The sequence below is a fragment of the Moschus berezovskii genome, chromosome 28 (assembly GCF_049115385.1).
Source record: "Moschus berezovskii isolate FMDL1 chromosome 28, NW_MosBer_1.0, whole genome shotgun sequence".
NCBI classification, from domain to species: domain Eukaryota; kingdom Metazoa; phylum Chordata; class Mammalia; order Artiodactyla; family Moschidae; genus Moschus; species Moschus berezovskii.
The window spans coordinates 22,141,186-22,285,364 of record NC_142487.1 but is presented as its reverse complement, the minus strand read 5'-3'; the positions used below and the strand labels follow the sequence as shown (position 1 = coordinate 22,285,364).

General features: G+C 43.1%; 1 protein-coding gene across 1 annotated transcript; it reads left to right on the top strand.

The window, feature by feature from the left end:
* Window positions 1-39,594: 39,594 nt before the first annotated feature.
* MBD2 (methyl-CpG binding domain protein 2) lies at window positions 39,595-106,750 on the top strand. The gene is made up of 7 exons (XM_055417380.2): window positions 39,595-40,245; window positions 56,670-56,829; window positions 76,373-76,510; window positions 96,501-96,591; window positions 97,873-98,050; window positions 103,064-103,202; window positions 106,281-106,750. Exons 1-6 carry the CDS (start codon window positions 39,689-39,691, stop codon window positions 103,188-103,190), a joined length of 1,251 nt encoding a protein of 416 aa, XP_055273355.2. The 5' UTR covers window positions 39,595-39,688; the 3' UTR covers window positions 103,191-103,202; window positions 106,281-106,750.
* The last annotated feature ends 37,429 nt before the right edge of the window (window positions 106,751-144,179 follow it).

Here is a 144,179-nt window from a genome sequence, read left to right as displayed (position 1 = left end):
AGAAACATTTTCCTCTGCCCATTTTTCTTGGTGCTTCCTTGGCCAGTTTGTATTCTTTTTTCCATCCCTTCCCAACTTGCCATCTGCTGGTCAACATTGTACTTTGCATTCTCTAGAATTTCATATAAAGGGAAATTCTCCAGTTACTTTTATATGGCTGTTTTCACTACATGCGTAGATATATTTAGTGCTATTCATGTATGTGCAAAAGCATGTCATTAAATAAGAATAAGCAAGGCCCTGTTATGTATTAGAGCTGCATTGTTTATAAACAAATGTTCTTTTATGTACTGAACATCACTGAGAAAAAGAGTTGTTTAAAGTGAGAAGTGAAATTGCAACTAAGTAAATTGAAATTGTTTCATATCAATTCATCGTCAATAAGAGAAGTTTGAATCATCTGCCTCATTAAAAAGAAAAACCCAAAATAAGATTTACTTAAGCTAATATGTGTTACTTTGTTGTGGGATGAATTAGGGAAAGATTTTTTTTTTCATCAATAAATCCCTTCCCCCAGTTTTAATTCATTGTCTCTAAGATAATTTCCAGAAATAAACATTTTGAGCATGAATCATAACTTTGTATTTTGGAGAAGGCAATGGCTACCCACTCCAGTACTCTTGCCTGGAAAATCCCACGGGTGGAGGAGCCTGGTGGGCTGCAGTCCATGGGGTCGCTAGGAGTTGAACGTGACTGAGCGACTTCACTTTCACTTTTCACTCTCATGCACTGGAGAAGGAAATGGCAACCCACTCCAGTGTTCTTGCTTGGAGAATCCCAGGGATGGGGGAGTCTGGTGGGCTGCCGTCTATGGGGTTGCATAGAGTTGGACATGACTGAAGCGACTTAGCAGCAGCAGCAGCATAACTGTGTATTTAAGTGCCAAATGAGAAAAACAATTGCACAGCAGAATAAACATTTAATTAAAGAAAATTATGTTTGAAACAATATTTCCAGGGGAGCATGGGTTTTGCAGAGTGTGAGAAGTGGATAAAGAAACTGGGGTCATTCATGAGCTTCTGGAGTCAAGACATTATGAATTTACAGACATTAAAGTGACGAGCACGTGGACTTCCCTGGTGGTCCAGTGGTTAAGAATCCTCCTTCCAATGCAGGGGACACAGGTTCCATCCCTGGTCCAGGAAGATTCCACGTGCCACGGGGCAACGAGGCCTGTGTACCACAGCTACTGAACCTGCAGGCCGCAACTACTCAAGCCCGCGTGCCTGGAGTCTGCGCTCCACCGCAAGAGACGCCACCTCGCAGAGCAGCTTGTGCACAGCAACTAGAGAGGAGCCCCCATGCAAGTCCGGGTGCAGCAACGAAGGTCCAGCACAGTCCAAAAAAGAGTGACAGGCACGAAAGTCCACATCGGGGAAGCCTGGGAAAACTACCAGCGCCTGCTTCTTGCCTCCTAGCCAAACCAGCCACGTATGAATCAGAGGAAGAACTCGAGACGACATTCAAAGGCTTTGCCGTGAAGAGTGTGAGGGAGTTTATGAGTGTCTGTGTTTTATGCCGGTGGAGACTAGGTAAGCAGAGGTTGACTATAGGGCCAAAGAAACAATCTGACTTGACGAGAGTCAAGGGCCTTGGTTTTGCAGTCTTTGACCTAGGTCAGTGGTTCTCAATTGGGGACAATGATTTTGTCCCCTAGAAAATATTTGGCAATATGTTGGAGAAAGTTTTGGTGGTCACATCTGGGAAGTTCCAACTCTACATTACTGGCATCTAGTAGGTAGAGACTGAGATATTGTTGAATATCCTACAAAACGCAGGAGAGCCCTTTACGATAAAGAACGGTCAGCCTCAAGCGTCAGCTGGGCCAGGCTTAGGGAACTCTGGCCTAGTAGTGTTTACATCATCCTGCTCCCAACCCCTTCCTCATCTTAAGATCCCCAGCTGTAAACCAATAATGCAGAACTGGTCTTTGGTTATGTGCTTTTAATTATAAATAGGATAGTTTTAGAGAAAGGAAGATATAAGAAAGGGAAGCAAGTATTATTTAGTTGATTTTCATTGTGGAGATTTATGTTCAGAGGCTAAAAAACAAATGACTGCGTTGGCTAGAAAAGAGATTTAAGAAAAATGTTCACACTTTTATGAAGCTTGTGAGTTGCCCCCAGGGTGAAAGGCTAATGAGTCAGAAATAATTTACAGGGCTTAGTAGCTAAAACCAAAAAGCACAGAAAGGCTTCAGATGGTTGAAAGCAAACTAGAATTGTGGTATGCAGTTGTGCAATGTGCCTGTTGGACAGCGTTTAAATAACATTCATCCAAGGGTCTCACACCCTTTGCATAAGTTTTTCAGTTGTCATGAAAAAGCTGTCTTCTCTCTTTTTGCGCATCACATTGCACACCAAGGCTGCAGTTTCAGGCTTTCTCAGTGTTATATTTGCTGCATACCATGTGATTGTGGCTAAGAGAAGGTGTAAGAGGCTGGCGTTTTTCTAACAGTCAGCTTCTCTTTGCTCTGACCTTTCTTTGTGGTTGTGCAGAAATTCGATGAAAGGCCTGCTTAGTCATTTTAATAATGGCATTTTAAAAGTTGCTTGTCAGGGTGTGCTCAATCGACGTTCCCTCGTCATTTTGGATAGAGAGAGGTAGGGACCAGTGTGATCATGTTGCAAGTCATTTGGTCCCAGTTTGTAAATAAAGTCTTCAAACTTGGTCATTGAGAACCAGAAAACTACCTGATGCTGTAGAGAGAGTGCAAGCAGATTGACATTGATCAGATACACTGTGTTAAATTTATAGACTCCTAACTTCAATGATCTTGACTCCAGAAATATCAATAACCTCAGATATGAAGATGACACTACCCTTATGGCAGAAAGTGAAGAGGAACTCAAAGGCCTTTTGATGAAAGTGGAAGAGGAGAGTGAAAAGGTTGGCTTGAAGCTCAACATTCAGAAAACAAAGATCATGGCATCTGGTCCCATCACTTCATGGGAAATAGATGGAAAAACAGTGGAAACAGTGTCAGACTTTATTTTTTTGGGGCTCCAAAATCACTGCAGATGCTGATTGCAGCCATGAAATTAAAAGACGCTTGCTCCTTGGAAGGAAAGTTATGACCAACCTTGATAGTATATTGAAAAGCAGAGACATTACTTTGCCAACCAAGGTCCGACTAGTCAAGGCAATGGTTTTTCCCGTGGTCATGTATGGATGTGAGAGTTGGACTGTGAAGAAAACTGATCGCCGAAGAATCGATGCTTTTGAACTGTGGTGTTGGAGAAGACTCTTGAGAGTCCCTTATACTGCAAGGAGATCCAACCAGTCCATTCTAAAGGAGATCAATCCTGGGTGTTCATTGGAGGGACTGATGCTAAAGCTGAAACTCCAATACTTTGGCCACCTCATGCGACGAGTTGACTCACTGGAAAAGACTCTGATGCTGGGAAAGGTTGGGGGCGGGAGGAGAAGGGGACAACGGAGAATGAGATGGCTGGATGGCATCACCGACTCTGTGGATATGAGTTTGAGTGTACTCCGGGAGTTGGTGATGGATAGGGAGGCCTGGTGTGCTGTGATTCATGGGGTCGCGGAGAGTCGGACACGACTGAGCGACTGAACTGAACTGAACTGAACTTCAATGATTGGAGAAGGAAATGGCAACCCACTCCAGTACTCTTGGCTGGAGAATCCCAGGGACGGGGGAGCCTGGTGGGCTGCTGTCTATGGGGTCGCACAGAGTCGGACATGACTGAAGTAACTTAGCAGTAGCAACTTCAATGAAACATTTTTTTAATTGCAAAAGTGATTTGTGATTTTTATGGACAATTTGAAAAATATAGAAAGCAGTTAAGAAGAAAATGATAGTCATCCATAATAATCCATAATCTGGTGCTCAGAGATGATCAAGCTTTAGTAGTCTTTTCATAAAGTACAACTTAAAAAGAAAGCTTTTGTTTTATTTCACAAATAAATTTCTTTATCTCTTTCTTTACTAAACCACAAAACCATTGCCTTAATAAGTGACATAAAAAAATCTTTGTAATCTTGTTTGGGATGTTGATTGAATAAAGTGAATGTGTTTTCAATGTCATTTTGTGAAATGTTAATAATTTCGATTTAATAAATAATATTCTCCATTTCCCTGGTTTGAGTGTAATCTGCACTCTTTATAAAGGAAAATAATATTTATATTTATAGGGCTTATTTCATAGAGTGGATTCAAAGGTTTCATTAAAGTACCCAGTAATCCTAAACGTACTGTTCTGATTTTTTTTTAAAGTTTTTTTTCTCATCCACTGTTCGAGATATTGTTGTAAGACAGAAAGGCATAAGGTATAATGTGAAAATCCCTCATAATCTCCACTGCACTGACATAACCACTGTCAACAGTTAACCACCGTTAACATATATTGACACACTTCATCAGACTTTCTCTTATAATATTTAATGTAGGGCTTCTGTCTATAGGGTCGCACAGAGTCGGACACGACTGAAGTGACTTAGCAGCAGCAGACATAAGTGAGGGCTTCCCTGGAAGCTCAGCTGGTAAAGAATCCACCTGCAACGCAGGAGACCTGAGTTCGATCCCTGGGTTGGGAAGATCCTCTGGAGGAGGGCACAGCAACCCACTCCAGTATTCTTGACTGGAGACTCCCCACGAACAGAGGAGCCTGGCGGGGTACAGTCCATGGGGTTGCAAAGAGTCAGACACGACTGAGCAACCAAGCACAGCACAGCACAGACATAATTAATACTCATTTCTAATTCAGCTTAGTGGGATTGTACTATGGAGACTCTTCTGTACCATGTTTTTTTTTTTTTTTTTCCACTTAGTGTTTCTTGAACATTATTTCTTTGCATGAAAATATACTGTGTTCTTTTTAACGGATATTCTGTTTTACCAATTCCATACTTATGGACACTTATTTCTGATTTTTTGCTGCAGTGAACATCATTGTACATACATCTTTGTGCCCTTCCTCTAGAGTTTGATTCTACCCTTCCCCAGGACAAATCTAACTTCCTAAAATTCTATAAGAATGTTATCTTTAACTTTTTTCTCTATTTTTACATTTACTATTAAATTTTTATTTATTTTTTGGCCTCGTAGGGTCTTAGTTGCAGCCCGTGGGATCTTCGTTGGGGCATTCAAACTCTTAGTTGTGGCATGTGGGATCTAGTTCCCTGGCCAGGGATCGAACCCAGGGCTCCTGCCTTGGGAGCACAGAGTCTTAGCCACTGGACATCCAGGGAAGTCCCCACAATTTATTTATTTTTAATTGAAAGGATAATTACAATATTGTGTTGGTTTCTGCCATATGTCAACATGAATCAGTCATCGGTATACATATATCCCCACTTGAGAGCTCACCGCGGTACAGGGGGCCTGTTGGTTCTGGAACCCCTCCAGCTCTCTGCATTCACATCAACAGGGTGCTGACCACAGACAGACATCAGCCTACAGCAGGGGCCTCGGAGCATCTGCCCTTTACCATCTGTGCATCCCCGAATGATCTTTTAATAATGCAATATGCAGTTTAAGTTTCCTGTTGAGAATCTTTCAAAGGCTTACCACAACCTTTAGAATAAAGTTCAAACCCTATTCTCCCCATGGTCCTCGAGACTCCCCTGGGGCAGGGCTTCAGAGCAGTTTATCATTTTTCCTTTCTACTTCTTCTCATGGTAGTTTACCTTTTCTCCTTGTATGTGGGCCACTCCACCCCTCTTTCTGTCCAGGAGATACATTTTACTGCAGTCGGCAAGCTGGAGATCCAGGAGAGCCTTCAAGTCCAAGAGAAGATGGATGTCCCAGCTCTAACACAGTGAGTCAGAGAGAGTCGATTCTCCCCCATTCAGCCTTCAGTTTCTGTTCGGGCTGTCCACAGACTGGATGAAACCCACTCACGCCTGCATTATTCAGTCTCTCCACTGGAATGTAAATCCCATCCAGACACATCCTCATAGACACACTCAGTAAAAGTGAAAGTGAAAGTCGCTCAGGTCTGTCTGACTCTTTGTGACCCCATGGACTATACAGTCCCTGGAATTCTCCAGGCCAGAATACTGGAGTGGGTAGCCTTTCCCTTCTCCAGGGGATCTTCCCAACCCAGGGATTGAACCCAGGTCTTCTGCATTGCAGGTGGATTCTTTACCAGCTAAGCCACCAGGGAAGCCCAAGAATACTGGAGAGAGTAGCCTATCACATCTCCAGCAATTCTTCCCGACCCAGGAGTTGAACCAGGGTCTCCTGCATTGCAGGTGGATTCTTTACTGACTGAGCTATGAGGGAAGCCCAGACATACTCAGAATAGTATTTAACCAAATCCCTGGGCACCCTGTGGCCCAGTCAAGTTGGCACGTGACATGAAACGTCACAGACAATTTCCTGTCCCCAGACCACTCTATCGTTGGAAAGGATTTTCATGGAAGTCAAATGTCAACACCTTTGACCATTCCGGAATGCACTCTCTTAGGTTGCTCCCTCAGAAATACCCCATTCTCTCAGGACATACTGAGTATCATTCATAACACGTCAATAATGTTTTTGTTTGCTGTTTGCTTGTATTTTAATGAATTAAAAAGTTTAGTTAGTCCGAGAAAAAATTGATTCCTTCAAAATCAATTCTCATTAAGTTCCTTGTAAAACAGTAAGCTTACAGAAAATTTCATGAACAGAAAATCACTATGCTTTTAGTTCAAGATATGTTGGGTTTCCCCCTTTTTTCTTAAGATGACAGACAGATGGATGTAGCCAAAACTATGAATGTGTGTACTTGTCCCACACATGCAATGTAAATACAGACTTGTCACCAGTACTGGAACAGGGTTAACTTCCAGCCCTGGTGAGTCTTCTGTGCAGAATCGCCACAGCCCAAGTGCCTCCTGAAGTAGTGAGGCCTGTGCCCCTCACTCCGCAGCTGACATTTTTTGTCTGCTGGTCTGTGGATCCAGCTGCCCAGGCGGCCCCTGCTTTGTGAGAGAATGCCCTGAGGCGCCCCCGTTAGTGCCCCTGGGGGTAGGACCAGGCATGCTGAAGACAGGAGGCGGCAGTGGACTGAGGAGAACGGCAGGGGCTGCTTCCTTATTTTCGATAGATTTTTAAAAGTTTTAGTTGTTTCTGGCTCAGCTGGGTCTTCGTCGTTGCTCAGGCTTTTCTCTAGTTGGGGCTACCCTCCAGTTGCAGTCTGCAGTTGGGTAGCGTCTCCTGCTGCAGATCTCGGGCTCTGGAGTACGTAGGCTCCGGACGTGGCGTGCTGGCTTAGTTGCTCCGTGGCACATGGGATCTTCCCGGACCAGGGATTGAGCCCGTGTCCCCTGCGTTGGATTATTTAACCACTGAGCCACCAGGGAAACCTTGCTTACTTATTTTTAATCTCTCTCTCCTACTAAGATATATTAGGGTAGGGATCTATTATATAGGTATCTACCCAAAACAAGTGTGCAATAATTTCACACTTATTATATATACTATATTACTATATACTGTATTATATACACTATAATACTGTATTATTAATATAGTATTATTTCATCATCAATTAGAAAATTTAGTAATATTAGATATTGAAAGTCCTGTATAGACAAACCTTCCTTGTAGAAGAATTCCAAATAATATATAGCGATAACCACCCACCCCTACAGGAGATGGAGTTTAATCTCCCCACTCTTGCAGGGGGACTACACAAGTGACTTGCTTCCAAAGAACAGAAGATGGAAAGGGAGGGGACAACACTAACCTTCCAGTGGAGAAGCCTGGCAGTTGTTACCTTAACCGAACGATCATGTGGATATTACACATCCTGAGAGGATGCCTTCAGAAAGGCACAGCATCACTTCTGTGGAATTCTTGTCCCAAAATGGGTCATCTCAGCGTAATAGCAAGAAAACCTCAGACAAACCCAAACCGAGGCTTGTTTTACAAAACGGTTAACGAGTTTCTATCAAAAGTGACAAGATCAGAAAAGACAAGGTAAAAGAAGTGTCACAGGTTGGAAGAGACTAAAAAACCATGGCAGCTAAATGCCATGTGGCTCCCTGAATTGTATTCCAGAACAGAAAGAGAATATTAATGGGAAAACTGGGGAAATCTAAATAAAGTCTCAAATTTATAGAAAAGGATCCATGCTGGTTTCTTGCTGCTGCTGCTGCTAAGTCACTTCAGTCGTGTCCGACTCTGTGCGACCCCATAGACGGCAGCCCACCAGGCTCCCCCGTCCCTGGGATTCTCCAGGCAAGAACACTGGAGTGAGTTGCCACTTCCTTCTCCAATGCATGAAAGTGAAAAGTGAAAGTGAAGTCACTCATTCGTGTCCGACTCTTCACGACCCCATAGACTGCAGCCTATCAGGCTTCTCTGTCCATGGGATTTTCCAGGCAAGAGTACTGGAGTAGGGTGCCATTGCTTAGTTTTAACCAAATTACAGTGGTAATGTAACACGCTAACAACAGCAGAAACTGGCGAGGGTTATGTGAGAAATCTGTTGATTATCTTTGCAACTTTTCTGTAAACATAAATTTATTCCAAAATAAAAAGTTTAAAAAAATATGTAATCACAAACAGACTCTAAAAAAAGCAATTTTTTTTTCAAATCTTAATAATATAAATAAAAAAACAAAAAACTGAAAACAGGAAGTCCTCCAGACTCACCATACACACACACATAACTATGTGAGACAATAGATGGGTTAATTAACTTGAATGTGGTAATCATTTTAAATATGTATATTTATTAAATTATCACATTTTACAACCTAAACATATACAATTTTTATTTGCAATTATACCTCACTAAGAGCAGCAGCAGCAGCAAGGGCTTCCCAGGTGACACTGCTGCTGCTGCTGCTGCTAAGTCACTTCAGTCGTGTCCGACTCTTTGCGACCCCATAGACAGCAGACCACCAGGCTCCCCCGTCCCTGGGATTCTCCAGGCAAGAACACTGGAGTGGGTTGCCATTTCCTTCTCCAATGTGTGAAAGTGAAAAGTGAAAGTGAAAAGTGAAAGTGAAAAGTGAAAGTGAAGTTGCTCAGTCACGTCTGACTTGTAGCGACCCCATGGACTGCAGCCTACCAGGCTCCTCCATCCATGGGATTTTCTAGGCAAGAGTACTGGAGTGGCTTGCCATTGCCTTCTCTGCCCAGGTGACACTAGTGGTAAAGAAACTGCCTACCAATGCAGAAGATGTGAGAGACATGGGTTTGATCTCTGGATGGGGAAGATCGCCTGGAGGAGGGCGTGGCAACACACTCGGGTATTCTCACTTGGAGAATCCTATGGGCAGAGGAGCCTGGTGGGTTACAGTCCGTGGGGTCACAAAGAGTCAGACACAACCAAGTGACTTAGCATGCATACATACCTACCTCACTAAAGTTGAGGGAAAAAATCTTATATGTTGCTCAGTTCAGTTCAGTCGCTCAGTCGATGTTGCTAATAATATTCAAAAATGCAACTAAAAATTTCTCTTTTTATTAGTTAACATATACATATATAGATTGATGACTACTATCCTTTGAATTCTCTTTACAAATTTTTTAAACCTCCAAGGTCTCAACTATTATTTTCCATTTCTGTTACCATATTTTAAATTCCCTAAAAGAAGTGATCTTTCTAGTTCATGCCCACTTAATATTTATAATTGAAGGATATTTTTGCATAGACTGGCACCAAACAGTTAATTACTGCTGTTAAAATGATCACTGCTTAGAAAAGTTTCTGTATGAGATGATTCTTACTTGACTATATATTTTACCTCATTTTTCTTTTGAGTAAAGCCAGAAAGATTATTGAGAAAACAAGGGTAATGAGTACCCAAAGTCAGAATTGCTGAATCTCCAATCCATTTGAGGTGTCAGAAATGTAGAGCCATCAACAAATTCTTCCACCAGTATCTGATAGGATTCCAACTCTAAAATAGTCACTATCCAAAAGCAAGCACAGGTTGTTACTTTCATTATCACTTGGGTAGTTATATTCGTTCCAGTAAATAGCATCTATTACATGCATATTAAGGAGAGGTGGCAAGAATACACAGAACTGTACAAAAAAGATCTTCAAGACCAAGATAGTCACGATAACGTGATCACTGACCTAGAGCCAGACATCTTGGAATGTGAAGTCAAGTGGGCCTTAGAAAGCATCACTACGAACAAAGCTAGTGGAGGTGATGGAATCCCAGTTGAGCTATTTCAAATATTGAAAGATGATGCTGTGAAAGTGCTGCACTCAATATGCCAGCAAATTTGGAAAACTCAGCAGTGGCCACAGGACTGGAAAAGGTCAGTCTTCATTCCAATCCCAAAGAAAGGCAATGCCAAAGAATGCTCAAACTACCGGACAATTGCACTCATCTCACCCGCTAGTAAAGTCATGCTCAAAATTCTCCAAGCCAGGCTTCAGCAATATGTGAACCGTGAACTCCCAGATGTACAAGCAGATTTTAGAAAAGGCAGAGGCACCAGAGATCAAATTGCCAACATCCGCTGGATCATGGAGAAAGCAAGAGAGTTCCAGAAAAACATCTATTTCTGCTTCATTGACTATGCCAAAGCCTATGACTGTGTGGATCACAACAAACTGTGGAACATTCTGAAAGAAATGGGAATACCAGACCACCTGACCTGCCTCTTGAGAAACCTGTATGCAGGTCAGGAAGCAACAGTCAGAACTGGACATGGAACAACAGACTGGTTCCAAATAGGAAAAGGAGTACGTCAAGGCTGTATATTGTCACCTTGCTTATTTAACTTATATGCAGAGTACATCATGAGGAACGCTGGGCTGGAAGAAGCACAAGCTGGAATCAAGATTGCTGGGAGAAATATCAATAACCTCAGATATGCAGATGACACTACCCTTATGGCAGAAAGTGAAGAGGAACTCAAAGGCCTCTTGATGAAAGTGAAAGAGGAGAGTGAACAAGTTGGCTTGAAGCTCAACATTCAGAAAACAAAGATCATGGCATCTGGTCCCATCACTTCATGGGAAATAGATGGAAAAATGGTGGAAAAAGACTTTACTTTTTTGGGCTCCAAAATCACTGCAGATGCTGATTGCAGCCATGAAATTAAAAGACGCTTACTCCTTGGAAGGAAAGTTATGACTAACCTAGATAAGATATTAAAAAGCAGAGACATTACTTTGCCAACCAAGGTCCATCTAGTCAAGGCTATGGTTTTTCCAGTGGTCATGTATGGATATGAGAGTTGGACTGTGAAGAAAGCTGATCGCCGAAGAACTGATGCTTTTGAACTCTGGTGCTGGAGAAGACTCTTGAGAGTCCCTTGTACTGCAAGGAGATCCAACCAGTCCATTCTAAAGGAGATCAATCCTGAGTGTTCATTGGAAGGACTGATGCTAAAGCTGAAACTGCAATACTTTGGCCACCTCATGCGACGAGTTGACTCACTGTAAAAGACTCTGATGCTGGGAAAGGTTGGGCGCGGGAGGAGATGGGGACGACGGAGAATGAGATGGCTGGATGGCATCACCGACTCTGTGGACATGAGTTTGAGTGAACTCCGGGAGTTGATGGACAGGGAGGCCTGGCGTGCTGTGATTCATGAGGTCGCAAGGAGTCGGACACGACTGAGCGATTGAACTGAACTGAACTGAACATGTGCTTGTGTAATGACAAATTGATAAATAATCCTCTGTATAAAATATCCTGTTTTGGGATTTACACAGAATTAGCTAAGACATCAGTACCTACTTAAGACATTTTTCAAAATGACTTGATTGATTTACTTTACTTTCATGGAGTCAGAGCTCAAAGTCATAAAAGATAAGAGAAATGAGGAATCATGCTAGTTTGGGGGAGAGCAAGAAAATGGAACAAATAAATGAAAGGTAGGAGCCCGGATGAGGTTCTGGGACAGAACAAGGACAATGGAGAAAATCTGGTGAAATTTGAATAAGCTTTGTCATTTAGCGAAGAGCCTTATACCCATGTGCATCTCCTGCTTTTGATAATCAGGCTGTGGAAATGAAAGCTGTTAACACAGAGAAACTGGGTGAAGAACAGAGACGATCTTTCTGAAGTATTATTTCAACTTTTTGCAACTTCTGTAAGTCCAAAGTTATTTCAAAATAAAAGGTTTTTTAAACATTACACTGGAAAACGCCTCAGGAAGTTGTTACTTCAAAGACAGACACAGTATTTCTCAACAGTTTCGATAGAGTCCCTCCAGCTTTGAAATGGAGAATTGTTTCTTCAGTTGAACAGCAGATAAAGTGCAGGCGTTGGCTGTACTTTACGCCTGCACTTTAGGAATATTTTGTACTGAAAGGTATATGTCAAGTTCCTAGAGTTATACTTTGGGCAGTGAAACGGTCATGCTTTGAGAGGCCCGTTGGAAGCAAGACCAATAAAGACTCACATTTTCATTTTACAACGTACACAAGAATATTCATGCTCATCGAGTGAAATATTGGGCTGGAACTGCCAAGACAATTTTAAATTGGAGGTTCCCCCCCTTTTCATTTTTTTCCTTTATTTGTCAAGCACATAGAGTTGAATTTGAATAAGTAAAATGTAGACATCATGTGGGGATTACCAGGTGGCGCTAGTGGTAAAAACAACCCATCGGAGAAGGCAATGGCAGCCCACTCCAGTACTCTTGCCTGGAAAATCCCATGGACGGAGGAGCCTGGTGGGCTGCAGTCCACGGGGTCGCTAAGAGTTGGACACGGCTGAGAGACTTCACTTTCACTTTTCACTTTCATGCATTGGAGAAGGAAATGGCAACCCACTCCAGTGTTCTTGCCTGGAGAATCCCAGGGACGGGGATTGCTGGACTGCTGCTGCCGTCTATGGGGTCGCACAGAGTCAGACACGACTGAAGTGACTTAGCAGCAGCAGCAGCCAATGCAGAAGACATCAGATACACAGATATACATAAGATCCAGGGGTTGGGGAGATCCCCTGGAGAAGGAAATGGCAACCCACTCCAGTATTCTTGCCTGGAGAATTAGAGGAGCCTGGTGGGCGACAGTCCATGGGGTCACAAAGAGTCGGTCACAAAGAGTTGGATGGAAGTGACTTAGCAAGCACACACAGACATCATGTATATATTCCAATGGAGGAAATACATATGCAGGCACTTTGCCAGACAGATTGCTATCACGTTTTACAAAATAATTTTATTTTCTCTTGTGTGTGCCATGTCTTCGTTGCTGCACAGGCTATATTCTTCAGTTGAGGAGAGCTGCTCTCTAATTGTGGGCTCTGCTCGCCAGGCACGGTGCACGAGCTTCTCATTGCCGAGCACGGGCCCTAGGGCGTGTGGGCTTCCTTAGCTGCAGCACACACGCTCAATAGTTGCGGCCCCTGGGCTCCAGCGTACAGGCTCAGTAGTTGTGGAGCACAGGTCTAGCTGCCCCGTGGCGTGTGGGATCCTCCCAGTCAGTTCAGTTCAGTTCAGGCGCTCAGTCATGTCCGACTCTTTGCGACCCCATGGACTGCAGCACACCAGGCTTCCCTGTCCACCACCGACTTCCAGAGCTTGCTCAAACTCATGTCCATTGAGTTGGTGATGCCATCCAACCATCTCAGCCTCTGTCGTCCCCTTCTCCTCCTGCCTTCAATTTTTCCCAGCATCAGGTTCTTTTCCAATGAGTCAGTTCTTCTAGTCAGATGGCCAAACTTTTGAAGTTTTAGCTTCATCATCAGTCCTTCCAACAAATATTCAGGACTGATTTCCTTTAGGGTGGACTGGTTAGATCTCCTTGCAGTCCAAGGGACTCTCAAGATTCTTCTCCAACACCACAGTTCAAAAGCATCAGTTCTTCAGCACTTAGCTTTCTTCACAGTCCAACTCTCACATCCATACAGGACCACTGGAAAACCACAGCTTTGACTAGATGGACCTTTGTTGGCAAAGTAATGTCTCTGCTTTTTAATATGCTGTCTAGGTTGGTTATAACTTTCCTTCCAGTCCCCTGCACTGGCAGGCAGATTCTTCACCACTGAGCCATCAGGGAAGCCCCTATCTCTTTAAAAAAGTTCTTTTGGTGGTTTAGCAATGATGCCTTGTTTTATTATTACCATTCATTAATCACCTACCAAATGCTTGCCTCTTCATCTACCTCTAGTCTAATACATAACTCAGCAAGGAAATGTCTATGTTTCACAGATGAGGAAATGAAGGCTCAGAAAAGTTATGTAACTGGCACAATCTAGGTTTCAAATCTAAGTGGAATGTCTCCAAATGACTAATATTTATATTGGTTGTACTTCCCTGAAACAAATTCTAGGCTTAGTGAATTGTGTCATAGGAAGATTTCAGTATACAAGTCTTCTGACATATTTGAAATATCTTGTTAATTTTAAAAAGAAAATGTAATATTTCATTTGAAAGTTGGTCATATATAACTAGATTTTCTTGAAAATATAGAAATATGTAAGAAAAATCTAAGGTCTTCCAGTTATCAAATTATTAGGTTCCATTAGTAAGAGAATGTATCAAGCTAATAAATTATATTTCGTAAGTACATTAACTATACCAAGATCCTACAGTGCCTTTGAATTACATACATTGAATGTGTTTTCTTTTCTTTTTAAGCTAGAAAAACTACCAGTGATCTAAAAGAAGCAACTCAATGTTTACTTTAAAAAGTCTACTTTGGCCCTTCATTTCCTGTTCAGAACTATAGTGAAATATTTATGGGTCATCTCCTTGGTGCAAAGTCAACTTTCCAAAGCATAGATAAATAATCAACCTTATTCTGATCACACTGAGAGTTTCTACTAAAAAAGTTAGCCATGTCTTTTGGATATGGGAAATATTATTCCAGTGAGCTTTTATTTTAAAATACTGATCCTCTGTAATTGGATTGGTGGCAAAGATCATTCACCTGATAAAGAGGCAAAGAAAACTTTGTGGCTGTTGTTGCTTTCACCTTACAATTAAGAGTGACATAATTAGATACTCTACTTTAGCACCCTGTTATAAGATACAGGTTTAAACCTATCCCTTACATCATGAAACCGACAAGTTTCACTCTGTGTGTCCCGGCAGCCCTTCTCAGTGAAGTTGAAATGCAATAAAGATCCTGAGCGGGTACGATTCTGCTTAAGCTCAGAAATAAACATAGATTACCAGAGTTCCTCACTTAAGTTGCAAAACTACAGTGTCACCTAGATAATCATTGTTTCCTAAACTTTCCTGATCATGAGAATCAGCGAGGTACCAGTTTAAAACACATTATCCTAGGCACATCATCTAGAAATTTCAGTTTGATAGACCGAGGTAGGACCTGAAGATCTGAAATTTAGACAAATATCACAGGCGACCAGGTATTTTTGAGATGCAAATTTTAAAAAAAATAAAGTATTTGTTACTCTTATTGGGTATCATTAGAGTGCTGGAAAGAATAGGAACTTTGTTATAAATCAATTTCAGATTTCCTCATTTATTAATTTTTAAATCTCTCCTTCAATGTTTGCTTTAAAAGATAATAATAATAATATCTATCTCTCAAATTTATTGTAAGTATTAAATAGAAGGATCTAGGCTTTTGCTGCACACACTGTGGTCTGGGAAACAGAAGGCAGCAGTCACTGAGAATCTGGTAAAAATGCAAAATCTCAGGTCCTGCCCCAGACCTGCTGAATCTGAACACGCTTGTTAAGAGAATGCCCTGGCTGGAGCTTGCCTGGCGGTCCAGTGGTTAGGACTCCTGGCTTCCACTGCAGGGGGTGCCAGTTCAATCCCCGGTGGGGGAACTAAGGATCCCACAGACCCCAGTGCAGCTAAATAAATGACTAAATAAAATAATCTTGAAACACATCAGAAACGACTTGAAAAAATAAAAAGATGCCTTGAGTGATTCATATGCACTTTAAAGTTGGCCAAGCGCTGAGCTTGTCACTAAGTAAGGGTTCAGGAAATACTAGATTCTTTCCTTCTCATTATATTTATTGTACCAATAATTCAACTCAACTAGGATTCGGTGACTGTCACCACCTTCCTGTTGCCTATTGTCGGTTTAAGCCCATCAGTACACTGTCGGCTCTTACACAGGAAAGCGTGTGCGTTACTCGCTCAGTCGTGACCGCATGGAGTGTAGCCGGCCAGGTTCCTCTGTCCATGGGAATTCCCGGGCAAGAATACTGTGGTGGGTAGCCGTTTCCTTCTCTAGGGGATCTTACCGACCCAGGAATCGAGCCTGAGTCTCCTGCATTGCAGGCAGATTCTTTAGCATCTGAGCCATCCCGGAAGCCCTATACAGAGGAAGGTTCAGCTGGTAAAGAATCTGCCTGCAATGCGGGAGACCTGGATTTGATCCCTGGGTTGGGAAGATCCTCTGGAGAAGGGAAAGGGAATCCACTCCAGTATTCCGGCCTGGAGAATTCCATGGACTATATGTGGCTCAGATGGTAAAGAACCCGCTTGCGATGCAGGAGACTGGGGTTCGATCCCTGGGTCAGGAGGATCATCTGGAGAAGGAAATGGCAACCCACTCCAGTATTCTTGCCTGGAGAATTCTATGGACAGCGGAACCTGGTGGTTTACAATCCATGGGGTCACAAAGAGTCGGACATGCCTGAGTGGCTAACATACAGTGGAAAGTCCTTCCTAAATAAAGAAGTGCATGGGCTGGCCATCAGGCTGCTGCAGACGGTTGACTGAGGATTTCACTTCCAAGCCATCTGCTCCCACGCACTGCCACGGGCGTGAAGCTGGCACCACACGCTCTCCAGTCTTTCCTGAGGATTATTTCAGAGCCTCTCGTGTGTGCTTCACTGAGAAGCACTGAGCGCTTTCGTTACTATTTAGCAAATTGTTGGTAGCAGGAGAAGCCTACAACTTATAATTAAACTGGTTGCTATTTGAAAAAAAAAATGGGGGGAAGATTTCATAAAAAGGATTGGGGGCTTCCCTTTCCCCCGGCTTTTTACTTCCACGGTTTATCATGAAACTCCACAGAGTCAGAAGAAGAGAATTAGGTACAACCTGTGTTACTGCCTCAAAGACATTTTCAGTAATTGCCTGCAGTTAAGGCGGAGAGCACATGTTGATACACGACAAATGAAAATGAGGACTATATTTTAAACTTTAGGGGTGTACTCAGCAAACAATGGAAAAGGCTGGTTGCTGCCATGACTATTTTAGCTGAAACACTTATTAAAACAGAAAAAAAAATTTTTTTGTTTAATGGTGAAAGATAAATGACTAGGTTAATTCTCAGATTTCTAGATAATCCAGCCACACACAAAAAGAGGTTTCTTCAATGCCATGTGTGTCTCTTAAAGAGTGTGCTCTCTAACAGAACGCATTGATATCTGGTATTTGTAAGTGTTCTGTCACTGATATGTTCATTATGAAAATATTTTTTATTTTCTTTTTTATACTGATGGGCCCCCAGCCTTGGAGGCTCCTGATTGCACTGTGTTTTGTAGCTCAGCCAGCAGCCTGACTTCAGCCGCAACCACACCGTTCCCATTTTTTACACTCTTACAGAAAGCAGTAAAATGAGTTCTCACCTATTATTACAGACCTTTCCAATAGGTATATTGGGATACCTACTGGGTAAAAACCATTTAGTAGGTTTTTTAATTCACTGCCAATCCTTTGTAATATCGTGGTGGGTTGTTGTTCAGCTACCAAGTCGTGTGCTACTCTTTGAGACACCATAGATTGTAGCAGGCCGGACATCACTGTCCTCCACTATCTCCTGGAGCTTGCTCAAACTCATGCCCGTTGAGTCGGTGATGCCATCCAACCATCTCATCCTCTGTCGCCCCCTTCTCCTCCTGCCCTCAATCCTTCCCAGTATCAGGCCTTTTCCGGTGAGGTGGCTGTTTATATCAGGAGGCCAAAGTACTGGAGCTTCAGCATCAGTCCTTCCAGTACTGTGGAGGTCAACCTACTCTCTTTTTCCCCATTGCAGTGAGATAGATCTAGCAGTGGAAATGAGATATGCCTTAGAGTGAAAAAGAAGAATCATCTTTCACTAAAATCAATGGCTTATCAAAGAATTTGTTCTTTAAGAAAAGAACTTGTACCTATACTCACAAAAGAAAGTATTCTGCATATTGTGGGTTTTGCCCCCAAATTCATGTGTTGAAGTTCTTACACCCAGTATCCCAGAATATAGAGAGAGGGTCTTTACAGAGGTGAACCAATTAAAATGAGATAACTAGAGTGGGCCTTAGTCCAGTATGACTGCTGCCCTTATAAGGAGAGGGAATTTGGGCACAGACATTCATAGAAAAAGACGATGTGAAGAGACGTAGGGAGAAGACGTGCGTGTGTGCTAAGTCACTTCAGTCATGTCTGACCCTTTGTGACCCTATGGACCGTAGCCCACTAGGCTTCTCTCTCCATGGGATTCTCCAGGCAAGAATACTGGAGTGGGTTTCCATGCCCTCCTCCAGGGGATCTTCCCAACCCAGGCATCGAACCTACATCTCTTTGGTCTCCAGGCAATCATAAGTCAAGGCTGCTGCTGTTGCTAAGTCACTTCAGTCGTGTCCGACTCTGTGTGACCCCACAGACGGCAGCCTACCAGGCTCCCCTGTCCCTGGGATTCTTCAGGCAAGAACACTGGAATGGGTTGCCATTTCCTTCTCCGATAAGTCAAGGTGAAAGGGCTAAAATAGATCCTTCTCTCACAGGAGGAACTAGCCTTACTGAAACTTTGATGTGGGGCTTCCAACTTCAAGAACTGTGATACAATACATTTCTGTTGTGTCAGCCACCTGGTTTGTGATACTTAGTTTCAGCAGCTCTGGCAAGCACACTTCATGAGTCATTGTGAAGACAAAACAACAGTGGATTTGTATCCATTAGGATTAGGGCAGCTAAATTGCCTATTATGCACTTATAGTATTAAAAAAACAAGTCTGATTATTTATTGATGATTTATTTGATGATCTATTTTCCAGTGCTAACATTGACTTTCTTTAGCTTAATAGTAACAACTGTGTCTACCTGATCGTTACAGCACCACAGTTCAGGAATACTTTCATGTTTTATTGTTCCATTGTCTTTACCAAGTCCTTTCTCATTCATTAGCTCGGTTGGTCTTCAGGGAAACCTTGAACCACATAGGAGTTTCGTTTATCACTCTCAGGAGTGGGGCTACGTACCAGAATGTAAACATCGCTAATACTTTCTCTCTATAACCTTTGCTGATTTCCCGTATCTTTACGGAACTGGGAGGGGTTTTATTCCCCAGGCAGGAATAATCGTGTCAGAGAGCAGTAGAAAGCAGAAGGTCTTCTGGTTCGAGCTACACACACACACACACACACACACGCACACATATTTTTTCTGAGCTATTTGGGAGTAGGTTTCATAATCATACCCTTTACCCCTTAATTTTTAAGTGTCATTTCCTAAATCATATCACTTTTTTTTTGGCTGTGCAGGGTCTTCATTGCAGTGTGCAGGCTTAGTTGCCCTTGGCATGGAGGATCTTAGTTCCCCAACCAGGAACTGAACCCACATGCCCTGCATCAGAAGTGTAGAGTCTTAACCACTGGACCACCAGGGAAGTCCCCGTATTTTGGCATGTAATTGATAGTTACAAACATTTTTATTGTAATCTAATCACCAAGTTTTTATCCCTCCCTAGTCTTCATTCTTTCCAACATGGTCAACGTTGTGTTTTTCATGTGCTGTTATTTTTCAAATAGTTTTAGTCTCCGAGTTCTTCTCCTTTACCTAGCTTTAGGGCTTCCCAGGGGGCTCAGCAGTAAAGAATCACCCTGCCAATACAAGAGATGCAGTTTGATCCCTGGGTCAGGAAGATCCCTAAGAGGAGGAAATGGCAATCCACTCCAGTATGCTTGCCTGGGAAATCCCATAAACAGAGGAGCCTTGCAGTTTACAGTCCATGGGGTCACAAAAGGGTAGGACACAACTTAATGACTCAACAACAAGAAGTAGTCAGAGTTTCCTACTTCTTGGCATTTCCTCATGGCTTTGTCCCCTACTGCTTGTACCTTATCACTACGTTTCTGGTACGGAGTGGCCATAACTGAATCATAACTTTCCTACACTGCAGCCTCAAACTCACCCACCCGGAGCTCAGCTGCTATCTTTCAATCCCTTGTAATTACCCCATATTCATATTACAATAAAGCACTGGCCGTTTTATTACTTTTATTTCTGGTATTTACTTTTACTTTGAGTTAGTGTGGTTTGAGTAAAGTGCATTATCACCAGCAGAAGTAATACTTGCAGATAATTAGTGATTCCAAACAGTTACGCTTTCTCTTGCATCTTTTTGTGGCCTACACAGGTGTTTGCTGGAGTCAGAAGACCCGAGTTCTTGTTCCAGTTCTGCCATTTATCACACAGGTAATCGCTGCCAATCACCTAATTTCCCACAATCTTAGTTACCACTTAATTATCATCTTAGTTAAAAGGATACCCAACTTCTTTATCTATTCTCCAGAGACCAGCCTTATCTACTTCAATGATTCTCTTGAAGACAAAATGATACGTGTATGTGAAAGGGCTTCAGGAGAAACGCCAGAGTATTTTCAAACATCATATATTCAAATATTCTGAATTGGAAAGGATCATAGAGACTGAAAATGCTGGGTCATTTTACAGATGAGTAAATGAACGACCAGAAAGATATAACTTATTCACAATTGTTGAGCTGTTTGGCAGAATCAGGCTTCCTAGGTGTTTTTTTTTTTTTAATTGAAGGATAATTGCTTTACAGAATTTTGTTGTTTTCTGTCAAACCTCAACATGAATCAGCCATAGGTCTACATATATCCCCTCCCCTTTGAAGCTTCCTCCCACCTCCCTTCCCATCCCACCCCTCTAGGTTGATACAGAGCCCCTGCTTGAGTTTCCTGAGCCATACAGCAAATTCCCATTGGCTATCTATTTTCCATATGGTAATGCAAGTTTCCCTGTTAACTCTTTCCATACATCTCACCCTCTCCTCCCCCTCCCTATGTCCTTAAGTCTATTCTCTATAGTTCTTTAATCATTGTTTCTTAATCTCAGCAAGCTGTCTTCCTAGACAGAGTCTGCCTCTCAGGTTGCTCAAGCTCATGCTTTGAAGTCGTGAAGAGCTTAATCCCAAGTGTCAAATATTTTTAAAGTACTCACTGCACAGAGTATTGAAAAAATACATGTATAGAAAGAAAGACAATTTAAAGAAAATGCACAAGGATTATAGGTGACTTAGAATTTCATTTGACATTATTTGAAATAACTGTTAAGAAATCATTCTTGCTCACTGAGGTCCAGGCTTTGTAGAAGCATCAAAAACTAGTATCTATGTTAAGCTTGAACAAATTAGTCCTCAGTTCAAGATCAATAAGTCCCTGATGCTGGGAAAGACTGAAGGCCAAAGGAGAAGGGTGTGGCAGAGGATGAGATGGTTAGAAAGCATCACTGATTCAATGGACATGAATTTGAGTGAACTCCACAAGCTAGTGGAGGACAGAAGAACCTGGCATGCTACAGTCCAGAAGGCTGCAAAGAGTCGGACACAGCTTAGCAGCTAAACAACAACATTCCTGAAAAGGACTGTGGTTGGCAGAACCACTGTGATTACGATCCTAAACAGGAAGAAAATGCAGTGTGAGGCCAAAAATGAATGCCGTAAAAATATGATATGTGTTTTTAACTCAGTAAATAAAAGCAGAAGGCATCTGCTTTAGAAAAAAAAAAAACAGATTTATTGGGTTTAAAGATCTGCTCCCTTTTCTCGAGTCACCTTTATCCATTCTTTAGGAAAAATTGCTGAGGTAGATACTCAAGTTAACAGCATGTTATCAAACCATAACTCTATTTAATGCTTTCGAATTAGCCTTCTCTACCTTAAAATTTACTCTTTCTTTTCTTTCCTTTTTACTTATGCTTTCCTTTGTTTTTCTGCAAGTCTCAGCAAATGCTTGTGTAACACCTAGACTTTTTACAAGCTATCTCACTATTCAAGTATCGCGGGAGAGACGAGGGAGTCTGGTTTTGACGGCCTATCAGAGAGGGTGGGGCAAAAGCTCAGAGCCGGCCCTGGACACGTGACCTGGGCCGCGCCTCCCCGGGGGTGCAGAGTGGAGCCGCACTTTCACAGATGCCACCCCAAGCTTTCTTTTCGTTTTCTGAATCTCAAAGGCCATGGCTCAAATCCCTCCAGACGGAAGACATGTGGATCCTAAACTATATTAGCAGTAACGCTAGGTTTCAAGTCAAAAGCATTTTCCGGAGACCTACCCCCGCTACCTCCCGCAGAGCCCCACCCACTGTGAATTGAAGATAAACAGCCACGTGTGAACAGCCAAGCTGACTTTTCCACCCGGGAACAGAGTAAGAAGCTGGTTCTGAGAGAACAGAAGCCTGTCAGGGCCTGTGGAAGGGCAGACACGCCTGCCAGCTCACCGATGAGAAAACCTGGACGCTCAGTGAACCCGCAGCGCCCTGGGGGAGGCCGTCCAAGAAGGATTCTCAGGGCTGAGCCCACCTGGCTTTAGGACTGTCAGGCGCTCCTCCCTAATTAAATAAATAACTTTTCTTGCCTTGGGGAAGAGAAGGGAGGACGAAGAAAGAAAAAGGGAGAGAAAAGAAGTAAATACACGGCCTCTGGGAGAGCAGAAATCCTCCTTACTAAAAAAAAAAAAAAAAGAATGAAATCTTCCTTACTATTAAGGGCAAATCTTTAACAACCTCCCCCCACCCTCCCACACACACACACAGACATCTGCAATAGTTGGAAAAATAGATAACCACTATTATTTTGGACGCGACTCCCGTCTTTTTCATCTGGATTTTATCAGGTAGTATTGATTTCAAACCTGGAGGAGGGAATGGCAACCCACTCCAGTGTTCTTGCCTGGGAAATCCTATGGACAGAGGAGCCTGGTGGGCTACAGTCCATGGGGTCACGAAGAGTTGGACATGACTGAGTACACCCTCACGCATTAATTTCAAAGTCCAATTATGAGTACAACTCAGAGACTGCTATTCAAGATTGAGAGGAAGGAGATATCAGTCACTGTCTATAGGGTCCAAAGACTCTCCCCTAGGACTTCCCTGGTGGTCTGGTGATTAAGACCCCATGGTTCCAATGCAGGGGTGCAGGTGATTCTATCCCTTGTTGGTCCACATGCCATGCAGCACAGTAAAAAAAAAAAAAAATCAAAGAATCTACCCTAAGGATGAGAGTGCAAAAAGAGAGCTTAATTGTTTTTCAAGTTACCTTTCTTGTTTTAAATAGATAATTCTAAAAACTAACTATAAACGTAAAGTCTTTTAAACGTGTTATTCACTCAGTCGTGTCTGACTCTTTGCAACCCCATGGACTGCAGCATGCCAGACCTTCCCGTCCATCACCAACTCCTGGAGCTTGCTCAAACTCATGTCCATCGAGTCGGTGATGCCATCCAACCATCTCATCCTCTGTCGTCCCCTTCTCCTCCTGCCTTCACACATTTTTCATGGGAATGCAAAATGGTACAATAACTCTGGAAAGCAATGTGGCAGTTTCTTAAAAAATTAAATGTAACACCTGCTGCTGCTGCTAAGTCGCTTCAGTGGTGTCCGACTCTGTGCAGCCCTATAGATGGCAGCCCACCAGGCTCCCCTGTCCTTGGGATTCTCCAGGCAAGAACACTGGAGTGGGTTGCCATTTCCTTCTCTAATGCATGCAAGTGAAAAGTGAAAGTGAAGTCGCCAATTCCATTCCTAGCTGTTCACCCTAAAGAAATGAAAACATATGCCCACATAAAGACCTGTACATGAAAGCTCATTCAGATTCATTTATAAGAGTGAAAAATTGGAAACAATCCTAAAATCCATCAGTAATGAATGGATAAACAAATGTGACATGTCTACTCAATGGAATACTGTTCCGCAACAAAAAGGAATGGAAGATTGATGTTCACCACAGGATGAATCTTTTCTTTTCTTTCTAATTTGTATTGGAGTATAGTTGCTTCACAATGTTGTGTTAGCTTCTGCTATATAGCAAAGTGAATCAATCACACATTTATGCATACTCCCTCTTTTTGGATTTCCTTCCCATTTAGATCACCACAGAGCACTGAGTACAGTCGCCTGTGCTATACAGTATGTGCGAATTAGTCAGCTACTTTACACATAATATCAGTAGTGTAGATATGTCAGTTGGAATCTCCCAATTCACCCCACTCCTTTTCCCCCTTGGTATCCATATGTTCTATGTCTGTGTCTCTATTTCTGCTTTGCAAATAAGATCATCGATACCATTTGTCTAGGTTCCATGTATATGCATTAATTATATGATACTCGTTTTTCTCTTTCTGACTTATTTCAAAGGATGACTCTTAAAATGAGTAGCTAAGTGAAAGAAGCCAGGTAAAAGGAGAGGACAGAGTGGATGATACCGTTTAATTTCAGAACATATTAATCTGTGATAACTGTAAGCAGAGTAGTGGTTCTGGGGGAGGGGGTGGAGGTAGGGAGGGATTACAAAGAAGCAAAGGAAACCTTTGAGACAGATGGAAATGTTCATTATCATGATTGTGGTGTGCACGTCTGTTAAGATGGATCAAATTATACTCTCTAGATGTGTGTGGTTCAGTACATTTCAATTATATCTCAATAAGATTAGGGGTCAGGGAAACCCTTGAGAAAGCTAACACTTTAGGACATTTAGATTTAGGTCTCTCCTGACCCCATCCCAGGAGAGGAAATCTCAGGAGGCATAGACCAAGGAATACAGTGTTTAAAAATTGTGTCCTAGACTTTAGGGAGCCTACAGCCTATAACTAAAGCTATAGCTGACAGTTGAAAACACTAACCTTGGCTGATAAAATGTGTCTGGATAGATCTTATATATTCAGATTTAAGGCTTACTCAGCAACACAAGAAAGGCCATTTTGTATATTTCTGGAGTATTACCTTGTTTAGGTCCTCGAATTTCCTAGATTCATTTACTAACTGAAGATCCAGTTTCTGTAGTAGAGCGTCACTAGGGTCTTGGTCAGGTTCAAAAAACCTTACTGGAGGAGGTAATATCAGTAGTCCTTTATTCAGATTGGGTGGATATACAAATGCTCAAAGTATATAGAAGCTTCATAAGTCCTATTTAAGAAAAAATTGAATTAAATTATTACCTTGTTTAGGTTCTCGAATTTCCTAGATTCATTTACTAACTGAAGATCCAGCCTTTCCTATCTTGTTTAAACTCTTCTGTGGTGTTCAAAATATTTTTTAAAGCAAAAGACTTCACAACGAAGCAAAATTTCATTTAAAACACCCACATCAATCACTACCCATGCTATAAATGAAAGCAGAAACTTATGACCATATGTTTATTTTTTAAGGTCACATTTTAAAATCCATATCAACAAGTATAATGTAAGCAGAGATCAACCCCACCAGTGATTTTTATATCTTGTTGGGATTGCAGAGTTTTCAGAAATTCTAGATTCATGCAGACAAGGAATATCAAGTGGTATTTTTTAATCAGTGCCCATGGAAAACTCTTCAGTTAACCTGATCCAGAAGCTTAAGCGGATGTTAATAAAGGTTTGCCTCTTAGTGGGATCCCCAGTAATATCTAACAACTGATTTCATTCCTTACTGAAAAAAGGCAGGGAAAAAGCACCACAGACTTACAAAAGTTAAAATCACCCGATATAAAAGTACCACAAGTCCAGGGGCTGTGTATTTCCTCCGGCTGCACAGCTCCATGGTACATACACCTAAAGAAGACATACCTGAGACTTGCCTGCTATTTCACAACAGCGCACACAGGTTGTAACAGTGTCTTTACTTGAACAGTTTTATGTGTTCCGACATGCAAAAACTTAAATTAATATCGAGAAAAGAAGAAGCTGAGTCAGAACCGAGTGACAAACCTGATAGCCAGTTGAAGCAGTACGAGAGGTTCAAGTATCTAATCCAGATGGCAAAGCTGAAGGGGTTTTGCTGGTGTAATTAACATGCCTGATTAGTTTACACTGAGCTGATCAAAAGGGGAGATTATCCGTGGTGGCCTAACTTAACCAGGTGAACACTTTCAAAGAGGGTCCTGAGAGCAGAAGCAGAAGCCAGAAACTCTTTGTGGATCTTGAAGAAACAGACCTCCCTGAGTATTATGGCTTCACAATGAATACTGCCTACCACTATATGGACTGAAGACTGAGCTTCACGTGGGTACTCTGGACCCAGTCAATGCCTGGAATATTCTAAAGATCAGAGGACCCAGAAAACCATGCCCAGACTCCTGATCCATGGAAGATGTGTGATAATAACTGTGCATTGTTTAAGGGTATATTTGTGGTGATCTATTATTCAGCAGTAGAAGAATAAATAGAGATGCTTCATTTCCAGGCAAATAATTCTGTGAGAATTTTGGGGCTGTCATTCAATGTTAAAAATTCTTTAAGCTCAGAAATGTAGCTGAGAGTGATCTCAGATTAGCTCAGAAAGCTCAGCTGAAAAAAAATTATAAAGAATCATTTAACATTATGTTGTAAGAACCTGAGAAAAATAGTAAGCAACTGGCTAGGCTCTATGCAAACATCAGTTCAGTTCAGTCGCTCAGTCGTGTCCGACTCTTTGCGACCCCATGCATCACAGCACGCCAGGCCTCCCTGTCCATCACCAACTCCCAGAATTCACTCAAACTCATGTTCATCGAGTCAGTGATGCCATCCAGCCATCTCATTCTCTGTCGTCCCCTTCTCCTCCTGCCCCCAGTCCCTCCCAGCATCAGAGTCTTTTCCAGTGAGTCAACTCTTCGCTTGAGTTAAGCCGAAAACTGGAAATGGCCTCCAATGTGTTAAAAGCTGATTTATAACATATATATTTGGGTGGGTTTTATCATCATTAAATTTTTTTAGCCTATATATTAATACTAAAATACAAACAAATTACAAAAGTAAAAAATGTAACCTTACAGGGGAGGAGCTTGCCAGACACCACCATCAAATGACCAAAGTTAACATGACCAGTTATGAGACAAATTGAAATCCTGGGCCTGCTGATAGGATGTAATGAGAACACAACACTGCTTCTACCATATTACTGCCCAGGTTACACAGCTACCTGCCTTTCATCACAAAGAAACATCAAACAAACTCAAAGTGAAAGACATTCTACAAAATAATCTACCTGTAATCTCCAAAAACTTCAAGGTCATGAACATCAACGAAAGGCTGAAAAATTGTTCCACAATGAGGAAAACAAAAAGATATAGCAACCAAATGCTCTGTTAGTCTAGACTGGATTCATTTGCTCTAAAGACTATTGCTGGTACAACCGGCAGAACTTGAATGGGGTCTGGGGATCACTGTTAAATACAAATTTTAATTTCTTACTTGAAAGGTTTTACTTGCAACTGTTTTAGAGAAGAACATCCTTGTTTTGTAAGAATTACACATAAAAGTATTTGGGGTTATAAGACATTATGTTAACAATTTACTTTCAAATAGTTAAGACAAAGATGTTCTTTAAATTTTTTTTTGTAAATCTGAGATTGTTTTAAGATAAAAGATACACAGAAAACTACACATTTGGACTTTCAAGAAATTATGCACTTGGGCAACCCCCTGAAGTACTTCTCATGGAGCACTGTTTTTTAAAACAGTGATTTATTTTCTCCAAATATAACACAAAGTTAAATAAAACTACCTCTCATCTGTCTGGCAACCATATACTTTCCTACTTATTTAAAAAACTGTAAAATGTATCACTTTCTTTTTTGTGGTTTCACTAATTGTTTTTTTCCTTTGTGATAGGTCATGATTTGTATAATTGTAGGCTGAAAAATCTGCAGGAGGTATTTGCTAAAATAAGTACAAATTTCTTATATTTTCATGCATCCTTTAATTCTCCATTTCTCTCAAAAATATAATTTGGTTTGGAGTCTTTTTTCCTTATACATCCTCTAGTGCTATTTATTATTCAGAATCAGTTAATTACAATTCTACAAGTTGTAGGGTCTAACAACAAATCTGCCATACATGTTCAAATGTTATTTTAGGGTAAACAATAAAGAGTGTACAACTGGAAAATCATTTCTTTCTGAGTTAATTTTAAAGGCTAAGAAAAGTCAATTTATAATCCTATCTTTTTATTGTGAACCAAGATTCCAAAAATAGCTTTCTCATGTATAATTACTGGCGACAAGTCACATATTTAGAAAAGTCTGTAAACATTTCTTTATTTCATGTCTTTTAAAGAAAAATACTTCCCACTAAATTTTTTGACGTTTAATATTTTCATGTATTTTCACTGTCATGAAACTCCTATATCAGAATAATTACTTCCTGATTACTAGATGGAGATAAATAAGGCAAGGGAATGAGGTTATGATCCTCATCAAGAGAGCAAGCTTTGCTCGCTCTTGCTCCCAAGGCTGCTGCTATATAATACTTGGCTGTGTAGTCAGTGAGCCTACAGAATCTCTTCCCTTTCTGGATGCATCTCATCTTCTTCAACTAGCACTTTTCTTCACCCGACACCAAGGAATCCAACTTACAGATGAACACTGTCCACAGTTCAGGCCTACCATTCAGTGCTAAACATTTCTTTAAGCTCAGAGTTAGGGCGGAGAGCAATCTCTGAAACTCAAATCAGCTAAAAAAGAAATATGGAGTTATCCAAAAGGGTACACCAGGAAACTGAGAAAGATAAGTAGGGTGCTTGCTGAAAATGTCAACTTAAGAAGACCTTTGCAGTGGACTTCCTTACTGGTCCAGTGATTAAGAATCCACCTTCCAATACAGGGGATGAAGGTTTGATCCCTGCTTGGGGAACTAAGATTGCACATGCCGAGGGGCAACTGAGCCTGCCAAAGACCCAGTGCTGCCAAAATAATTGAACAAAAAGGGGTGATGCATAAAACCCAGGTAGGCCTTTATGTAAACATGTGCAAGACGTACAAAAATTAAAATTATATATAATCAAAGGTAAAGCTGTATTTCACCACAATATGTAATTCAAAGAGCTTAGGTTTTGAAACCACATGGCTACTCTCTAGCTTTCTTTTTTACTAGTTAGGTAAACTCTGATGGGTAATTTATCCTCTCAGTGCCTTAGTTTCCTCATGTGTAAACTGGAGATAATACTGTTTAGTCTGCCCTGTGTTGTGAAGATTAGACAGGATGCACAGGAAGAATCCAACCTGAAGACTGGCGTGTAATGAACACCTGGGGGGAAAATGGTAATTATCCTTCTATTTGTGAGGTGGTGAGTGATGGTACTAAAAGAAAGTCACATGACAATTTAAAACATTGTTATATTTTTACCAAAATATACAGGCACATGGTTCAAACAGTTACATGATACTAAGAGTATATCAAGAAAATATGCAGTGCTCAGCCCCATCTCTAATCCTCTGTTTCACCCTCCACATTTAACACATTTCTGCTTTATTAGCTGCTTCCTCTAGTGTAGACTCACCTTCTCAATATTTAGTAAAATTACTCAAATATTACTACCTATTACATAATATCACAATAGTATCATCATGATTATATTTCATTTATTTTTTCCCCTTGAAATTAATGATTCAGTTCAGTTCAGTTCAGTTCAGTCGCTCAGTCGTGTCCGACTCTCCGCGACCCCATGAATCACAGCACGCCAGGCCTCCCTGTCCATCACCAACTCCCGGAGTACACTCAAACTCATGTCCACAGAGTCGGTGATGCCATCCAGCCATCTCATTCTCGGTCGTCCCCTTCTCCTCCCGCCCCCAATCCCTCCCAGCATCAGAGTCTTTTCCAGTGAGTCAACTCTTCGCATGAGGGGCCAAAGTATTGGAGTTTCAGCTTCAGCATCAGTCCTTCCAATGAACATCCAGGATTGATCTCCTTTAGAATGGACTGGTTGGATCTCCTTGCAGTATAAGGGACTCTCAAGAGTCTTCTCCAACACCACAGTTCAAAAGCATCAATTCTTCGGTGATCAGCTTTCTTCACAGTCCAACTCTCACATCCATACATGACCACGGGAAAAACCATTGCCTTGACTAGACGGACCTTGGTTGGCAAAGTAATGTCTCTGCTTTTTAATATACTATCAAGGTTAGTCATAACTTTCCTTCCAAGGAGCAAGCGTCTTTTAATTTCATGGCTGCAATCGATTACCTCTTTTTAAAAATGTTCTTAGTCTTCTATGTAATTATCATTGATTTTCACCCCCACAGTTTCCAAAAGCTTTTTAATGTAATTTTCTGCATTTTTGTTGTTGTTCAGTTGCTAAGTCGTTTCCAACTCATTTTGACCCCATGGACTGCAGCACGCCAGGCTCCTCTGTCCTCCACCGTCTCCTGGAGTTTGCTCAAATTCATGTCTATTGTGTCAGTGATGGCATCCAACCATCTCATCCTTTTCCTCCTCCTTCTCCTTTGCCTTCAATCTTTCCCAGCATCAGGGTCTTTTCCAATGAGTTGGCTCTTTGCATCAGGTGGCCAAGGTATTTTCTGCATGGGCATCAGCATGGATAAATGGTCCTTTTTTTTTTCTAGAAATGTGCCTCCTACAACCTTTGTCTCTTTTGCTCAACCCGGAATATTGCTCCCTGGGCCTCTTGCACGTCTCTTAGGAGCTCTTTTCCTGATCACCCAGGGCATTCCCTTGCCTCGCTCCAGTGTTATTGGAATCTCCCTTTCCTGGATTCCCTAGCTTTCTCAATCTTGTGTCAGTCTCGTGTTCTGGTAGAGCACATCCTTCAGCAGCCTCCTGGTTAAGACCCCTTAGCAGATTCATCTTTAAGACCTACCTTGCGTGTAGGATCAGAAGACAAGACGTCTACAGAGGGAACCTTGAAGAACACCATCATTTAAGAAATTGTTCAAGAGAGAAGCTATACCAGAGCACAGGGACTGCTTGCTCAATGTTATGTGGAAGCCTGGATGGGAGGGGAGTCTGGGGGAGAATGGATACACGTGTATGTATGGCTGAGTCCCTTTGCTGCCCACTTGACACTATCATAACATTGTTAATCAGCTATATTCCAATACAAAATTAAAAGTTTTTAAAAATTAAAAAAAATAAACGTAATGTCCATGTTTACTGACAAAGAAAAAGATATTAAAAAAAAAAGATGCTATACCAAAGACAAGTGGAAAGCAGTAGATAGAATGAGAATCGGAAGAGTATGATGTCTCATAAGCCAAGGAAGGAAAGAATTTTAAGAAGGAGGGGGTCACCAGAGATGAATTATCAATTTCTCAGAAATCTCTTTTCTAAGGAAAAGAATATGACAAGGAGAGTGCAAGCTTTTCTTAACCTTGGGGGCACTTTTTCTTAACCCTGAGAAAGGCACATATTCCTTTTATGAGGAAAAAGTTATTGGGGGCCTCCCTCCCCCATGATGAGTTAAATTATTGTTCTGATGTTACTGCAATATATGTAAAAATATGAAGCTTGTTTTAACCTCATTATGCTTATTGATCTTATGTAAATAAATGAACAAATCTATAAATTAAATGTAAGTAAAATTATCAAATTAAATCAATTTCATATTGTAGATGATTCCCAAACCCTCCAATGCCCAGGCCCCCTCCTCGAAGCCAAATTACTGATTTCATGGGAATGTGGTACAAATGACCACAGTCAGACAATTTGGGTTTTGACCTATGAACACCACTACATTATTCAGGTAACAAGCTTTCCCACCGCTTTTCTCTGATTGAAGGACAGAAAAACTTAGTTGTTGCGCTCTGAAGTTATCTGGCTTTCATGTGGCACAACCTCATCGCTCACATAGTAAGTTGGTGTCTGTCCCTTTGTTATCTGTCAATGTCATTCAAAATAGCACTGCATGTTACCAACTAAATCAGTCTTGGGCAGTGAAATAAGATGGCATGACTCAGACACCAGGTGTTTATTCTTATGTTCGGATTCTTTTTTTTTAATAAAAGATTTTCTTGAAATGGAATCTTCAGCTATAGCATCATTGATTAGGCTCCTTCTCCCCATGCTTATTACTCTACTTGAGGCTCAGATGATATGATCGGTGAAGTGATCAAGTTCAAAGACAGTTTCCTGGACCATATTCTCTGGAGCTGGACCTGTCATTGTGTGAAGAGAAAGTCACTCAGTCGTGTCCGACTCTTTGTGACCCCAAGGAATTTTCGGGGCCGGAATACTGGAGGGGGTAGCCTTTCCCTTCTCCAGGGTCATTGTGAAAGCAACGGGACAAAAAGAGCCGAAGTAGGAGGGATCTCTTGGAATGCTTTTCCTTCCATCGGAGTATGGAAGGGAGGACTTTCGCGGTCTGCTACTGCCAGGGTGAGTGCCTACCAGCCATTCTCCTTCCCTTTCTCTCTCCCCTTTTCCTTCCCTCTCTCCCTTACCCTGTGCAATATCCCCGCCCCAGGGTCTTAAGCTCGAGAGCTGCCCAATTTCCAGCGAGATACACACATTTCACTGAGGGTAGAAATCGTATCAGTAAAGAACGCTTTTTGCTTTGGTTATCCAAAAAACCCAACAGCAGTTTAATCCAAGAACAGTCTAGCGACTTCCCTGGTGGTCCAGAGGCTAGGACTCCACATTGCCAACGCAGGGGCTCGGCTTTGATCCCTGATTAGGGAACTAGATCCCACATGCCACGACTGAGAGTTCACATGCTGCAGCTAAAGATCCTGCAAGCCACAAGTAAGACCCAGGGCAGACAAATTAGAATAGAGAGCGAGCGAGCCGCCTTAGAAAAGAAAGTCTAATTTCTCACCTGCCACAGAAGTGCGGGGATGAAGAGTTGCAGGACTTGTTTCAGCTGCTGAATGATGCCTTTCAGGCTTCGTCATCTGGCCCCACTGTTCTTAGGATGCGTGCCTTTATCTTTCTGCTCTTCGCTTCATAGTTGCCAGTGGCTTGCAAGGCTTCAGAAATCATGTCCATGGCAGGAACAAAGGGAGGAGGGTAGTGCTGATCAAGTTTTTGTTTGCTTTAATAGAGAAGTAAAAACTTTCTCAGAACCACTGCCAGCTCTTTCCTGTTCTTCTCTAAACTATTCTGGGATAACTAATATTTACATTTTTTTTTAAGTCTCTTTAGTTCCGTGGTGGCTCAGCAGTAAAGAATCCGCCTGCAAAGCAGAAGATGTAGGGGATGGGAGTTCAGTCCTAGGTCAGGAAGATCCCGTGGAGTAGGAAATGGCAACCCACTCCAGTATTCTTGCCTGGAAAATCCCATGGACATGCAAGGGATGGGAGTTCAATCCCTAGGTCAGGAAGATCCCCTGGAGTAGGAAATGGCAACCCACTCCAGTATTCTTGCCTGGAAAATCCCATGGACAGATGAGCCTGGTGGGCTACAGTCTATGGGGTCACAGAGTTGGACAGGACTGTGTGACCAAGCATTCACGCACATTCTGCAGGCAGGCAAGGGAGACTGGTAATGGGTATTGTTAGACCAACAATGTGTCAGCCACAGATGGTGACAGTTGCTGGATCATGCTGTTCCCACCTTCCATCTCAGAGGACAGACTTCAAGCTGTGCAGGAAATTATGTGACATTAATCATAGATGCTGGGAGATAAGCAATATGAGGGCTCAAATTTAACTGTATGACTGTGATTAACGCGGAGAGTCGGGGTAGCTGAAATGTTGGAATATGAAGTCTCAAAGTATTTCAGAATGGAATCATGAGCTATGCTAAAAAAAATACCACAGATTGGGGAAAATAAAAAATTAAGAATGCAAAAAAAAAAAAACCCAACAAACACAATTCTAAGAACCTTGTTGAAGATTCCAAAATAAAAAGACATTAAAATATATGTGTGCATATAATTTCAGAGAATATTAGGAGGAGTCAAGTTATTTGAAGTCAAAGAGGAGAAATGTAAGTGAAGATACGTATACAAATTCAGGAATCATTGTTTTGAAGTGGAGTCTTGTTTTGTGATTAGGGTCCTTTTAAAAAAATTTTAAAATTTTATTGGAATATAATTGTGCTATAATGTGTTAGTCTCTGCTGTACAACAACGTGAATCAGCTATATGTATACATACAGCCCCTCCTTCTTGTGAGGGCTGCTTTCACCCAACCTCCATCCCACGCCCCATCCCATCCATCTAGCTCATCACACAGCACCAAGCTGAGTTCCCTGTGCTATACAGCAGGTTCCATGATATATATGACACAACATTTTTGAGAAACTGATGAATAACTGCTTTCAATTCATGTAGGAGCGACTACCCAAAGAAAACATTGTAACTGTCTTGTAGTTAAACATGTTCGTAAAATGAATTTAAACCTCATTTTTAAGTCAGTCAAATTTATTGTTGAATAACTCTTGGGACATGGAAACCTATTCAAATTTTCTAAGATAAGAACAGTTGTTGGTATTCTGATTTTACAGAATTCATGTGATTATATACATCCATTGAGAAGAAAATATGTCACTCGTTATTTTGAGAGTACACAATTTTTGCAAAGCGTGTTAATTTGGTTTATTCATCAAGTATCTAATAACCTCTCCCATGTTCCAGGTAAGCCCAGTAAGAGGCATTGCAGATGCAATGGTAAACATGAAGAATGGCCTTTTAGGCTGGTAGTGGAAGAAAGACAATTAAATAACCAACTCTAATAAAGGATGGATGGGGGAAATACCTCATGGCAGTGTGGCATCCAGCACACACCCAGGGGAGTGCAGGAGAGGAGGGTTACGGGAAGTCAGAGAAGGCTCTGGGGGTAAGCGATGTCTAAGGTGAGACCCAAGGATAAACAGGAATGAGCCAGAGAAAGGTGCTGGGCTGGGGAGAGGGTGGAAGCAAAGGTTCCCACTCTGAAGTAGGACATGTTCCGGGGTGAGAAAATCGGAGACAACGGGGCAGTTTGAAAGCTTAACTAGCTCTGCTACATCTGAGATGTGCGTTGAGACATGGGGAAAGTCACTTACAGCAAGATCTGCTGCGAGATACATACTCCGATATATTCAGTTTCCACTCCTTGGCCTTCTGGATCACCTGTCCTGGCATTCTGGGGTTGTTTGTTTGGACAGATTCTGCCTCAGGTTTACTTGCACAAATAGTGCAGGAGGACCCCAGCGCCTTGCACACGGCAGCCCAGCGGTCATACCAGCCCTCCTGTCCTCACGGTGGCAGACAAAGGCCTTGACTCTGGAGGCTTTGTGGGGACGTGCGCACCTGTGGAAGCCTGAACTGGAGCCTGAGCTGAAGTTTGCTTGGGTTTGAGCCTTGGCCTGGGGCTTTGGCCGGCAGAGCCTGAGGTGTTTGGCAATGTGGGCATGAGCAGGTTTCTGGAACTTGGGGTGCACAACGCAGGCAAGGCGACGAGCTTGCGGCTGCTGCCCTTTGGGAACTCAGGCTTGAGCGTGCTTCACAGGATTAAGTTAAAAAACCTCATTGTTGAGCGTGTTAAATGGCATCTTAGGTGTCTGAAACCTAAATGAGGTTTTCTTTCTATTCTTAGTGCTGCGTTTTCTATTTTTAGGAAGTTCAATCAAATAAGCCACTCCAGTACTCTTGCCTAGAAAATCCCATGGATGGAGGAGCCCGGTAGGCTGCAGTCTGTGGGGTCGCTAAGGATCGGACACGACTAAGCGACTTCACTTTTCACTTTCACATATTGGAGAAGGAAATGGCAACCCACTCCAGTGTTCTTGCCTGGAGAATCCCAGGGACGGGGGAGCCCGGTGGGCCTCCGTCTGTGGGGTCACACACAGTCGGACACGACTGAAGTGACTTAGCAGCAGTAGCAGCAGCAAATCAAATAAGCACCTCTCCACCCCTTAATCCTAAACACTTAATACCAGCTACTTACCTATGGCTAATGTAACAACCCACGGAAAATTTCAAAAAAATATAAGACACTATCTTCTGAAATAACTTCCCTTGGTACAAAACTTACTTCTCCTTGTTTTCTCTTGCCTTTCAAGTAATTAACCCTTCTCGAGTTTGAACTGTGCAGTGTAAGATTCCTCTGTAGTCATTCCAAGTGGCAGGTAATAATAATAATAAAAAACCCTTTATTTATACTGCATGTACTTGAAAGTGTCACTTGGCAACCTGATGTGCCATGCCAGCAGCATTTCGTTTTAGTTGGAAATTAGGTGAACAGTAGTTGGGCCAACTCAGTGAATCATAAAACCTGCTAATTGGAGCTGGAAAATGGTTTTTGGCTATGCCCTCACTTGTGCTTAACGTCTTGATAAATTCTGACCCTACTGTTTGGACTCTGTTAAGAGAGCGAAAGCGATGCCCGTTATCACCTGAGCAAATATGCTCATTAGAAACAAAAAGATTTCCAATATTTAAATCCTTCTTTCGCTGAGTATCTTATCACACTCAAAAATTCAAATGCAAGTTATGTGTGTGTGTGTATGTGTGTGTGCTCAGTTACTTCAGTCGTGGCCAACTCTTTGCAACCCTATGGATTGTAGCCTGCCAGGCTCCTGGAAATCCGTGGGATTTTCCAGGCAAGAGTACTGGAGTGGGTTGCCATTTCCTTCTCCAGGGGATCTTCCTGACCCAGGGATCAAAGCCAGGTCTCCCCACATTGTAGGCAGACGCTTTACCATCCGAGCCACCAAGGAAGTCAACTGGCTAGTTTTAAGATCTGTATATTTATTAAAGATACATAACCTGCCAGTGTCCCAGGTGGCTCAGTGGGTAAAAAATTCACTCACAGAGCAGGTGATGCAGGAGACTCGAGTTTGAGCCCTGGACCAGGAAGGTCCCCTAGAGGAGAGCACGGCAATCCTCTCCAGCTTTCTTGCTGGAGAATCCCATGGACGAAGGAGCCTGACAGGCTACAATCCATAGGGTTGCAAAGAGTTGGCCACGACTGAAGTAACTGAGCACACACACATACACACACACACATAACTTGCATTTGAATTTTTGAGTGTGATAAGATACTCAGCGAAGAAGGATTTAAGGATGGAGGAGCCTGGTAGGCTACAGTCCATGGGGTCGCAGAGAGTCGGACACGACTGAGCGACTTCACTTTTCTTTCTTTCTTTCAAACTAGCCACTATTTCACATTCTTTGAAGTTTCATTCCCTGAATTTGTTCCATTTTTCTCAATAAAAATCCAAACTAACACCCATTTTCTTGAAAACTACATTACTGTAGTGGCTTAACCTCAGCTCTCCCTGGAAATAATGTGAGGAAAATATTTTAAAGAATAGATAGTCTTTCAGGGGTGACAGTTGGTGTTTCAGCACCTGCCTCTACACCTGACAGTAAGAGATCTGAGGTGGTTAAATCTGAGTTGTTTGCTTAATTGGCCAGATTTCATACATAATCCGCTCCAGGCTTGTCTTTCACTTTTTCCATAAGGTGAAGTTAGCAAGACCTTTTCCACTGTAAGAGAGATTAAAATTGAAAATTTTGGTCACAGCCTTCTTGCCTCAGAAAGACAATGTTGCTATTCTTCAAAAGGTGATAGAAAATGCATTCTCCCGGGGTTAAAAAGGGTTATTATTTGTCCAGTATTTTAAGGGAAACAAAACTCTTAGGTGTTTAGCATTTATCCTCAATACTTTTAGGTGTCAATCTAGTCCCTGCGAGAATTTAATATTTTCTTAATTAGATAATTTTCTTCCTTTAGTGGTAGAATAATTAAGTGTTTTTGTTTGTTTTTATCCTTCGGTTTATGGTATCACAGCAGAAAAATTAAAATTTGACCAGAAAAGCTTTTGAAATGCCCTAAATGAGTTTTTTCTTAGCTAAGGGAGCACCCCACTTTATCTAGGGGGATTTAGCAAATACAATCCGGTAGTAGAAGTCAAAGCAATTACCTTAAATTGATAGTGATTTCCTCTTTTAGACATGTTTTTACATCCATTGCATCATTTGATCTACAGCATTGTTAGACACAGCATGGAAAGGTAAAATTTTCCAAAAATATATCTTTCCCCATCTATTATCTCAATAATTAAGTGTGAAAGTCAACCCCTTCCTCCTACAGGGTGTTTGTTATCCAAACTTTTTTTTTTTTGGTCGCACCACATGGCTTGGGGATCTTAGGTTCACAATTGGGAATCGAATCCTGTCCCCTAGCAGTGGAAGTAGAGTGCTAACCATCAGACTGCCAGGGGATGGACTCCCTGTTATCCAAACTTTGATCTCATAAATCTCTGACTTTAACTCCTTCACCTGAGCCATAAATGTACGTGTTCCTTATGATTCAGTTCTTGATTTCTCTTTCTTTTCTTTAAATAATCTTTAAATTTTAAATTAATTAATTTACCATGCATGCTCTTCCTTGGAGATCTTATTTACTTGCAGGGTTCCCTTCAACTATCACTTTCACAAGTTGACTTCTAAATGCCTATCTTCAGAACTGACCTGTCTCCTGAGAACTTGACTTTCCAACTCTTTACTAGACACAGTTCTAGACAGATTGCTTGGAAGAAGCTATAGCCTAATGGCTTCCCTGGTGGCTCAGAGGTTAAAGCGTCTGCCTCCAATGTGGGAGACCCGGGTTTGATCCCTGGGTCGGGAAGATCCCCTGGAGAAGGAAACGGTAACCCACTCCAGTATTCTTGCCTGGAGAATCCCATGGACGGAGAAGCCTGGTAGGCTACAGTCCACGGGGTCGCAAAGAGTCGGAGACGACTGAGCAACTGAACAGAACGGGATGTATCAAAAGACATTAAAAGCAGTCTAAGGTAAGGCTCAGGGGCAAGTTTGTGTGTTTGAGCTGGTGTTTGCCTTAATAAATTGCAAAATCAAATAAATATAGGTTTTCCACTACTTTATGTTCATCAGTTTTTTCCTATCCATTAAACCTGGCCCTCAACTTTTAGGTCCTGTATGTTCAAAATCTGAAGATAGCGTAACACTATTTTCAGTAACCCAACATTTCATAATTTATTCAAAAGGTTAAACAAACAGAAGTTGTGCTCCTCAGGAAATCAGTTTTCTTAATCAATTTGGTATTACTCTTTAAAAATCACTCCTGAACAATGAATTGGCAGGTGCAAGTGAATTCCACGCAGATTCTTTAGGGCTAGTGATTAGATTAAATGTGTCTTTCAGCATCATGGTGCATTAACGAAGCCAAAGGCCATGGATATTTGTCAAAGGTCATTAGAAAACGAAGCATAAGTTTCAGAAAAGATCCTAAGAAGTTTGGTCAATTCTAGGTGGATTCAGGAATTCTGGTCATTTTGTCGGGATGTTAGAGGTAAATCCTGTAGCACTGTAGGGAACTTTCCGGGCTGTCATTTCCCTTCCTACGGCCTTACAAAGTTCTGGGATGATAATCAATCCGGAATGCTAAAGTTCTGAAAGCCGGACTCTGGAGGCTAGTGATACTCTGCTATGAGGACATTTCAACTCACTCCATCAACCTGGGCTCCCTGGCAAGCTATGACGTCGAGACAGGAAAAGCTATCTGCTGTTCATTAAATGAACAGTCGAGGTAGTAACTATAAAATAAGAGATACACTTTGTTTGGTGGTCACTAACTGGGAAGCAGACGTAGGTGCGATTGCACCGGGAGCGAGGGGAACCCAACTCGCAACACAGGAACCGCAGGCGCCCTGCCGTCTCTCAGCCCGGAGCCCGGGCCCCGACCACGCGCCGCGCGGGGGCGGGGGGCCGGAAGGGCGCGGCCGCGGAGGGGGCGTGTCCTCGGGAGGCGGGGACAAGATGGCCGCCCGGCCGCTCGGAGGACCTGACAGGCGGCGGCGGAGGCCCCGCCCCCCGGCGGGAGGGCCGCTCTGTGCGCGCCCGCTCTATGATGCTTGCGCGCGTGCCCCGCGCGCCGCGCCGCGGGCGGGGCGGGTCTCCGGGATTCCAAGGGCTCGGTTACGGAAGAAGCGCAGCGCCGGCTGGGGAGGGGGCTGGATGCGCGCGCACCCGGGGGGAGGCCGCTGCTGCCCGGAGCAGGAGAAGGGGGAGAGCGCGGCGGGCGGCAGCGGCGCTGGCGGCGGCTCCGCCATCGAGCAGGGGGGCCCGGGCTGCGCGCTCGCCCCGTCCCCGGTGAGCGGCGCGCGCAGGGAGGGCGCGCGGGGCGGCGGCCGTGGCCGGGGGCGGTGGAAGCCGGCGGGCCGGGGCGGCGGCGGCGGCGGCGGCGTCTGTGGCCGTGGCCGGGGCCGGGGCCGTGGCCGGGGCCGGGGCCGGGGCCGGGGCCGGGGCCGCGGCCGTCCCCCGAGCGGCGGCGGCGGCGGCCTTGGCGGCGACGGCGGCGGCGGAGGCGGAGGCGGCGGCGGCGGCGGCGGCGCCCCCCGGCGGGAGCCGGTCCCTTTCCCGTCGGGGAGCGCGGGGCCGGGGCCCCGGGGACCCCGGGCCGCGGAGAGCGGGAAGAGGATGGACTGCCCGGCCCTGCCCCCCGGATGGAAGAAGGAGGAAGTGATCCGAAAATCTGGGCTCAGCGCCGGCAAGAGCGATGTCTACTACTTCAGGTACCGCCCTGGGGGGCGGCGGGGCAGCCCGGGGTCGGGGGGTGTCGGCGGGACAGCCGGGGCGCCCGGGGCGGGCCCGCCCGGTGAGCGGAGGCCCGGGCCCCCCAGCCCCCAGCGCGGTGACAGCCCCTCGGAGGGCGGCTCCACGGGGTAGGGTCCCGGGAGTGACGGTTTGCGCGGGGGAGAAACAGGCTTATTCTGCCAGGGATGACTGGTCCACCGAAGGGTTAAAAGAAGGTGCAATTCATCGAAACTATAAAACCAGCCACTGTTGGCTGCCGTCCCAAGCCCGTCCCAGATTCATCATCGCAAAGAGTGTTTAATCACGCACACGTGGAAGAGAGGAGCCATCTGTGACACTAAACCAGGTTTTAGTTACTTTGTTGGGATCCCCGGGGAAGTGTCATACAAAGTCACCATTGGGGATGCCTGTAGTTTTCTTGGAACCGCCCTTGTTGCAGAATTGATAACGCCTTCGGAAGCAGACACTGTGGTCGGTTGTCAGGCTCCTCGACCAGTGTGTGTCCCCCCAGGGGACATTTGGCACTGTCTGGGAACGTTTTTGGTTGTCACACCGTGGAAGGGGGGTGCTCCTGACATGTAATGGGTAGAGACCAGGGATGCTGCTAAACATTCTGTAATACACAGGGCAGCCCTCACTGCAAAGAATTAACTGGCCCAAAATGTCACAAGTGCGGGACTGAGAAATCTTGGTCCCAGCGATGAAAGGTTTTCAGCTTGATGATGAATCCTGGGGTCATGCTGTCCGTGTCGTTAGTTTGGATGACCCAGTAAGCTCAGGGTCTGCGGCTCTTGATAACCAGTGGAATTTTCTTAACAAATTTGCTAAGTTTTCTTATAAACTGTCCCGTTTCTAGAAGAGAATGTAAACATGTTATACTCAGTGGCTTGGAGAGCAGCGTTTGTGGGTTCATTGAATCATTTTCAGGGACTATACATAGGTGTCGGAATAGTTGTCATCTGCCATTTAACCATCAGAGTGTGTTAGGAAGGATTTCCTGTTTTCTGACATCAAGTAGGTTTGATTCATTACCCCTGGGAAAACGTGTGTGTGTGTATGTGTATTATAATACACACAAATGCACACACAAAATACCATGTTTATGAATTGAGAATACTCTTAAATAGATTTAAGAGGTTAAAAAAATATATATGTATATGTGCATATGTGTACATGTATACATACATCCAGGTATGATCTCTACTGGCACGACAGGTAAATACAAACATATTCCTGATGGTTGCTCAAATATATGGATGAGGAATTTTAGTAAAATTATTTCACCTATTCAAGTAAAAAAAAATGAAAGTGGTGTTGTTATTAGAGTTTATTTTGATATTTAATCTGAGACCACTCCTCTTGAAATCTTAAATGATGCTTAGAAAGCTTATTTTAAACATACAAAGGTGATAATTGTGTTTTGTATTTCCCCATCACTACATATTAAATTATACTTGGGTAATACTAAGTTATTTTGGAGCAGATTAACAGCTCCTTTTGTTTTCTTTCTAATCAAGTAGCATGCCTTCAGTTCTTCCGGTGAAGTCTGTTTTGACATCTTGTAGCCAGCGATGTTTGACAAGAATATTCCGTGTCTGGGATTGACCTCCTTGAGGGATGGGTGACTAGTCTGTTCTCAGTAGAGCATCTTCAGCTTTGAATTCACCCCTTTTGACTTTTTCCTGGGATATGCTTTGTTTGGTTTTTGGGATGATGTATTTGTTCAAACTAACTTGGTTCCTGCAGAGCTTTTTTTGTTGCAGTTCTTGCAGCAGCTGGAAAAGTTATTTCAAAAAGGCAGATTGCTGTAGTGCTCATTCTGGCGTGTGCTCACCTTTGTGTATGGGTGTGTCGTCAACTTTTGACGTTGAGTTTTTAATGTTAATAGATTATTTTATGATAGAAAAACTGATATACTCAATTTAAAAGTCTCTTTATGAGACAGTGCAGAATGATGTGCTATTTTTTGTCTGTGTCAAGTGAAAACACACGTTGAACAGATTTGTGCCACATGCACTTAGTTCAGGGCTGGAGGGAGTGTTGTCTGTCGTTGATTGGCCTACAAAGCCTAGCTACGCTACAGGATTTCCTTCTGAGAGGTTACGAGCCTGGAGGACCCAGACAGTGGGATGTGACGCCTGTGATACGGTGCTGACTTCTGCTTTCAATGATGCATGGCGGAAGTTACCTGCTCATATCAAAGGTGAACACGTAGGGCTTCCTTGCCAGTCCGGTGGTTAAGACACTGCCCTTCCACTGCAGGTGGCCTGCCTTCCATCCCTGGTCCGGGAGCTAAGATCCTACATGTTGCGTGGCGTGGCAAATAAAAAAACAGTGACCACACTATTTTTCAATCCACAGTGTCAGTGCTTTGTATATTAGCATCCCCATATACACGCCACTCATTAAAAAACCAATAGCTCAGGATGTTCTGGCCATTATCCGTTAATAGGTAAGTTGCCTTAACTCTTCCGTTGGTAATGTGAACACCTGCACACAGTTGTTCACACAGATTCTAATAATGCTAACTCCTGATTTAGCTTGCCCCTGGGGAGATTAAACAAATCTGTGCCTGTTAACCAAGGGTGTGTCTTACACTTGTTAATTGGACTTAAATTAAGCTCATTCGAGAAAGCCTCAAATTTTGATAGACTTTTTTTTTCCTCTTTCCTGAGATTGCCAGGTTCTAATAGGAACGTGTGCCTCTGGTTGCCAGTTTACTGGTAGTGCTGTGGCAGTTTGTATATTATCATCCAAAGTTTGTTTTCTAAAAGGGTATATAGCTTGATCAAGTGTTGGATCTATTGGTAGAGTTTCTGAAAAAGTTCATTGCCATCATATGAGCCGATTATTTCAATGATACTTTTTTTAGTGGTTACTTGATTCCTGTCATTTCTAGCTTTTGGTTCCGTGCGCTTGCAGATTTGTATTTTTTGAAATATCGTTTTTCCTTGGCAAAGGAACCTTTTAGTGGCTGCCTTATGCCTTTTTGAAAAGTACTTGTCTTTCTGTGAGCTCTGTATCAATGTCTTGTAGGGTTCTAGACTGTTGGTTGTAAGTAGGTTAAAGGCCTGAGAGGGCAAACAGCTACAGCTGCTGCCATAAAGTATGATCTGGTTGGGTATTGGAAACAAAATAGTAACCGTTTTTCGACTCTTGTGTCAAATTGTGATGCATTTACACGGGATCACGTCTCTGAAAAGATAAAAGAGAACCAGGGGACATTTGAAATAATCACCAGGGAGCAGGTGCATGATGAGAGACTAAAGAGATTTCACCTTAATCTGGAAAGAAGAGGACTCAGAGGCAATATAATTTGAGAGCTTGAAGTCATGAGTGAGATGATGAAGGTAGGAGTCTCTAGGGAAGGAAGCAGGGCCCGGGGGTGGAGAGGTCAGGAGTTTGTACCTACCTCTGCAGTTACTGGCGCAGCCTTGAGCGTGTCACTTACTTCCCAGGGCTGTGGTTTCTCCGTTTATGACGTGGATAGTGTGATTGTACCTGTACCTCAATTCTAGAACACTCAAATATATAGCTCTCTTAAAACTTTGCATACCGACTCGATGGACATGCGTTTGAGTGAACTCCGGGAGTTGGTGATGGACAGGGAGGCCTGGCGTGCTGTGATTCATGGGGTCGCAAAGAGTCGGACAGACTGAGCGACTGAACTGAACTGAAGGACTAATTAGAGGAAAATTAACTCATTAACTCAAGTTCGTGAACTCAAGGTGTATGGACCGAACATATAAATAGGTTTTAAAAAGTGTATAGGCATATCTCATTTGTTGTGAAAGGCTGGTATGCTCTTTGAAGCCATGGATTCTGAATCATTGAGGGTGTCAAAGTTCAAATAGGGCCTGTCCCTCCTTTTTTTTTTTGTCTTAAAAATATAGACTCTTCTACATAGTTTTTGTTGGAAAAAACTAGCTCAGTGGACCAAGGATCACAGTTTTTAATTGAAGTCTCATTGGTGTTCAGTAAACTGTCATTGGTGATGGACAGGGAGGCCTGGTGTGCTGTGATTCATGGGGTCGCAGAGAGTCGGACATGACTAAGCGACTGAACTGAACTGAAACTGTCATTTGTGATATTTTCTTTCTGGTCATCACCATGGAGTTAAATGTGGTGTCTCCTGTATTACTGTTTTGTTAATTTCCCTAGAACTGTGTCTTCCTCCCTGCCCCCCAGACATAGTGCTAAACACACAGATGCCAAATAAGTGTTTACCCATTGATATGATGCTTAAAACTTTGTGAAACAAGCCTAAAGTGACTTCCTGGCCTTTGCTTTGTTACTATGCTGTACGGTAATCTACATTTTATAGGTGGGAAGTTAGGCCAGGGTAGCTAAGTGCTGCTTGAGGTTGTACTGCAGGGAGGTGCAGGGTTAGAATCCTGACGCGGGTGCTTCAACCCCATGACTCTGAACCACCCTGCACTGCTGCTACCTCGAGAGATCCCGAGCTGTATCCTTAAGCATTGCGACTTGGGCTTCCCTGGTGGCTCAGCCTGTAAAGAATCTGCCTGCAATGCGGGAGATGTGGGTTCGATCCCTGGGTCGGGAAGATCCCCTGGAGAAGGGAATGGCAACCCACTCCAGTATTCTTTTCCGGAGAATTCCATAGATAGGAGTCTGGTGGACCTCAGTCCATGGGGTCGCAAAGAGTCCGACCCTGACAGGACTGAGCAACTGACACTTTCACTTTCAAGTATTGCAACATCTCATGCTGAATCTACTTTGTTAAGCTTGGTGTACCACTAAACTAATGTATTTATTTACTGTTATGCTTGCATCCTGAAGTTGACAAGGGGTACATTTTAAATCCTATTTTGTAGGGAAGCGATTCAGCCAAAAGAATCTTCCAAGTTCTATGTAGTATCGAAGGGGGAAAAAGTGGAAAATTGTGATAAATTAAGCAAAAAGCTTTTGTTTCTTTCAGAGTTGAGACACAGTTGAAATATACTACAGACCAATTTTTTTTAAAAAAGCATTTTTTTCCTGGGTAATAGAAGTGACCATTTTGTTAAGAAATATTTCTCTTTTTCCTGTTCACCCTAGGATTGCCCCTCTCATTTATCAGATATTCAGATAGGCCACACATTACCTAAGGAGCCTTTTAAAAGCTTTCACTTAAATGGGAAGAAATCACACTGTAACCTGCAGGCTCAGTGTGGTTTATGAGGTAGTTGTATATAGTTCCTGCAAAAAGCTTTATTAGTTTCTTTCAGAATTGAGACCCAGTTGAAATTACTACAGATAAAAAAATCCTTTAGTTGGAGAAGAAAGCAATGTGCAGTATTTATTAAATGCTTATTGTGTAATTGAAAGTTTGCCTTGCTTTTAGTTTCTTTTCTTGATAATGCTTCTTATCAAACTAATGTTAGGTTTTTCTGATTGAAGCCTGGATCCAGAAGTAACGTAGAAATACAGAAAGCGTAGGCATGGTGGAAATTGTGCTCGGATACTTCTTTCGCAGCTGTAACATCACATCTTTTTGTGATGCGCTAGAGGGATTTTTGTTAGGTTGCAACCTTACCATCTGTCCTGCATCTGATTTTTAGAGTCTGACATGCAAAGTCTTACCTGCCAGGAGGCCCATAATACCTGTAGTGGAGGAAATACTTAGCTGAAAAGGAACTGATACACATACATCCTAAAAATAATCTCTAACAGAAATTGATATATGATCTTTTTTCAGATTGCTTTTAAAATTTCACTTGTGAGATTTAGTCACGATTTTTTTCATAATTTAGCTTTAATTGGTGAAACAAGCAGGCGATTTGCAAAGTTGGTGGTGACTGTTTTGATTTGGTTTTGTTTTACACTTTATAGTGGCACTAATAAAGATTCATAACCTTTAGCTTGTGTTTGAGGTTTCTCAGACCTGCAGGATGAGTTAGAAATAAATCATCAGCTCTTTTTTCATCCACTTACTGTTTGACTTGATAGAAATTCCCCTTGCAGCTCCTGTCGATTGGTCTTTTGTTGGTGTTTGCCGTTGCCACTAAGGAATAACTAGAAATTGAAAACGAAGTTTAACTTAATTTGCTTCCTAAAAACTAAAACTTCTCAAGGAAGGAGAATAGAACTATGAAATAGGGTGACAGTTGAATAATACATGTGGATCTTTTGATTTTCCTTGTCTTACTATAAATTCAAACTCATTTGTTTGGAAACTGAACTATATATAAGCAGTAAGTAAATGCAAATGATAGTAAATATAATTTAAAATTAGATCCTAAAATCGAATACTTATCATTTGTCAGGAACAATTGTTAGTGATTTACAAATGTTAGAAAGAAAAGCATCATCCTCTTGATGATTTTTGAATAATGTATCTTGGAATTCTTTTCCTTTTCTTTTTATACTGGAAGGATCCATAGATTAAAACAAAGATGAATGTCCTTAGAATTATTTTTAACATGTATGTGGTGATGTGTGTATCTCTTAAAAGAAAGATCTTTTCTGGAGGCCTCTAGTGGAAATGGGCAATATAATACAAAAGTGGACATATAAAATACATGTTGCAACTTTTTACTTTTAGATACTACAGACTGTAAATTTACTATGTCAGATTATCATAGCAATTTCTAAATACTTTCTTTTCACCTCCGTACTTACATAAATACTGTTTGAAGTAAGTCTGTCCATAAACTCACTTGCATAGGACTCTTTTAATAGAAAAGTAGGAAATGGCAACCCACTCCAGTGTTCTTGCCTGGAGAATCCCAGGGACGGCGGAGCCTGGTGGGCTGCCATCTGTGGGGTCACACAGAGTCGGACATGACTGAAGTGACTTAGCAGCAGCAGCAGGGACTCTGAATCAGAAGATTGGGACTTGAGTCTTGTTTTAATGTGGACAGATTTTTAAACTTTTGTAAGCTTCCAATTCCTCATCTATAAATCAGGGATAAGAATTCTGCTTCATGAAATTTTTTGAGATTAAATGAAAATACATGTAAGGCATCTGGCATATGTAGTAGGTGGTCAGATCAGTAAAACATTAGTTCCTTTCTCTTTACTTAATTACCCAACATAAAAAGAAGTATGTGCTTGTTAATTATGTGACGATTCCCAATATTTTTTTGTATTTTGAAATGTGAGTAGGGTAGAGCTTAGGTTATACATGTTCATCAGAGTTTTGAAAAAATACTCAAATTTTCCCCCTGATTATAAAAATAACCCTTGTTCAGTGTGGAAATTTGGGAAGATATTGAATGAGTATATAAAGAGAAATGACTGTCTTTATATAGTTCTAAAGAGAATGACTGTTACTATTTTGATATAATATTTTGACTTTCATCCTGTTCCCTGGATATGTTTGTCTCTGCATACACATATACACACCCCCACACGTATTTATATTCTTTTATAGTTCCTTTCAGTTTGGAGGAATCCATAGATTAAAGCAAGGATAGTTAGTGTTAGTTGCTCAGTTGTGTCCGACTCTTTTGAGCCTGTGGACTGTATAGCCTGCCAGGCTTCTCTGTGTTTGGAATTCTCCAGGCAAGAATACTGGAGTGGGTTGCCATGCCCTCCTCCAGGGGATCTTCTCAACCCAGGGATCAAATCCAGGTTTCCTACTTTGCGAGCGGATTCGTTGCCATCCGAGCCACCAGGGAATAAATGCACTTAAAATTCTTTTCAACACATATACAGTGGTGTGTGCATTTCTTTTAAATTGCCTTTCCCAGGGACCCTTAGCCTCTTTTTAAAAGAATAGTTTGTTTTTTGGGTGTTCTTATCTACCTACATGTATATATTTTTTATTATGTGAAAGTTCAAACATGTGAAAACAAGAGTAGATTAAAAAGTGTAATGAATCCCTCACGTGCTTGTCTACCAGTTTTAACAGTTACCGACTCCTGGCCAATCTTGTTTCATCCCTTTCCCCACCTTTCCCATTATATTTTGAAATGATTTCTAGACATGTTTAATTTCCAAAATTTCCATAGCAGTGTTCAGTCCCCAGTTCAAACAAAATAACCAGTATTTTTCCTTTTTCAGAAAGCGAGTGCGATGGCAGTGGGATGAGATTTTGGGAAAATTCTACATTCATTCATTCATTTTTCTATTTTTTAGTGGCCCACCCTGACTTGTAAACTGTTTTCTTAACCATGATACAGAGACAATAGAATTTGCTACCAGTCATATACTCTTTGCATTATAATTCTTGTTAAATAAATGCTAGTTTATGGAATGATTGGTACAGAATTCAAATTCTACTGAAGATCTTTCATACCATTTAAAATTGTGTGGTGATTCCTTAATTAAGTTGAAGGAAAACGTGGAATGTTGTCACATCTTATGAGTAGCCAAATTGTTAATATAATAAATTCTTTTCCTTACTGATACTTTAATTCTCCACCCAAAACCCCACCCCAACTGTTAGGGAAATTATTTCATGCTTAAATTTACTTGCCTAGGCTTTTCATATTTAGAAAAAAAACTGCTTTTTGACTTTCAGGGGTAGTTACTCAGCCTGTATTCTTCAATGTTTATATTTAAAAATTGTTTATTCAAACATACATAGAAGTAGAACGAAGTAAATGAAAAACTACCAAGTGTCCAGTTAACAGTTGTCACCCTGTTTTATCCGTACTCAAATCTACTACTCCTGACTCAGCTTTCATTGTTCTGAAGCACATTTGACATTCTGTCATTTCATTTGTTAAATAACTACACTTCAATATGCTATTCAGAGAAGGCAGTGGCACCCCACTCCAGTACTCTTGCCTGGAAAATCCCATGGACAGAGGAGCCTGGTAGGCTGCAGTCCATGGGGTTGCTACGAGTCGGACACGACTTCACTTTCACTTTTCATTTTCATGCATTGGAGGAGGAAATGGCAACCCACTCAAGTATTCTTGCCTGGAGAATCCCAGGGACGGCGGAGCCTGGTGGGCTGCTGTCTATGGGGTCGCACAGAGTCAGACACGACTGAACAACTTAGCAATAGCAGCAGCAATATGCTATTTGTTAAGATAGAATGTAAACTTGTAGAAGTTTTACAGCTATACAGAGCTCAGTATTTCAAACTAGAATACAAGAGATGCCAGCAGGCAATTCATGATTACTTACGTAATTCCTGTTAATACTTTGTTCTGTTAAGGTTTTATGCAAGAGGCATAGGATGGATTGGGCTTCCCTGGTGGCTCACTGGTAAAGAATCCGCCGGCCAGTGCAGGAGACAGAGTTCAGTCCCTGGGTTGGGAAGATCCCCAGAGAAGGACATGGCAGCCCCCTCCGGTATTCTTGCCTAGGCCCATTGGCAGAGGAGCCTGGCAGACTGCAGTCCCTGGGGTTGCAAAAGAGTCTGACACCACTCAGCTACTAAACAACAGTGAGGTGGATTAATGTTTCTGGACTCTTGGGAATTCGGGGTGGAGACATGCATGCTGGACCAAGTGAAGGACACGGTTTGTATAGGGCTGAAGAGCAAAATCATTCAGCCTGTTGATTCAGAATAGACTTGAATAAACCAGCGTGGCAGGGGCAAAAGTCACTGGGTAAGAGAAGTGCAAAGTATGGTTGAAAGGTTAAGAGAAGATTAAATGAAAAGGAATCTTAAATGCAGGGCTGAGATGTTTGGCTCCCTTTTGCTGTTGGGTTGAAGTCCATTCAGTTCAGTTCAGTCGCTCAGTCGTGTCCAGCTCTTTGCGACCCCATGAATCACAGCATGCCAGGCCTCGCTGTCCATCACCAAATCCCAGAGTTCACTCAAACTCATGTCCATCAAGTCGGTGATGCCATCCAGCTATCTCATTCTCTGTCGACCCCTTCTCCTCCTGCCCCCAGTCCCTCCCAGCATCAGGGTCTTTTCCAGTGAGTCAACTCGTTGCATGAGGTGGCCAAAGTATTGGAGTTTCAGCTTTAGCATCAGTCCTTCCAATGAACACCCAGGATTGATCTCCTTTAGAATGGACTGGTTGGATCTTCTTGCAGTCCAAGGGACTCTCAAGAGTCTTCTCCAACACCACAGTTCAAAAGCATCGATTCTTCGGTGCTCAGCTTTCTTCACAGTCCAACTCTCACATCCATACATGACCACGGGAAAAACCATAGCCTCGACTAGACGGACCTTGGTTGGCAAAGTAATGTCTCTGCTTTTTAATATACTATCTGGGTTGGTCATAACTTTCATTCTGAGGAGTAAGTGTCTTTTAATTTCATGGCTGCAGTCAGCATCCGCAGTGATTTTGGAGCCCAAAAAAATAAAATCTGACACTGTTTCCAGTGTTACCCCATCTATTTCCCATGAAGGCTTTTAAACTGGACCTGGGGTGATAGTAGTATTTGAGGAAGAGCAGTCTGGAAGGTTTAGGAGGCACAGAGATGAGCGAGTGGAAAATCAGCCTGTTGTAGTGGTTGAGACGTAAGGTGATGAAGACTCGATTTAGGCAGTGGCAGTGGAAATGGAAGAGGAAGGATGGATTCAAAGGTGATTACGAAGGAATTGGATTTAGTAATTGATCAGAGATAGGAGATAATAAGTAAGATACTAAGTAGATAACTCCTGCCTGGGCCAAACTGTAGAGCGGGGCTGAGGATGGTTCGTTTTAGGAAAGGCCTACCCCTGAAGTTTGGGAGGAAAGGAGTCGGGGGGGGGACTGGGAGCTGACTCTAGATAGGTTTTCCTGTGGGTGTGTCTTGTGGTTTTGGGGGAAAAAATGGTATATATATTTTCAAATTAATTGGTTTGGCAGTTTTCTGATTGTGCTGAGGTACAAAAAGATCATTTTAATTTCAGAGTTTTAGTCTTAGCTAAAATTTGACTTCTGGAGATGATTGTTGTTTCAAGTTAGAGAAATCTTTCTTTCAAAACCTAACTTTTGTAAGTAACAAACTTGAACACTTAAAGGGATTAAAAAAAAATAGAAAGTTGATTATTTCTTTATTCTCAGCCTTTTCTATTGCTGTAGCTTATAGGATTCTTCTTATCCCCTGCAAAGCCCTTCCTGGAGAGCGGTGAGCCTTGGATTTTGCTCTTGAGCCCCGGCCGAACCGCGTGGCCATCCGCAGTGTCCCTCGCTGTCTCAGGCCGGTCCGTCTTCCTCAGCTCTGGTTGCCGCCGCCCCCACAGGTCATCCTGGTGCAGACTGATTTGAAGAGATACCTGTGTTTGCTCAGACCTCTGGGCTCCTCACAGTGCTTTGACTGAAGCATCATGATTATCCGTGTTACCAGAGTAACCTGAAAACTCACGTTCTGCTCTGTCCCTCATTTTCAGAGCGCAGTTTCACATGCCCGCAGTGGGTCTTCCGTTCCGTTCCGTTCAGTCGCTCAGTCGTGTCCGACTCTTTGTGACCCCATGGATGGTAGCCTACGAGGCTTCTCCGTCCATGGGATTCTCCAGGCAAGAATACTGGAGTGGGTTACCATTTTCTTCTCCAGGGGATCTTCCCGACCCAGGGATCGAACCCAGGTCTCCCGCATTGGAGGCAGACGCTTTAACCTCTGAGCCACCAGGGACTTCAGAAGAGTTAATTCTCAAATCGTAGACTGGCAGTCGTCTAACGTGATGCGGATGAGTTGATAGACTGACATCATGGGAGTACTACTGAGCTTTTGTTTTTTCGAAAATAAATGTGTTCTTCTTTAAAAATTATTTAGGTTTGGTTGTGCTGGGTCTTCGTGTTGCCTGCAGGCTCTCCCTGCTTGCGGCGTTGGCCGCTGCTCCGTTGCAGAGTGCAGGCTGGAGGTGCGTGGGTCCTACTCGCAGCTCCTAGCCCTGGAGCTCAGGCTCAGGAGTTGAAGTGCACAGGATTAGTTTCTCTGCTGTGTGTAGAATCCTCCTGAACCAGGATCAAACCCGTGTCCCCTGCACTGGTAGGCAGATTCTTACCCCTCGCGCCAGCGGGGAAGTCTGAGAATACTGCTAAGTTAAGGTGGCTGTTATTTAAGTCTTTCTATGATCCCAGTAAAGTTTTTAGATTTGAACGTTAGATGCCAAATAAAATTTCTTTCTTTTTGATAATCTATAGTTGGAAATATCTCAGGTAGAGTTAAGTTTAAGAAGTGCTTTAAATCAACTGTACTTCAGTAAAAAAAAAAAAAAGTTTTTTAAAAAAGTTGCTTTAAACAGCTTAATCAAAACGAAAGCAAGCAAAGACATAACTCAAGTGATGGAATGTTCTTATGTGAACTGGAAAAATGTAACTCATGCTTTTGATTTTCATTAATAATTACTTCAGTGTATTTAGTGGGGAGGACAAGTAAAGGTGAGATCACAGGTCGGCTCAGGATAGGCAGATCAAGGGGGCAGTTGGTAGGGAATTTTTTTGTGGTTGAAAGTGAAATACCAGTATTTCGTTACTGGGACTAGAAGTAATTGCTTTGGGCAGAGAAAACTGAAAATGACTAATATCCTTCACTAGTCTACTAGAGTTTAAAAAAAAAAAAAAAGTAATTTCCCTGAGTTGCAGTTTGATGCTTTAGAATAAAAGCTGAGTCACGTTAAGTCGTGGGGTATCTTGACTGTTAGCTGACAGCAGCCATCTTGGCGAGCAGGCAGGTGATGACACAGTCACTCCAGTGACCCACAGTCATTTCGTTTATCTAGCCCTGCCTTCCTCGGCCACTTCCAGAGTCGTTTTGCTGCTGTGAAGATGGTCCCCACCTGACGGACAGAATTTCTGCTTCACCTTAAGCTCCCATGGGCCTTGCCTTTCTACTAGGCTTGCCTTCGATTCCTGCAGAGGAAGGTCCCTGGTCTTGAAATCCTCTGCGGCAGCCAGGTTGACTCTTCGTAAAGCCCTGAGCACAAGCTCTGGCAGTTACGGACAGGAAGACAGCTTGTGCCGTATTCTGAATGCAGCAGTGTGGGAGACCGGTGCTTACAGCTGTGCTTTGCACATGCTTCTATCTGTACGTCAAGTTGTTTACCAGTAGCTGGAGTATCTGGTTATACGACTGTATGGCTATTACAGCTTAATTAAAATTAATTGTAATTATATTAAAGTGACATAATAACAGGGTACTCTTTACCAGTTTTTCACTAACTTCGATTTTTCTTTTTTTAGTAGTATTTCCTTTGTTATGTAGTGTCAAATTAACCATGAGAAAATTTTCCAGTTCATTATTTCCAGGCAATATATTAATGTTTTAAATAAGCATAGACTTTCCTGTTCCATTGTGTCTGCGAATGAAAACCATGTTCTTAACTATTCAACTGATGTTGTTCAGTCACTGAGTCATGTCCAACTCTTTGCAGCCTCATGGACTGCCGCATGCCAGGCTGTGTCCTCCACTGTTTCCCTGAGTTTGCTCAAATTCATATCCATGGAGTTGGTGATGCTGGCTAACTGCCCCTTTCTCCTTCTGCCTTCAGTCTTTCCCAGCAGCAGGGTCTTTTCCAGTGAGTCTGCTTTTCACATCAGGTGGCCCTTTAAAGCTTCAGCATCAGTCCTTCCAGTGACTACTCGGAGTTGATTTCCTTTATGATTGACTGGTTTGATCTCCTTCCTGTCCAAAGAGACTCTCCAGAGTCTCTCCAGCATCACAGTTCGAAAGCATGAGATCTTTGGCACTCAGCCTTCTTTATGGTCCAACTCTTACATCTGTACATGACTACTGGAAAAATCATAGCTTTGACCACATGGACCTTTGTTGGCAAAGTGATGTCTCTGCTTTTTAATATGCTGTCTAGGTTTGTCATAGCTTTCCTTCCAAGGAGCACGCAACTTTTAATTTCATGGTTGCAGTCGTTGTATGCATTGATTTCTTTTTTTTTTTAAGCCCAAGGGAATGAAATGTCACTTGCTTCCACTCTTTCCCCTTCTGTTTGCCATGAAATGATGGGGCTGATACCATCTATCTTAGTGTTTTGAACGTTGTGTTTCAAGCCATCTTTTTCACTCTCCTCTTTCACCATTTTTGCTCTCAGAAGGTACTTTGTTTAATACTAGCCTATATAAGTTTTGTTTGAGAGTTTTAATAAGGGACATCATAATTTTGGGTTGTTTGACTAATCAAGGAAATGTGTAGGATTGTAATAAAGTAAAATTGAGGGATAGCAGAATTATTTCTAACTGGGCTTGCAGAATCACAGATAACTTCACAATTGCAGTGATATTCTACCTGGGCTTGGATGATTTAATAGTTTTATAACAGGCAGAATATTGTTTATGTTCACCCTTCCTCCTGGAAAGACATAGCTGGAAGTCAAAGGTACATGGCGTATTTTTGGTGATGTTGAGTTTAGAATGTGGGATGTCTTGACGTCTGGTATGAAAAAGTCAGAAAAAAGTGCTTGAACAGTTGGAAGGTTTTTGATGTTTTACTAAGAAGGCAAAGCTGTTGTGCCAGCATTGAAGAGTCTCGGAACATTTGGAACTTGGTATTTGCCGTGTGGGCTGAGGGATGGCGCCCTGAACATTGTTTGTGGTCTTCTAGCCGGAAGATGAGTTGCTGGGCAGACAGTGATGCTGCGACAGATGATGCTCCAGAGGATCAGGTTGGGGGGTGAAATTTGCCGCGGCCAGAGGTGATTGAGATTTAGACAGTATTGAGGGTTGTGTGCTATTTATTCCGTGATCCTGACCATGTTTGGAGATCTGGCCCAGAGTGGGAGTTGAAGTTCATTTACACATAACTGTATAGTCTCTCCTCTGCTGTGTTCTGGTTGCTCCTTGCTTCCTTCTGTTCTGTTACATACTGGTCTTAACTGGTTGTTATCTTCATCTGTCGGCTGAATTCTATACCTTGAATTGTGTTTCAGGAATAGCCACATCACGTGATTGTGGAGAAAGAATGTTGATACGATCTTCAGCTGTCTTGAGGTCTGTGGTGGCTGGTGGAGTCTGTGGCAGACTGGGGTGTGCTGCTTCCGACTTGACCCCGAGAGAAGTTTTTGCTATTCCAGGGAAATGTAAATTGCTTGATTTTCCAGCCTTTTCTCTTTTGTCTCTGGGTTGAATTATTTTTCGTTTATTGTGGTCAGTTGGTGCAAGGTTAAGTTCTCAATATGACATGTTGGCTTTTTTGAGAGGTTTTCTAGAATTCTCACAATTCTCTTTTGGTGCTATAGCCCACCGAAGTTTATTCTAGCACATTTTGGTTCAGAAAATTTATTAGATAAGACTTTGGGGCGTTCTCCCTTTAAATTTTTTCTTTCAGTTCAGTGCCACATGGGAAATTTTTTTTTGTTTTAGGAAAGACCAATTTAGTTTAAGCCTCTGTATAATTCTGGCACTTTTGTAATATTCCAGCTTTGACAGTGTTTCTTACAAAAATAAGTTATTCTTGACACACTTCTCTCAGATAGGAGTTAGGCTAGCCCACGTCACGTCAGCATCGTACAAACACATTTGCAAGTGTTTGCCTTAGTTCTTCTCCATTTAGTAACATTAGGAAGCATTTATTGTCACATTTCAGGTTTTTTCCCTGTTGTGTTTTAAGTTCAAATCGGTAGCCCAAAGGTTATATGGATTACAGGTGGTATGTATGTGTGGTATGTGTGTGGGGGTGTGTGTGTGTGTGGGTGGGTGGGGTATGTGTGTCTGCTGTGCGTGTGGGGTGTGTGTGTGTGTGTGTGGGGTGTGTGTGTGTGTGGGGTGTGTGTGTGTGGGGTGTGTGCCTGCGGTGTGTGTGTCTGCTGTGTGTGTGATGTGTGTGTCTGTGTGTGTGGTGTGTATGTGTCTGCTGTGGGTGGGTGTGTGCTGTGTGTGTGTGTGGGGTGTGTGGGGGTGTGTCTGCTGGGTGTGTGTGTGGGGTGTATGGTGTGTGTGTGTGGGGTGTGTGTCTGCTGTGTGTATGTAGTGTGTATGTCTGCTGTGTGTGTGGGGGTGTGTGTCTGGTGTGTGTGTGTGTGTGTGTGCGCCTGTGCTTCGTGGCTTGTGGTATCTTGGTTCCTCTACCAGGGATCGAACCTGGGCCCCATGCAGTGGGAGCATGGAGTCTTAACCGCTGGACCACCAGGGAAGTCCCTAAGTGTGCTTTTAACAAGAACTGTTGACATCAGAACAATTCGTTTTGAAGTTCTTTCTAGTTACTCTTGGCATTGTGTGCACGTAATACAGGGAAAAAAGCATTTCAGAAATCAGTCTGGAAAATGGGTAAAATAGAAGCCATTTGCAGTGTGTGCTGTGCGTGCTCTTTGGGTGGGCGTTCTGTCAGTGGCTGCTGGGTGAGTGACCAGCGGGATGACCTGTATTCACATCTGCCATGTGTTCCAGCAGTGTGTCTAGGGGTGGTATGGTAGGTGACAGACTCACTGTCTCTTTCTTTAGGAAGTTAAGTTCCTTTAAAACTTTTAATATCTCTTTGGATAAAAATAAACATATGTAAAGCCATGATGTGATACTAATTGGGCGCAGAAAGGCAGGCATGAAGAAAAGGTTTACGTACTGATCTGGGGTATATATTGTTGCCTTTTGTACAATTAATGTTATCTTTCTTCTAGTCCCAGTGGTAAGAAGTTCAGAAGCAAACCTCAGTTGGCAAGGTATCTGGGAAATACTGTTGACCTCAGCAGTTTTGACTTCAGAACTGGAAAGATGATGCCTAGTAAATTACAGAAGAACAAACAGAGACTGCGGAGTGATCCTCTCAATCAGAATAAGGTTGGTTCATCAGACGAGTGCTCTTTCAGAAGCTCTCCCCAAGTCTCTTGTGTAGTTCTGTGTCACTGGAGTTTTGGTTTTCTGAATGCCCCGGTTTGGTTTTTTTTTTCTTCCTTCTCCCCCCTGCAAAGGATTTTGACTTAAAAAATCTGATTAATTTTCTGGTAGTTGGCTTACAAAGAGAGAGAGCCTAAGTAAAGATGTTGAAAACAACATTTCAGTATCTCCCTAGGCCAACGTATATCACACTCTGGGCCCATTGGGACTGTTGACAAAAAATTTCTCTGTTGATGTTAATTGTCTCCTTCCCCACACCCCCCTTAAAATAGTTTGTGTTGCACATAAAGAGGCAAAATTTCATTGTGGTGCAAGTACCCTTACTTACCATATAGTTTATTTATATGTCCCTGTTAATTTTCACAATTAGGATTTGAGAAAGAACAGTTTTTATTTTGATTTTTTGATGGCATTGAAGAATAATATTCCTTTAGGAATAATATTCACATTCCAATACTGCGATTGTAGATTTTTCCATTAGCTCTTACCCTTAGTGAGTTGCTTAGTTGATGATATATAAGAATTTACATGAGTAGCATTTGAATTATGCTAATTTAATTGTATTAAAGCCCCCAGTATCTTTACAAAGAAAGTGCCCCACCTCCCCCGGTCCCCCAAACAACTAATCTTATAAACCTCCCCCCGCCAGTTTTTTTTCCTCTAAATTTCAGAGAAACACGTGTATGTGTGTGACCACACGATTGTCTCACACTGACCGTGAAAGTGGTGGAGGGAAAAGGAAGGACTTTTCTTTCTAGGGACATGGCTGGTGTAGGCCTGCGTGCCCCCTGGGAGCGCTGTGTTCGCTTGAGGACCCGGGAGCCCATGTGTTGGGGGCGGGCCGTGGGTCCAGGCAGGCGTGCATTCCTGTTCTGGCTCTGCCCCTTCGTAGCTCACACAGTCACTGGCACCTTGATTAACCTCTGATGGCCTCAGGTTTCTCATCTGTAAACTTACGATCATAAAATCTTTTCCTTAGCGTTGTTGTGAGCAGTAAATAAGAGTTTCCGTGAAGTCACCTAGCATGTTCCTTTCCTTTATCCGTTATAGCTTTCTAAGCACCAAGCTGCCTCGGTGAACAGTGTCGCCCGGTGGCCAGGATGGGAAACTTTCTGACCCAGCCTCCCTTCCTCCTCACTTTTTACTTTTTCTGGAGAATACACTTCATATCCGTCTTTTTTTTCAGAATTTAGCTTAATAGTTTTTTGTTTTTTTAAACAGTAGCTTGATTTCCAAAAGCATCGTGTGGAGGTGAGAATGCACTTGTCCTCACATATTGCAGTAGTTACCTGGCCTGGTTTCCAGAGTGAGCTGGAGAGGGATGCTTGGAATTGCCTCCGAGTTGCCTCCCTAACTATGGTGTCGATGGTTTTGGAGGTGTTCAGGGGGCTGGGATACAGTGGTAGGAGTAGGGGTTGCTCAAGTTAGGACCTTGAGTGTGACTAGGGTCACTAGTAACTAGGTCATTAGTGTAACTCGGGGTGAAGCTGTGTGATTTCAGCTTAAGAAAATCTTGATTCTGGGTTTATTTTGCTTTTTAAACATAAGAGGAGAATTGAGATGTATTTTTCTGAAACTTCCTTTTTAAAGCTCTGAACAGTCCTAGACATCTTTTGAAGGGGCTAAAATATTTATGAAATGAACGGAATGCTTCCAAAGCACCCCGTTGTCATCAGAATCACAGTTCAGCTGCTCAGTGTAATGTGAGGCTATGCCTCCTGCTGGTCTCGGTTCACTGCAAACCTGAAACTAATTCATCTCCAGTTTGTGTGCACCTTCCCGCTCTAGCTGCGCTGGACCGCTCGTCATCCTGCACCGTGGCATGTGCTTTCAAGACTCTGCTTGCTCATGTGCTGTTTCCTCTGCTTGGAATGTGCTTCCCCCTTCCCCTCCATCTGGTGACCTGCTCCTCATCCAAGGCCCAGCTCCATTGTCTCCATCTCTGTGACGCCTGCCCTGCACCCTCCACCCGGAGCCGGGCCCTCCTCCCGTAGGCCTCCCTGGTGCTTGGCCACGGGGTCTGTGGCTGTCGGTCTGCTGCAGCTAGACTGTGAGCTCCGCAAGGGCAGGGCCCGTGTCTCTCGTTTTGCTTTGTTTTGGTGTATATATAATCCAGAGCCTGGCACACGGTAGGTACTTAATACATGTTTGCTGAATGTTTATTTATTATTCACTTCACTCCAGAAGTTTATAGTGGCCGTCACTGTTGGTTGAATAAATTAATACACCGTCCGTATTTTAGAAATGCCTTTTGTTATTATTGTTTCCTGAAAGCGCTCTGTCTGAATTTGGGGGCCCTGATCTTATTTTTGCATCTGATTTTATTTTAGATAAGAGAGAAAATGGAGTTTTTCCTTTTTTTCTAAGTAAGCTCCCTTTTGGAGTAACACCAACATTAAATATCTCTATAAAGCAGAAAACATGTTTGTGGGTAATTAATAATAACTATACCAGGCCTTTTTAAAGTAATGATGCAATATAGAGAAAGTTGAAAGACAAAGAGTTTTAAGCAGGAGTCTGAGGTACTGTTTGGCTTTGTAGTCAGATTGTGAGACTGGCTGAAGCTCATTAATTGCATTGATATTTTTTAATATTCACTAGTTCAGTTTTTAGATCCCACATATAAATGATGACATACAGTGTTTGTCTGTCCCTGTCTCACTTTTTTCACTCAGCATAATGCCTTCCAGATACATCCATACTGTTGCAGTGCCAAAATTTCATTCTTTTTAAAAAATAATCTTTTTTTTTATGGCTGAGTAATATTCTGGGGTGTATGTGGTGTGTATGCTGTGTGTGTCTATCTACGTGTGCATTTATATATCAGATCTTCTTTCTCCATTTATCTGTTGATAGATACTTGAGGTTGCTCCCTTGTCTCGCTTACTGTAAATAATGCTGCTGTGACCATTGGGGTGCATGTATCTTTTCAAATTAGTGCTTTTATTTTCTTCAGCTACATACTCTTGAATGGGATTTTTTTTAAAGACTCTTATCTTGAAAAAATTAGAAATGTAAAGAACAATATAAACTTTGAATTGTAAGCAATACAATTATAAACAGTATACATTATTTATACAGCTTATATTGACTGGTATATTGATTTTAATATATCTTTTGTATCAGGGGAATTTACTGAGTGAGTATCTTCAACTATGTTTGGAAAGATACCTTCGGAAGAACTTTAAAAATGGTTTTTAATTCTTTTAGGATTGGTGGGCACAGTAGAGTGGAGATTGTCTTTCATTTGATATTTACTAAGGCTTTTGCAGTACCTCTTCCTGTTTGTCTCAAACTCAGTCTCAACCTTACCCTGGAAATCTGTTCCGTTCTTGATTACATTGTACCTTATTGATTTCCTTGCCACTCTCATAATTATTTCCAGCCCCTACTTCCATCTCTTTAGTTGATAAAGTAAAATTAAAAACACCAGTTTGTTACTGAAGATATTCCCTTTGGCTAATGGAAAAAGACGGGAGACCGATTTGGAAGTCATCAACCTTGAGCTGATTTTTTGAAGTCGGGAGTGGCTTCCTTGGAGCTCACTCAAAGGGAGGAGTCATAGGAGGGCAACTTTAGTAGCAGTTTTTGTTGAGTGCTTGAAAAGTGCCTGATGTGGTTGACTAACTGAACTAGTAGTTTTATTTAATTAATTTACGTTTAAATAGCCACATGTGCCTGGTGGCTACCGTATTGGACTGCATGGTTCTGGAGTGTGCCTCTTAAAAATGACTTTTGCTTCAAAATCTAAATACTGTTTATGTGTTTATGCAGGCTTTGTTTTTCCAAAGAGGAGATGTTTCAAGGTTTTAAGAGATGACGATCCTTAACCTTTAAGAAGGAAGTTAATTTCTTAAGATACATTTCTTTAAAGATTAGAGGACAGTCTTAAGATTAGAGAAGAGTATGATGATCCTCAGTGCATAATATATTTAAAGAACTTTAGTAGTTTAGTTTTCTTGCTAGAAATTTAATGTTTCAGATGTGTAAATATTAAACTGAATTACTGTATTTCTAGCTCTTAACAACACTGAAACATTTATGAATTAAATCTACAAAACTAGTAAAATTCAGGTCCTAACATTAAAGTGACATATATTTTACAGCTTGCTTACAATATGGATCTGGTATGGAACAAATTATATTTCAGCCTGACTTGTCAATGCTGTAATACCTTGGAAAGACTCAGCTCTTTCATTGAATTTCTCTAGTCACGCAAATTGGATGCGTTTGGAAATAGCATTATGGTCTCTTGAAGGAATTTATTGTAGAAGGCTCCCATTATTTCTTCTCACGAATTACCTTGGTTTATGGTATTATACTGGGCTTCCCTGATCGCTCTGTGGGTAAAGAGTTTGCCTGCCAAGGAGGAGATGCAGGTTCGATCTGTGAATCAGGAATATCCCCAGGAAAAGGAAATGACAAACCCACTCCGGTACTCTTGCCTAGGAAATCCCATGGACAGAGGAGCCTGGCAGGCTCAGACACAACTGAGTAACTAAGCATGCATGGTAGTCTACTACTGTGACTGTAACCACAGATTGGATTCTGTGTGGTTCTGTCCTAAGCGCTCAATCAAATCATCCAGCAGGTGAATTGCTCTAATTATCTTCAACAAAACAATAATAACAAATGCTTATAGAGAGCTAATATATCTTGGGGGCAATAGCGTCGCACATTGAGAAACTTTAGTGAGTTGGTGGTAGTGGTGGGAATCAGATTGGGTGTCGGATGTAGAATGGGTACCGTTTGGGAAAAGTGGGGGCTGGAAGCAGGGAGAGCAGTTAGAGCAGTTTAGCCCAGAGAAGGAATGAGGGCCTGGACTAACGCTGTAGCCAGGAGGTATAAAAAAGTGTGAGACTCAATCAAGACAAGTTAGTACATGAGTCCCCGATGATTGTAGAGCGTGGGAACTGCTGACGCCTGCTCCAGTTCTGCAGTGAGTCCCTTGGAAGAGTGGTTGATGGGGAATAGGGCAAGAAGAGCAAGTTTGGGGAGAGGGTAGGAAAGGAAGACTGAGTTGAAATACTCTTATTTCTGGGACTCTGAAAGATCTCGTAGACTTCCAGGGAGTCTCAGGTCACGCTTTGAGAACTCCTGTCATAATGGTTTGTTAAACAATGAGATTGCCCAGTGTAGGGGCAGATAGAAAAGTATCTTGTCACACTGTTGCGTTCCCGTTCCGTTCCGTCGCTCAGTCGTGTCCGACTCTTGTAGGCAGTGAATAAAAATTAGTTATGTGGAGAGGCAGAAGGAACCTCCAGCTAAGTAGTAGGAGAGTGAAGAGAATGTGGTGGTATAACCGCCCGCTGCTGCTGCTGCTAAGTCGCTTCAGTCGTGTCTGACTCTGTGTGACCCCACAGACAGCAGCCCTCCAGGCTCCGCTGTCCCTGGGATTCTCCAGGCAAGAACGCTGGAGTGGGGTGCCATCGCCTTCTCCGTATAACAGCCTAGGAGAAGGTTGTTTTGTTGGATGCCATGGAGATAACAAGGAGAATGGAAGTCTTTGTAGCGTTCATTGGATTTGCAAATAAGTTACCTAGTGACTTAGATATAACCAGCATCAGAGGGGTAGAAGGACCAGGAGTCATATTTAGAATGCCAGAAACTTTCTGGGAAACCAGAAATTATGAGCAAAGATGTAGCCTGCCATTGTAAAAGTTTAAAAATTTTTTACTTAATCTTACTTGATTACTACCTGAACACATGGTGGAAAGGATATTCTGTGAGACGCTTCTCTCTTCTCTCTGAGTCTCTCAGGCTCAGCCTCCTCCCTGGAGGAAACTGTCGTCAGCCAGTTTTGTTTGGATACCCTTTCAGAGCCTCTGTGCACTTATCGAGCTTGTACACATACGTGCATTTCTGCCTCCGTCCTCACGAAATGGAGACTGCTCTCGTGAAGTTTGAATGCGAGACGGAGGAAAGAGGGCAGTGTTCGGAAAAGAAGGCCTGATCACGGAACATTATGATTGTTGTTGTTTTTCCTTTAAAAGATGAAAGAGGCCAGCTTGGAACCGGTAGAGTCAGGAAGATGTCTAACCTGAGAGTCCACATTTCAGGATGCTCTCTAGGAACCTTTGAAACATGTATGATATTTTCTATTGTTTTTTCCTAAGGAGAAAGTAACCTTCACCAGTTTCTCAAAGGAGAATGTAATTTAAAATTTTAACTACTGTTTTACGACAGGAGAGGGAGCAAGGCTTTGGCATAAAATGTTAAGGATCAGCTCACTTGCTGTCGCTCAGATTAGACCTTTGTTTAACTGATGAGGAATTTTTTCAGTTATTGAAGAGGCACCTGAGTGGGGTGATTTATTTCAGAACGAGGGATCCCGTTGTCAACTAAAGGGCCTTGTGATAGGATCAGTCTGATGACCAAGCTCCTGGTGTTGTAAGATCTACTTGTTGGCTTCCACCTTCCTAGTGTCTTTCTGTCTAAACTGGAAACAGAGATCCCATTCCTTCCATAAAACATTTCTGGCCAATAGGAAGGTAGCTAAAATCTTTTCCAAAGATGCTGGTGCTTTTTCCATCACTTATTAAGCCTTTGTTGAACAGAGTGGCTTCTGGTCTCTCTGTTGGATACGTTGGGGGTGGAAAGGGGAGAGAGTAGATCACAGATGATGAATCCAGCGTTTCTAGGCCTTGAAGTCCTTACAGGGGATTACTGACATCTCACTTAGGTGTGGGCCACTCTTGAGTACAGGTTTTTGTTCAGTTGAAAGAAATGAACAAAAGCAGAAGTGAAGAACGAGTGGCTGTTCACAACAGTACAGTGAGGAATGATGGTGGTCTAGACGTCCGTGGTGATAGAAGTGAAGGGATCCTAGTCTTGTTCTGAATATGGGGTTGACAGAATTCACTGAATTCTTGAAAAATGGGTGTGAAAGATGATAGAGAGTACTCAAGTGTGAGCCCTTAGATTTTAGGTAGATTGAGTGACTAGGTGAATTGGGTTGCCATCTACTGAGATTGCCTTAGGAAAGAATTTATATGCGTGAATACAATGAATTCAACTTTGAGTGCCCAGAGTTTGAGATGCTTATTAAACAGCCAAATGGATTAATCTCGTTGTGTGTGTATACTGATTGAGCGGTCTGAGTTGGAAGGTTGTTAGGTAGAAAGTCACGTAGGTAGTTTTTCAAGTAATGGTCTGGAGATTATAGAAAGAAGGATCCAGAATGAAGCTCTGAGAAAATCCAGTGATTAAAATTGAAATAGAGTAGAAGGAATCAGCACAGTGGCCTGTGAAAGGTAGGAGAGACACGGGAGAGGAGAACGTTTCAACAAGGAGAGTGGTCAGGTATATTGATTGCCACTGAAATGTTTAATGGAGGAAGACAGAAATTTCCATTGAGTTTGGCAGCAGGAAGGTCATTAATAACCTTGATACCAGTGGTTTTGAGGGAAAGAGAAGCCAGATTGGATTGTGTTGAAAGTGAATGAGAGTTAAAATTGCTCATGGTGGACAATTTTTTCAGTAAATTTTCTTGACTAGGAAGGAGAATCACTAGATGGTAGGTGAAAGGGATGCTGATTTGGTTAATTTCCCGCTTTAAATATCATGGAAAGGTAAGAATGGGGCCTGTTGCACCAGTGGAGAACCGCAGAAGTTTAAGCACATGGACAGTGTGATGACACTGATGGGTGGAATCTGTCCTGGGTGGGGAGGAATGTGGAAGAGGTTTTGAAAGAGTAAGAAAACAGGTCAGCCAATCGGCAGGGAGTATTGCTGGGTTCAAAGAACCTGGAGGGCAGTCCTCAGTGAGCTATAAGGACAGGAAGTAGAAATTGGAAGGTTGGATGCTTGCCCGAGATATTGGACACGGCATCGTTACCAGGGTAGACAAGCCTGTGCCCGTAATGTTAGGTGGGTGAGGCTGGGTAGAAGAATAGGTCAGAGGACTCAGGATGTTGGATGGATTATCCACCTGGGTATTGAAGCCTCTAAGAATGAAGACACGAGCTGGGATGGGGAAGAAAACATGAAACAGAAACTAAAGTCTTCAGTGAGTAAAGAAGAGGTCTGGGAGGAGGGTAGACAGTCAGACATGAGACCCTGTGAGCTTCAGAGGTGCTCTGCTCTTTGAAGGAGGAAGAGTGGAAATGATGTGAGAAAGTAAGTAATGGGGAGAAAGGAGGAAGCCTGCGCCACTTGCTGGGCCTTAGAGCTGTGGTCGTCAGAGGGGAAGAGGGGCAAAGCCTTTATCTGGAAGAACTTTAGGGAGGTAGGGTCTTTGAGGGATGGCAAGTTGAAGGGAGTCCAGAAACTGGAGAGAATGTTTAAAGAAAATGTTGAGGATATAGGAGAGCCTGCTGATCAGCCACCCAAGAGTGTACAGGGCAAAGACTGGCAGGAGGAGTGAGAGGGGTACAGTTAGGGGTTGGTTTTCAAACTCAGCTGGTAAAGAATCCGCCTTCAGTGAGGGAGACCTGGGTTCAATCCCTGGGTTGGGAAGATGCCCTGGAGAAGGGAACGACTACCCACTCCAGTATTCTGGCCTGGAGAATTCCAGGGACTGTATAGTCCATGGGGTCACAAAGAGTTGGACACAGCTGAGCAACCTTCGCTTGGTTTCGCTTGTCCATGGCTAGAATTTTTAAGATATGAGACAATGGGATAGAAAACAGTGCATGTCCCATTTAGTAAGGCTAAGTATTTTAGGTGATTTTTGTGATCTCTACACCCTTGTGTGTACTGAGTCATGATTTAAATATATATTTCTACTCTTAGTTGAAGTCAAAAAAGTTTGAGGGCCACTGAGCTACAGGGTGGACATACAGAATATTGTAGAGATGAGTCCTGCGTGATGACGTATGATCTGGGGGGCTTGGCTCTTTGGTTATTATGAAGATAGGATGTGGGGTGAGATGGGATTAATTTTGATAATTGCTAGAGCAGAGGACACAAACATTTGAAATATGATTGTCCTGAGTTTTTAGAAAGGAGGTATGTGTACCTCTGCCAGATAACTATTATGAATGAACTTAGAAGAACTTTCTTAGGCAAGTAGGACTTGTTTGGATCTCTGAGCCCCCAAAGAACTGACTTTATTCCTGCCTTAGTTCTCAGCCCCCTACATGCCTGATATGTTACAGGACTACTCAGTGGAGTGTGGGCTCCTTAAACCAGCACCTTTGCTCACCTTCCTGAGAGAACAGTTTTACCATTTGGGGCAGGCCGAATTCTCAGTATAGTTTCTGGAATCCAAAGTTGATTAGCTCCATTTATCTCCTTGTTGTCATTTAGTTGCTCAGTCGGGTCTGACTCTTTGCGACCCCAGACTGTAGCCCACCAGGCTTCTCTGTCCATGGGATTTCCCAGGCAAGAATACTGGAGTGGGTTGCCATTTCCTTCTCCAGGGGATCTTCCTGACCCAGGGATCGAACCCACATCTCCTGCTTGGCAGGCAGATTCTTGACCACTGAGCCACCAGAGAAGGCCCTAGTTAATATTATCTGGTTTATCACCTAGTTAGTTTTATTCTTACAGATTAAATTGTGTAACTCAATCAAGTGATTACCTGTCTCACCTCTTATTACTTAATCTGTTGACATCCTATTAATTGACCTTATACTTTGCCCCAAGATTTTATTTTCCATACCAGTCTCCTCTGTCTAGAACCACTGCTAAGTTTTAGGTTATTTAATATACAGATGAGAAGTTGTTATGGCAAGTTATACTGAGATGATCTAAGTTTTCAGATCCATAATGAACATTTTTCCTGAACCATGGCTGTCTAAGAGCAGCATGGCATGCTTCTTGCCAACGTACATGGATTGTTTTGATGTCTTAATCTCATGTTGGCAGTCTACTGGGTTATAAATTCTCTGTACTCTTTATTTCCCATTATTTCATGATATAACATCACTCTAACTGACAGTGACTTTGCCAAAAACACCATCTGAGGATTATTTTCCCATGGGATCCTTTTGTAGGGCTGGCTGTGTATCTATAAGCATAACTTAATGTTATATAGTAATTAATGGAACAAGTCTGGGGATTATTTTACATTAGTATCTTGAGGTATATAGTACAGTTGATTATGTTTGATAATTTTGACATGGATGTTGTAGACCACATTGAATTAGTAGCTTCCACTTACATAGCATGTGTAAGTTTAAGACTGACAATGAGACTATCTAGGAATAAGGGCTGCTTAACTTAAAATCTTACATGTAACAGACATTTTATGCATCATTTACTCCATAAAGTTTTTTTTTTTTAGCACATTCTGTATGTGCAGACATTATTCCAGATTCTGGAAATACTGTAGAGGAAGATTCTGTGTTTGTGGAACTTATTATTCTAGTGGGATGACTAACACAATTTAAATATTAAATGCTACACAGTTAATTAAGAATGGTTGAGATTGACTCAGTGGCTGTGTTAGGCCAAATGATCAGAAGGGAATGATTTTTGGCCAAGAACTGAATGAGAAGGTTCAGCTCTACAAAAACCAGAGGGTAAAGTGTTCTAAGCAGAGGGAATAGCCAGTGCAAAACCCTTAAGGCAGGATACATTTAGCACGTGAGGACAGGTAGTAGGCTGGAGGTTAGTGAGGGGGAGAGAGGTACTAGGTGAGGCCAAGGAAGCAGACAGGCCTAGTCGCTGGACCTGGCAAACCAGGATGAGGAAGGGTATAGAATGCTCTTGTGGACTTTATGTAGGAGCAGTATTTTTTTTGCTGCTGTGTGGAGAATGTACTATAGAGGTGCAGGAGTGGAAGTCAGGGGCTAGTTATAACAGAAGGCTATTAACCCAAGCTGGAATGATGGTGGCTTGGACAGTGCCTACTTAATAATTAAAGAAGGAGTAAGATGTAGCAAGAGACACTATAAATAAAGTTGACCTTTGAACAGCATGTTTGAACTGTATGCATCCACGTATATGCAGATTTTTTCCACAGTAAATAACTTCTGTACTAGCGGCCAGCAGTTGGTTAAATCCATGGCTGCAAAACCACAGATCAGGGCTTTCTTTGTGTGTAGGGTTGACACTCCAGAGTCCCACATTGTTCAAGGGCCATTCAGAGAACTTCTAATTTTCTCATATGCAGAAATCTTAAGCTGAGAAATGAAAATAACTAAGGAGTTATTAACAGCTAACAGCACTGTTCCATTTTTTGGCTCATTTGAGCTAGGTGTTTAGATCTGGATGGGATAAAGATTTCTAGGAAGCAAACAGTGAACAGAAGAACCTTAGCCACGTTAGCAGACAGACTTGCTGATGAGAGTAGTCTGTTCAGTATGAGTAGGTTAGCATGTTATAAGTTAGTTCCTCAAAGACACCAGAGTGCACTGGACCTTCTGAGAGGTTCTGGGCTTGACCTTTGTGCTAATAATGAGAGTAGAGGTAGGGACATAGTTGCCCGTGGTATGGTTTTGTCAACATTTATTGGGGATGTTGGAGTTTCTGTCTGTGGTTGTCAGTTTCACTTAAGTTTTATAGGTCCTGCAGAGTTACCTGACTTTTAGACTCTAGGTCAATGAGAGAATGAAGCCCTGCAGAAAATGATTTGTGTGACTGTTTTCATAATTCTAAGGTTGTGTACTCAGCTAGTGCCAGCCCAGATGTAAAGGAGATAATGAATTCCATGCAGTAGAAGCCGTAGTTTGAGCAGAGCTGCTCTGGTTGAAACTCATTAGTCTTTAGCCATCAGTCCTTTTATGACCTCATATTAACTAAAGTTCCAGAAGTTACTTTTCAAACAAAACTCTTCAAACTTGATTTCAATGATGATTTTCAAACCTCCACTTCAGTTAACTACATCCTTTTTCAATGAGCTGAAAGTAGAGTCCACCCATTTTATTATCTTCTACATATTCAATATTCCACTGATATCCTTAAAAAGATATTATCTTATTTATGATATTACATGAAGTGGCTTTTCATTACAAAATCATAGATCCCAGATATATATTTTCTTTACTTTTCCAAAAACCTTTTTGCAAAGTTGCACGACTTTGTCAGTATACTAAAAACCACTGAATTGTATAAAATGGTGGATTTTATGTTGAGTGAATCATATAAAAAAACTGAAGGACTGTAAAGCACTTTATATTGTTGGCTTTTGACTTTCGTGGAAATGCATTGGCTACCATGTACCAGTTCAGTTCAGTTCAGTTCAGTCGCTCAGTCGTGTCCGACTCTCCGTGACCCCATGAATCACAGCACGCCAGGCCTCCCTGTCCATCACCAACTCCCGGAGTACACTCAAACTCATGTCCACAGAGTCAGTGATGCCATCCAGCCATCTCATTCTCTGTCGTCCCCTTCTCCTCCCGCCCCCAACCTTTCCCAGCATCAGAGTCTTTTCCAGTGAGTCAACTCGTCGCATGAGGTGGCCAAAGTATTGGAGTTTCAGCTTTAGCATCAGTCCCTCCAATGAACATCCAGGATTGATCTCCTTTAGAATGGACTGGTTGGATCTCCTTGCAGTATAAGGGACTCTCAAGAGTCTTCTCCAACACCATGTATATCCGGGAGCAAATCCAAAATTAGGTTTTGAGGGTAATCTTGGTTCCCCCTAAAGCTCAGGCTCCTCTTTGTGTGAACCAGGAGGTGACTTTCCTTATGGGGAAGCTTAATAGGTTAAGGTTTCAAATTTCAATACCATGTTCAATAAGATGATAGTGCCAATAATAGAGATGCTGCTGCTGCTACGTCGCTTCAGTCGTGTCCGATTCTGTGCGACCCCATAGATGGCAGCCTACCAGGCTCCTCCGTCCCTGGGATTCTCCAGGCAAGAACACTGGAGTGGATTGCCATTTCCTTTTCCAGTGCATGAAAGTGAAAAGTGAAAGTGAAGTTGCTCAGTCGTGTCCAACTCTTCATGACCCCATGGACTGCAGCCTACCAGGCTCCTCCGTCCATGGGATGTACCAGGCAAGAGTGCTGGAGTGGGTTGCCATTGCCTTCTCCAGATAATAGAGATAACTACTATTTATTCAGAGTTTATGTGCCAACATGACTATAAGCTATACCACTGTTTTGTTTGCTGTCTGCCCTGTGAGTGTACGCTCTGAAGGATTTTGGTATTTGTGAATGACTCTATACACAGCACATGGTCTGTACCTGGCAGATAGTAGGCATTCAGTATTTGTTCAATAACTGACTTAATGAAAGCTGCTTGAGCAGCAGCATCACACATGCATTATCTTGTTTGATTTTTGTAAGAATCTTAAGAACAGTTACTGTATTTACCTTGTTTACAGATGAGGAAAACGACTTTAGAAAAATAAAGTCTTTGCTTCTCAAATTGGAACATAAATATCTCTTGGGGTATGCAAAACCACAGAATTAAAATGATACCTGGAAGTGTCCTGTTTTCTTTTTTTTCTCCATTTTAAAAATTGAAGTAGGTGGGGTTTATCTATTTTCAAAAAAACTTAGGGGGTAGCAATGAAACAGTATTTGAGCGCTACAGATTAAAGACACATGATCTGCATCACCGCTTTGGTTTTCCTCTTTAGCATCATGTGCTTTGTCGCTCGGTCGTGTCCAACTCTATGGACTGTAGCCCGCCAGGCTCCTCTGTCCATGGGGATTCTCCATGCAAGAATCCTGGAGTGGGTAGCTGTTCCTTCTCCAGGGGATCTTCCCAACCCAGGGTTTGAACCCATGTCTCGAGCATTGTGGGCAGATTCTTTACCAGCTGAGCTACCATGGAAGCCCTTTCTAGGATTAACCACATTAAATCATTGAAAGGATACACAACAATCAGGCCACGCTAGGTTAGTCCTTTTCAGAGTCATCTTCACTGAGTTGTCCTTTAAATATGTTCTTGGCTTTTATGGAAGGTCACTGGGAAAAGAAAAAGCATTTGAAATCTGTTTAATATCTGTTGTGATGTCAAGTGTCTATTTTTTTTCTAGATTTAGCACCAGCTTTTGTTTTCCTCTTTAATTGCTATGCTTCCTCCTTTCTGAGTATGAAATCTATGTCATTGAATGTTTCTTTTTTTGCCCACACCCCTAGAAAGTTCAGATCCACATCTGATGGTTAAGGCTAGTATCAATCACTGTTAACCATTTCAAAAGGAAATTTGTTTCTCCTTGCCCTTGACATTGTGTATTTGTTTTCTGAAGTTTTAAGAGCCATCTCAGATATTTATTAGAAAGAGATAAAGTAAAAGTTAAAAAAATTTTTAGGAAGTTTTATTTTTGTATTCATCCCAGTGGGGATAGAATAAACTGTCAACAATTATTTGAGTTATTTGAAAACTTCACAGCTTAATATACACATTATTGTAAAATACACTAAATTTTTATTTGAGTGCTAGCCTGTATATTGAGAAGATATATCGAAGATTGGAAACTTTGTTGAATGTGTATTTCTGTCAGTTTAGTTTTATAATATAAGGAACTTTGTTTCACTTATTCCTATATTGAAAGGGAAGATTTCAAATAAACGAATAGCTTTCAGTTCAGTTCAGTTCAGTCACTTAGTCGTGTCTGACTCTTTGTGACCCCATGAACCACAGCACACCAGGCCTCCCTATCCATCACCAACTCCCGGAGTTCACTCAAACTCATGTCCATCGAGTCGGTGATGCCATCCAGCCATCTCATTCTCTGTCATCCCCGTCTCCTCCTACCCCCAATCCCTCCTAGCATCAGAGTCTTTTCCAGTGAGTCAACTCGTCGCACGAGGTGGCCAAAGTATTGGAGTTTCAGCTTTAGCATCAGTCCTTCCAGTGAATACCCAGGATTGATCTCCTCTAGAATGGACTGGTTGGATCTCCTTGCAGTCCAAGGGACTCTCAAGAGTCTTCTCCAGCACCACAGTTCAAAAGCATCAATTCTTTGATGCTCAGCTTTCTTCACAGTCCAACTCTCACATCCATACATGACCACTTGAAAAACCATAGCCTTGACTAGACAGACCTTGGTTGGCAGAGTAATGTCTCTGCTTTTTAATATGCTGTCTAGGCTGGTCATAACTTTCCTTCCAAGGAGTAAGCGTCTTTTAATTTCATGGCTGCAATCAGCATCCGCAGTGATTTTGGAGCCCAAAAAAATAAAGTATGGCACTGTTTCCACTGTTTCCTCATCTATTTCCCATGACGTGATGGGACCAGATGCCGTGATCTTCGTTCTTTGAATGTTGAGCTTCAAGCCAACCTTTTCACTCTCCTCTTTCACTTTCATCAAGAGGCCTTTGAGTTCCTCTTCACTTTCTGCCATAAGGGTGGTGTCATCTGCATATCTGAGGTTATTGATATTTCTCCCGCAGTCTTGATTCCAGCTTGTGCTTCTTCCAGCCCAGCGTTCCTCATGATGTACTCTGCATATACGTTAAATAAGCAGGGTGACAATATACAGCATTGATGTACTCCTTTTCCTATTTGGAACCAGTCTGTTGTTCCATGTCCAGTTCTAACTGTTGCTTCCTGACCTGCATACAGGTTTCTCAAGAGGCAGGTCAGGTGGTCTGGTATTCCCGTCTCTCAGAATTTTCCACAGTTTATTGTGATCCACACAGTCAAAGGCTTTGGCATAGTCAATGAAGCAGAAATAGATGTTTTTCTGGAACTCTCTTGCTTTCTCCGTGATCCAGCGGATGTTGGCAATTTGATCTCTTGTGCCTCTGCCTTTTCTAAAACCTGCTTGAACATCTGGAAGTTCACGGTTCACATATTGCTGAAGCCTGGCTTGGAGAATTTTGAGCATGACTTTACTAGCGTGTGAGATGAGTGCAATTGTGCGGTAGTTTGAGCATTCTTTGGCATTGCCTTTCTTTGGGATTGGAATGAAGACTGACCTTTTCCAGTCCTGTGGCCATTGCTGAGTTTTGCAAATTTGCTGGCATATTGAGTGCAGCACTTTCACAGCATCATCTTTCAGGATTTGAAATAGCTCAGTTGGAATTCCATCACCTCCACTAGCTTTGTTCGTAGTGATGCTCTCTAAGGCCCACTTGACTTCACATTCCAAGATATCTGGTTCCAGGTGAGTGATTTAATCTTGTCCAATTTTGAAACAAATACTTTAAAGGCAGAAAATAGTAGCAGTCCCTTTTCTGATCTGTTTATACAGTAAGATTAAAATTTTGCTGTGGTTTTCCAGACAACTTTCTATTCAGTAATTCACATTTGCATTTTTAGATTGTCATGTAGCAATACACAGATATATTAACCATGTTTTAGTATTGAACTCACACATGTGCAAAAGTCTCAAAAAGAACGCTAAAATAACCACCACTATAATGACCATTATTGTATCCACCAGTGTTTATGTGGGTATATTTCCTAAAACTGTACAAATGTTAGATTTTTTAGCTTTGACAATATGATACTACAAAGAAATTGCTTTTCTTCTGTTATTGTTCAGTTTGGTCATCTTCATATTTGCTTAATCCTTACTAATCACTTGTGTTATTCCATTTTGTTCTGTTTTTTTTCATTTCCCTTGGTGTATCAGTGTCTTTGTTACTGGTTTCTAATAACTTATTTATGACTGAAGATGTCATGCAGTACAAATGAAATACCATATTTTATTGCCATCAGTCTGTTGTAATGTTTTGTAATTTGTTTTGTATTTATATTGAAGTATAATCATGTGTTTTTAAAAAATGTTTGCTTTACAGCTCCTAGGTTCATGGCAGACTGGTAGTTATTTAGAAAAACTCAGACAACTGGGTATGAATTAATAGTCTTTTGACAGTCCTCAGGAGAGAATGGTAATAAAATTTACTTTTTTTGTGACAGTTTCTCAGAAAACCAGTTAGTCCAGCTTCTCAGGTTATTTTACATGATCCCATTGTAGAATACAAAATTAATTGGTAAGAAATTCTTTCTTCAGAGCTTTCAGGCCAGTTTAAAAGAGAAAAATAATTAAATAAGATCAACAGAAGAGCAGTGCTGCACACTCTTGAAAAATGTCGTTCCGTTCCAAGGGGCAGTAAACTGTCATTGTCAGACAATGAAATTTTTTAACCAATAGATTAATTTTTTATTGCATCACAAACATAATGAAAAAAAAATTAGTCTTACCACTGTAGCACCAGTAGTTTTACATGTTTCATGCTTCCTTCTAGTCTGTGTGGATTCAGGGTTTTATAGTTTTTTTCCTTTTATAGTTTTGAATAGTTTAAGCTAGTCTCTGCTTCCTCCGGTCATTCTTTGTAACAGAATCTTACAGGCTCCACTGTGTTTGTTCATACAAATAGTTGCTGTGTATTTCTTTGTCTACTGACCCCATCTTTGTTCTAATACCAGCAGAGGATATTATTCTTTGTTAAAGTACAGAAACATTAAAAACCAAGCAAGGTATTGTTTCATGGTTGATTCTGCTTGTAACAAATTAGTGGCAGGAAGAGTTCTTTGTAAGCCATTATGTGTTAAACGTCTTTTGGACTTAATACTGACTGATACAGGTAGGTTGGCTTCACTTAGGGTTTTAGAATGCTCTTGATGTCATAAATCAGAGGGATCCAAACCTTTTGCACATCACAGAATTACCAGGTGAGTTTTAAAAATACACATTCCTGGGCCTTACACTCTTTAGAGATGGAATCCTAAGTGGTTAGTTTTCTGCCTGTTGGCCGAGTTTCCACACCTCTAAATCAAGTTTTTTGTTTTTTTTTTTTTTAAATCATAAAGATAAGAAAATGAAATGCCTGGGAAGTGGTATTGTTAGAGTTTTTTAAGATGAATATGCCTCTTAAAGGTAAGCACATATGTCAGAAGAAAAGTGAATGAGAGGAAGAAAAGTGAATGAGAGAAAGAAAAGACCAGCATGACCAGCATGCCCAGAAGAGCAGTGTGCGTGGGGTGGGGTAGGGCAGGGGAGTGGAGACACATCAAATAGGGCACTCAAGTAATGTACCTGTAATAATGATCAGATTAGTTTCCAACGTTCTTTAATCAGAGGTCACAAGCTCAATACCTATAGGGCTCAGACAGGTATCACAAATGTGAGCTGAGACCTTTTGCAAAACGACAACCCTTGACACCTGTAGTTGCTGCCATTACTAATCAGTCATGGCCTGTTTGGCCAGATCAGTCCATTTCTAGATCTTTGAGTTTATGTGAATTTTATTTGTAGCTCTTAGCTTTACTGACTCAAGAGACTAAAAACTGGAGCAGAACACATCTGTGGGTTAGACCTGGTCTCCCTGCCGCCGACTTGCAGTCTTTGTTTTAGAGCAGTGGTGCCCAACTGTGGTCCCTGGACCAGTATCCGCATCACCTGGATCTTAATCAGAATGCAAATTCCCAGGCCTGACCTCAGACCTCCTGAATCATCGTTTATAGGAGGGAGACCCAGTAGTCTGTGTTTTAATAAGCCCCCTGGGTAACTCTGATGCATGCTCAAGTTTGAGAAACACTGTTTTGGAGTCTGGAAGTTGATATAATTTTTATTTGGAGATAGTTAATTAAAGTTCATTGACATCCTGTAGATGATTTGTCAGGTACACTTCTATACTAAAAATATATAATATATATTGTTCTTGGATATATTTGACCCTTTCTATTTTTTTGCCCAAATCAGAATGATGTTGTTTAGTCACTAAGTCATGTCCAACTCTTTGCAACCGTATGGATTATAGCCCACCAGACTCCTCTGTCCGTGGAATTTCCCAGGCAGGAATACTGGAGTGGGTTGCTATTTCCTTCTCCAGGTAATCTTCCTGACCCAGGGATTGGACTCATGTCTCCTGCATTGCAGACATATTCTTTACCACTGAGCCACCAGGGAAGCCCAAATGAGTCAAATCACATTTTGTTCTTTTTCTTCACCCCCACCCCCCAACACCTTATGTTACAGTACTTCGTGTGAATTTAATAGCAGTTCTGTGCCACATTTTCATTTCATTAAGAAATAGAAGTCTTACATACTACTTTTTTTTGTACTGATTGATTAAAAGTCTTAAGTGTGTTGCTTGCTTTTCTGAAACTTCAATTTTAGGTTTCTTTTTAAAAAGTAAATGTGTTATAAAATTAAAGATAAAGAATATTTTATTATTTTCCTAAATTGAGCTTTGTTTGTGGGAATTACAGCTTTCTAATAACCTTTTTTAAAATACATATAAAAAAGGGAAGGTTAACCTTTGTGGTTTTATGTAAGCCTGGACCCCTAACAGTTGAGGAGGTAATTTATCTTTTAATAGCCAAGTACGCCATTATTTTCCTCCATTCTCAGAATGTAGGAATGATTGCTTTCCTGGTTATTGACCTGAAAGCCCTCCTTTCTCTTGTATAACCCAACCATAAATATATATTTGTTTGCTTAAAAGTTGCTAGTATCTTGTTAAATCAATTATGAATTTTATATAGAGAATTGTTTGACATTTTAAAGAACACGGCACTTTTTATTATGAAACTTTACATAAGTCTTACATAATAAAGTGTTTAAAATGTACTTCAGAGTATTTAAAATGCTGAGATTGGGAAGTTGGCAATAATCCAAGTTAAAGTAATAGACATTGAATTAGTAATTGTATTTATATATAATATTAATTAAAACACTTATATCCACAGGGTAAACCAGACTTGAATACAACATTGCCAATTAGACAAACAGCATCTATTTTCAAGCAACCAGTAACCAAAGTCACAAATCATCCTAGTAATAAAGTGAAATCCGATCCACAACGAATGAATGAACAGCCACGTCAGGTAAGGATCTAGTTGGTTCTCCAGTTTTATTTTTCAGAAAATTCTGGTATCTTTACCAGTCGTAGTTCAACTTAACTCTGGTTAAAATGGAATATATTTGGAAAGAAAAGTGTTTTATATCCTAGGCTACTACATGAATGCTGGAGAACAGCTCTAAGACAATATTTAGATAAAATGTTTTAAGAAAAAATTAAGTTAACTTAAAAAAATAAAAAATTAATTTCACAGACTACCTTTTTATGCTTTTGTGTGAACGTACCTCAGACTTGGTTCTGCTTGTGTTAGCTTTTTTTTTTAAAGATTATCTTTCCAGGGAGAATATTTCCGAAGGGGAAGAAGCATGCAGTTTGTGTTGCTAAGTTTAAAAATATTTTCTATTATTCGAAAATGACTTTTTGTTCTGATTTCTTATTACACGAAAGCAGTCCCTCCCCTTTGGAAAAACAGAAGTAAATAAACTTTGTCAATAGGGTATATTGTCCTGTGACTTCCATTTTTGTATAAATGGCATTTATTTTTCTCTTTCTTTATTGCTTCAAGCTGTATTTCCACCAGAATCTTTTCTCAGAAAATAAGTATTATCTGAACGGCCTCCCTGCTGCTCAATAATGCCACCCGGCCCGGGGAGGGAGACTTGGCAAAACGCTTGAACTCTCCAAGTAAACTTGCGCACTCACTCCCTAATTGTGGTAAAAAAAAAAAAAGTTCAGGTACTTGGTGAAATTTTAGTAGCATTTGGGGTGAGGGAGTGGAGGGAGAAACCTTGGTGCATTTTTTTTCTCTCCTGTCTCTGCCTCCTCCCACTGAAGGATTAGAAACACTGGTTTACCTACGGCCATTGTCTTTGACTCTCGTGTCCCCTTTGGATGTCTGACTCCACCTTTTCATTTGAATTTTGTTTTTCACTAGTCCCTCCAGTGTCTCATCCGCAGACTTCACAAAGGACTGGGCCAAAACTTTCAGACAGTTGCTCTAGAAGAAGCTACCTAAGGAAATGCAGTTCCCACATCCTCTGTAGTGTTTTTTCCTCTTCAGGTGAGCCAGGAAAACAGAAGATATTTGGAGCCACATTGGATCAGCATCTTGCTATAGATGTCTCAAGATTTGAAGTTCTAGACTTGCTTTACTGTTGGTCCCCAAGAGATTCAACAGGGGCCATGTAAGTGTATCACATCCGATATAAAAGATGCGTACCTGCATGTGCCTGTAGGCTCTCGTCACCACTCAGGTTTCCTGTGGGCCGTTGCGCTGTCCGTGCCAGGCTTCCCCTTCTGTTTTACTGCCAGCGATAGTCCCCCAGCCGCCCGGCAGTGTTAGTATATCCACTCCAACAGGGAAGGAACTCGCCATTCTGAACTCTGCCCACCTTGACAAAGCCATTCCCTGATTGCGTTCTTTCTTAGATACTGTCTAAAGTCTTGACCATCTTGTCCTTTGGCTTTTTGGTGATTTTAAAATTGTTTCTTTGTAAAGGTTTTTTGTTAATTGAAAATTCCACAAGTATGTAATTGGGTAAGACAGTTTGCTTCAAAAAGCCACAAAGATAGTAGAATCACGCGTGATGTTAGTTCCATGTCGAAAATTTGAGTTGTCTCATTGAGAACAGATAGCATTTAGTAAATTTTATCCCCCTTTGCCCTTCTCAAATCATTCTCAGTAGTCTCTGAACAAATATTTTGGTTAAAGACAAACCGAATAGCAAATTATGGTCATTTTAACAGGAATTTGTTTTCTGCACCTAAGTTCAGTTACAGGTTTTAAAAACTGTACTTACTATATTCACTGGGTGTTTGTCTGGTTATGGAGGTATTGGCAACCTAGATGTTTACAGCTGAAGTAACCAGATTAGTTGCTCCTTACTCTCTGGTACATTGAGGAGTTTTTAAGTTTACCTTCTTTAATTAAGGTTTATGAGATTATTCTCAAGTGAAAAGATCTGTCAAAAAATTAAATCCCCCCCCAGCCCCCATACACAAAACACTTATATCATTTTTAACCCAGATTTTTTGAGGGTTTTATCTTCATTTTAGTGCTTTCATAGAAAGTGTTAAAAATTATTTAGGAGGTTACTTCTTGAAATATTTGGACTGTTTTTCACATTATCCTCTTGGCATTTGACAGTTTTTGCTGGATATTTTTGATTATACTGAGACATTAGCTGTCTCTCCCCCTTCATCTTGAACATGAGAACTGAGGTCATATTTGACTACTGTCCCCCTAGTAGGATTTCAAAATATAAGACTGTGCTTTGAGAAAAGTAGGAAAATGGTAAAGAGACAACTTTGGTATTAATGTTTTCAAAATCATGATCTTGTCATCCTGACTTTTCCAGTTTAGATTTGGGTTTTTTGGTAAAGGAAGATGCTGATTTTAATTATATTTTGACATGAATATGGCAAATGGCTGCTAATGAGCTATTATTATTCAGGAGATAGGCAAAAAAATACATAGGCAAAAATTCTTCCAGTTTTGCTACCTTTTGCATAGTTTCATCGAACTTAGATTAGTAATATGAATTGCCGGATATTTCATTTGGGGGAGTTATTCTGATCATAGAGTACGTAGATCAGCCAGTGAGGTGTCTGGTTTTTGAGGTTCCTGTAGATATAAGTGTCTTTCATCTTAACTGTAAATACACATTTATCTGGCTGAGCCGGGTCTTAGTTGTGGCATGAGGGATGTAGATCCCTGACCAGGGATCAAACCTGGGCCCGTCGCATTGGGAGCACAGAGTTAACCCCTGGACCACTACCTTAACTGTACCACATTCTTTTAGGATATTTAAGCCAGTGGTTTTATAATTCCTTTTGGAGTCTTGAATTTTGAGACCTAGAATTAGGATTTGATTTTTGGATCTTTTACCTTGAATTGGTTTGAAATGGTTAGTCTACTTGTGAAGCACATAGAAATTAATAATTCCTGTTTTTTATAACAAAACTCCTATGCCTGAGTCTATCTATATATATGGCAGTCTATTTTGAATTCTTTAAAATATGTGAATTATGAATTTCTAATATATTAATTCCTTGAAAACACCTTAATTTTAAAAGTGCAAGTTAGGGTACAACAAAAGTGCATTACACAGAACTCAGCACTGATTTCTGCCTATAATTAATTATAAAGTAAAGATGACTTTTGTAAAGCCTGGTTATGATAGTGTAAGTAGCTAGCCAGTTTTATATACACTATAAACATCTAGCACATGCTTGTCTTTTTATTAGATTAAAAAGAAATCTGGGGTGGGGATGGAGGGAACTCTACCAACAACTGTAAGACTATTATTCTAAACAGTAAGATCACTGAACTGTCCTTATCTGGCCAGATATGTAAATCACATCCTAAATTCTTTTTCCGTTCTGTCCCGTCGCTCAGTTGTGTCCGACTCTATGCGACCCCGTGGACTCTCGCCGACCAGGCTTCTCCGTCCATGGGATTCTCCAGGCAAGAATACTGGAGTGGTTACCGTTTCCTTCTCCAGGGGATCTTCCCGACCCAGGGATCGAACCCAGGTCTCCCGCATTGGAGGCAGACGCTTTAACTTCTGAGCCACCAGGGAAGCCCAAATTCTTTTTAATCCAACTGAATTGTGATTTTGCTGTTAAGGGTGTCTTTCCTAGCATCCTTCTTTCAGTATACGAAGATCTCACATGTCTGTTTCTTTCTTATTTCTTTAATGCTGTCATCTTTGATACTTTCTGGTCTCTTGCTTTTTCTCTTTTTTTTAATCCACCAATCAAAGAAATTTCATCTTTGAGCTTCATGTTTTACTTCTTCCTTTTAATTAAACTTGCGAGGCTTTAGGTGTTTCTGATAGTCTTTGAATATAAATTACATTTCTTACAGAATATTAATTTTTTTTTACCTAGAAGTAAATATTTAAATCACTGAAGAAGTGGACTTAAATCTCCCATCTGATCCTAGATTTTTTCCTTTTTATTTTGTTAACTAATTCTTTGTTCAAAGGATATGAAACTTCCCTTTCCTCCCTTCCAGAAATGTCTTTATTTTTTAATGTTTTTCCCCCAGCTTTATTGAGGTATAGTTGATATGTAACGTCATGTAAGTTTAAGGTGTGCAATGGGATGATTTGATATATGTATAGATTGCAAAGTGATAACCACAAAAAAAGTTAGTTAATACATCTATCTCCTGATATAATTACCATTTTTTTGTTGTGGTCATGATAGTGAGAACATTTAAGATCTCTCTTAGCAGCTTTCAGGTGTACACTACAGTGTTGTTAGCCGTAGTCACCAGACTGTATGTTAGATCCCCCAGATTTGTTCATCTTCTAACTGGGAGTTTGTACCCTCTGACCAGCATCTCCCCATTCGCTATACCCTTCATCAGCCCCTGGCAACCCACCATTCTGCTGTATTTCTAGGAGTTTGAGTTTTTGAGATTCCACATATGAATGAGATTATGCAGTTTGTGCTTTCTCTTTTGCCTTATTTCATTTAGCATTCGATCTCAAGGTTCGTCTACATTATCACAAATGGCAAGATTTCCTTCTTTTCGTGGATGATGATATTTCAGTGTGTGTGTGTATTCACACACACATTATTCATTTGTGCATTGATGGACGTTTAGTTTGTTTCCGTATCTTGGTTACTGTGATTAAAGTTGCAGTGAATATGGGGGGGCGCAGTACGTCTTTGAGATACTGATTTCATTTCCTTTGGATACGTACCTAGAAGTGGGATGCTGGATTGTATGGTAGTTCAGTTTTTAATTTCTTGAGGAATCTTCATAATGTTTTCCATCATGGCTGCCCCAGTTTGCTCTCTCACCAGCAGTGCGTGAGGGTTCCAGTTCTCTTCAACCTTGTCAGCACCTAGAGCTCATCTTTCTGATGATAATCAAAAGGGACTGTTTTTAAATGTTAGAAGAAACTTTATAGATGAAAGATAAATTTTAAAGCCATGCATTTTTAAAGACATTCTGTGTGAAAATTCATAAGATACTTTCAGTTCAGTTCAGTCGCTCAGTCGTGTCCAACTCTTTGCGACCCCATGAATCGCAGCATGTGCCAGGCCTCACTGTCCATCACCAACTCCTGGAGTTTACCCAAATTCATGTCCATTGAGTCGGTGATGCCATCCAGCCATCTCATCCTCTGTCGTCCCCTTCTCCTCCTGCCCCCAATCCCTCCCAGCATCAGGGTCTTTTCCAGTGAGTCAACTCTTCGCATGAGGTGGCCAGAATATTGGAGTTTCAGCTTTAGCATCAGTCCTTCCAATGAACACCTAGGACTGATCTCCTTTAGAATGGACTGGTTGGATCTCCTTGCAGTCCAAGGGACTCTCAACAGTCTTCTCCAACACCACAGTTCAAAAGCATCAATTCTTCGGCGTTTAGCTTTCTTCACAGTCCAACTCTAACTTCCATATGTGACCACTGGAAAAACCATAGCCTTGACTAGATGGACCTTTGTTGGCAAAGTAATGTCTCTGCTTTTCAATATGCTATCTAGGTTAGTCATAACTTTCCTTCCAAGGAGTAAGTGTCTTTAATTTCATGGCTGCAGTCAGCATCCACAGTGATTTTGGAGCCCAAAAAAATAAAGTCTGACACTGTTTCCACTGTTTTTCCATCTATTTCCCATGAAGTGATGGGACCAGATGCCATGATCTTCGTTTTCTGAATGTTGAGCTTCAAGCCAACTTATTCACTCTCCTCTTTCACTTTTCTCAAGAGGCTTTTTAGTTCCTCTTCACTTTCTGCCATAAGGGTGGTGTCATTTGCATATCTGAGGTTACTGATATTTCTCCTGGCAATCTTGATTCCAGCTTGTGCTTCTTCCAGCCCAGTGTTCCTCATGATGTACTCTGCATATAAGTTAAATAAGCAGGGTGACAATATACAGCCTTGACGTACTCCTTTTTCTATTTGGAACCAGTCTGTTGTTCCATGTCCAGTTCTAACTGTTGCTTCCTGACCTGCATACAGGTTTCTCAAGAGGCAGGTCAGGTGGTCTGGGATTCCCATCTCTTTCAGAATGTTCCACAGTTTATTGTGATCCACACAGTCAAAGGCTTTGGCATAGTCAATGAAGCAGAAATAGATGTTTTTCTGGAACTCTCTTGCTTTTTCGATGATCCAGCGGATGTTGGCAATTTGATCTCTGGTGCCTCTGCCTTTTCTAAAACCTGCTTGAACATCTGGGAGTTCATGGTTCACATATTGCTGAAGCCTGGCTTGGAGAATTTTGAGCATGGCTTTACTAGCGTGTGAGATGAGTGCAACTGTGCGGTAGTTTGAGCATTCTTTGGCATTGCCTTTCTTTGGGATTGAAATGAAAACTGACCTTTTCCAGTCCTGTGTCCACTGCCGAGTTTTCCAAATTTTTTCTTTTTTTAAATCACACACATACTAAATATTTTCAGAGAGGAAAAAAAAAAAAGACCATGAAGGAGGAGCAGATATTGAGCATGGCACTGAACTTCTCTTTGGCAAGACTGAAGAAATTTTCAGGGACATAATAAATGAATACTGAAGTAGCTTAGGAAGAAAGAGAAGTTCAGTGCCCTGCTGAATGTCTGCTCCTCCTTCATGGTCTTTTTTTTTTCCTCTCTGAAAATGTTTAGTATGTGTGTGATTTTTAAAAAAATCACTGACATGTTTGTAGGCCTTTTTAAATTCACTGGGCAGTTAGTAAGCGATAGAGGGAAATGTTAATCTTTTGCATGGTAAATGTTCTTGTCATTTTTTCCCCTCTTCTGCTGAATCCCTTAACTTGTGTATTAGCCATCTTAGAATTTTCATATTTCTACTTTTGTATTTTCTCTCTTATTATGATTGTTGTTTTACTTTCCAGGATGTTTTCTTGGTTTTAACTTTTTATCATGTTTTTTTTTTTTTTATTTTAGTGATGTTATTTTTAATTTCCAAAGCAGTTTTGTACATAAAGTTCTGCTATTCTTATTTTATAGCTACAGCCTCTACTCTTACCTCTCTGAATCTATTAATTATAAGGATATTTTTTGTTTGGTGTTTGTTTTTTCTCTGTTCCCTGCATTGACTATTCTCTTGTTGTTAATTTCAGTTTCTGTCTTTCTGTTGACTCTTAGGGATATTGCTCCAGTGAGTATTCTAGTACGTGTTTTTGATTTGGGGTTTATACCAGAGTAGAGGTTTCGGGTCATAAGAGTATGCGTACGTTCAGCTGTGTTAAATGCTGCCATTTAGTTTTCCAAAGTGGTTACACAGAGTTGCCCTTCTCCCAGCAGTGTGCCGTTGCTTCTCATTCTTGTTAATACTTGATATGATCAGTCTTTAAAGTTTGAACATTCTGATACGCGTTTAGGGATACTTTTAGTTTTAACTTGCATTTCCTTGATAGTTAATGATACTGTGCACTTTGTGTGTGTCTATTGGCTGTATGGATATCCTTTCTTTTGAAGCGTCTACTGAAGTCTTTTACGCATTGTGTGTTAACAGTGGTTTTCTTTTCTTCATTGACTTGTGTGAGTTCTTTTCATATTCTGAGTATCAGTACTTTGTCAGATCTGTCAAACATATCTTCTTCCAGTTTGTGGCTTAACCTTTTCCACTCCCCTAGGCGTGTTTTTTTGTTAAGTGTAAGTTCCTGATTTTAAGAGACTTGGGGGTTGGGATAGAGACTGGGTGAGTATGGCAGTGGGGGCTTCTGAGGTGCTGGTGATATTCTGATTGTTGATCTGTGCGGTTGTTGCATGCGTGTGTTTACTTTATGAAACTTCAGTGAACGGTCAACTTATTTTTTTAATACACTTTCCTATATGTAATACTTCCCGTTCCCACTGCGTTGTGTTGTCACCGCTGTCATATATGAAATGTGTGAGTGAAAGTCTTGTGAAAGTCTGTTTCTGTTCCATTCTGTTCCCTTGACCTGTTTGTACACGTGAATTTGTTTTTACACTCTGTTCTGTTTCTTTGGTCTGTCTGTTTTGTTGAACTTGGTATCTAGTAGTGTAAGTTTTCTAGCTTTGTTATTCTTCATTTGAGATTATCTCGTTAGTCTTGGCTATCGTCATTTCCACATATATTTTAGACTCAGCTTGTCTAGTCTTCTTTAAAACCTGCCAGGATTTAAATCTGTAGACCAATTTGGGGGTGAATTAGCACTTTTGCAGTATTAAGTTTTATCATTTACTAACCTCATATGTCCCACCATAGTTTTCAGTCTTGAGATCTGTTACGTCTTGTATTTGTTGGTATTTGGTTTTTTTTGATGCTATTCTGATTACATTAAAATTTTTTTCTAGTTGTCTGTTGTTAATATGTAGAAATAAGCTGAATTTTATATACTGTGTTCAGTTATCTTCCTAAATCAACTTATTAAATAATCAGTGAATCTCTCCAACCTTATTCATGAACAAACATATCATCTACAAACAAGAGTTTTATTTCTTCTTGCCAGTCCTTAAACTTTTGAGTTTTTTTTTCCTTGTCTCTTTCACTGGCTTGAAATGCTAGCATAATCTTGAATAAAAGTGATCGCAGATATCCTCATTGGTTATTGTAATACCAGGGAATATTTTGAAAGATTCTCCATAAAATATGGTGCTTGTTATAGGTGGGTTTTTTTTTTTTGGTAAATATCCTCAAGTTAAGGAAACTCACTTTAGTTTACTAGGAATATTTTTCGTAAATGTGTATTGAATTTTATCAAATTATTTTCTCTACCTGGCTAAATGATAAAATGTCCTTTATTTTGTTAACATAGTGAATTACAGTGATTGGTTGATGTGAGAAATTGCAGTGCTTGATTTTTTGATTGGAGAACATGCCTTGAATTCCTGGATTAATAAACTCAATGTAGTCATGATATGTTATCACTGTTTAGATTTACTGTAATTTTGTTTAGGATTTTTTGCATTTATATTCACAAGAGAGATTGACTTTCATTTTTCCTTTCTCATAATTTTCTTCTCAAGCTTTAGTATCAAGGTTTTGCTCTCCTTGTAGAATAAGCTGGGAGGTGACCTCTCTTAATATTCTCTGGAATAGTTTGTGTAAGGTTGCTGCTTTTCTTTAAATGCTTGGAAGACTTAATTGTGGCACGTGAAAAGCTTAGGGGCCTTATGAACAAGTATTCTGATTCCATGGTCATCTTAGCATAGTTGTCCCTTTTCAGGTATATTACCTGCCCACTTTGTATAAGTTGTGTTCATGACAAAGTTTAGACGAGCAGCTGCAGCCGACAGCTGCTGCACCTCCATCCTCTCCAACTCAAGTTTTTGCCTTTTGCTTCCTCTTTCCGTCTTCTCTTAGCCCAAATTGTTATCTTTTGCCTTAGCAAGACATCTCACTGTAGTTTGCACAGCCACATGAATCAGGCTTTTCCTTGATTTATGTAATAATTTTCTTGTCATTATCTAGCCTTTTCTTCCTAGGCCACTCCCCCCAAATAAGAGGGTAGCTCATGTTTGCCTTTTGATGTTTGCAAGCCATGGTATTTAAGTTAAGCTGTTTTTGCTGACCCAAACTAGATGACTCGGATATCATACGGGGTTGGTTTGAAATACAGCGGTTTATAAACTGGACAGCAAATTCCTTCTGGGCAGGAGGCATCATTCTTCTGTGGAGCTCTAACCCCGTGTCTTGCATATTTAGCTTCTCATGAGTCACTGAATATAAAGTGAACATTTTTGGGGTTTTGCTTTAGTCTGCAAATATATGACAGGATCCTTTGTTCTTTGATCAGATTTAGCAAGAGCCTTAGAAAAGTGAATAAGATAGTCATTGAAATTATGAAATCCTAACATGAGAAAATACTCTGGGCAATTCAATAAAATGCTTATGTTTTCAAAGAACTTCCTCACTTTTTATCAGTGTTTATCTTCTGAGGTATACATTCAAAGGGGATTAGTGACTTCCTAAGACAGCACATCCACGTAATGGTTGAGTCAGGGCTGAAGCATTAAACTTTCAAGCCAGGGTTTCTCCTGTTACCCTGATGCTGCTGCTGTTTAGTCACTGAGTCATGTTCGAGTCTTTGTGACCCCATGGATGACCCCTCTGGCCATGGATTTTCGAGGCAAGAATACTAGAGTGGGTTGCCATTCCCTTCTCCAGGGTATCTTCCTGACCCAGAGATCGTACCTGTGTCTCCTGCATTGGCAGGTAGATTCTTTCCCATTGAGCCACCTGGGAAGCCCATCCTTAGCCATAAATTCATCCCCCAAAATTTGAGTGTCTCGCATCATGGTCTTGACAGAGATGAAGACTGTGCAAGTTAAAATTCATGTAATTAGATTCTAAAGGTAACGTTTGTTTCCTCTTCTTTACGAAGTATTAACACTTTTGTCTTCAAGTACTTTAAAAGGTATATTACATCTTACACATTTTAAATATCTTCTTTCAGTAGAAAAAATGCTTATAGTCCTATTTCTTTGACAGTTACTATCGGGGTATTAATTTGTTGCTTAACAGTGATAGAAAATACAGAAACACGCAGAAAACCATCATAAAAGGCAAACTACCATAGGTTTTCTGATGGCAGGCGATGGCAGCAGGGAAGTAAGGGAGAAGAGGGTTGAATCAGGAATTGGATTTGTTAATTAGAAGGTTACTGTGACCTTGGGCAGGTCAGTTAACATAATATTAGGAGTAGAATCCAGGTTAGAAGGAAGGAATGGAAGATGAGGAAATAAGAAAGTTTCTCCTTTAGTGGAAGGAAGAAGACAGGTGGTTTGAAGGAGATGTAATAAAATAAGGGCTTCCCAGGTGACTCCGTAGTAAAGAATCCACCTACCAATATAGGAGACGTGGGTTCTATCCCTGGGTCAGGAAGATCCCCTGGAGAAGGACAAGGCAACCCACTCCAGTATTCTTGCCTGGGAAATCCCATGGACAGAGGAGCCTGGCGGACTGCAGTCCATGGGGTTGCAAAAAGAGTTGAACATGATTTAGTGACCAAGCAACAACAATAAGTTAAGTAAGGACACTTTCTCGGTTAGCCATGTTCCAGTGTATCTGCCATGTCAGGAAGAAGCCCGAGCAGAGGAAGGAGTAAACTGGAATGTGTGAGACAAGGATTTGGGCATGTATATGGGCAGGATCAGAAGGAGGCAGGAGAGGATATGACCAGGCATCACGTGTAGACAAGCCCTTAGAAAGACAGCAGGATCCCGGAGAGAGGAAGGAAGTGACGGAAGGGTGAAGTGGCCCAGGGGTGATCTCCAGGGCAGAGTGGTTAACAGGAGAGAAGGAAGGGTGAAGTGGCCCAGGGGTGATCTCCAGGGCAGAGTGGATAACAGGAGACAGGAGAGAAGGAAGAGTGAAGTGGTCCAGGGGTGATCTGCGGGGCAGAGCGGATAACTGAAGATGCTTAGGTCCTCAAGAGGCAAGTCAGCTGTGGAGTCAGTTATTACAGACTTCTTGGCCTCAGAGCTAATATTCAGCTTGTGGTGTTGAAAAAGAAGAATAAGAAATAGAGGTTTGACTCATTAGCAATTTTAGATGAATTTAGTTTCATTATTGAAATCTCTGTGTGTTTCAGTACAGTTCAGTTTAATTTTTCCTAATGGAGTTTATAATTTCAAAAGGTAACAGTTGTATTTTAAGACAAGATGTGAAACGTATATGAAGATCTGAGCTGAGTTTTAAGTTTTCATCTGGCTCAGTTTGGCAAGATGGTTTCCATGGACTTTTAATCTGGAATTGTCTGGGCCCTATGGGTAGCTACATACTTGAAATTTACGGAAGTTAAAATGGTGAAAATCAGCTCACGGCTCTGCTCTGCTGCTGTCCCTGTGCTCGAGCATCTGAGGCCGTTCGAGTGGAGCTGTGCTGTCCTCAGGCATTGGTGACATCTTTCCACACGTGTTCGCTGGTCCTGTGCTTATAACAGGGAACTGCCTCTGAAATCTGTACACACAGATGCTTTTCACCTTACAGGTCGGGATATAAAATGTCATGTTTCGGTCATTTGGAACTCCACATCTTCCAGTAGAAATGATAATTATAAATGGTTCTAGCGTCCCAGACCTGCCCATAAAAGACCATCAAGTCTAAAGTGAAAGTGAAAGTGTTAGTTGCTCAACCAGGTCCTTCTCTTTGCAACCCCAGGCTCCTCTGCCCAAGGGATTTTCCATGCAAGAATAGTGGAGTGGATAGCCATTCCCCTCTCCAGAGGATCTTCCCGATCCAGGGATCGAACCTGCATTTCCAAAGTGTGTCTGAGTTATTAAAAATAACTACTGCTTATAGCCATCTTTTTATCAGGAAGCGTGTTCAATTTCAGCTCTTTCAGTAAGAAGTGTTTCTCCCACTCCTGCTTTATCTTGCTCACCCCCTGGCTGTCTGGCAGTGACAGAAGGGGCTTTCAGCCCCAGGCCACTTAGTGTGGTTGTGATAAGGCCCAGGAGTCAAGAGCTGGGGCAGAGACTCCGGAAGTGGAGGCAGGAGCTGGCCGGGGCGATTTGTGTGCCAAGGGCGGGGTCTCCTTTCTGTTTCAGCTGTGAGATCTGGGCCCCTGCCACTGCAGACCTTCTGTCCTCCCGGTCCCTTTCTCTTTCTCTGGACCGCTGTTTCTCGGCCAGACCTGATTTTATCCTCCCTGTCCCAACCACAAATATCCCGGGGAAATTTGGCAGCATCCAGAGACATTTTTTGTTGTCACAACTAGGGCGGTGAAACTGGTATCTATCTGGTGGGCGTAGACCACGGATGTCGCCAAACATCAAGAACCCAGAATTATCCAACCCCAAATGTCAGCAATGCCAAGATTGAGAAACTCCACTCTAGGCCACTGCTGCTGGCTTGAGGTTTTGTTTTCCCGCTTTTTGCTTCACTGCAGAACAGAAATGTAGTTTGTTTCCAGGTTTTCTCTGACCTTCTGTTCTTGAAACAAGCTCAGAGCCCTTTTGAAGTTTTCTATTTTTCTAAGGGCTCTGCTGTCATCACAGCATGGAAATAGATGGGGTAAAAATAACAAGGAAATTACAGTTTCAGAACAAGCTTCCATGTTGTCCACTGGCCTTTAAATAGAACACACTTCCCATCCGTTGTTCGATTCTGGCCTTCCCCATTGTGGTCTCTCATTCCCCGGGTTTCCCCTCTTCCTGCCGTGCAGCTGAACTGCTGAGTCACTGGCAGACGGCCTCTCCGCTGTGGCTCCAGATGAGGAGCCACAGCGGGGAGGAGAAATCCTTGGGCTGCTTTGACGAGAAGAGAGGGAAAGGTTCGTTCGTTATTGCATAGATCTGGCCAGAGCTTCTTCTAAGGAAGTCACAGAGTGAGATTACACCCGGGCATTTCCCTAAGTGCCCTCCGCAGCACAGGGGTCTCCAGTCGCTGCTGGCCTCCTCCTTCCCACCCTGCTCAGTACTCGCCACCCCTTCTGGCTTCACGGGCTCGTGGCCTGAGCACTCACTTCCTGGGGCTCCGCACCTGCTCAGGTGCTCTGCTGTCATCATGAAACGATCATCGGGGTTTCTGAACAAGACCCTTCCGATTCCATTTTGCAGGGAGCCCTGCAACCTGTGTAGCTGCTCCTGCTTCCTAGAGTTCTCCCATCTAGCCTTGGGCCGAGAGGGAGGCAGCGGGGCTTGCATGAGAAAAGGAAAGGGGAGGGCTTTAAGATACTTAGATCAGCAAGAAAGCACCCCGGCTGAAAACCTGGGCGGGACGAGCAGATCTGAACAGACGCCGCGTCTGTCTTCATTTGTGAATATGTGCCTTTCAGAGCCGACTCTCGGCTCCGTTTATATGTGTTAATTTTAATGCATAGTAGGTGCTATGATGTGATCAGCAGTGCACTAGACGCCATGGGCAAAAACTAAGTAGTAAACTGCTGTTTGCTCTCTAGTGGTTATCTTCAAGTGTTGATAAAAACCTCCTCACGTACTGTCTGTAACCATTTGAGATCGCTTTTACTGTCCCATTTCCTAGGGCAGGAAGCCAGAACCAGTTGTGATGATAGTTGTCTGAGTTTATAAAGCTAGTGAATGACATAGCGTGGATTTGAATCAGGGTCAGTCTGACTCTGAAGGCCAATCCCAGTTCACACAGCTCCTCAGCAGTTCAGTCTTCCTACCCTCCAAGCTGACTCTTAGGTTGAGGTCATGAGTATACATGGCAAGTCAGTTTCTTTTCATTGGTGAATTTTTTAAAAAAACACTACACAGTGCTTTTCAAATGAAGTCTAATGGTGGATGAAAATGTATGTTTGATCTAAATGCTTTTCCATGTGTTTATGAGAAATCAATATTAGCATAAAAGTAACCTTATGCAATATAATAGAAAAAAACTCAAGCCTTCCATTCTGTATGCTTCATAAAGCAGTCCATCTCCTGTTTCATGAAACGTCTGCTGACACCCCATTGTTAGTGTGACTTCTCAGAAAGTGCTTTCTTGGAGTAGAAATCTCACCCTTTAATTTCTATCCACCAAATAAAAAAAACAGGGTGTTCAAATGTCATTGATATTCGCAATTAATTCCGAGAAAGCTAATTTGTAGAGGATGTATTTTATACCTTCAGTTTTCATCATGTGAGCTTCTCCCACGTCTCTTTTGAGATTGACGTGAAAGTCTTTGCCAGCTTTAGCCTAAATACATCACACAGATGGGCTTCTTGATTCTGCATGAAGAAGAGCGTGGGGTCGGCACAGATCACCTACAATGCAGTTTACACAGTATCACTTCGTAGGTAAATGGATTAAAAGCAGCCTGATAATTTTCTCAGCAATTACTGATCTTTCATCTGCCTTTGATTTCATGACTAGAAGGGTCTCGGGTTTGTTAAACACAGAGCCACGCATGTAAACACTCTTCAAGAGCTTTCACTTGTTGAGATGAAGACTGTCTAATCACTGACCTGAGTTTTAATTCCAGCTGCACCCCTGACTAGTCGCGCACCTTTGATGAGTTACTGCAAGGGGGTACTGATAATGTCTTCTTCAAAACGCTGAAGGAAAGACTAACTGAATTACTGTATGTGAAGCCCTGAGCACAGTGCAGGCTGGAGGGAAGGGCTCGATGGGTAAGCGGGAGTCGTCCTCCCCGCCGCCTCCTCTTATTCCGCCAGAAGAATGTGCCTGGGCACAAAGAGATCTTTGGGCGAGCCCTTTCTCTGCTTACCCCCAAACAGTTCAGTATACTCTTAAATATGCTTTGACACATCCTACTGAAATGAGAAACAGAAAAGTGAGTATCTTCCTCCGGTCCTCTGCGAGAAGAGGATAGTGTGATACGTTTTTTAATCGTCTAGCAGAATCGGGAATAACTCGGGGATCTCGGTGATTGGGGTGCAGAGCCTTGTGTGTGCACTGCCGTGCTCTCAGCACAGACCAGACCAGCCTTTCTCAGACCGAGATCTCCCACGTCCCTCAGAGTTACCTAAGACACTTGTAGAATAACATAAAACCAGCTCTCTAACCCCAGACCTACTGAACAGAATCTTTAGGGCTGAGGTCTCAGAACATGCCTGCCTGCCTATACAATAAGCCACCCTGGTTATTCTTATGTGTAAAAATCATCTAGAAATACTGACCCACACTGTCTCACCTCCTTGCCTTTCCTTAAGCTGTTTCCTTGGCTTGGAGAAGTCTTTCCTCTTCTACAGAATTCTTAACATATTTTTTGAGAGCTGCCTCTTCCTAAAAGCCTTTCCAGATTCTCTCAAATTGAAGTTAATATTGTATCTTCATTACTGCGGTTAACACAGTCTCCCTTCTAGTTTTACTAGAAAACAGTTTCACCAAACAGTAAGCAGCTAGTGGGCAGTGATTGCCGGCTATCCTAATAACCATCCCCAGCGAAATGCTTTGCCTAATAGGCACTAAAAGAGGATCTGTTGAATTTGGATCGATTCTCTACTTACTTTTTCCCGGTAAGCCATTCTGTTCTGACATTCTCCCAAGAGCACAGATTCTTTCAGAGTATGTATTATTAAGCTCAGGGTGGTAGAGGATGGTCTGAATAAACACGATCAGCCTTAGTTCCGAGCCCATCAGAATCGGGGCGTGTGTGTGTGTATGTTGTGGTGACTTGTTTGAGATCCCTGTGTCTTCCTCATTTTCATCTTGGATATCACTTGTAAGGGATTTGTCCAACATACAGCTGTTAAAAGAAAATGGTGTAGTTGTATTCTGGGTTGGTTGTCCTTTGAGGAAACAGATTTGATCATTCACCAAAGTAGCAGCTTTCACCATCCACCGTCATGCTTGTCCTCTGGGGCCCTTAGATAAAGTACGGACAGCAGTTGTTTCCAGCGACATCACAGAGGTGCTTCCTGCAGTAGACTCCACTTCCTAGTAAGACGGTTTCTTCAAAGCTACACTGTCCCTGTCACTGACGTTTGGTTTTGTGTGACTGTTAAGCCTATCCTAGGCTTCTCCATCGGCTGGTTTACTGGATAGGGCATTGCCCAGACCATTGGCAGTAGAAAGTACATGTGGGAGCTCTCCAGTTCTCTTCTCTACTGCAGGGTGATAGCAGAGGAGGCCGGATTAGTGGGGAGTAGGGAGAGATGCACTAACTTAGTGAGAGCACATTAAAGAGTTTCTCCAAATAGCAGATCACTGATCCCTAAATTACGTTGATTATTTGACCTCACACCAGGCAGCAAGGTGAAGCTGAGAAAATCATGGGATGTGGCCGGTGAAATCAGATTTTCATCGGCTCGGTTAGGATTTATGAAAGTAACAGCATTCATGAAAGTATGGTGGACAAGACAACTGTCCTGGACGGAGGACTCCTCTCAAATGTAGGGAGCCTCGTCTTTTCCATATTTCTGTCTCAGTTTCTAATGTTAATGCAATAGGAAGAACTCCAGATGACCACAGTCAGTCACCTAGTAATCCCACAGAATACATAAACAGGGAGATCTGAGATCCTCATGTCAGGCAGAGGAAGACCCCTCCCTTCCCCTGAACCCCTCCAATGCATTCAGGGCTCTAAAGTGACCAGAGACAATCAGAAAAGATCACTCCATTTGGTGAGAGGAGCTGACTAACCTTTAGAGTAAATGTAATGGAAATTCATGGAATAGCGAGTTGGATAATAAAGTTGAAACGGGCCTGGGAGAAAGGAGATAGTGCAAATTGATTGTCTTTGAGCAGTTTGCTTGGACAAACAAAAAAAGAAAATGGTAATTATATCAACTGGATAAAGTTTATATTTATGGAAAGAAAACAAAGTGCAGTTCCAGCACCCCCAAGGAATCCCCTTGTGCTGACCCCTTGCAGTGGGATCTTCCCTCCACACCTGTCTCCTGGCAAGCACCCTTAGTTTTCTTCTTTTTCATACAAATTCATTCACACAATATGTAAAAGACTGGCTTCCTTTACTTGGCATAATGCCTGCTTGATATAAGTTTTACACATATTTTAAGGTGCGAAGAACCCCTTCTTTCCAGAACAAAGCAAATAGGAAGCTGAGAAGATGGGTGTGGAGATGGTGAGTTAGGGACGCCCTGAAACGTGAACAGACATGCAGCTCCCCTGAGGGAGCGTGTTAGCGCCGAAAGCCTGGTGGATAGGATGGGGAGGAGGGCAGTGGCGACCTTGATGGGTTAAATGTTTTCTGTTCTCAAACTAACCTCGTTTCCTGCGCTGACCTTTCCCACTTCCCAGGGAGTAGGGTGTGGAAGAGAGACACACACATATACACACTTACACATTCAGAAATACATGTGCCTCCATTTTCACGGTGTAAGCGCTTCATTTACAAAGAGGTCATCAACCTGTCAGATTCAACTTCAGATTTGTTGAGGGCTATCTGATGATGTGTGATGATACCAGGACTTGTAATCTAGAGCTGTATACTTGTTTCTCAATCCAGGATTTATTTTGCGAAATATTCCATTCTAAATTTGTTTTCCTTCAAAATAATAGAAAGTTAAACATTAAAAATAATAGAAGGTAAAAATTTAACTTTTGATTTCTAGAATTGAGATTTTTAGATGTAATTTATTAGTAATATTCTCTGTATGTAGTTTTCATAATGTTTTTGGTAGTGTTGATTTATTTTACAAACTAAGTTATATATATAATTTAAAAATATTATTTATATAATTATAAAATTATATAAAATAAAATACTAATCTTATATTCACTGACTCTTCACTTTTTTCATTAGGAATTAACTGCATTTTAATTTTTGTTTTTTTTTTTCTCCTATAGTTGTGATATTCAAAGCGTAGATGATTGTTATTTCCCCAGAAAAGCAGGCAGACTTTATTAGGATGTTTATCACATTCGTTAAGTATCAGTTAGAAGAACTAACTACTTCTCCCTCACGATGGTTAATGTATTCGTGTTCTCATACGTGTTGAGCACATATTCTGCTGCTGATATAATGCAGGTGTATGGAGATGTCAGCATGTACTAGAGGTCTCAAAAGGACAGTAAAGAAGTCACTCTTGGTGTAGCATTGAGGTTATTATATAATCTAAGCTATTACTGTTCTGCCATACATAGAATTATTTCACTGTATCTTCTCATTTGTCCAGAAAGATGTTATTTGATGCTTTTCATGTATCCAGAAGTTAGAACATAAGCTTGGAAGCCCTTATAGTGCTCAAAAACCTGTTAAAAGTAAACCTGATAAACCGTATGCCTACTGTGTGATAGGTGTTTGTATACATTGCTTTATTTAACCTCCACAATCATCGTACGTAACAGTCATTCTTGCCACATCCACAGAGGACGTTGAACATCTGAGGTTATAGAACTTGTCATATGTTTATAGCTGGGGTTTCAACTTGGGTGCATGTGTCCCTCAAGATCCTGATTCCGAGCCCGTTTATTCCCACATCAGTCATCCACACAAATATTTTTTTCAGTATTTACTATTTGACAGGCCCCCGGGTATCCAGGATTAAAGACAGATTTATCAAATTTCTGAGGAATCCCTTTGTCTGTTTTTTGGACTGCAGTAAATACGAAACAGGGTAGAAAAGAGACGAAGCTTGAGGACAGCACATAGTAGGAGCTCAGTAAATACATTCATGTGGACGAATGACATTAATGACAAGTAATACCCAGCTGGGCTTCCCCAGTAAAGAATTCGTCTGCCAGTTCAGGAGACATAAGAGACACAAGTTGTATCCCTGGGTTGGGAAGATTCCCTGGAGAAGGGCATGGCAACCCTCTCCAGTATTCTTGACTAGAGAGACCGATGGACAGAGGAGCCTGGCGAGCTACAGTCCATAGGGTTGCAAAGTGAAGGACACACTGAAGTGATTTAGCAAGCATGCATGCAGTAGCCGACTAGGAGAGAGAATTTAGAAAGGATTTAAAATCAAGCAGCAGAACTGTCCTGGACTGCTCAGTGTATGAAGAAGCGGTTGCATATCTCGCTAGACCCATGGGATAGGAAGTCTGCAGCGTGCTCGCTGATGCCAGAATGATGCCCTGGGGCCACCTAGTGACTGAGGAGGCCCAGGCTCTGTACCACGGAAGGAGAGGCACTCATGAATGTGGCAGCCTGTTTAAAAAGCAGGGAAGTATGCAAAACATTTTAGAAAAGTTTCCATAAAAAATGGCATTTGTTCCCCTTAAAGTAGGCCAAAGGGCTAAACTTCTGTGTCTTAGAAAAATCACATAGGTGGAGAAACTCTTTCCCTAACGCTCTTGGATAAAGAGGTATTACACAATACGGTTTTTCCATTTCCTGATAAATTGTAACATTAAATTTTCATGCCAAATGAAACTTTGAAGAACTCAAAGTTAATACTCTTTGGAAGATACCTTATGTCTTCCAAAGGACTGTTATCTATTTAGGACTGTATTTCGTGGATAGCACATAACAATCTATCAGATGTAACAAGTGAATAGGCTGCCTAAAATGATAAAGCAAGGTTTTTTGAGTCATATAACTTGAAAGAATTATGATGCGTTGAAGTCATGTTTGAAGTATCATTTAGCTTTTTGTAAGGAAAAAAAAATGGGGGTATCAGGGAACTACTGATACGATTTCAATTTCATTACCCAGCAGCATCGATGCGCTACTTTCTTGTCCCGAGAATGTACCTATTAACAGTGATGTTTTGCCTTACAGCTTTTCTGGGAGAAGAGGCTACAAGGACTTAGTGCATCAGATGTAACAGAACAGATTATAAAAACCATGGAGCTCCCTAAAGGTCTTCAAGGTATTCTCCACGTTCAGTCGAGCAGTCCCTGCTCTGTGCCAGGCTCTGTGTCGGAGGCAGTGGAGGCAGACGTGATGAGGGTGACAGGTCTTTGCTGTGGGGACTGTTTGCCTCGCTGGGTGAAGCTCCCCTTGGGTTTTAGTGAACCCAGAGGCAGCGTGCCTGAAACGCTTTGTAGGCTGCAGAATGCTTCCGGGCAGTGTCTTCCTTTTTTTTTTTCTGCGTGTAGCTTTTGGCTTGAGGTTAATTAGGCTCGTCATGTAAATTAATCCATGTTACGTGTTTAGACCCAAATGTAGCCTAAGTGGCAGACCGTCCCCAGCTTCCTGCTGGAAGCAGTATCGGGCCCCAGCAATTGCTTTTTTCTCCCTTCCTCTTAAAAAGAACAGCTAGCATCTCTCCTCCTGCCTCTCTCTCCGTGACCTGCTGCTGTAAGCCTCAGATGCCCATGGGGCCAGTAACAGGAGCGAGCAGGGTCCAGGTGGAGAACTCAGCTGCTGGCATGCCTCCTGGTGTCACACGTTCACTCCAAGTTCTAGAGAAGCGTTAGTTTTCAAGTGTTACAACTTTGGCTTCCAAATCTTGATACATTGTGGGCTGCTCAAAAATCCTCATAATTCATGGTTGGAGTAGTGTCTAGTCCCTCTGTGCTCTTGGAAACTATTGCTTTAACTGGTCTAACAAGTTTAGGACTGTAAGCAATGCACTTAAATGTAGCCATGGTTCCTGTCTCCTAATGTGCAGTCAAGGTGTATAGTTATTAATCCTATTCATGTGGAAATTTTGTTAGTTGAAAAAGCTGTTAAAGGTGTAGGTACAGCCTAATTGCGTTGGCTTTTCCTTTGAAATCCCTGCACAAGAAATAAGTGTTGAGACATGGCAAGCTAGAGGGGAAACGATTCTGGGACCCTAGGGACACATTAATAGGGATATTTGAATGTAAGATGACTTTAGAAGGAACTTAGATCATTAAGAATAATTGACCTTGCATGAGGAAATGTAGCCAACTTTTTAAGAAGTTTAATACCTTGGAAATGTATCTTTAAATTCTGTTAAAGTTTTATTAAAATACTCAAGGATTTGGTTACTGTTTCCTTAATGTTAATTCTTTATCGTTGATGACTAAGTAAATGTGCTGTTATCTTCCGCTGCTTTGGCTTGTGTCAGTTTTAAATAGCTGATCTCAGATGAATATAAAGATAATCAGTTGTTTTCGGCTCCACAGGGTTTGCTCAGCACAGCTAGAAACGTCCTGGAACTGATGCGTGTTTCTAATTGCAGGAGTTGGTCCGGGTAGTAACGATGAGACCCTTTTATCTGCTGTTGCCAGTGCTTTGCACACAAGCTCTGCACCCATCACAGGGCAAGTCTCTGCTGCTGTGGAAAAGAACCCCGCTGTCTGGCTTAACACATCTCAACCCCTCTGCAAGGCTTTCATTGTCACAGATGAAGACATTAGGTGAGAGCGGAACATGACTTCTAAAAGCTTGTCTTCTACACTTGATACGTTTTTTATTGCTTGTTAGGTTCAGTGACATGTCCTAGTAAGTGATGAGCCTTTGTTACAAAGCTGTTGTAAAACAGATGATATAGGATGTTTAAAACAAATGCGTGCTTGAAAAAAGGTAGTGTTGTGTAAGGTGTATCATCCTGATCATCCCCGAAGGACGGGACAGTCGTGCCCTCTCCACATGGTTTTCCCGGCATCTTATGCAGTCTGGGGCTCTGCCTTTCTGCTCTGAGGAGCCCCTGCATCCAGTTACTCCTGCTCTGATTGCTCCCTGCACTGGTTTGTCTACAGCAGCAGATCATTGCCGCGCTGCTTTGACTTCAGTTGTGTTTTCAAAATTCAGTTTACTTATCTTGATTTTATTGATCTCATGTAAACTCAATTTAGAGATTTATTTATCTCTACTTCACTTTGTTTCAAGTAAAGGTTTAAGGTGGCTCTGAAGACACCCAGACACACACACACTCTCTGAGACACACACGTACATACATCGAGTGAGGCCAAATGAGAAGCAAATGAGAAGAAAGACAAAGCAAAAGGTAAAGCTACTGTGTGAAACAGAGCCGAGAATGAGCAGCGGACACAAGCTGCATCCAGTAACGTCTTTTACTCTTTCTGTGGCTGGGCCACAAATTAGATTTATAGCAGCAGATTACGAAGGGAAGCCGTATCTCTCAGTTAGATAATGCCCAAGGAGTATAAGCAAGCCATTGCTTAGGAGAAACAAAACTATTCCAGATACTAAAACCACAAAGAAATTCTTATATGGAATTTATGGATTTCAGTATTATTCTTCAGAATGATTGTATTGTGGTGGTGGTTTAGTCGCTAAGTCGTGCCCAACTCTTGTGACCCCATGGACTGTAGCTGGCCAGGCTCCTCTGTCCATGGGATTCTCCAGGCAAGAACACTGGAATGGGCTACCATGTCCTTCTCCAGGGGTTCATCCCAACCCCGGGATTGAAACCGTGTCCCCTACATTGCAGGCTGTCTCCTGCACTGCAAGTGGATCTTTACCACAGAGCCACCAGGGAAGCCCAGAATGATTGTGTACTATACTGTATTTCCTTTAAGAATAGGGCAGGGTGCATACTTCATTATTTCTGTCCTCTGAATGTAAACCCAAAAGCTTTACTGTCCCTAGACCAAGCCAGCAGATGGCACTTTTGAATTTAAATATGTATTACATTTGTTTTTTTTCTAATTCCATGAAAGTTGGTATGAGACTGTTGTTAAATTGGAAAGCCTTTCCTGGATTTTAAAGTAGCTCCTTTTGCAAAGATGTGGAATAGTTCAAAGTTGCATTCAGATGCCTTGATAATGTAGAATGTATGATCAGTGTTATTATTCTTTTTTTTTTTTTTTTTTAAGAAAAAGTGTGAAATCAAGGAAAGGAATCAGCTTGCTCTTTGGACTGTTCCTACCTTTGAAGAAGGAAGTTACTCAGGAGGCTAGCTAGCTCCCCTCTGTCCTGGAATGAGTACCTAGTTCATCAGCCCGGGTCCTGCTAGGTCCCTGTGGGTGTTGACTGAAGTCCTCTGACTGATGACAGGGGCCCTTGGGAACATCTTGGGGCTGTGTTAGAATCCTGCTCGCCATGTCTGGCAGAGGCTTTACTTTCGGTTTTCATAAATGTGGGAAGCCTTACTCGAGACAGAAGAGACGCGGTGGCCAGTGTCAGGTTTTCAGGTACACTTCTCCAGTCAAAGCCAGGTCTGGATGCTTTTCTTCTATGGTAAACTGGTCTGACAGATTGTCCATTTGATCGCATTATCATAAAAGAAATCATCAAGCCAAACATTTCTTCTCCAATTAGTACATATTCAAAATGAACGACCGCAAATGGAATTACCGCCTTTTCTCCAGTTGTGTCGCCAATAATGTGTTTGTGTTAAACCTTCAACTAAGGATCTCAACACTGAGTACATTTTTTTTTCAGCCAGCTTGATAACTAGTTTCATTCAGGTGTGTTTGTTTTCTGATACCCAGTGATAAGTTCTCACAAACCTCGCCATTTAAAGCAGTAGCTGTTCGCAGCTCTGAGTTCTGTAGGTTGGAAATCCGGGCGGGCATCACTGGATTCCCTGCCCCGGGTCTTACACAGTTGAAATCTGAGTGTCTGTAGGCTGCATGGCCTTCTGGAGCCATGCAGAAGTTGCAGAGTTTGTGTCTTTCTAGTAGGGATGAAGCCCCTCTTCCCTTGTTAACTGTGTGATCGGGCTGTTCTCAGTGGCAGTTTGAAACTGCCGGCAGCTTCTTTCCCCGTGGCTCCCTTCACATTCCCTCTCCCGCTTCTTTCTGGAAGGGCCCAGCCCCTTTTAAAGCCTCTTCTTAGGTCAGGCCTTCTACGATAATCTCTTTCGATTAACTCCCGGTCAGCTATTAGTAACCTAATCATAAAATGACATCCCATCATGTGCCCATTAAGTCCTTCCTGCCCTTAAGGGGAGAGAATTCTGCCTGGAATGTGACCAGGGGCCCGTGGGGACATCTTGGGGCTGTGTTAGAATCCTGCGCGCCACGTCTGGCAGAGGCTTTACTTTTGGTTTTCATAAATGTGGGAAGCCGCGCTCAAGACAGCAGAGGAGCGGTGGCCAGAGTCAGATTTTCAGGTACACTTCTCCAGCCAAAAGCGCTTTTCCTCTCATTTCCTTCATCTTCCCGATGGGGTGACGCTAGGGGAGCTGTGCAGACACTCTGTTATTAGGCATGAGAGACTGCCCACGGGTGAGAACGCCATTTATCATAAGCCTGGAGTTACTGAACCAGACGTAAAACTCACTGTAAGAAATAACCATCCTGTTTTTCATGACTCTGCTCCTGTGTGAAAATCTGTTGAATTCCAGGGACTTCCCTGGTGGTAGAATGGTTATGTCTTCACCTTCCAACGCAAGGAGTGCAGGTTTGATCCCTAGTCCAAGAGCTAAGATCCCACGTGCCTCAGGGCCAAAACATAAGACAGAAACAGTATTGTAACACTTGAAATAAAGACTTTAAAAACGAAAGTGGTAGATGCTCAATTGTGTCCAACTCTTTGCAACCCTGTGGACTGTAGCCGGTCAGTCTCCTCTGTCCATGTAATTTTCCAGGTAAGAATCCTGGAGTGGGGGTACCTGTTCCCTTCTCCAGGGCATCTTCCCAACCCAGGGATCGAATGTGAGTCTTCTGCATTGCAGGCAGATTCTTTACCGTCTGAGCTACCAGGGATCAAAACATCTGTAAAAAAGAAAAAAATCTGTTCAACTCTAGTTTCTGTGAATATGATCGAGGCTACAGAGCTTGACTCAGTGGCTGCTCCCCTCTTTTCAAAGATTCATTTAAAAGGTGGAAGTCTAAACCTTTTATCTCTTTGTGCTGTTTTTAGTTTGGTAAAGATGACATCTGAAGTTTTTGTGGTTACACAACATGTGTGGATTTCGCTTACCTTGGACATTGATGAGATAGACGTGGGCACTAGACTGCAGCAAACGTGACTTCACAGCTGGTTGAGCTCCCAGGGGTGAATGCCCAGGGCATCTTAGTGGAGTCTTCTGGAACGTCGCCCCTTTACCCTTCTGCTTTCCTTGCTTTGGGACAGGGCCGTAATTTATCTTCCTCAACGACGGATGGAGAAAAGAGCGCCTCTTCCTTCAGCAGAGCCCTCGGTATCCCTCGCTGCGTCTCTTCCTCGTCCCAGGGCTGCCCCCTCCAGTCTGTATCCATCCCACCACCTTTCCTGCGGCCTCTGGAGGCGACTCGTCCTGTTTCTAGTCAAGGCTCACCCTCCCTCCTGGGCCTTTGCCTCTGTCCCTTTCTTGCTTCTCTTCTAAGCCTTCTACTTTCCACACTTGTCCCTTCTCTCCTGTTTCTTCAACCATGGCCTCCCCACTGGGCTCTGGAGGTGAATTTCTCTTTGCCGTCTTGGTTTGCTGGAACTGTTTTAGGAACCTCTCTTGCCCTGTCAGGGAGCTGTGCTCCGTTTTTTTTTCTCCTGCTTTTTAAGGGTGAAGTATGTCCCAGTCGGTGTGCTCCATTTTTCGTGTCATGGTTCTGCCTCTGTTATGTGACTTGCTGTTTTTAACTCTCACTTTGGAGGTTCCTTGAGAGCCCCCGAGACACAGAGGACCTTTTGTGTTCTTCACTTGCTTGGCTCGGCTCGGCTCAAGGGTCCGTTCCTCCCCTGTCCTTGGTGCACAGGGTTGCGTGACGGCCTGTGGTCGGCAGGCCGCGGACCCGGGGGAGGACTCCCCTCGACTACCCTCCCCGACACTGCCAGAGGCGGCGGCTGAACCCGGCCCCTTACGCTTCACCAGCAAATGGCTTCTCCTTCCCATTTTCCGGTATCACTTCCCGATGCATTTCACATTATCCCTTATAGGAATAACCCTGCTGCTGCTGCTGCTAAGTCGCTTCAGTCATGTCCGACTCTGGGCGACCCCATAGACGGCAGCCCACCAGGCTCCCCCGTCCCTGGGATTCTCCAGGCAAGAACACTGGAGTGGGTTGCCATTTCCTTCTCCAGTGCGTGCAAGTGAAACAGGAAAGTGAAGTTGCTCAGTCGTGTCCGACGCTTCGCAGCCCCATGGACTGCAGCCCACCAGGCTCCTCCGCCCATGGGATTTTCCAGGCAGGAGTACTGGAGTGGGGTGCCATCGCCTTCTCCGTATAGGAATAACCCTGAACCTTCACATACTTGAAGTGTTTGAAGAAAAGTCCCTGGAATAAACCTCCTCCTGCTGGAATTCTCTGTGAGATGAGGGTTTCCCTGCCTGTCCGAATGTTCCCCTTTTGGGGCAAAGCTCGTCTCCCATGAGACCTGGTTTTTGTGAGGGTTAGAGGCCGCTTTTGCAAAGTCCAAGGAGAAGGAAGTGTGTGTTTCTGAGGAGTTTTCCTGACTTTGGAGTAAAGATAAACCATGTCGTCGGCAGCATCGTACCAACATTGGCCAAATTGTTAGTGTCTTTTTACTCTGTTTTTACAAAGGAAACAGGAAGAGCGAGTACAGCAAGTGCGTAAGAAATTGGAAGAGGCACTGATGGCAGACATCTTGTCACGAGCTGCTGACGCGGAGGCGGTGGACCTCGACATGGACAGTGGAGATGACGCCTAAGATTGGCATCAGGTAAAGCAGCGCTGGGGCGCGTGGAAACTCAGGGCTTTTATTTCCTCGCTCTTGCCCTTGCGGCCAGCTTCAGCGGTGCCTGCATAGCCTTCTCTGCTGTGTGTCTCGTGCACGTGCTGTCGTTGGGCCCCTGTTGTATTTAAGGACCAGTGTGCATCCTTTTCCTCTCATGATGTGAAAATGTCCACTCCCCTGTGGCTGCGTGCGAGGGATCTGGGCTCCAGGGTGTCACTGGAGCAAAGCAGAGGAGGAAGGAAAGGACTCTGCCAGGGAGAGAGGCGCTGCAGGAGACGAGGCAGCCGTCGTCTCCGCCACGGTAGCTTTCTGGGGTTAAGGGGTCTGTTGTCCACTACATAAAAGTGTGGTCACAGAGCAGGCAGAAACCCCTCCCTCTCCCCTCCTTTCTGATCTCTCTAGCACAGACTTGATGCAGGGAGACCGAGTTAGGAGGCTGCTGTAGCTTAGCAAGAGGTGACGGTGACTTCGTGAGGGTCTTGGGGTCCTGGATGCAGAGAACAGTGGAGACGCCGATCTGAGGTGTATCTGGAGGTAGAATCGACTTGACCTGGCGACTCACTGACAGGAGGGAGGGGGAGTGGCACGGACGACCGAGCCCAGGTTTTTTCCGGGAGCCCGCTGGGCGGGCGGGAGGGGTCCTGTTTGGTGCAGGGGCAGACGGAGGTGTCGAGGTGTCGCACGCCAGGAGGAGGAGCTCGTTCACTCAGTGCTTCCTTCCCACCAGTGCTTTGTCTTAATTCAGAGTGGCTTATGCCGCAGTGGCACAGAAATCAGGTAATAATTACAACTTTTTAGGTTAACACGGTCAGCGGCAGCAGCGACCTTTGGCCACACAGTTTCCTGACCGTGCAGAACCATTTAAATCCAGTTCGGTGCTAGTTTAAGTAGTTTTCTTTTGGTTTCCGTATCAAGGACAGGAAGATGCCATGTTGACGCTGAATCTTGTCTGCCTTTCCAACAGGGGTGTGTTTTCTGGACTGTGATGAGCACACTTCATATATGTAAAGTCTCTCAGGGGGAAGTCTGAAAGTGTATTTTTTTTGGTCCAAAGACTTCAGTGCAGTGTGGAAATCTGGACCACCACACCTGAACCCCATGAGAACTGATTCTAAGAAAGCCCTCTTTTTCAGAGCTTTTAATTGTTTTCCAGACTTTTCCCCTGAAAACAATGTAGGAAAAATCAAGGGTCATGTCATTGAGGTTTTACTAGACCTTTGCCTACTTTACAGATTACTTTGCAGGTTGACATCAAGGGAGCCCCCTGGTTCATGTAAGCGACCTTGTGTTGTAGGGACTAGGTACTTGGCTCACATAAAGGCCGGCATCGCTCATTCTCTGGCACAAAGATGGTTAACGTGGAAAACAAACTAGTTAATGTTGAGTGATTAAAGTGTTAATATATATTTAAAAAGTAGCCAACACTTCGGCATGTTGGGTAGGGAGAAATTGGTGTTATATATGTATATCATATTCTAAACTTGAGAATGGCATTATTAGACCAGGCCATTAGACTTTTGGGTTATAGAAGATTTAGAAGTACATCTTAATTATCAAAACTGAATTTACCTAAATCACTAATTTAGCCCCACGTACACCTGGAGTGTTTAATAAACCAGAGCGCTGTCACGTGACTTAATTAGGGGTTCATACTTAACTGTGGAATAGGTCGGACTTAGCTTGACTAAAGGTGGGGCTAGTTCAGATGCCTGGTAACACGCAGGACTCTGTGCCACGCAGTTCTGTGTAGGTGTGTTCATTGCATTATGGCAGGGCCGGTCTTTCTCGTGGTCCTTATTAGCAGGATGGACCTTTATTTGTTTTATACTCGCATACAAAGTCCATGGGTCGCAAGAGCTGGACACAACTTGCGACTCCACCACCACTACCACCACCACCACACACACACACACACGCACACGCGCACACACACACGCACACACACGCAACCCCTCAATAACAGGTTGAGGTTTGCTGTGTTGCTTAACATTTTATACTCAAGAAGAGGGCCCAGGTTAGTGAACATTTTAGGAATGACTGGTGGGCTGCAGTCTGTGGGGTCGCTAAGGGTTGGACACGACTGAGTGACTTCACTTTCCCTTTCACACATTGGAGAAGGAAATGGCAACCCACGCCAGTGTTCTTGCCTGGAGAATCCCAGGGATGGGGGAGCTTGGTGGGCTTCTGTCTATGGGGTCACACAGCATCGGACATGACTGAAGTGACTTAGCAGCAGCAGCAAGAAGAGAACTATAAAAATAAAAAGTGTTAAGATTTAAAGCTATAATTGAGATGAATATCAAATACATAAATAATTGAATTGGCAATTGTCCAATATAATTTCATCCAAGTTGAGCAGTAATAAGACTTGACTGTGTTTCAATCTATAAATTTTCTGAAGTAAAATAAATTATGGTGAAATAAAATAAATCATTGTTAGTAGAAATCTTCCTAAATTTTCTCAATATGTTTGGATTTGGCTGTATCTTTTTTTTTTTTCTTTCATTTGTATGCCCTGTGATTTCCGATTTTATGCTGATGATTTACTTAATGATAGAAAATATTTTCATAAGCATACAAAGGGGTCCATATGATTTCTTTGAAAATGAAGATTCTTTCAGAATTAAAAAAGTTGAAACAGTGAGGGGAGATGTTGAGTCCTTTTTATTTACAAAGTGCTGTAACTAAATGCTGCTGCTGCTGCTGCTAAGTCGCTTCAGTCGTGTCCGACTCTGTGTGACCCCATAGACGGCAGCCCACCAGGCTCCCCTGTCCCTGGGATTCTCCAGGCAAGAACACTGGAGTGGGTTGCCATTGCCTTCTCCAATGTGTGAAGTTAGTTACTCAGTCGTGTCCGACTCTTCGCAGCCCCATGGACTGCAGCCCACCAGGCTCCTCCATCCGTGGGATTTTCCAGGCAAGAGTACTGGGGTGGAACTAAATGCTATCAAGGCTTTAAAAATCCTATTCTACATGAAATGTGGTCTCTCATTGCTTTTCCAAGTTTTGCTGACCTCACCTGAGAAATCATTGAATTACTTAAGTCTGTTTGTTTTCTTGCAGGTAACTTTCGACTGACCTTCACCGAGAGCAAACTCCTAGAATTGAGCAAAAACGTTTCCACTGGGTTTTGCCTGTAAGAAAAAAATGTACCTGAGCACATAGAGCTTTTTAATAGCACTAACCAATGCCTTTTTAGATGTATTTTTGATGTATATATCTATTATTCAAAAATGATGTTTATTTTGAGTCCCAGGACTTAAAATTAGTCTTTTTGTAATATCAAGCAGGACCCTTAAAATGAAGCTGAGCTTTTGATGCCAGGTGCAATCTACTGGAAATGTAGCACTTCCATGAAATACTTGTTTCCCCCCAATTTTAATATGAACAGATCAGGAGTACCAAATAAATTTCCCAATGAGCGCGTATTGTGACTTCACTGTATATAAACAGATTTTTATACTTTATTGAAAGAGGACACCTGTACATTCTTCCATCATCACTGTAAAGACAAATAAATGATTATATTCACAGACTGATTGGAATTCTTTCTGTTAAGGAGCACACACCATGCATTGTCCCTTCTTAGGATTTCTGATTCACAATCAGCTGTCTTCCCTGGGCCTTAGGTTTGAAACGAAGGTGGTGGGAAATAGTTCATACATTTGCAGTATGCCTCTGGATATCATGAGAATTGTGCTCAGAATTCTAAGTTGTCATGTAGTGTGGGTAATTTTTATTTTTCCTTGCCTGTAACGAGTACTTTTGTTACTTCTGTAAAAATAAGTTATTTTCTTCCCTCGGGCATGAGTTAGGTACACACGTGCCCTTCAGATGTTACTGGAAATCCGTGACTGTGTTTTGAGAACATTTTGTATTTTCCAATGTCTACTGGCTTACAGAGTTAACAGGTGCAGGCGAGACCCTTTGTCACAGAGAGAGGCAGCGTTCTGGGCAGACTCGCTAAATGAACCAGATTGCAATGCTTTGCTAATTACTACCCAGCCTCCAGAGTCTTAATATTTTTTTTTCCTATTGAAACTCACAAGCATTAACTTCATTACTTCTTAAATTCCTTGATATCTAATTGCTCAAACTGGCACAGCATTAAGAAATGAGTTTTAAAAAGCAAACCAAGGTAATCTGATGCCAAGAAATGGAACTAAGCAAATTTAAGTACATTTTGAGAAAAAAAAGAGCAAAAATACTATCTTTCTATAGGAAGGGCTTATGCACTTCTTAACTCTGAGTTCTTTTAAAATTAGATGCAAAATGATGTGGTCAAGGGTGTGACCAGTTCCCTATAAATGTCACGTGTGTGTGTGTGTGTGTATTGAATTAGTCAAGGGTGTGACCAGTTCCCTATAAATGTCACGTGTGTGTGTGTATTGAATTAGTATCTCCTGTGTGTGTGTGTGTGTATGTATTGAATTAGTATCTCCAGCACCCTTCGAAAATAGTGAAAGCAGTGTGACTGGCTCAGTTTGAGCTGCTGTTTCTCTGGACCTTATGCCAAACTGCATAGATGACGCCTTCTTGGAATTCCTGATTCACATTCAACTTTGATCTTGGGGCACGAGGACACCAATTTCCTCAGAGTAATTCTGCTGGCAAATAAGCAGAGAGACTTGTAGACTCTGGGAAGACATGTGGCGGAGGCTCCCTGCCCTAGGCCCTTCTGACTGTCCCCAGTTGGGGTGACAGTGGGAAGTTAGTATTGATTCTTGTTAAAAGCTATCATGACTAGTTAGACTGAATTCCCGAAGGCTTTTCTCAGACTCCTCTAAGTCCATGGGTCTTCATTTGTCATCGAGCTTGGCGTAACGTCACCTTGGCCACCGTACGTTCATTTCACAAAGCAGCCCAGCCAAGACATACATGCTTTTATAAGCAGCTTTTGTATTCAAAGGAAAAACGCAGTGTACCACATACAAAATTTTGATTTTTGTTATTCTGTACGTTGCTCAGGTAGAAAACAAGTTTTGAAAGCCATTTCCTGGTGTCCAGCTGAGAACCATGAGTCCAGGTGTTTGCAGCGCACCCACAGGACATGTCCAAAAGTACATTCATCATCCTGTCCCCAACCTTCCACCATCTTGCCTTCCCTGACTCAGGGGATAGCAGATCATCTGATCCAGCTGCCCGAGGCAGACGCCCAGGAATGATCCCAGAGGCCACTCTTGTCCTTGCCGCCAACATCCCATCTGTCCTGTTAGCATTACTAACCACATTTCTCACGTCTATTTATCAATAAATAGATAAACATGTCAACCCGCATCTCTTCCCCATTCCCACAACCACCGCCTTCACGCAGCCTCCTTTCCTCTCCTCTGAACTCGGCACCTTCTGTTTTTCACCTGGCCCCTTTCCCTCCTCCATCCGTCCTTTTCCTCCATGGAGTCGTCGGTAATGGTCCTGGGAGCATCTGGGATCTCACTGTTTCCCTGCTCAAATCCCTCCCTTGTCTTGTGTCCGCGATTTAGAGCCCCACGCAGGGAAAATGAGCACTTTGAAACGAGAGTGCCTGTGTTTGAACCCTGCTTTGGCCATTTGTGTGACTAGTCAGGTTTGCCCAGTGTCTGAGCCTGCTCCTCCTCGGTGAAATAGGATAATGATACCTACCTCATAGTTGTCGTGAGGACTAAACGATATGCTGCTTGTCCCGTGTTCGCACAGCACCTGGTGTGTCGTGATGGGCTCTGCAGGAGTCATTTCACGTCACTTCAAAGAGTCATTTGCTGACAACCCTAACTACCCTCCACTTTATAAATGCCCCCAATACTCTTTATTTTCCACCTTGGCACTCTGTTCATTCTCTTTGTAGAAATCTTCTAAATCTGTATTTTATTTGTTGACTTTTTTTCTTTTTTTGGTCTGTCTTATCTACTAGAATGTAAGCTCTTTGAGAGCCAGGATGTGTCTGCCTTGTTCCCTGTTATAATCCCAGCGCTTAGCCTAGTGCCTGGCACACAGTAAGCACTTGGTACGGGTGCGCTGAATAAACGGACGATTGATCGAAAGGCTCTCCAGGATCTGATAGCCACCTGCTTGTCTAGCTCACCCTGCCACTGTCCCCGCCACACCTCCAACTCAAGGAAAACCGCATCACCTGCTCCTTCGAAGTGCCGCTGGGGCCTCTGTCTTTGCTCCTGTCGCCCCCTCTGCCTCGCTGCCTGCACGGCCGGTTCTCGAGCTCTGGTCCCGTCGCAGCTCCGTCTACCTCCTCTGTGAGGCTGTCCTTTATCCCCTCCAGGCAGATGTGCCCTTCCTCTTCCAGATCCCTACTGCACTTTGTAAATACCTCCACGGAAGCACTTTATTGTAAATTTGTTTGCATGTCTGTTTCTACTTTTAGACTGTAAGCACCGTGAAAGCAGAGACGGCATCTTTCCATGCTTGTGTCCACAGAGCCCAGCTCAGTGCCTGGCACAGAACAGTGTGTCAGTAAATACTTGTTGAATGAATCTATGAACACCAAGTCTTGCAGTTGGAAAAGTCCTGCAGGATGTCTGTGTTACCATGGAAAGGAATGCCCCTGCTGGCTTCCAGGGTAGTTTTTTTTTTTTTGTCCTAGAGAGGAGATGGAGAAAGCATTATGTAATCTCTTTGAATATAAGATGACCTGTTTGAATTTCTGAAGTTGAACTATGTAGATCTTCGTAAATGATTGCAAAAGATGTCAAAAAGCTTTGTGATCCCTCAAATGCTACAAAGTCCAAAATAAATATTTGCACTATTAGTATTTCCATAGTCAATGCTATGCGAAAATGTACAGCAATAAATTTCGAAGCTTTAAAAATGTTTGTGTAAGTCATCTTCAATGACTTAATCTATGGAGGAATCTCGGACCTGTGTTTCCCAGACATGGTGCGGGCCTGCGGACTGGGGTTAGGGCCCCAGAACTTTCAAGCTTATCCAGTGACGCTGCTTGCTGTTGTTACTGAGACGCCGGCTCAGCATTCGGCTGGTGTGTCTAGCAAGCAGAAAGAGCTGGAAGGGTTCTCAGAATCAGGCAATGGCCATGCTGGACCTTGCGAGGACATAGCCTCCGGTCCTCCACTGGGACTGTCACAACTCCCTTGTCCTGCCCGCCTTCATGGCTGGGATGCATATATGACCCTAGTGTGAAATCTGCCTCAGTGGCTTCTACCACTTACACAGGTGCAGCTGTCACATTCATCAGAATGGGATTAGCTACGGGATTGCGAATTGCAGCAATGGCTTCTCAAACCTGCCTGTCCGAAAGGTCTGGGGTGGACTATTTTTTTTAAGGAGGTTTTTGTTTTGTTTTTCTATTTATTTTTTTATTTGGCTGTCCTGGGTCTTCGCTGCTGTGTGTGGGCTTTCTCTAGCTGCGGTGAGCAGGGGCTGCTCTGCGTTGTGGACCTCAGCCTCCTCGCTGCAGTGACCCCCCTCACTGTGGAGCACAGCCTCTGGGGTGCCTGGCCTTCAGGAGTTGTGGCACGTGGGCTCAGCTGCCCTGAGGCTGGTGGAATCCTCCAGGGCCAGGGATCGAACCCGTGTCCCCTGCATTGGCAGGCAGACTCTCCACCGCTGGACCCACCAGTTAAGTCCCTGGGGTGGACTTAAAAATCAGTTGCATGCTGATTTTTCCAGAAGGGCCCATGTAAGTGAAAGTGTTAGTTGCTCTGTGTTTGACTCTGCAAATCCCATGGACTGTAGCCCGCCAGGCTCCTCTGTCCATGGAATTCTCCAGACAAGAATACTGGAGTGGGTAGTCATTTCCTTCTCCAGGGGATCTTCCCGACCCAGAGACTGAACCCGGGTCTCCTGCATTGCAGGCAGAATCTTTCCCATCTGAGCCATTCCAGAAGAGTCCATGTAAGTGACTCTGTTAATTACTTGACTTTGGTTTTTATGGCAGGAGGACACATGTTTTTGTTTCCTTTCATTTATAGAGCAGTTTATGATGCTTGGAACAGGTTTGCCTCTATTAATGTCATGTTTGAATTGCAAACCACAAATAAACCATGTCATATACGCATGCTACTATCCCCAGTTTAAGAGTCGAGGAGTCTTAAGAAGCAGACTGGTTAAACGACTTACTAAGCCGGTAAGGTGCAGAGAGGGAGCAGTTGAAGAGAGATCTGCTTTTAGAACACCACGCAACCTTTCAACGCTCTTCCCCACTCACATCCCAAGGTGCCTTTCTCTGTGACAGAGAACAGAACAGTCTGGTTTATCAAGTACAGCATGACTGTGGCCTGAAAACTTACACAGCGCAGAGTGGCTCTTCAGGGGAACCTGGGTTCTTTTCGCACTGAACAGTCAAAGCTTTTCCATTGAATTCTGCTGAGAAATCTTCACCGTTACTATTTATCTTCTCTAAGAGGTGGAAAGAGCGCAGCTTCTTGGTCTCACAGTGTTGGGAGTTATTTTTATCTTAGGGGATTAGCATTTCCCTTCTGCTGTAGTGCTTTCAGTGTTTTGCTTCATGAACTTGCAGCTGTGAAAAGTCCGGCATCGAGATGCAACTGGACCGCAGGGCCTGGGGAAGGGGATGCAAAGGGGCTTGTGTATAAGCGTTCACTGGGGGTGGGGATGTTACCGAACCAGCGTTCATACCCATGGGCAGTAAAGCCGATCTGCTGACACTGCGTTGTGGTGAAGCAAAGTGCCACGTTTATTGCAGGCACCAAGCAAGGCGTCCAGAAGAGCTAGTGTTCAAAACACCCAAACGTCGCATAGGTTTCAGCAAACCATTTTCAAAGGCAGCGTCCCAGGGTGCGTGATCAGCTTGTGCGCAGTTCTCTGACTGGTTGGCGGTGAGCTAACGGGGTTATTAGCATTTCGGTCCTTGGGCTCCGGTAGATCTGGGCTCTGTGTGCTTACGATCATTAAGTAGTTAATTTCTTCCACTTAGTGGTGGTTTTAGCATCTGAAAAATTTGGGCAATAAAAACTCAGATATTATTATCTAGATCCTTCAGAGAGGAGTTACTGCAGAGGATATGGGCGGGGTGGGGGTGGGTCTTTTCCAGGAAGGCTCCATAGGGTCCTGCACGGTTGTTGTTTCCATCTGATCTTTTTGAGATTTTAATTTTTGAGTAATTAAAGACATATTATCAGAACATAGACATGAGTTTGAGCAAGCTCCAGGAGTTGGTGATGGACAGGGAAGCCTGGCGTGCCGCAGTCCATGAGGTCGCAAAGAGTCGGACATGACTGAGGGAATGAACTGAATATTATCAGAGTAGTACATGTGTCGGAGAAGGCAGTGGCACCCCACTCCAGTGCTCTTGCCTGGAGAATCCCAGGGACGGGGGAGCCTGGTGGGCTTCCATCTGTGGGGTCACACAGGGTCGGACACGACTGAAGTGACTTAGCAGCAGCAGCAGTACATGTGTCAGAGAAGGCAATGGCGCCCCACTCCAGTACTCTTGCCTGGAAAACCCCATGGACGGAGCAGCCTGGTGGGCTGCAGTTCATGGGGCTGCGAAGAGTCGGACACGACTGAGCGCCTTCACTTTCAATTTTCCCTTTCATGCATTGGAGAAGGAAATGACAACCCACTCCAGTGTTCTTTCCTGGAGAATCCCAGGGACAGGGGAGCCTGGTGGGCTGCCGTCTATGGGGTTGCCCAGAGTCGGACACGACTAAAGTGACTTAGCAGCAGCAGCAGCAGTACATGTATATAATTTGTAAGTAAATATCTATAAATTGAGAGCTTATGCTTTTGTTTTTTAAAGGGCTTGAAACAGGAGGGAAGGGGGCAGGCCACAACCTCTGAAAGAATGACATATAGCCCTTGAGGATACCGCATAAACTGGTTAGAACCAACTATGTCCAAGATGGCAGAAAATTTGACTTCCAGAGGACCTTGAACTTCACTGTGTGCTCATTGTAATATGTCAGCGTCTAAATGACACACCCACCTGCTCCGTGACCGTTCTGAGGCTGATCGTAAAAGGCCAAAAAGTGGACCGTGGCCCAATTCCTAAAGATCCCTGCCCCCCACCCCCAGAATAGTTGAAATAATCCTCCCGCTCATTAGCCTGTGAAATTACCCAGCTCAGAAAACTAACCAGCCCATGTTCTGGGAGTTCTCACCTTCTGAGATGGCCCGCACTCTGTGGAGTGTGTTTCCCAAGGCCAGTCTCACCTGTCGAGACAAATCGCACTGTTTATGGAACGTGGATCTCGCTAAAAATTCCACTTTTTACCTATCACTTTGTCTCTTACTGAATTCTCTCTGCCATGAGACTCAAAGAACCTGAGCTTAAGTCCTGAGATCAGGTGTGTGGTCTCATTCAAAAGACAGTGGGTTCAAATCCCAGTCTGGGTTTTGAGTGGGTTCGAGTCCTGGCCCATGGGCTCTAGTCCCAGTCTGAGTTGCACAGTTTCAGGCTTATTAAAAGGGTTTATTATTAAATTCTTCTTATTAAAAGAGGTTTGAGACCAGTACTCCAGTTCAGGACCCCCCACCTAGGGTTCATATACCCTAGAGTCAAGGAGCTTGGCAATCTCTTGCCATCAAATACAAAGCTTTGTGACAATGTACTCTTCCGGGCTAGTATCCACAGCTTCTGTAAAAAAAAAATCTCAATAGGGAAATACATCTCACATACCTGGTATATGGCCTGTATTTCAAGCTGAAACTGCAATACTTTGGCCACCTCATGCGACGAGTTGACTCACTGGAAAAGACTCTGATGCTGGGAAAGGTTGGGGGCGGGAGGAGAAGGGAACGACAGAGAATGAGATGGCTGGATGGCATCACCGACTCTGTGGACATGAGTTTGAGTGAACTCCGGGAGTTGGTGATGGACAGGGAGGCCTGGCGTGCTGTGATTCATGGGGTCGCGGAGAGTCGGACACGACTGAGCGACTGAACTGAACTGAACTGAACAACCCCTTTCCTCAAAACACACTCTGGGGATCTTTTTTGAGATTGGAATCGCTTTGGTGGGGGAGTTATCTTGAGTTTTGCTGACCGGACAGATACCTCTTGAACCCAGAGAGAACCAAAGTGAGGACTTGTGTGTGTCAGCCGGGGAGGTTGGGGGCCACCTGTAAGTGCCTTGTTGATCACAGCATGGACTCAACAATAGCTAGTTGTGTGAAAATAGAACATTTGGAAACTTAAAGCTATGAATAGCAACATGGTAGAAAGTTCTATTTATGATGAGACTGAATGCCTTATTTTAAAGCCTTTCTTTCCTCTGTCTCCCCCCAAAATATGAAGTCACTTGATAAAACACTGTAAATGAGAAAACCACAAGCTTTCAGCTATGACTGTTATTTTTAAAAAAATAACACTGTGACTCTTTGGAACAGGCCAGATTTTAGTTTATGAGAAGCTGCTGTCACCGAACCCTAAAAATACTTGACACTGGGGGGAAATGCAGTATTACTCAGAGAGTCAAAAACATACTCCACTTTCCTGGAAATTTAAATTCATTCAGGGAATAGTTACTATCTATATTCTTCTATTTTTTTTTTTTAATGAAATCCCACAGATGTAGAGAACAAGGTATGGACACTAAGCAGGGACAGGACAGGGGTGGGATGAAATATTGGGATTGGCATCTTTACACTCTTGATACTATGCATGAAGTCGGCAATTAATGAGAATCTGCTGTACAGCACAGGGAACTCCACTCGATGCCCCGTGGTGACCTAAATGGGAAGGAAATCCAGAAAGGAGGGGAAATATGTAGATGTATATCTTCACTTTGCTGTATAGCAGAAACTAACAGAACATTGTAAAGCAGTTGTACTCCAATAAAATTAATTTAAAAAAGTGAAATCTGGTAGGCTTCCTCACCATATCCTTAAAGACCAGTAAAGAGAAAAGAGGAAATATGAGTGAGGGTTAAAGAATGGAGAATAACTGGAAACACTTGAGGAGATTCCTGCCTGGCACAGGGATATCTCAGAGGACATTTGGGGAAGAAAAATGTGACAACGAAGAAAGGTACACTCACAAACACGTCCACTTAGTACTCGTTTATTAATTCAAATGTCTACAGCAGTCTTGCCTCATATCCTCGAATGAAAAGGGAAAGACCTCTTTTTTGTTTATTTAACCATGTGCTGTAGGGAAGACGCAGAAGGTTGGCTAATCCAGTAGCCATTTACAGAAGTACTGGAACCACCTTTGTGCTTCTAATTAGGATCTGATACCTGGATCTTCAGCAGCCATTGCTAACTGGTACACATCCAACCTTCAGACTCAGCTTTGAACACTAACATTCAGCTAATCGCTGGAAGCCCCACCCAGTTTTCTTATTCTCGTGGTTTCATATGCTGCCAATCATATGTAGGCTTTTGTGAAGCCCTGACTGGTTTCCTGCAGTGACATCTGTCTACTCTGTGTGCCTCTGGGTTTTCCAGTTCTGTTCCATTTTGCTGTTGCTGCCAGATCTTATATACCTCTTCCATTCAGTTCAGTTCAGTTCAGTTCAGTTGCTCAGTCATGTCCGACTCTTTCCCCGTGGACTGCAGCACGCCAGGCCTCCCTGTCCATCACCAACTCCTGGAGTTCACTCAAACTCATATCCATTGAGTTGGTGATGCCATCCAGCCATCTCATCCTCTGTCGTCCCCTTCTCCTCCTGCCTTCTATCTTTCCCAGCAGTGGGGGCTTTTCCAATGAGTCAGGTCTACGCATCAGGTGGCCAAAGTATTGGAGCTTCAGCTTCAGCATCAGTCCTTCCAATGAACACTCAGGACTGATCTCCTTTAGGATGGAGTGGTTATCCCTCTTAGATGATCTGATGTTCTTGGGTCACGTTTACTGCGGGCTTCTATTCTTTTGAACCAGGTCTGACTCCTCAGATGACCTCACCTTAACCTGAGGATACTCCCAACTAAAACCCTTCATGAGCTCAAACACCGTGTATTTGTTTCCTATTGCTGGGGTAAAAAATTACTGCAGTTGGAGGAATTTAAAACAGCGTCCCTTTGTCATCTCATGGTTTCTGTGGGTGAGAAATCCTGGCACAGTGTGACAAGCTGGTTCTCTGCTCCGATGAGGTGGAAATGGAGGTGCTGGCTGGCCTGAGATTCTGTCTGGAGGCTCTAGGGGAGATTTGCTCCCGGTGCATTTGGGCTGTCAGTAGAATTCAGGTACATGGAGTACAGGACGGGGGTCCCTCTTTCCTTGATGACTGTTAGCCAGGGATTATCTTCAACGTCCAGAGGCTGTCCACATTCCCTGGCTCGTGGCTCCCTTCATCGTTAAAGCTAACAAAAAGGACTTCCCTCGTGGTACAGTGGTTAATAGTCCACCTGCCAATGCAGGGGACATGGGTTTGATCCCCAGTCCAGGAAGCTTCCACATGCTGTGGGACAACTGAACCCATGAGCCACAACCATCCGAGCCTGCCAGCTGTCAAGGTCGAGCTCTGCAACCAGAGACGCCGCTGTAGTGAGCAGCCAGGCAGCGCAGTAGAGAAGAGCCCTACTTGCCGCAACGAAGACCCAGCGCAGCCAAAAATTAGTGAATAAATATCCTTTAAAAGCCAACAAAAGCAGGTCAGATTCATTCTATGCTGTGAATCTCTCTCATCTCCCTTTTTACCTCATGTCTCCAATTCCAGCCAGAGAAAGTTCTCTGCTTTCATGATTTGATTAGAGTGAGTCCACCCAGATAATCGAGGATGATTTTTTTTTTTTCTATTTTAAGGTCTGCGACTTTAATTGCATCTGCAACCGTTCGCCATGGAACCTAATCTTCTGATGCTACTAAGAATGACAGCATGGACGTTTTGGAGGGGTCATTCTGTCACACACTGGTAGCTGCAAGGAACAGAAAAGTCAGTCTGAAGTGGTTTGAATACTAACACATTATATTAAGGATATCTAAGAGGCACTCCTTGTGGGGGACAGACGCCCGGGGCAGACCGTCAGGGCTCCAGCTCTGCTTCTGTGCAGGCTTCTCCCTCTTGTCTCCTCTCCACGTGTTAGCCTCATCCTCATCTTCATCTTCACCCACACCTCAGCTGCAGAATTGTTCCAGATGACATGTTTAGACGCGACAGTGGCCAGAGGAAGGAGGTACATTATTGCTTCCTATGTCCGCATTCTTTTTTAAAAATATTTATTTATTTGACTACAACAGGTTTTCGTTGGGGCATGCAGGTGCTTTACTTGGGGCATGCAACTTCTTGGTTGCAGCATGTGGAATCCAGTCCCTTGACCAGGGATTGAACTCCGGCCTCCTGCATTGAGAGCATGGAGTCTCAGCCATTGGACCACCAGGGAAATCCCATATGTCTGCACTTTTAAAGCCCCCCAAACACTTTTCTCCATGCCTCACTGGCTAGATTTGGGTTTATGCCCTTTCCTAGACCAGTCACTGAGAAAGTGAAAGTCGCTCTGTCGTGTCTGACACTTTGTGACCCCATGGACTATACAGTCCCTGGAATTCTCCAGGCCAGAATACTGGAGTGGGTAGCCTTTGCCTTCTCCAGGGATCTCCTCAACCCAGAGATCAAACTCAGGTCTCCCACGTTGCAGGCGGATTCTATACCAGCTGAGCCACAAGGGAAGCCCACTCGCTGAGAAAAGGGGTTGGAATTACCCCAAGGGGCTTAGATTAATCATATGGGACTAATGTGGCTCTTAGGAGTCAACCACAGTATCTGCTTCAAATGGCTTGCTATTCTTCTGTGTCATGCTTTCCCCACTTTTATGCTTTCATTTTTACTTGTTTTTTTTCTTTTTTTTGTAAAAACTAGCTTGTCTTTCTCACAGTCAGTCCAAGTCCTATATTTCCTTTAGCCCAAGAACTTCACATTTCTTTTCGGAATGCTTGCCAAACGCTTCCCTCGCTCCAATGTATCCCTTCTGGGTAGCATGACTGTCTGACACATTGTACGTGACTCCATATGGCCTGTTCCTCCAGTATTTCTCATCTTACTAAGTGATGTTTCTCCTGGATGGGACCAGTGAGTTTCACAAACTAAATCTGGGGGCGAGTTCGTCAATTTCGTACCTGGTATTAATTGCAAAGTTTCAGGGTGCAGAACACATAAGTCCACCCGCACTTCTGATACCAACGGCAATTTCAGGGGCTCCTGAAACCATGCTCAGTTTTGATAATTTGATACAAGGATTCACGTGCTAAATCGCTTCAGTCATGTCTGACTCTTTGCTACCCTTTGCACCATAGCCCATCAGGCTCCTCTGTCCACGGGATTTCCCCGGCAAGAATAATGGAGTGGGTTGCCATTTCCTCCTCTAGGGGATCTGTCCGATCCAGGGATTGGACCCAAGTCTCCTGCATTGGCAGGCAGATTCCTTACCACTGCACCACCCACTTTTATGACACAGGGATACTTCCTTGAACTCCAGATGCAAAATAAGCAGGAGTATCTCTGTTGTTTTTCTCTACAAGTTATAAGGTAATTAAAACGTAATTGCTTTCTTTTTTCTTAATCTGGAGCAAATAAATGGCACAAGAATAAACAACAAGGCCACAGTCTGAGTAACCTTGCAAACACTTTACCTCCTGGAAAGAAAAAGCAGTAATCTCCATTAAACTTTAACAATAATGCTTAATTATTGGAGCAGTTACCAAGTCATCGGTATTTCCTACCTCTAACTTAATATTTTTAGACCTTTTACAAAATCTATCCTTTTATCTCTATCACATCAGTGCTTTGTTGATGCTAATCTTATGCTGCTGGTCAGAAAAATCTGGAAAAAGAGATAAACCAACTGAGGGTATAGGACAGGAGAACAACGGTTGACACATATTATTTCTACCAGAGCGTCATGATCTCCGGGGGGTCCTGAGGCTCCAAAATATATAGTGTCAAGGGACTTCCCTGGTCCAGTGGCTAAGACGCCACGCTCCCAGTGAAGGGGGCACAGGTTCGATCCCTGGTCAGGGAACATGATCACACAAGCTGCAACTAAAGATCTTACGCAGTGTAACAAAGATCAAAGACCCCTCATGCCTCAGTGAAGACCTGGCACAGCCAGGTAAATAAATAAATATATATATATAGAGAGAGAGAGAAAGAGAGAGATGGCAGGGGGGTCGTGGCGGGGGTAGGGAGAGAGAGTGTCAAAATGTGGAGATAACTGAGCATTTTAATTTGCCTTTCAAGTAAATGTCTCTCTCTAGACATGAAAGGGGATGGGTGGATGGGTGGTTGGGTGGTTGCAGAGAGAATTCTAAAGTGCTCCTGCTTGCCTGGAAGATTACATTATCTTTGCTTTTAAAAAAAATTACTTATGTTAAAAATGATATACACCAAAATTGAGTCTTTTTGATGTGCAGGCCTATGAGAACTGGCAAAGGACTGAAGTCATAGGCCTACCACCAGAGTTTATACAGAAATGGTCTGTCATCTTCACCCTTCCGAATTCCTTGCACTGTCTCTTTGCTGTCCACCACGTCCCTACCCCAAACCTCTGTCAACCGCTGATCTGTTCCCTGTCTCCATAACCTTTTGCGTTTCCCAGAACGCCTTATGAATGGAATCATACAGTACGTAAGCTTACGGGACTGGCTTCTTCCAGCTAGTATAATGCATTTGAGAATAAATATTGAAAGTTCATTCTTCTATTGTTATGGATGCTTATTTATCCTTGGTTATCCATTCATCTGTTGAAGGACTTCCCTTTTGATACAATGTTTTAGTATCAAAACTTGATCATCTAAACACGTCGTATGGTTGAGACGATCCCACAGAAGAGTAGCCTCCTGCTCTCTGCACAAACAGCAGACAGTTGCTCTGTTTTTAATCGTTTTGGGTTTTGTTTCAGAGATTTGCACTTTGTATGCTCAGGACTGTGCTGGATACAATAATGAATATATGAAATGCTCTCCAAATGCAATGCGTGTGTTAGATATCACCTTTGTTCTTTGGCCTAACCCGACATAATGTGGGAATTTCGCTGGCCACATAAAGAAGGGAGATGAGCTTTGCAGAGACTGGACCTTCTTCCACGTGGTTGTGCTGGCACAGAGGGAAGTAACACAGATCAAACACTTCCAGGAGAAGCATTACTTTCTTTCATGTTACAAAATATTTTTCTTTCCACGGAAAAGGCTTATCAGTTCTTACTGAGCTGGAGAACTCTCAGAAAAAAGCTTATGAAACAACACACAATAACGACAGATGTAGAGGCCTCCCTGGCAGTCCAGTGGTTAAGACTCCATGCTGCCAATGCCGGGGGCGGGGGGTTTGATCCCTGGTGGGAGAACTAGTATCCCGCATACTAGTATGCGGGGTGGCCAAAAGATAAAAACAAAAATATTATAACAGATGTGTACATATACTCAGCCTTCCATTGTGGCTCAGCAGGTAAAGAATCTGCCTGCAATTTGGGAGACCTGGGTTTGATTCCTGGGTTGGGAAGATCCCCTGGAGAAGGGAAAGGCTACCCACTCCAGTATTATGGCCTGGAGAATCCTCATGGACTACATAGTCTATGAGTTTGCAAAGAGTCGGACACAACTGAGTGACTTTCACTCACTATTCATATACTCATTTTAGACTCACAGTACCCACTGTGAGAGAGATAGTACTGTCCCCATTTTGCAGACGGGGAAATGGAGTCCTAGAGGAGTCACGAAGGCCTGCCAGCTGGTGAACATCCCAACCAGAACTCAGACGGGGGCAGGCTGGAGCCAGAGTCCATGAGGTCACCACCTTCACCCCTCTACTCTGTCTCTGTGGATCCGGTTAGCGCTCCTGTACTAGAGAGGGATGGATTACATTAAAGCGGGAGGGCTTACTTTTCAGCAACATTCCTGTGAAAATCCCTGAACTGAGAGCAATGGCCTGAACTCAGATGGGTGAAAGCAGGGAGATTTCGGTGGAGTAGTGGACCTGGGAATGAGAAAAAAAAAAAAGAAAGTTGAGAAAATATGACTTGAAATTAAAATATGTTTATATTTTGCTTTATCTTTTTCTGTGTTAATTTTTTGTAAATTTTTAAAGTTTAAATGGGAGTAGAGCAGATTAGCAATGTTGTGATAGACTCAGGGGGACAGCAGAGGGACTCAACCATACACGCACACGTATTCTTTCTCCCCCAAACTCCCCTCCCACCCAGGCTGCCACAAAACACTGAGCAGATTTCCCTGTGCTATACCATAGGTCCTTGTTGGTTACCCATTTTAAATACATGTCCATCCCAAACTCCCTAACTATCTCCTCCCCCCTATCTCCCCCTCCAGCAACTGTAAGTTCACTCTCTGAGTCTGTAACTCTGTTTCATAGATAAGTTCATTTGTAGCATTTCTTTTTAGATTTTGCATATATAAGGGATGGCTTACGATATTTCTCCTTCCCTGTCTGACTTTATGTGTATGTTTTAAAACAGGGAATGGCAAGGAAAATTGTAAAGAAAAAAGCCAGTGTAAAAATCTGAAAAAAAAAAAAAATAGAGTCCCATGTTGAAAGAAGCGGCATTTAGATACTTTAGAAAATGTTGCTTCTTCAGCATTTTGCCTCTTCGCTCAAATGGCCTGCTTTATTTCTTTAATGCTTCACTTTTCCTAGCCTTTGGTTGGAGAGGCAGCGTCATTACCTTCATTTTTTACTGGCTGTCGAGATAGCTCAGGTTCAGTTGGACCAAGCCGAGGTAATGACCCAGGCTAGGTAAATGGGAAGCTTTCTGTACTCTCGGGAATAAATCCTCAATTTAAAACATTTCCTGAATGCTACATCTTCCTAAAAATGATATACAAAATCTATACAAGCTAGGTCCGGAATTGTTTTCATTCAAGAAAATTGAAGAGCAGTACTGCCCGCTTATGTATCAACGTCCGAGAACCACCACGACATTGTAGTTAGTCTCCAATTATAATTAATTAATTAATTTAAAAAAATTTACAATCAAGTGTGCTCCAAGAAGCAGGCGTTGACAAGTCCTGAGTTTCCAGGAGACCTCTTCTGAGGTGCTAGGGACCAGACTCTTTCTGAATTTTGTCCTGAGTTCTCTCCGGAGCTGGTAGGCAATTCTTGCCCTGGCGGGATCGAGGGGAAGCGATTCCATGATGGGGCTGCTCGTCCTTCTTTGCTTTTTCTCTTCTTTTCTGTCTCTTTCTCTTCCTTCTCATCGCTCATCACCATAACATGCACAGTTTCATTTCAGGGCCTGCGCTAAAAGAGACAAAAATGGCCAGCGTTGGCTCACAGGATTGGGCTCTTATTTTCTCAGAAGCAGCATCTGGGGTGACTTCACGTCCTGTCTGCCTGCAGGAGCAGCCCTCCCGTGACCCTCAAGTATGTGTGGCCAGAGTTCAAGTGTTGTACAGGGAGACTCCATTTCTGCTCTCTGGTCAAACGTGACGAGTGTTTTGACAAAGGACAGCCACAGTGTCCCCCCCCAGGAATACCTTTATCTACATATTTGTGTTTACATGCACTTGCCTGCCTATGGAATCTTTTCCTCTTACTACATAATTAAATTCACCTGGATATGAAAGTTCTGAATTAACTGCTGGCTTATCTGGACATAGGGTCTCATAGGGTCTCACATGATATGATAGTTTAGGAATTACAAAGGATATGCTTCAAAACAGGATCTCAGCAGAATTCATAAGAGCAACTGTTTTTCTTAACCTTTTTTCAATATCCACACATCAAAATGTAAAGGGGGACTTCCCTGGTGGTTCAGTGGTTAAGACTTTGCCTTCCAATGCAGGGTGTATGGGTTCGATCCCTGGTCAGGGAGCTAAGACCCCACGTGCCTCGGGGCCAAAAAACCCAAACTTAAAACAAAAGCAATATTGTAACAAATTCAAGAAAGACTTTAAAAAATTCTCTTTGTGTGTGTGCTCTGTCGTATCTGACTCTTTGCAACCCTATGGACTATGTCTATCCAGTACATGGATACACGCTACTCTATCCATGGGATTTCCCAGGCAAGAACACTGGAGTGGGTTGCCATTTCCTTCTCCAGGGCATCTTCCCGACCCAGGGATTGCACCTGCATTTCCTGCATTGGTAGATAGATTCTTTACCACTCTGCGCCACCTCGGAAGCCACATCAAAACAAAATCTTTAAAAAAATGGAAGAGAGTAAGTGCTCTTCCTCTTTCTTTGCAACCCCTTCAGCTCGCCAGTTTGGCACGCCCCAGCGCTCTCCCTGCACCTGTTACCCAATGTGTCAGTTTGCCAGGGCCGCACCCCAGACTGGGCACGGGGAGGGTGGTTAAGCAACAGAATGTTGTTTTTCCCCCAGTCCTGGAGGTTAGAGGTCCAAGATCAAGCCGTCAGCAGGTCTGATTTCTCCTGAGGCTTGCCTCCTTGACTTGCATATGGCCACTGTCTGCTTGCGTCTTCCCATAATCGTCCCTCTAGAAATGGCTGAGTTCCAATTTCTTCTTATAATGACACCAGTTCACATCGGATTAGGGTCCGCTCAAATGACCTCATTTCAAGTAATTTACTTGTTGACAACTCTACCTCCAAATGAGTACGTTCTGAGGTTCCTGGGGGGTTGCGTCTAGACATACAGACTGGTGAATTTTAGGGGAAAGGAACCGAGTCCGTAACTCCCTAAATCCTTGATAACACATCTTAGATTTTGAAATAAAAAAAAAAATAGGTTAATGTTCACTGTGCCAGTATGTTTTCACTGTAAACCTGGTTCCAGTTTAAGGCAAGGCTTCTTATCTAGAGCCCATGAACTAGGCGGGGCTCATAAACAAGCTGAAATCGTAGGCCAAAACTTGTGTCCTATATTATGAGCATACTTCCATCAGACTCTTAATGCATTTGTAGTATGACAAATGTGACGATCTAATGGCTAACATAGGGGTGTTGTTGCCAGAATCTTGACCCCCCCTATCCCCCAGTGCTGAATTAAAAAAAAATACAGAGACAGAGTTTAAAGGAAATAGAAAAATGGCTATTTTCTAGCAGCAGGCTAGAACTGTCTCCCTGGGGACTAGGGAGAGGTTTATTAATATATCCTCAGGAAGGTGTTGTATACTATTTTTCTGCAAGTTTACAGCCAAAAGTTGGCATCATGTGGCTCAGCAACACAGTCTGGTATCCCTGAAGTTATTCGCTGTGAGCTTCTTTCCTTTGAGATGCAGAATCCTACCAGGGTGTGTACGGGGAGAATGCCAGGTGCAAAGTATAATCTATATGGAGCCAGAGAGTAAGTGGCTTTGTGAAGGACAAGTCCAGCTGCAAGTGTTTGTTAGCAGTAACAGCTACAGAATAACCAAGATTGTACAACTTTTGGGAGCCTGTTTGGCTGGTATGGGCCAAAGGCTGTTTGTTTTTGCTGCTATAATGTTGCCAGCAGAATACCTTTCCTTTAAGTAACAAGCTCTGTATGTTCTGTCTCCACATTCAACATGCACACAGAGAACGTTGTCCAGCCCTGATAATGATAAAACACTTCACACTATGAACTCAGTTAATCCTCACAGGCACTCTATGAGAAAGGTAGTCTTTATAGACAAAGAAACCAAGGCACACAAAGGTTAAGTAACTTGGGTCATAAATGTAGCAAACAGCAGAGCCAGGATTCAAACCCAGGTGATCTGGTTTGAAAGTACTAACTGCTACATTCCACTGACCCTCCTGTCTCATCTTGTGCATTGCGAGTTCCAAGCCATGTTATTTGTACTCATAAACCAGAGATCTTCACAGTCCTCTGGGTAACTTACATTTTTACCCAGAACATACAGTGGGAAGGAAATGGAATGTGATATAAAAGGCATTGCAGTGTATGCATGCCACTCTGGACAACCTTTAGCATTAATACCATTTAGTCAATAGTTGTGTGTGTGTTTCTGCAATTATGCATTCAAGCAATTCTCGTATGTTTTAAATTAAACTCTGGTTGGACTAGGATGCAAAGACATTGATAATTGCTTCTAAACAGACCAAAAGTCAGGATCATGTTAATAAAACAAATAATAATCTTGAAAACTCTACCAGGCTTTCTACTGTGTCATAATCATTTGGTATTCACCCAGCTTTGTGAAGGGAAAGAAAGACATTTGCAATAGAATCTTACTTTGCAATAGGCTGTGGAGGAACAATAGTTCTGTCATTGCTGCTGCTGCTGCTAAGTCACTTCAGTCGTGTCCGACTCTGTGTGACCCCATAGACGGAAGCCCACCAGGCTCCCCCGTCCCTGGGATTCTCCAGGCAAGAACACTGGAGTGGGTTGCCATTTCCTTCTCCAATGTGTGAAAGTGAAAAGTGAAAGTGAAGTCGCTCAGTTGTGTCCGACCCTTAGCGACCCCACGGACTGCAGCCTACCAGGCTCCTCCATCCATGGGATTTTCTAGGCAAGAGTTCTGTCATTAGGCTTCTTTAAATACAACTGGAGGAGGTCAGAAAGAGGGTGTGACCGACAGTTGACCAAGACAAGCAGAGGCTCCTCATCTGCCCCTGTCCTTGAAGGTGTATGTTCCACCCACTGTTCTCATACTAAAAGCCATTGCAAAAAAAAAAAAAAAAATCTTGAGAGAATAATGTCTTGTTGAGATCACCTGGACCTTGTATGTGACTGAACTGCATTAAGGGCTCTATAAAAACTTTTAAGTTTCCGGTGGGCAGTGCCGAGATAAGCCTTGTAGGTAAATTTCCTTGCTTATTATGCCTGCCACCTACCAATCTGGAGTTACCTGGCTGTGGCCTCTCCTTGTGCTCTGCATTTAGGGGCTGGTTGTGAATTTCACCAGGGCAACTCCAGAAGGTGCAGACAAACGACATTCTATCACTTCTAGGCGAAAGATGAAATTAAAAGAGCAATTGGATCCTTGGGCTAGGGTAGGAATAGGAGCTAGCTAGCCAACACTTGCTTTCCTTCGCTGTTGGCAGCTTTATTTTCTACTTTCTTCAAGCTTCCAAGCCCAGGGAACAATAGAAATGCCTTATTCCCTTGGTCAAAAGGCGCTTAATTAATAAAAATAAATGGAAAAGGAAAGTAAGTATAAATCACCTCTTCTTGTAACTTGGGAAGATTGGTATTCTCCCAGTTTATTTAAGAAATTGTAGATGTAGCGATGAAGCCTTACAAGTTGGTAGCAGGTGCTCTGATACTTTTTAAAAACTCAAAATACACATGGGGAAAAGGGATGTATTTGAAAGCACAATTAGTGCTATAAACCTTAGGACTGACCATGTCAGGTTTCCCTGTAAATGAAAATGGGACTGGCAGAAACTCAGACTGGCAGGAAGGTGGATACATTTGACAAAGGCTCACATACTTATGTATTTCTTTGGCTTGGCTTCTTGACATTCTTTCTGAGTGACAACTGCGGTGGGGCACTGGAAGATTTTGTGAATAATTACTGTGTTGTATGACTCTACTGAAGGAAATGCATGAGATCCTCTTGCACAAAAGATGGTGTATCATCTGTGGAAACTGTCAGTCCAGTTATTTCAGCTCGTCCCCCATCAAATCATATCACTGCCTGGTCAATCACTGCACTATCAGTAGTAAAGCCTGAAATTCCAAATGGCTAGTGTCAAGGACAGTGATCCTAACAGTTGTCATTTTCAGGAAACGGGCATTTGGTTTAGCCAGGAAACATGAATTGTTTAATTACCTTTTATGTTTCTATTTTTGGTGTCAAATCAAACTTCTAGAAGAGAAGTCACTCCTTCCCCTCCACAGATACTCATTTTTAAAAAATGTATTGGAGTATAGTTGCTTTACGATGTTATGTTAGTTTCTACTGTGCAGTAAAGTGAATCAGCTGTAGTATACAGGTATTTCATTTTTCAAAAAGAGAAAAAAGTCACACAGGTAATTTGCCAGCTTAAAATTCCTTCTTCCACAATTCGTCGGGATAAAGAGACTTATCTGAGATTATATTTCTCAGGCTCACCGTTTTTCAATAAATTCAGCCTCTTCCCAGGAGTATGATCTGGAGAGGCTGGCTTTGCTTGAGATGCTAACGATTACCACCGCTGAGGAAAGGAGTCTCAGGGTAGTGATATTGCAGAGGAGGCTATTACTGTCCAGCAGAAAATCGATTAGAAGCCTCATCCCAGCTCTTGCCTTCTCAGACCCAGACAATCGAGGACCTAGGCGTGGACACTATGCTGCGTCTCCCACTGACTGCCATGACCTGTCCAGGTTAGTTGGTGAACCCTTTGGAGAGCATCCTCCACTTCCGATCAGGGGGCCCTGAGCGCCCATGTATGTCCAGGTGCAAACAAAGCTGCTTGAAAAACGCCGGATGTCCTGGAAGCGGAGGGCCCCTTTAGGTGGGGTCGGCGCTGCTTCAGGGAGGAAGAGGCTTTAAAGGATGTTTAGAGAGTGATGGAACTACTGTTTCAGAACTGTTTCCAAACTTCCTTATATTTTCCGTTTGCTCCTGTTTGCGATGCTATGTAGAAACCTTGCCCGTGGCGGGGGATCATTTGAATGTTAGCATACGGTCCCATCCCCTTCTGGAAAGATAGGCGTGGAATGCCTGCCCATAGAGGCACCTTCCAATCCACCCCAAGCTCTCCTGTCCCTCAGAGCTGCAGACTTGGGATCTCAGCTCCCTCAGTATTCCACGTGCTTGCTTTCCTTCCTTCTCCCCAAACAGGTGTTTAGTCGCTCAGCACGTCCGCCTCTTTACGACACCATGGACGGTAGAACACCAGGCTCTTCTGTCCATAGGATTTCTCAGGCAAGAATACTGGAGGGGGTTGCCGTTCCCTTCTCCAGGGGATCTTCCCCACTCGGGGATCGAACCTGTGTCTCCTGCACCGGCAGGCAGATTCTTTACTGCAGAGCCACCGGGGAAGCCGATTTGCGTGTTAATAAAAACTCGAAAGCTTCAGTTGCCAGAGTGTGTCATTAAGATTATTCAGAGACGCTGACACGCCCTCGTGGCGATGCCGCAGCTCGCGTCACCCCCCAACCCCGCCCGGGACCCCCTCCCGGGTGCGCAGCTCCCCGCCGCCCTCCCTGGGCCGGGAGGGACCGGCGCGGTGGGCAGCCGGCCTGGAGTCTCAGCTGCCACTCGGGGCAGGAAATCAAGGATGCACTTTTAAAATGCAGGCGCTGGTTTCCAATCTGTCTGACACATACAGCAGCAAGCCGAACTGCTGGTGCTCCGGGCAGGAGAAATACACTGACCAAGTTTGCTCCTATCAAGGCGGTTTGAATTGATGGCTCTTAGCAGTGAGATCCGGCTCTCTGCTTTACCGCTCCTCTCTCCTCCCTTTTTGATTTTAAGAAAGTAAAGGAACACCTTTCCCTCTTATTTTATTTCTTTCTTTTCCCTGGGGCCAAATGCCCAGCGCGTTTTGAAGCAAATGAAGAACCTCTAGGGGTCAGTGCAGCGTAAAAAATGGCCAAGCCGCTCAACTGAGCTGAACCTGGAGGTTTCAGCCACAGCATTGTCCCTATTCCATCCTAATGAAGTCCTATTCCTTCCTGCCTAACCTGGACCCAGAACAGTCCTCCTGATGACCACTTTCCTTTAATATAACTTTAAACATCTGCAATCAAAAGCAGCTCTGATTTGAAATTCAGGACTATTTGTGCTGTTTTTAAAGATGTCCTAGCATGGCAGCCCACTCCAGTGTTCTTGCATGGAGAATCCCAGGGACGGGGGAGCCTGGTGGGCTTCCGTCTTTGGGGTCGCACAGAGTCGGACACGACTGAAGTGACTTAGCAGCAGCAGCTTTTCAGCTGTTCTACTTGGACCCGGAAGGTTCTCTGCGCCCACTGTCCTGCTGTCCCTCTCACCTCACTTTAACTCCCCTTTTTGCCTTGCAGTGAAAGAACTCGTGTGTGTGCGTGTGTGTGCATGTGAGCCTGTCCTTCCGTATGCTGTGCTGTGCTTAGTTGCTCAGTCGTGTCCAGCTCCTTGCTACTCCATGGACTCCTCTGTCCGTGGATTCTCCGGGCAAGAATACTGGAGTGGGTTGCCATGCCCGCCTCCAGGGGATCTTCCCGACCCAGGGATGGAACCCATGTCTCTCGCATTGCAGGTGGACCCTTTACCGTCTGAGCCACCAGGGAAGCCCATGAATACGGGAGTGCGTAGCCTATCCCTTCTCCAGGGGATCTTCCTGACCCAAGAATTGAACCAGGGTCTCCTGCTTTGCAGGAGGATTGTTTACCAGCTGAGCTACCAGGGAAGCCCGGTTCTTTTGTATACATGTGTCAGTTGGGCCGTTGTCTTTCAAAGTTGAAAAGTCCTAATTTCTTTTGTCTTTTTATCGAAGGATATTTCAGTCTTCAGGCCTGGTGGCGGTGGTGTGGGGTGTGGGGGAAGAGAATGGTAGAAATGCACAGGACATCCTGGAATGGCAGGTGGGGATGGAGAGCTGAGAGCCCTGGAGACCCTGCAGCGTGCAAAGGATTCTGGGAATTTCTTGAGCCATTGTCCCTGCTTATTGAGGTAATTACAATTCCTTCCCTTTCCTCCTCAGCCTTCCTCAGTTCTGCCTCCACTGCATCAGCGAGAGCTCGCAAGTCACAGAGGTGTCTGAACTCCAGCATCCCTTTTTCAGCCCTTGATCCTACTAGCTCTCCCCCGGGGGACTTGCTTCTGTTGAACATTTCTTTCGGAAGGGCTTTCTCATTGGATTTTTGCACTGCTGTGTCTCACAGCCTCCTAAACCTGGTCATTCACTAATGACCTCGTGAATCCATCCCAGCACCCTCCCGTGGGGCTCGCAGCGGACACAGCTGTTGATCAAAGTTGACAGAATAAGTGATACCTCCTGTCCAGCCTGCCTGGATCCTGCCTTTCCGACGGTCTTTGATTCCATTTCGATAGCCATCCTTTCCCTGGGTGACACCGTCTCTTCCCACAGTTCCCATACGGTGAAAACACCCCAGTCTCTATCTCCAGAACACGTCTTCCCCCACCACTAACACTGTTATTTCTATAACCCATTAAATAGTCCCATCTGGGATGCCTACAAGTACTTCTCACCCAGCGTGTCCCAAACCAAACGCATTGTCCTACCTCCCCAAATCTGGGTCTACTCCGTTCTCCAACTTTGTCAAAAGCAGCGTAATCCACCTGGCAGCTCAAGCTGGAAGCTTCTCTGTTTCTTTCAATCCTCACCCCCCACCCTGTGCTCTGTTCCCTACTTCTCTCCTCTCAAAATCCACCCAGGTAACAGAGACTGTTTGTGTGATAAATAACAAGTGGGTATTTGGGTAATTATCAAGTGGATAATTACCTCATGGATAATTATGTGGTGGGAAGGGCTTTAACTTCTCCACAGTCCTTCTTAAACCATAACTCCCATCCTGCCATCCCCTGTAACATACACTCTAAGTGTACTTACTGGTATACTTAATATCCAACCTCTCCTTACAGGAAAGCAGCCCTTAGCTCCCCTTGTATATGAATTTCTGAGTTTCCTCCAAGAAAGCCTAAATCTAATCACATCTTTCCCCAACTTGATAAACCTTTACTGGTTTCTCTTTGCCTATAAGATAAAGTCCAAAATTCTGAACATGTTTTCCTGGCTCCAGTCCACTTTTTCTGCCCTGTTTTTTGCCCGTTCCCTTCCATATACAGCCCTCATGCCTGGCTTATTTATTATACGCTCAGTTAGTTCCTGTTTCCAGGACATTGTTCTTGCAGTATCTGCTGGTGTAGCTTTTCTTCCTAATTCTCTCTTTGGTTACTCAGCTCAAATGTCGCTTCTGTGAAACCTCCAACTCAGCCCAGCAGACCAAAATCAGAATTAGGTATTCTCTGCTCTGTGTCCCCCAGCACACGATACATTTCTCAATAGCACACACTGTGCAGAATCCTGAGTGGGTGTCTTTTCTGCCATCAGAATTCTAAGTTCCTACCGGGAAGGAGGTCTGCTTACTTTCTTGAGTCCACAGCCCCTTGCATGGTGCCTTGCACAGAGCCGATGCTTATCCACTGTTTCATGAATGAAGGAGGCAGCGTGTATTTAGTTGCTTCAGTCCTGTCTGATTTTTTGTGACCCTGTGGACCGTAGCCCCTCAGGCTCCTCTGTCCATGGGATTCTCCAGGCAAGAATACTGGAGTGGGCTGCCATGCCCTCCTCCAGGGGATCTTCCTGACCCAGGGATGGAACCTGCATCTCTTGTCTCCTGCACTATCAGGAGGGTTCTTTACCACATAGTGCCACCGTGGAAGACCGAAGGAGGCAGTGGATGTGCTAAAAAAGAGAAACTACACATCATCAGTGACAGACTGTTAGGATTTGGTTTCAGACTAATTTCTAGTACAGACAAGAAACGCTCTAGGTTTTGCTGGACGCATGGGAGCCCCGCCCCGGCCCCGCCCAGGTGGACTGAGGCGCGCCATGAACACGGGTCTGCGGATGAAGCTGGGGCATGTACTCTGGCTGCACCGTTTTGAGTGTGTGTGCCTGTGAGTGTGTGTGTGTATGGTGGTGAGTAGAGTAGGTCATTCCCCAGAGAGTGATCTGTTGGGCAGACCGTCTGTGACAAAATAGGCATTCCTGACTTGCCCTTTGTCCAATAAGACCCTGATTTTTAAGGGCTGTTTGAGATGCCACTTTGGGCAAAAGTGTAGCACCTACCTGCAGAGGGGTCAGGTGAAAGTGAAACTAAAGTAGCTCAGTCGTGTCTGACTCTTTGCGACCCCATGGACTGTAGCCCACCAGGCTCCTCTGTCCATGGGATTCTCCAGGCAAGAGTACTGGAGTGGGTTGCCATTTCCTTCTCCAGGGGGATTGTCTCAACCCAGGGATTGAACCCAAGTCTCCCGCACTGCAGACAGATGCTTTACCATCTGAACTTCAGGGGCACGTGATAAAATTCTCCTCTCTGAGTCACTGACAGTGCTACTCCAGCGGCGAGATTCTTGCGAAGGCAGGTTTGATAAGTAGGATGATCACATTTCATCATCTAGATGGAGATATTTTTGAGCATGAAAGGGGGCAGGACTATTACGTGAAATATTGAATGTTTCACCAGGAATATAGACGCAAAGCACGAGCATCCCCCGCATGCCGGGTGCGGCCTGTAAATGTCCTAGTTTCAGAGGAGGATGTAGTCATAAGGAGGTTGGGGGTCTTGGATTCTCTGGAGAGGGTCCGTTTGTTTAGGTCTTGAAGCAGGGGGAGGCTTTGCTGAGGGGAGAGGACGTGGGAGACGATGTTGAAGTGTGGAAGAGGGGGTGAGTGTGAATATGATGGTGCAGGATCCAGAGGTTTGTGTAAGGGAACCAAGAGCGGGTGCATGTGTCTGGATCAGAGGGTCCCCGGGAGGTGGTGATGCGCGGAGTGGAGTGGGGCTGCATAGAAACCAGAGGGGAAGGTGAAAACCGGGTTGGCGGGAGGACTTGGGCTGTCAGACTGGAACATCTGGATTTCTTACCCAAGGTGGTGACAGTTCTGAGTGGAGTGATTTGCTCAAAGCAAATGTATATATTTAAATTAAGGTTAGCTTTGCGATTTTTTTAGGATGTAGCAGGGTTGAGCTAGAGGTAAAACGAAGTTGCAACTGCCTAGACTAAGGTCATAAGGGTGTTACATGGCAGAGGAATGGAAAGATAGATGTTCGCAACAGACTCTGTGAGGAGGAAAAAAGGTGAAATCTGAAGCCTGTCTGCACAGGGGAGGCAAGCAATGGGGAGAGGGAGAATCCAGGAAAGGTCAAGGTTTGGGGACGAGTGTTTCTTCGTGTTGATTTTTGGCTGCGCTGGGTCTCAGTTGCGGCATTGCTGGACCTTTTGATGTCCGCTGCGGCCTGAGGGATCTTTAGTTGTTGCACGTGGGATCTAGTTCCTCAACCCTGAACCGAACCTGGGCCTCCTGCACTGAACCGTCAGGGAGGTCCCAAAGTCAAGGTTTCGACAGTAAGTGACTGGGAGGGTGGTGGCACCAAGTTAATAGAGAATAAAGAAGGAGATGGAAATGGTTTGGGGAAAAACAATTAAGCTGGGAGAACTGGGAATATTTTTGCTTTCAGTGTTAATGGTAGCCGCACGCTTACTTCCGAAAACTTGGATAGTGCAGGAATTATGGAGGCAAATGTCAGCATTTTGAGATTTTGATGCTTCCCACTCCTGGAATATTCCTGATGGCCTCTTCATTCTAAAGAAACAGATGGGACAGCAGGAGTTGGGGGTGAAGGTGAAGCCTATTTATGTGGGAGTTTTTCAAATGGTTTGCCTTCTGTGCCTTAAAAAATATTTCACTCATAAAAATAGGCTTGTTTAAAACGTATTGGTCCCTGACTCTGCACCAGGTACTGCGGAGATAATGGCATTTAAAAGTAGCAAGGGAAGATTTACAGGTGGAAATGTGGGGGCTGGTATGGCAGGAATGGTGATCAAGTTTACAGAATCAGGTACCGGAGCGGAGAGTCCTATTGAAATACGCTCGCCAGATGTGAATCCCAGGGGTGGGAACAATTAAATACAAGGAAGATGCTGACAGGCTGCTTGTGTGTTTGAGATTTAGACAACAGGAGATTCTCTAGGGTTTAGCCTCTGTGAAGCCTGAGTTGTTCCGTCCTTAACCAAACTAGTTTCTTCCAGCCTTCTGTCTCCTTCATTGTTTTAAAATAGATGTTTACTTGATTTATCTTGTTTATTTATTTTTGGCTCTGCTGGCTCACTGTTGCAGTGCCTAGGCTTTCTGTTGCTGCTCGTGGGCTTTCTCTAGTTGCGGGGACTTTTCTTGTTGCAGAGCATGGGCTCTAGGGCGTTCAGCTTCAGGAGTCATGGTACTCGGGCTCAGGTGCCCTGAGGTGTGTGGAATATCGGTTCCCAGACCAGGGATTTGAACTCATGTTCTCTGCATTAAGACTTCCCTGGTGGCTCAGACTGTAAAGCGTCTGCCTGCAATGTGGGAGATCCAGGTTCAATCCCTGGGTTGGGAAGATCTCCTGGAGAAGGAAATGGCAACCCACTCCAGTATTCTTGCCTGGAGAATTCCATGGACAGAGGAGCCTGGTGGGCTACAGTCCCTGGGGTCACAAAGAGTCGGACATGACTGAGTGACTTCACTTCACTTCTCTGCATTGATTGGCAGGTGAATTTTTATTTGCTGGGCCACCAGGGAAGTCTCTGTTTTCTTCATCTAGGCTCGCTCATCGGAACTGTTGCTGTTTTATTAGCAACAGTATTTGTGCTGGCTATCCGTGAGTCGTGACAGGGCTGAATTCCATGACATCATCCAAAGGTTCTCAATTGTGCACACGACTGATGTCACTTTATCAGCAGCAGTTGGAGCTTAAAAAGATGCCGATGATAATAGTAAATACTACTCTTCTGGCTCTTTCCTAGCCTCCGATTTCAAAATCTCCTACAGCCTGTTTTTCCAAGGGGTCTTCTGAGACTCTCACGTTGCTCATGAGTAGAATCCTCTTTGGGCTTCTCTGGTGGCTCAGCTGGTAAAGAATCTGTCTGCAATGCAGGTAGACCCTGGTTCAATTCTTGGGTTGGGAAGGTCCCCTGGAGAAGGGATAGGCTACTCACTCCAGTATTCTTGGGCTTCCCTGGTGGCTCAGATGGTAAAGAATCCGCCTACAGTGTGGGAGACCTGGGTTTGATCCCTGGGTTGGGAAGATCCCCTGGAGGAGGGCGTGGTAACCCACTCCAGTATTCTGGCCTAGAGAATTCCATGGACAGAGGCGCCTGACTATAGTCCAGAGGGCTGCAAAAAGTCAGACACAGCAGAGCGGCTAAACACAGCACAGCTTTTAGAATCCTTTCAGCCCCTGCAGACGTCCTCACGTCTCTTCTCTGAACACACATCCAGACGTTTTCTGCCAAGGCTTCGGCTGATGCTGTAGTTTCTAGTGTTGCTGCTGGCAGGGCTGCTCTGGCCACAACACCTGCTGATGCCCCTGAAATTATGCTCTGCCAGCCTCAAAGGGCCCTGCAGCGAGGCCTTCTGCTAAAGCACAGATGCTACTAAAGCCATTTCATGCCCAGCCCCCTCGACGTGACGGTGCCCTGCTGCCTGGACAGGTGAAGTGAGAGGACTTTCCTCTAGCTCCCTGCCACATCCTCTTGGTTCCAAGGCAGTGCTACCTTCTGCTTCCCAAACAATATGGAAAATAGATCCTTCAGTTTTTGTAAGCAACACATTGCTTTCTAAGACCCTAACATAAGCCCGGAGCTCCCTGGTCCATAAACCATCTGAGTGAAGGATCTCTGCTGAACTCAAAATTCTTCCTCCCATCAGATTAGGACACCCTCATGTGACCAAGTATAGGTCCTGTGGGCTTCTCACAGCATTTGCTGTTTCTCACACAGGATTTTTCCATTTCTCATGTAACTCTATCTCCGCAGAGCTGACTCGATTATTCTGAAAGACACCCCCAGCTGTGTCTTTGACATCAACTCAGGATGGAATCACTCTTCCACTGTCTCCATAAAGATGTCCCTCTTGTTGCAGGCAGATTTCTTCGGTGGGATCCGGAAGAGTGCCTGACGTGCTAAACCCATCTTTCCGCCAGAGGGCAGGTATGTCATAGCTGTTGAAACTCTCAGGTGATGTTTTTCAATAAAGAAAGACCAGGTAAATACAAAATGTACCATAAAAATTATGTTCCTGTGTCTTTCTCGGGCTTCCCGGGATGCTCAGTGGTAAAGAAGCTTCTTGCAATGCAGGAGACGGCTTTAATCCCTGGTTGGGAAGATCCCCTGGAGAAAGGCTTGGCAACCCATAATCCAGTATTCTTGCCTGCAGAATCCCATGGACAGAGGAGCCTGGCAGACTACAGTCCATAGGATTGGAAAGAGTCGGACAGGACTGAAGCAACTTAGCACACAGGCGTGCACAGGGCATATTGATACATATAAAACTGATATCTATCCTAAGTGGATATGTGTAGTCTTATGGTGATTTTGGGATCTTCCCTGGTGGCTCAAATGGTAAAGCGTCTGCCTACAATGCGGGAAACCCGGGTTCAATCCCTGGGTTGGGAAGATCTTCTGAAGAAGGAAGTGGCAACCCACTCCAGTACTCTTGCCTGGAAAATCCCATGGACGGAGGAGCCTGGTAGGCTAGAGGCCATGGGGTCGCAAAGAGTTGGACACGACTGAGCGACTTTGCTTTGCTTTTGCTTTGCTTTATGGTGATTTTACTTGTACTTTCACTGATAGCGGTTTTATGGATCTGGAAATAGTATTTAGAAATAGATAATGATTTGCATTACCTAGATTTCCTCTGAAGCATAGAACATACCTCCCACAGGAGATTTTAAGACGTGAATGTAGAACTAACTGGCATGGCATGGCATTTTGCAAGAATATCAACTGTCCTATCCATACTTTTGCCTAATATATATTTGAAGCAACAATTCTGATATACTGATTTATTTCTGCCTCAAGATTTTTGTGTGCAATTTCTATGTGGGAGTATTTTGATTTTGAGTGTCCTTTTACTTCTATGATCTGGGAAGTTAAATCCTGGTGAACGTTATGGCTGATTTTGTGGCTTTAGGAGATTCTCTAAACCATGCACACATGGAAACCTTATAATGGCACATCTAATTGTGTAATTCTCTTACACAATTGAGGAAACCAAAGTGTAGAAATTATCCTGAGGCCCAGAGAAGGGGAGGGTCTTTTTAAGCCTTTATTTGGGTCAAGGCTTTATTTATTTACTTGTTGGCTGCACTGGCACCTTCCTAGCTGTGCTCAGGTTTCCTCTAGGTGTGGTGAGCGGCTGCTACTCTTCAGTGTGGTACACGGGCTTCTCTTTTTGCAGAGCACCATCTCTAGGTGCAGAGGCTTCAGTAGTTGTGACACACAAGCTCAGTAATTGTGGGACATGTGGGATCTTCCCCAACCAGGGATCGAACCCATGTCCCCTTCATCGGCACACGGATTCTTACCACTGCACCATCAGTGAAGTTCTGGGCCCGGGCTTTTAAAAAACTTATGCAATAGCATACCTGCCATTTTTTTCAGTAAATATGTGTTTCTAAAAATATAGAGCTCTAGTCTCATTGTTCGTTTCAAAGTTGACACTGTGCTTAGAGCCCAAATGTGTTCTGGGGCTTACATGCTCCCTTTGCCTTAGTTCAAAAGGAAAACTTTCCATGTATGGCACTGTTGTTCCAGAGACATCTCAGGAGAGGGAGAGAGCCAGAGTAAAAGACACTGCATTAATTTTGCTCAAAGGATGAGCATTGGATGTCTTAGAGAAATGATATTGTGTGAGATCAAAGCTAAAACATTTGACCAGTTCCAGAGTGCCCTGCCTTTTCGTGGCTGCTATGAAAAACCATGAAGATACTGCTGGAGACTGTGATGGTAGCAGATTCCCTCCTCCAAATAAAGCAGTCCCCAGCCAACGTGAGGGTGGGGGTGGGGGTGCAGTAGAGAAAAAGCAAACCCTGAGGAACAGGAAATACAGTGGCAGTGAGTTCCTTTCTTCTCTTGATCTTTTCCTTCACTAATATGGTTTGAAGACCTCAAAGGCACTTTGCCTGGAGGTTCAAGTTGCTGATAAACTGCATAGCAACAGGCATGCTTCTAACCATCTATTTTAGAGACTTAGCTTACATCCTTGCTGCTTGATGTGTGGTTCATGGCACCAGCACCTTGACATCACCAACAACTTGTTAGAAAGCAGAACCTCTGGGTCTCACCCTAGGCCCCCGAATCAGAATCTGCATTTTAACAAAATCCAGGTGACTTATATTAAAAAGCGTAGACAGCATATTAAAAAGCAGAGACATTACTTTGCCAACAAAGGTCCGTCTAGTCAAAGCTATGGTTTTTCCAGTAGTCATGTATGGATGTGAGAGTTGGACCATAAAGAAAGCTGAGTGCTGAAGAGTTGATGCTTTTAACTGTGGTGTTGGAGAAGACTCTTGAGAGTCCCTTGGACTGCAAGGAGATCCAACCAGTCCATCCTAAAGGAGATCAGTCCTGAATATTCATTGGCAGGACTGATGCTGCAGTTGAAACTCCCAATACTTTGGCCACCTGATTCAAAGAACTGACTCATTGGAAAAGACCCTGATGCTGGGAAAGATTGAAGGCGGGAGGAGAAGGGGACAACAGAGGATGAGATGGTTGGATGGCATCACTGACTCAATGGACATGAGTCTGAGCAAACTCCGGGAGTTGGTGATTGACAGGGAGACCTGGAGTGCTGCAGTCCATGGGGTTGCAAAGAGTCAGACACGACTGAGCGACTGAACTGAACTGAGGTGACTCGTGTGCATTAAATTTTAAGAAGTGATGAGCTGGGTCATCCCTTTTCCTTCCTCTGCCCCTCTTTCTCTCCCTTTCTTTCTTCCCTTCTTCCTTCCCCCCCCGCCTCTCTCTCTTTCCCGGGTTGTCTGCACCCCAGTTTTCCTAGTCTGCCTCTCCTGAGATACTGGTCTACCTCATGCAAGTTATTTAAAACTAGAACAACTGATCTCACCAACTTAATGACTAAAATGCATCTGGAGGTAAAGTCAGCCAGTGTGCTACCATTTCCTTCATAGTAATTATTTTTTTCTCATAAACTAGAAGGTGTGGATTGCCTCGCATTAGGTAGACTTGACAGAACTCCAACTTACAAGACATGAAATGAGGAAGTGATTATTCACATTGTAAACCAGTCTCTGCTTTAGGAGGAGATTTACTAAATTATTTCTTTAAATTGCCCTGGGGTACATCTGAATAGAATTTGACTCAAACATTGATTTGCAGTCCAATTTCTTAGATGGCATGTAATACATAAATTAAGGCATGATTGCACAGATAGTAGTTTGGGGACATCTTATTAATACATTTCTGAAAGAGCTCTTGACCACCCTTCTCGTTTCTTTTCACCATTTCATTCTAATTTCTCTAAGTCTACAATGTAGAATGACTTCTTTTTATTCATCTCCCAACTCATATAAATCTATCACTTCACATCCATATGAAATCAAAGACTTCACTGAGATTGAATTAGAGAAGACACCTAAAAGATGAATCCAAGAAAAATGACCCTTTAGCCTGATGAATAGTAATAGTGGTATTATGCTTGATTTGAGCCTGTAATCCTCTCTGTTAGTAAAATCCTGCACAGGGAAGGTGGATATGTTCTTGCAAAACAATGAGCAACAGCCCAGAACTGTTTATCAGACCCCAAAATGTCATCTATAATTGGGAAAGCCCATTGGAATAGCCGCTCAGATCACCAGCTTCTCCACGTACTCGTGTCTTGGTTCAGAGCTCTAGTATGGTGTTAGTCACTCAGTCCTGTCTGACTCCTTGTGACCCCATGGACTGTAGCCCGCCAGGCTCCTCTGTCCGTGGGATTCTCCAGGCAAGAATACTGGAGTGGGGTGCATTCCCTTCTCCAGGGTGTCTTCGCTACCCAGTGATTGAACCTGGGTCTTCTGCATTGGAGGCAGATTCTTTACTGTCTGAGCCAACAGGGAAGCCCAAAAGCTACTCCATTCAAGGCAGTGCAATGGAACATGTGGGAAACTGTTAGTTGTTCAGTTGTGTCCAACTCTTTGCAACCCCATGGACTGTAGTCTGCCAGGCTCCTCTGTCCGTGGGATTCTCCAGGCAAGAATACTGGAGTGGGTTGCATTCCCTTCTCCAGGGGATCTTCCCGACCCAGGGATTGAACCTGGGTCTCCTGGGCTGCAGGGAGATTCTTTACCGTCTGAAGCACCAGGGAAACCCCTATTATGTTAATTATGCTTCTTTAGTGTGTTCTGTGTTTTTGACACTTTTCCTTAAAAGTTTTGAACGATGAGAACTTTATTTTTCTCATCTTTATGCATCCAGTGCCTAGCATGTGGTAGTAGTTGCCACAAGCTTGTTGGATGAAGGATTTGGGAATCAACTTTACAATTACTGATCGCTTTAGAAAGAAGCTGGGATTCAACATCTGAGAGAGCCTCTACACCAGTGGCTGAAACAATGATAGGTTCTTTGTTTTCAGACAGGCAGCAGTAACATGGTTCCTCTAACATATCAGATAACAGACATGAGTATTTGGCTTAGAAATTGTGACTATATTTGAATATTACTAACCTAGATAGTATATTAAAAAGCAGAGACATTACTTTGCCAACAAAGATCTGTCTAGTCAAGGCTATGGTTTTTCCTGTCGTCATGTATGGATGTGAGAATTGGACTGTGAAGAAAGCTGATCACCGAAGAATTGATGCTTTTGAACTGTGGTGTTGGAGAAGACTCTTGAGAGTCCCTTGTACTGCAAGGAGATCCAACCAGTCCATTCTGGAGGAGATCAATCCTGGGTGTTCATTGGAAGGACTGATGCTAAAGCTGAAACTGCAATACTTTGGCCACCTCATGCGACGAGTTGACTCACTGGAAAAGACTCTGATGCTGGGAAAGGTTGGGGGCGGGAGGAGAAGGGGACGACAGAGAATGAGATGGCTGGATGGCATCACCGACTCTGTGGACATGAGTTTGAGTGAACTCCGGGAGTTGGTGATGGACAGAGAGGCCTGGCGTGCTGTGATTCATGGGGTCGCGGAGAGTCGGACACGACTGAGCAACTGAACTGAACTGAACTGAACTGAACTGAGCTGTACTGTGAAGCGCTGGAAACACTAAAAGACAAGAAGGAGGAAGAGGAGGAAGGGGAAGAAGAGAACTATGGCTGTTTCATTGAAAAGCTTCGCCTGTTCAGTTACTCTTGAGACTGTTTATCTCAGGGGCTGATCCCCTTTGTGAACTGAGTCACTTCTTAGGTCAGTACACAGCACTCCACTTGCTGAAAACCTGTTCATATAGGCAGATCATGTTTTAAAATATAGGACTTCTTTTTTTCTAGACCTTGCTCAGAAAGAAGAATCAGAACCTCATCTTTGTCATCTAAGTACCAAACTAAATGAAGAGAGGATTCTTAGATTAAACTCCTGCTAAGGAAACATATGGGCTTCCCTGGTAGCTCAGTTGGTAAAGAATCTGCCTGCAATGCAGGAAACCCCAGTTCAGTACCTTGGTCTGGAAGATCCCCTAGAGAAGAGATAGTCTAACCACTCCACTGTTCTTGGGCTTCCCTGGTGGCTCAGGCAGTTAAGAATCCACCTGCAATGCGGGAGACCTGGGTTCGATTTCTGAGTTGGGAAAATCGCCTGGAGAAGGGAACTGCTACTCATTCCAGTATTCTGGCCTGAAGAATTCCATGGACAGAAGAGCCTGGCAGGCTACATACAGACCATGGGATCGCAAAGAGTCGGACACAACTGAGTGACTCTCTCTTTCAAGGTAACATTTTAGAAGCCACTGACATTCTAGAACGTTATTCTTTATGTAGTTGGTGCCTTCCCCACAGGTTCTCGAATCCTGACTTCTGTAGTCATTTGGGTCTACCATATTCAAGATATCTCCTTTTCATGCCATCTGGAGGTAGTCTTAATTCATAAAGATGTGAAGATATATTAATAATTACTGAACTTATACTTTTGGATGAAAGCTATGGAAGTTTTCTAGACTTAAAACAATTATATATATAGCAAATCAAAAGTGTATATATATATATATATATAAATATACACATAGAGTAGTATCTGCATGCTAAGTCACTTCAGTTTTGTCCGATTCTGTGCAACCCTATGGACTGTAGCCCTCCAGACTCCTCTCTCCAGGGGATTCTCCAGGCAAGAATACTGGAGTGGGTTGCATGCCCTCTTCCAGGGGATCATCCTGACCCAGGGATCGAACCCGTGTCTCTTGCATCTCCTGCATTGAGAGGTGGGTTCTTTACCGCTGGTGGTACCTGGGAAGCCTATATATATAGTAGGGTTGTGGTCTAATTCTTTCTCTAAAGGAAATGATGAGTGAGTGTGAAGAGAAGTGGCCCTGCTCTGGTCTAATCTGGACATCTCTCCCACTATGACAAGCTATGCTCATCCTCTAATGTCTTTTTTATCCTGTACTTTTTCCATATTGGTATATTCAGAGCTTTTGTTTTATCATGACCCTTGCTGGTAGAAAACACTGTTTATGTTTTTAAGAAGAGGTCCCAAATTATTTTACTTACAGTATTTATCTGCTATATTCCTAATGAATATTACTCTCAGAAAACTGTTGGTTATTGATTATTGTCCCAAGAATGAGATAGTAGCTGTCTGTTCCTATAGTTTTCTCATCCTCCACTCCAGCTGTTCTCAAGGCTTTGGCCATTTGCTCTTGTGTTTTCCATGATCTGCACTTTAGTGCTTGGAGGAAGAATATTTCATTACTGTTAACTAAAAAGCCTCTTGATGAAAGTGAAAGAGGAGAGTGAAAAGGTTGTCTTGAAGCTCAACATTCAGAAAACAAAGATCATGGCATCTGGTCCCATCACTTCATGGGAAATAGATGGAAAAACAGTGGAAACAGTGTCAGACTTTATTTTTTTGGGCTCCAAAATCACTGCGGATGCTGATTGCAATCATGAAATTAAAAGATGCTTGCTCCTTGGAAGGAAAGTTATGACCAACCTAGACAGCATATTAAAAAGCAGAGACATTACTTTGCCAACCAAGGTCCATCTAGTCAAGGCAATGGTTTTTCCCGTGGTCATGTATGGATGTGAGAGTTGGACTGTGAAGAAAGCTGATCACCGAAGAATTGATGCTTTTGAACTGTGGTACTGGAGAAGACTCTTGAGAGTCCCTTGTACTGCAAGGAGATCCAACCAGTCCATTCTGGAGGAATGGGTGTTCCCATTCCTGGGTGTTCATTGGAAGGACTGATGCTAAAGCTGAAACTCCAATACTTTGGCCACCTCATGCGACGAGTTGACTCACTGGAAAAGACTCTGATGCTGGGAGGGATTGGGGGCGGGAGGAGAACAGGATGACAGAGAATGAGATGGCTGGATGGCATCACCGACTCTATGGACATGAGTTTGGGTAAACTCCGGGAGTTGGTGATGGACAGGGAGGCCTGGCGTGCTGTGATTCATGGGGTCGCTAAGAGTCGGACACGACTGAGCGACTGAACTGAACTGATAGAAAAATTAGCTATCTGATCATAAGTAGAGCTGAAAGTGAATCTCCTATTGGGTAGAAATAGGGGCCCCCAAGTACTTCCCAGGCAGCATTGAATACCTTCCTCTCCCCAAGGTAGCAGCTAAGTAGTGACTCTCTTTAAAAATACCATACCCAATCGGTAAAGAATCCACCTGCAAGGCAGGAGACACAGGAGATGCAAATTTGATCCCTGGATCTGGAAGATTTCCCCTAGAGGAGGAAATGGCAACCAACTCCAGTATTCTTGCCTGGAGTATACTACGGACTGCGGAGCCTGGTAGTTTATAGTCCATGGGGTCACACGGGGTCGGACACAACTGAGTGACTGAACAAGCAAACAAGCAATATCCCATAGGGTTTCAAAGTGGAGTTGGTGGCAAGAATTGGGAACGACGGAATACAGAAGAAGGTAAAATGTAATAGGAGTAAATAAATAAGCAGAATAATAAGGTAGAACTTCTTCATTAGTAATTCTTGGAATTACGTAACATGCTGTCCTTTTCCTCCCCCTTGGGAAATCTGACGCTTGAAGACGTGACACTGGGAATATTCACCTTACTCAGGTCTGGGTTTCTTTTCTCTCTTTTTGTATTCTAAGAACTTTTAAGCCACCTTTAACTGAGAATTTCAGAAGTGAAACTAAACATACACTTGATAGATTCCCTGGAATGTCAGTCTCCTTTTTGCTTGGGTGATGCGTGGGTGAAGGATGACAGCGTGTGCTCTAGGCTAAGACTTGGGAGGGAGGAGGCTCGTCTGAGATGGGTGGCTGGGCCCTCAGCATCTTCTCACTCTGGTCTTTCCAAGATGCTTGATTCCATGGACTTTAGAATAAGCTTGTGCATCTAGGGAACTTTTTTGGTGGCTGTCGGAGGGACGACCCAAATTGTTATGAAATGTAGCTCAGGCAGCTGACACAGTTGATCTCTAATCTTTCAGGGGCTGTTTGAATACTCTCAGCACTCTCTTGAAGGAGGTAGGAAGCAGAGAGATTGATTTTTGCTCCATCTGGGGGAGGTGAGGCTGGACTTGTATTGACAGATACTTTTCCCATGGGAACTTGTCGGCAGGAATAAATACATCTCTGGGTCTGACAGGCCCTTTCTCTAGAGGGTGCTAATTAAGCGCCAAC

Excerpts from the sequence above, each read along its gene's own strand:
- MBD2 (XM_055417380.2), top strand. The coding sequence starts at position 39,689 with ATGCGCGCGCACCCGGGGGGAGGCCGCTGCTGCCCGGAGCAGGAGAAG. Across the intron at positions 56,830-76,372 it reads ATCCTCTCAATCAGAATAAG|GGTAAACCAGACTTGAATAC; the intron begins GTTGGTTCATCA and ends TTATATCCACAG. Across the intron at positions 76,511-96,500 it reads TGAATGAACAGCCACGTCAG|CTTTTCTGGGAGAAGAGGCT; the intron begins GTAAGGATCTAG and ends TTTGCCTTACAG.